Below are 119,514 nucleotides of genomic sequence, written 5' to 3' on the forward strand. Positions count from 1 at the left end.
ATCTAAGACGTCACATGCCGATCAGCTGCGTTCTCAAACTTCGTCGGTATCCGAGAAGCGATGGTATTCCAAAAAATTTTCTCGTCCACAAGTGCAACTCAGCTAAAAGCCATCGTAACCCCTGTAATCATTACTGCTTCCAACACTGTCACTTTCGTTCGCAGCTACGTCATAACGATTAGCTCCATTGTGACCTCAAACCTCCTGAGGCTGTTTCCAATATCTCCATCTGCAAATGGATATAGCGAGAGCAATCTCAACTCGACCTTGACAGCAGAAACCAAATGCAAAGAAGAAAGAGACAAGAGGAAGGCATATTCGTTAAGGGAAGTTAGGAAGTATCTAATTTTTAGGCATACATAGCTGTAGTGGCATTGGACAATAGCCACACAATCCACAAAGCTGTGAACACGAGACTACTCAGAAAATAGATATTCAATATTTAACTCGGGGAAATACCTAACAATGGAGAAGGCGCGAACAAGGAATTGAATGGACTGGGTTTGATCGGATGGCATGGCTCGTCCATGCAGGCGTGGTCCATCTCAGTGTTACTTTATATCTTCTATTCATATTAAATATATTGTTCTTTCTCTAGCCTAACCTTGTTCTACATCATGTATTGGTAATTGATACGATACAGTGAGTTGGTGTAGTCGATGGTGTGACTTCCACGTAAGATCTTATAGATTAGGCAGTTATATCATGACAAATCTACAAATTTAGGATTAGGTCTATTATAAGAGCAGTACTAATATCATAGTAGACCATAATTCTACAAATCTTTCCTTGCCCTGGTGACAAATATTCCTTCACTGCACCTTAAAATTTTTTTTCTTTTGCATTTATTACATCATTGATTTTATTCAACAATCTTTGAAATTAATAATCTTTCAACTGAACTCTACTCACTATATTCCTATGATTGTTATTCATTATGTAATCAATTGTTTCTAACCCACTTTTGAACTGTTGTCACAGTTAATGTTGTAGAATATTCTTTCACATTAGGTATATATTTACAATATTCAGTAAGCAATTTAAACCCATTATGCAATTATGATTTTTAAATATCACAGGTTGTAAGCAGCTGATGAGAACCTAAGAAATAAAATGAATTCATGCTATTCTGCTAGAATCTTTATTTGGAACGACAAATTTATTTTTGTTCTTTTGATAAAGTCATGACGATACAGATTTTCAATTAAGTAAATGATTTGTCTTACACGTCGTACATTCTAAATTAGGTAGTCTTAACGTGACGTATCTATAATTTGAGGATTAGATCTATTATTATAGCAATTCTAATAACGAGCATAGACTATGATTTTACGGGCTTTTGCGTCTTCGTTGAATATAATTCCAAATTATAGAACTACATTTTCAATATCTGATACCCTGTCTTTACTCATTGTTGCTGTTTATAACTCCGTTATCTCACTGTTATCGTGTTCGATAAGTTGTTCATGCCTAGTGGTCTCTCATTTATTTTTCGTGTCTACCACTTTCCCGATTTGTCTGAGAAAATCTCGCAATAATGTTTCATGTATCCTTTTGGTTGCGACGAGAGGATATTGTACTGTACATACATTAACTTCCACTAAGCAGTTCTTAAACCCTTAAGTTTTTGGTGACTGTCCACGCACGGTCTGTATTGACAACGTACACGGCCTAATGTTTTTACAGTGTCTTTCGTATTTTGGCGATATAGCCACGCCTGCGCCAGGTAAACGAATCTCTGTTCAACCGCAATTTTTTACATTCTTCTCCTATCGACTAACCCGACAATCTTAATAGTCTTTCTAAGGATAAAGTACATTTTGTAACGTCTAAATAACTAATGTTACCGAGTTCATGCGCAACTGCTTCAGCAGTGTCCAACATTCTCGCACTCAGAGCATCCATCATTCACACACGTGCCTCTTCTTATCTCCACCACTCGTCGTAGGTCCCCAAAATACTCTCCTACGGAGACTGATGGCTCATTGTTGTCTGGTAACAATGATACGGTTAAGCTCGTCAGCTCTCAAGCTGCTCTAGTCATTTCTATGATATTCATAATTTATACTGCATTCGCCAGTTGAGGCTGTTTTCCTACAATTTTAGTGACACTCCTGAGGAGTTGGAAAGGCAATATCTACTTTCATTTCCTGTACAATGCCAGTAACGAACGGCGTAGCAAGTCAGTCGACGAAGAGGCTAATATAAGCAGATTCCCGTTTGGTGCGAGACTAATGTCTCTGAACATCTAAGACGTCACATGCCGATCAGCTGCGTTCTCAAACTTCGTCGGTATCCGAGAAGCGATGGTATTCCAAAAATTTTCTCGTCCACAAGTGCAACTCAGCTAAAAGCCATCGTAACCCCTGTAATCATTACTGCTTCCAACACTGTCACTTTCGTTCGCAGCTACGTCATAACGATTAGCTCCATTGTGACCTCAAACCTCCTGAGGCTGTTTCCAATATCTCCATCTGCAAATGGATATAGCGAGAGCAATCTCAACTCGACCTTGACAGCAGAAACCAAATGCAAAGAAGAAAGAGACAAGAGGAAGGCATATTCGTTAAGGGAAGTTAGGAAGTATCTAATTTTTAGGCATACATAGCTGTAGTGGCATTGGACAATAGTCACACAATCCACAAAGCTGTGAACACGAGACTACTCAGAAAATAGATATTCAATATTTAACTCGGGGAAATACCTAACAATGGAGAAGGCGCGAACAAGGAATTGAATGGACTGGGTTTGATCGGATGGCATGGCTCGTCCATGCAGGCGTGGTCCATCTCAGTGTTACTTTATATCTTCTATTCATATTAAATATATTGTTCTTTCTCTAGCCTAACCTTGTTCTACATCATGTATTGGTAATTGATACGATACAGTGAGTTGGTGTAGTCGATGGTGTGACTTCCACGTAAGATCTTATAGATTAGGCAGTTATATCATGACAAATCTACAAATTTAGGATTAGGTCTATTATAAGAGCAGTACTAATATCATAGTAGACGATTATTCTACATGGCCTACAACCATCCGTTTTCATCTTTCAATATGTTTTGCCATTCAAACTGTCTTCTCTGGTACTCAAATGTTTTCCCGATGAAGTGAAACTCTTCACACAGTCTGACGACTTGTGCGAGTTCAACGCTACGTCCCACCGTATACGACTTTTAAAAATTCTTGTAAACACTGTTTACGACACCATAACACAGTTTAAATGTCACATTGATGACTTTCTGTCCAAAAGTAGTTCTCGCCACCTGTTAAGTATCAGTGTGATTACTAATAATATACATAAATAAGATCCGGCATATATTTATTTGACTATGAAACACAGCAGAGTGGCTCCCACTACAATATCAGTTCCACCAAACAGCACTTTCGAGATGAGACGGGTCCAATACTGAACAAAGTTTAAACAACATATCATCCTTAACATGGAAGGCTGATGGGAATGAGTAATAAACCAAGAATATATTAAGTAAGAGCCTCTTCATAAAGAATGGCTTTTACAATCTATATTTTCACAAAGTTTGCAAAAATGTTCATAGTATTTGTAGGAAATTGTTTGTCTTTTCAAATTCCAGCACAAATTCTTACCGGCCTGTTATGTAGTGTTCAATGTTACTATGCGCCTATATGTTTCATCCTAGCTTTTAAGCTGACTTTCAAAACTCAAACAGCATGTGACTATTAGTTTCCATTATGGCTCTATTCTTTCCATGGGAAATTGCGGTGTTGATGTCACAGGTATTCAGTGTTTGACAACGCTTCTACCAGTAACACCTTCTAATATATTTCGTTCCCACCAAGAGAAATCAAAAGACAGAGTCGAGGAGATCGGAAGAGTATATTTGGCGATGACCAATATATCGGAATTCTCTGATCTAATCTGGCTAGCGATTGCGGTTGATGTTGAGCACGGCGTTACCACACGTGATCTGGTGCAGATGCCTGACCGAGCGCCTTCAGCTAGATGAGTCCACTAAAACATATGGTCAGCATCCAATGTCGAAAACTTAGTGCTATTTATTTTGGGGATTTATTTACCGCTACAGATCACTCCCCCCCTAGTGGGGCAGTGACGACCCTAAGACGTGGCCAGCCAGAAGTTTAAACCCAACGAGTTTGTCGTTGGTAAACACTCTTCTGATAGCTTACTAAATTTAGCAGCGTCTGGTCGTCTTTCCTTACTATATGGGACGGAGGTACAACATAGTAAAAAAGAAAATGTACAATGAAAATTTCGGATCCTCATAAACGTCATCGTTCTTTTCCAGCCGTCCTGGAAAAGAAAAAAGAAAATGTAAGTGCATGTCGAAAATACACTCGTATGTGCGTAAAAGCACAATGTCGGCGGAAAAAAAAATGGAAAATAAACTCATGAACACGTAATAGCGTTAAAAAAAATTGTTTTTTTTGTTTTGTTTTTTTTAAATAGAAATAAAAATATATAAGCATATTAAAATTGTTTTTTTTAAAAATAATATAAAATGTCGAGAAGTGCCTTACGTGCAATAGTCGTTTAAATGTTCTGGAAATCTCACCCTTCTTCCAGAACGCGTCGTTTTAAGTTTATTTTCGGATACTGTCGAAGTATCATCGTGTGTGTTGGTTGTCGGATGAGGTATTATAAGTGTCGGAGTCGTGTCGTTCGATTGTACCGAAGGAAAATCCACGTAGATAGGATTTCTTTCTAAATACGCTGCTTTTAAGCGATCGATACTGATGCTATCGTTGGTTCCGTTCTTATCGACTATATAGTACTTAGATTCACGTTGAAGAACTTTGAAGGGTCCTTCGTATGCTGATTCGAATGGTCGTCGATGGGAGTCTCGACGAACGAAAACGTGTGTACTATATCGTAAGTCAGATTGAACGAAAACATCGGTTGATTGTGGTCGAGCGGAAGCAGGTTTAACTGACCGCATTGCGTTTGTAAGCCTGTTCGTGTAGGAGGTTAGATCCATGTTCATTGAAGAGGATGAAGGATCCACGAATTCTCCTGGAAGTCGAAGTGTCGTTCCATAAACGAGTTGAGCCGCAGTGTATCCAATGTCAGCTTTCACTGCATTGCGGATACCTAGTAAGACGAGTGGAAGAGCGTCGGTCCATTGTGAAACGTTTGCAGCTGATAGCGAAGCTTTCAGTTGTCGGTGAAAACGTTCTACCAACCCGTTTGCTTGTGGATGGTAGGCGGTCGTTCGGAAGCGAGTGATTCCTAAAAGTGTGGTCAGACGACGGAAAAGATCAGATTCAAACTGACGTCCGCGGTCTGTAGTGATGGTTGAAGGGCAACCAAAGTTTGCTACCCATCGTTCGACGAAGGTGCGGGCCACTGTTTCAGCAGTGATGTCCTTAATAGGTACTGCTTCTGGCCATCGAGTGAAACGGTCAACGCAGGTTAAGAGATAACAGTATCCATTTGAATCTGGTAAAGGTCCTACCAAATCCAGATGAACATGGTCGAAACGGGCATCGGGAGTTTTAAACGAGCCTAAGGGACATTTATTGTGTCTGATAACCTTAGATTTTTGGCAGCTTACACAGGAGCGTGCCCACTCCCTCACGTCTTTATTCATTCCAGGCCAGCAAAACCTTTCTGCTATAAGCTTGATGGTTGCACGAACACCTGGATGCGAAAGTTTGTGCAATGTGTTGAAGACATTGCGTCGATAATGTTTCGGCACGATTGGGCGATCCCTACCTGTAGATGTGTCACAAAGTAAGGTTTCTTTACCTGTTCCCATCTGTTTGATGCGTAGTTTAAGGGTTGTAGACGATAACTCGTGCTGAAGATCACTGTCTTCTTTTTGAAGCTCGGCGAGTTTAAGAAGGTCGATTCCTTGGAAACTGTTCAAGGAAGTTATACGAGATAAAGCGTCTGCAACTAGATTGTTTGCTCCAGAGATGTGTTGAATATCTGAAGTAAACTGCGAAATGTAGTCCAGTTGTCGAGACTCACGGGGAGAGTACTTGTCAGAAGGAGAGCTTAACGAGAAAGTGAGCGGTTTATGGTCCGTGAAAAGAGTGAATTCACGACCTTCGATGTAGTGTTGGAAATGCCGTACAGCACAATACATAGCTAGGAGTTCCCTACCGAATGTGCTGTACCTCGATTCGGTGTCTAGCAACCTTCTAGAGAAAATGCCAAGGGTTGCCAGGAGTTGTTAACCCATTGTTGTAAGACTCCTCCGATTGCTGAGTCGGATGCGTCTACTGCGATGCTAATGGGTGCTCGGGTGTCCTGATGTGCGAGCATTGTTGCTTTAGCAATCAGTTCCTTAACTGTGGAGAATGCTTTTCGTGCGGTGTCGTCCAAATTAATGGATTTCGCATTTCCACGAAGTTGGTCGGTCAGAGGTTTCATAAGTAATGCGCATTTCGGTATGAAACGTCTATAGAAACTTACCAGGCCGTTGAACGTGCGTAATTGCTTGACGGTGGTCGGTTCTGGGTAATCCAGAATGGCCGCCACTTTGGTCCTAAGAGGTCGAATGCCTTGAGCATCGATAGTGTGTCCCAGAAAGTCTAACGAGTCGGTTCCGAATTGGCATTTCTGGACGTTTACAGTAATGCCATGTTTTTGAAGTCGTTCGAAAACAAGATCCAGATGCTTGAGATGTGTTTCTCTGTCCGGACTTGCGATTAGACAGTCATCAACATACGCGTGTACGAAGTTGAGACCTCGAAAAACGTCGTCTATGAATCTTTGGAATGTTTGAGCAGCATTCCTTAGACCGAAAGGCATTCGCAAAAATTCATAGAGTCCGAAAGGAGTTATGATAGCTGTTTTCGGTATGTCGTCAGTAGCCATAGGGATTTGGTTATACGCTTTAACCAAGTCGATTTTCGTAAAGACAGTTGTACCTTTCAAGGTAGCTGTCAAATCGTGAATGTGAGGCAACGGGTAACGATCGGGAATGGTTTTCGCGTTCAATCGCCGATAGTCACCAGTTGAACGCCAATCGTTGCTGTCCTTTTTAGGGACCATGTGCAACGGAGATGCATATGGGCTACTTGACGGTCGTATGATTCCTAAGTCCATCATGTGATCGAATTCGTTTTTCGCTAACCTTAGCTTTTCAGGAGCTAGTCGTCGTGCTTTAGAGAATACAGGTGGTCCTGTAGTCGTGATGTGATGTGTAACGTTGCTGGTTACACACGGTAGTTTCGGTTGAGTTTGTTGTATCCCAGGGTACTTATCGAGTAGTGGTTGATAGGGTGGGTCTATCATATGTTTAACTGTGACTGGGGATACTCTACAACCAGTAAAAGAAGTTACGCAAACGGACAAATTAGTGTTCCCGTCTACTAGCCTCCGTTTGAGCGTATCGATGATCAGATTGTGGTGTTGTAGAAGGTCCATACCAATGATTGGCATAGAAACATCTGCAACAACGAAAATCCAGTGAATGGGTTTGCGTAAACCCACGTTAAGGTAAACGTACCTTTTGCCATACGTAGCGATCGGTTTTCCGTTTGCCGCCTGTAAGTTTAGGGTCGATTCGTGAAGCCGGTCGTTAGGATTTGCTGGGAGGACGCTAACTTCTGCGCCAGTGTCGACGAGGTAGCGAACTCTCGTTGTCACATCTGTGACGAATAACAGACGGCTTTGTTCGCCGGCTACGGTTGCCGTTAACGCGTGCCGGCTTGGAAGTTTCCCGAATCAGTCGGTTTCGTGTTGGGAAAATTGCAGGGTTTTCTGCAATTTCTGGAAAACTTTCCATACTGGTTATGATACCAGCACCAGTCGGGGTTATCTGTCTCTCGTGGTCTAGGGACAGATCGCTTACGAGAAATGCTTCTACGTGGTGTGCGCGATCTCTTACGGTCGGTACGAAGACTAAGATAACGCGTGAGTGTGTGACATAAGTCGGTTATATCATTCTGAGTCGTGTGAGGCTTTTCTTTGACTGAAAATACCTCGGTAGTAGGTTTCGTAATTTCTAGAATGCGGTCGGCAGATGCAGCTAGCTCGTCTAAGCCGTTGTTCTGGAACGAGACCAGAACTGCTTGCACCTGTTGGGGAAGTTTTGACAAGACGAGTTGTTTGAATAGACCTTCGTCGAAAGTTCTTAGGCCTATAACCTCTCTCATCCGTTGCAACATGTCCGTCGCAGAACCGTGTTGCAGGTCGATGTTATTGAAGAGTTGATCTAACCTTTGTCGATCGGTTAGGTCTCCTCGTTTAAGAATCGAGCGTTTTAAGATTTCGTAAGGATCGGAAACATCACTAGTAAACATACTAGGTGTTACGTACCTGTTGAATTCGCGCGGTAGTGCCTTGACTACTGCGAGGAATTGTGCACGTGTGTCGATCACGCCGTGCTCGGAGAAGTCGGCTTCTGCGTAGCAAAACCAGGCTTCGATGTTGTCGGGCCAGAAAGGCATCAGTTGAAACGAAGGTGGGGACAAAGTCTTAAGCTTGAGTACTTTAGGTGTCTGTTCAGTCATGATGAAGTATGAAGTACGATAATGAACGAGGGGAAAAAATATATATATCCAAGAAAAAACACGAAAAAAAATCACAATGTTCAAAAAAAAATAAAAAATAAGGCAATGATATATAAAAAATCCCAAAAAGGAACAGACTCACAGTTACAATTAGGTGTACCAGATCACGTCGGTCTCACCAATGATGATGTCACAGGTATTCAGTGTTTGACAACGCTTCTACCAGTAACACCTTCTAATATATTTCGTTCCCACCAAGAGAAATCAAAAGACAGAGTCGAGGAGATCGGAAGAGTATATTTGGCGATGACCAATATATCGGAATTCTCTGATCTAATCTGGCTAGCGATTGCGGTTGATGTTGAGCACGGCGTTACCACACGTGATCTGGTGCAGATGCCTGACCGAGCGCCTTCAGCTAGATGAGTCCACTAAAACATATGGTCAGCATCCAATGTCGAAAACTTAGTGCTATTTATTTTGGGGATTTATTTACCGCTACAGGGGCTTTCACACATATACATCTTAGATTCATGTCCTTGTTATTCTACGCTTATTTTGCGTTGCGTGTATATCTGTGACTCATACTTTTGTTCAATGACCGTCTATATGTCACCCTATGGATTATCCATATGGAGTTTTATTAGCGCTTATAATGAGTAGTATAGGTGTGTTGTTACTCTTGTCTTCCATGCTTCGTCCGCCCATTTCACTTTTACGTCCGGAATAATACTTTTCCAGCCAATCCGTATTTGACTCATTATTACCGCTTTCTCTCAAACGAGGTAAGCTTACGTACAAAATCCGTAATTAAACGGAATGTTTATATTCACGGGACATCTACTACAGGACATCCAAAATGGAGTCAGATCGATAGATAAATAAACGTACTCCTACTATAGTACTCAGGGCTATACATAGCACTTTGACAGGTTTGAGTAATTTTTTCTGGTTAGCGTTTCTTTAGGTAGTTAGTTTACCACGGGATGGGGTCGCTAACCGCATGCCTAACCCTCCTCCTTTTTCCGGGCTTGGGACCGGCAGTAGCCTTCGGAGGGATTCCAGGCGACGTTATACATAGCACTTATCATCTAGTAAAAGCAGAATACTTATAACTGCGCGCATCAAAATTTGACTGATATACCAACTCGTTCGTTATATTACTTCACAATGTTTGAAGTTCAAAGTATTGTGTTGAAATCTTCCAAACGTGTCCTTGAGGACGGTCAATGTTTGGATTGACATTCAAGATGACAGTACGGAAGCAATGTAAATACTGGTCCCGCACGTGAATTAAAAGAACATCGTGAGTTATTATGATCTCTTTTTAAGACTTAAAAACGTCAAGAAATATCTCTATTTGTCGAATTATAAATTACTCAGCCTACTTATCAGTACTTATGTTAGTAATAATGTCCCAGAGTACTAGTCATAGTTACGATGTTACTAGTGAGTGTTAAAATATTAACGGAATTTTTACTTTGCAATTCATATTTATAGCTGTTTTGCAGTCACTTTTGCTTTTAATTATAACTTAACTACATGCATGAATGTAATTCTTTAGTAGAATGTGAAAAATTCCGTCGTATAAATATAGCGAAAAAATTTTTGTTGCGATAGACAAAACAGTCACTCGATTTTAACCATTTATTCATGTTTTATGCATCCTGTGTGTCATATTCTCCCATAAGACTTTAGAAACCCGAAATCCGCTAATTGTCGGATTTTATAATAATACGAAGTGACTTAGATGAAATAGTTTAATCATATTACTTTGAATTTATTCTGTTTTCTGACATCTGTATAGCGACCTATGCGTTACAACTTGAATGACGAAGACTGCATTAAATCAGATTTTTGAAGTTTCATGTGAATTCTTTATGGGCTTATAAAAATGGGGGGACCTATAAAACACCATTCTAGAGAGTTTTCATCACATTCTATTTCAGGTTTACGTTTTGCTCGCCGTATTGTCAACTGCATTATCTATTTTGAGTAAGATATGAGACCAAATAGTATATGATAGTCCTGATAATGAGGGTGACTTTGTTATTTCAACTGTTATTAGTACATATCCGTTAAAAGAGTTATAGTCGCATGTTAAGGCAGAGTTACGATCATCAACACCTGGATGTGACAAGTAGTAAGTATTTGAACGGTCGACGGTTTTGTGGATTCCTCAAATCGTTTCCGTTCCTAGAGAAGAATGTGGGACATAAAGTATAAAAAAGTAAATAATTTGAAGATTGCAACGAGATTACTTTCTCTCTTTCTCTCAAAAGTATCATCAACTGGATTCACTATTCAGAACTAAAAGTATAAATGCGATTAAATACATATATTTATGGTAAGCAAGTGTTTTTATTTATTCGATAGGTCCAGGAATTAACACATTACCGAAAGTGTCCAGTGGTTTTCAGACCTTGACCAGCAGTAACTACTCGATCATTGTGTCTACCTAAGGTGATTTTAGATTATTAAACACGTAATTATTTCCGGCGGATACTCGTCATCATGCTCTTGGAGGGTTTAATTGACACGTACTCCACGCTATACTACGAAGATTTTTTCTAAGCACTGTTTATTACTAATGTAGCTTGAAGTTGGCTCGTGCTTTCTGTCAACTTTCGACTACTAAGTCATTTGTTTACGAGTGCGAGTTGTATGTGATTGCGATGTCGCTAATTTATACAACAATTCTATATATGAGACTTCATCGAAGGTCCTGAAGAATTGAGTGAAGATCAGATCTAAATATATCTCGTGGTGCCCCAGGACACACCGAATTTAATACACTACCAGTAAATTGGCGAAGCATTAATATTCCCATCTTTATAAATAAATAGTGCTTCCTCATAATCTCGTCCATTTTTCCGACATAAATTTCAAACGTTCCCATATTTAATATATTATTTTGTACAGTGCGAAACTGTTTTTTTCTTATGTCATTCAAAGCTTACTCTTGTTATTTTTACGTAGGTTTGAAGTAGCAGTAGTGTAGTGTAACATGGTACAATATGCCACAATAACTAGGACTTTTAAAAACTCTAAGGCGTAATGCTGACACAGAAGTGAATAAAAATCATCGGAGAAATATTGGGACAACAGCATTTCTGTTACTCATACAAAATTAGTTTTGTTTGACCCATGAAGCAGGAGAAAAACACCAATAACGCTATACTGAGGCCATAATGAAATTTTCTTTTGAATTTTGGTTTGATACGATGCTCATTCATTAGCAAAATTCCCTATACTAGAAAATGCAAACAGTTCAGCCTCAAATAATCATACTTTATCAGAAGCTTTTTAATAACTTGTGACTGCCGATTAGAGAGCAGTGGATTGTCGATCGGATCAGTGACGTATAAAACGCCTGCGAGCAGCCTAGAGTCTTGATTGGCCCTGCTTCCTGCCTAGCCCAGCCAGTTAAGTCCAGAACACAAGTCTCAGCCTCTGCGATATGAATCATGTATTTCAAACATACTCTGTTTACATACCAATCATGCAGACCACATCGTACCATAAAATAGAAAAAAAGTTGCACAATATCTGGCCAACAGGAAAATGATACGTGAAACAAATATTTAACGATAGAAAAATGATACCATTTCAAGTCCAAGGATAGCATTAGACTTAACAGGGTAATTTTTGGGATATGTTTCTGAATATCCCAACAGGCTCTTTAAGAATTACTAAATATAATAAGTAAAGAAAGTGTGCAAATATTTGGTATGCATGGGTTTTGTAACTAACTAGTACCATAAGCTGTGAATCCATTGAGCAAAAAAAATTTTCACGTTCATTCGTCCGGTCAATAAAGCTTTTTAGTTGTAAGCTAAAGTATCAGTGCCAAAAGACAAACTGTACGTAGTTCTCCTAAAACAGTTGTTAACACAGATGTTTGATAAGTCGAAAAATGAAAGGTATGCAAGATTTTTGATCTCCTACCAATTGTTTGCTTTGTTTCTTTAGCCGGATTGTTTTAAATATGACGTTTGGCTCGTTGATTCAGCATTTAAATAATCAAACCTTATCAGTCTCCATAGTTTATCGGCTAAAAGTGGTCTTGCTATTTGATAGCAGCTGAGAAGCAGACAGTTCTCATCAAGAGGCTCTGAGATTATTTTATCATGGCTATTATTCTAAAATTTTACAGTCAACCTAGCAAGATTTAGATAATGGTATTCGCTTGTGAGACCTGACTCAAAGTTAAGCAACCCTTTGCAGAGTATTATACAGTTACGTTACAACCTTTTAATAACGCTACTTCTACAGATTTGCTTGTTTGTAGTGATGCTAGCGATTTGTGGTCAGATTAAATGTTCTTAAGTTGACGCATTATTTTTGAATATTAAAAGAACGAAATTCAGCAAATGGATCTCTTTTTAAGAAGTTGATAATGAAGCTGTACAATCGTTTGTATGTATAAAGTCCCAAATAATAGTTTAAACACAAAAAAACAAGAATGATAACATAACAGAAACATTATAATATTAGATTATATAGTACGGACAATAGTAACAGAAGAGTATATGTGTAAAAATAAAAAAGCCGTGTAAATTTTTAACAAGCAAATGATGGATTGTTTTGTGAATGGACTAGGTCAACCTAACTGTCTTCTTTACAATAATTACTAAAACTTATGACTTTTAGGATATTATGAATATAACGACAATATCTTCAGATTCCTGTAGATGATGCTTAAGTATTTTGTCCCCCAAAACTTTAGTCGATGTTGTCACAGTAAAACTATACACAATAAAACGCAATCTTCACCATATTAACCACAGTAAACTAAAAACAACCTATGAAGTTTATTGCGAAAATCCGATTCGGTAAAAAACCTAAGAACATTTCCAACGGCTTAAAGATTTGTCTCTGTACTGTTTAGTTAAACCTAGGAAAAATATTTCTAGTAAATTATTCTTATACTCATTTTTTTGTCATCGTTTTGCGGATTCATCGTAATTGGATTTCCGATTTGGATTTTTCACTAATACTCCGGAACTTAGAATCCCGTAAAATAAAGGTGTATGTGGGAAATACTTTAAGTATTGCTCATGATATATGAGACAGGGTTTTAAATTTAATTGCTAGTTATTATGAATTTTTAGTTGTTTGTCTTCAATACAAGCTACCTGTGGTCAAAAAATAGTGATGGTTGTTTCGTAGGTTGATTACATTATCATGTCCATAAACTAAGAGTTCACTGGTGTTCACTTGAAAATTCGTCGATTTCTCTTGTAGAATAAAGTTATATGTCAAATAAAGTTGCTTAATAATCAGGGGGGGTGAGAGAATCCGGTGTCCGTCTTGTTGTGTTAATGAGGTATGCCAACTTGGACCGATGCATATATGTGCCTGGTTCTACGTTGTAACTGACTGACTGACTGAGGGGGTGAGAGAAGAATAGAAGAACGAAAATAATTGTCCTCCTGAAAGATATGGAGAAAAAAGAAAAACATAAAGGTCATAATATTACATGAATAATAATCATAACAACATCCTGAGAAAAGCAAAAACAATTCCGATAAACTTCTTGTGAATGTCAAATTTAAAGGAGATATGGCTGCCGAACCTTTGAATAAACGGATTTCAAAATCCATGAGTAAAATCTTCTATGGAGCTAATCTCAGTATTATCTTCTCAAGCCTACCTACCATTCACGGATTCGCTAAGCATAAACTCTCGCTTTGGGCCACATCCATGTGCATCTACGAATTTACTTGCTCCTATGGGGGAAATCACATTAGCCTCACAAAGCTGTCACTTTCTAAATGCATTTCAGAACACTAGCTGAATAAGTTTTACTCATGGATTTTGAAATCCGTTTATTCAAAGTTTCAGCAGCTGTATCTCCTTCAAATTTGATATTCATAAAAAGTTTTTTGGAACTATTTCTGCTTTTCTCAGGATGTTATAATGAATAATGTTCAGTTATTATCATGACCTTTATGTTTTTCTTTATATCTGGACAATTATCTTACGTCATTTTAACCTGTAAATTATTTTCACTTTTCTATTCTTCTCTAACGTTATTTGTCCCCTAAGTGCTTCAGATTTTGAAGTGGAGTTATCCAGCCAGCAAAATATAATCCTATTATACATTATTTTCAATAAGTTTAACTTCTACCTTCATGCTTGAACTATTCATTTAAACTTTGATTGTTCCTAATAGTTAAACTTTAGTGTAATTTTTCCTTTTCTTCCGGCCGCTTCAGATGTACCACAATTTTGAGATTCATAAACTATCCAACTGGTCAATCAACATCTATTTTCAGATTTGTCACTGAATGATGTGTCTTTTTGCTGGTGAATTTGAACAAGGAATACTTTAAAACCAGTATAACTTTGTGCGTTCTCATACATGTTGACGGCACTTACTTATACAACGCCATTCTCATAGATAGCATTTCTTTTTTTAAGATGGAATAAAAATTGGTATGGTCTGATTATTCATAATTGCTACTTGTGTTCAGTTTGATTTGGAGGTTGATGTTCAAATAATCTTTTTAAAAAGAACAGTTACATTGTTCAGTCTTTAGGTATCCTACTCATCTATAAGCTCTTAAGGCTAAAATATTGTTTATACATAGTTTTCGGGTAGATACTAAGACTTTCACACAAGAAACGTAATTCTTTTAGAACTAGTAGGTTTTCATCTCTTATTTTATTCTTTTACTATTAAAATTTTAGTTTCATAAAGTATAATCAAGTTGACGCCTGATCATAATGACGAGTCACTTAACGCGCATGCAGTATGAACAACAAAGGCTGAATAGTTTGGGTAGAACCGGTAGCTCTTCCTCATTACGTTCCAGTGATCCTATACGTGTTCCACCAACTACTTCAATCCGTCCTGTAAATCAGTCCATGAATCAAGAACCTACAGGATCTGTTGTTTCAGGATCTTATATATCATCTAAATCCAGATCACAAATTGGTTCAGTTGGAAACGTTTACCAAAATATAATGAAGAGTACAAGGCAAATGGATCCATGCGTTTATATGTCATCAAATATGCAAACTGTCGAAAATGGATCGACTGTTTTGACTAATAACAATAGTAGAACTGGTAGTATTTCAGGTTATCAGCCATCGTTATTATTAGCAAAGTCAACTCAAGGTACTCGTTCGCTCTATGCTCCTAGTCATTTTAGAATGTCAAGAAGCTTAAAAGCTTCCAAAGTAAGCTATCAAGCAGTTAAAAAATTATCATATTTTCTAAATGCTCCGCAAAATGAGATTAATTAAACTTAAACAAATGTAACTGTAATAATAATTTGTTAGAGACAGGAAAGGTTATACATAAGCACTGGTAATTAAGAATGTCATGACTTTTTCTAAGGGTAAAACAGGAAAGGTTTCCTTGTTTCAAAATATAAAAGGACTTCATCTGATACTTCACTTTTAATATATATATATCACAGAAATAATTATACAGTCCAACCATCTTAATCAGACGCTTGGTGAAACTACCATTCAGGGTTTCCGCAAGAGATGTTCTACATTAGAAACAGCGACTTAGTGGCTAAAGTAATCACTTTTTAATCAAATCTAAAAACTGCTTCAGATAATCTGGTTTGAGCATGCCTGTATTATCACTTGCATTCGTAAAAGAGGACTGATAACCATTATTGAGACTTTTGACATCAGAGTTCCTGCCATAAAACGTTCTGTGAATTTTAATATAAGCTTTTATCGAATCTTTATTTATGTTCTATTTTTTAATATTTATAATAAAGTTCCTATTATTTGGAATACACTTTAGCATTTGTTAATCTCTTAAAATTACCTAATTCTTTTATCATTATTCTTTTTCCTGAACTTTTGAATAGGACTTGTGTTGCTTAAGACTGTGAATTTCTTGATTAGCATTAAAGTCATAGCCTTTGATTTCACTATAAATATGTTTATAAATAGATAGTTTCATTCTAACAAGTAACTTATCAGTCCTTTTTAATCAAACACGGACCATTTGGTATCATGTTTCTTGTCATCCCTACGTCAGGCAGAACATATACCAAGGGGTTAGTAGTTTTGTGTGATGGCTAGTAGTGGAGTCTAGACTGTATGTTTCGTGCTGTTACCTGGAAGTATCTGGATTCTAACGGTCATACCCATATCAATTTCAGTTTCAGTTTGAGAAGGACAGGACGCTCGATGGCCCATGTTAGTCCTGGCAATGGTGGTCTCTCAGTTGATCCAACTTTCTTTTGAAAGAGTCGACGGATGGAGCCTCAACCACGTGCTGAGGTAGTGAATTCCACTCGTTGATGATTCGATGGGAAAGTCGATAGTCAGCTGACAAGTAATTTGTCCTCGGCTTATGAACTTTTTTGGAGTGTCCTCGCAAATTCTTTGTTTTGGAAGGCAAGAAAAATGAGGACATATTAGGTGCAAATTTATCACTAAGCAATTTGTAGACTGTAATCAATTCGCCTCTAGTTCTGCGATATGACAACGGGAAAAGGTTCAGCTTGGTCAGTCGAACTTCATACGGAAGCTTCGCTATTCCGGGAATCAGCTTAGTCGCCGTTCTCTGAACCTTTTCCAGAAGCTCACTGTCTTTTTTTAAGCAGGGGCTAGCCGCTTGTATGCAGTACTCAAGTTTAGGACGAACGAACACTGTATACAAAGTCAAAAACGTTTTAGCGTCGACATGACTAAAAGCTCTACGTATTGACCATAAGGTTCTAAAACCTTTGGCGGCTATTGCACGGCAGTGTGCAGTAGTCTTTAAGTCTTGACTAACGATAACTCTTAAGTCATTATATGTCTGGACGACAGGTAGCTCAGTGTTATTCATCGTGTATGTATCTGTGCCTTGATGACCGATATGCATCACAACACACTTGGAAGTATTTATCGGCAACTGCCATGTTTGAGACCATTCAGATAACTTCTCCAGGTCATTTTGAAGTTCTAAGCTATCACTCTTACATCGTATCGTTTTCCATATCTTGACATCGTCAGCATATAGCAAGACCGATGATGATAGGAGACAAGAAAGGTCATTTACACACAAGAGGAATAGCACTGGCCCCAAAACTGTACCCTGGGGCACTCCACCAAGCACAGTTTCCCAGCTAGATAACTTTGAGTTCACCCGAACTCTTTGTTGACGCCCAATTAAGAAGTCCTTTATCCACATCAATAAATTGCCTCCAATCCCGACTTTTCTTAACTTATATAACAGCCGGTTGTGCGGAACTTTGTCAAAAGCTTTACTGAAATCAATGAAGGCGACGTCTACAGGTAGCTTTTGGTCCTTAAGAGCGCACAAGCTTTCACGAGCCACTAATAAGTTAGTGAGACAAGAATAACCTATTCTGAAGCCGTTCTGCTTCTCCGAGAGGATCCGGTTTTTATCGAGATACTTAAACAGCTCCTTCCGAATAATCTTTTCTAAGATTTTAACAACCACACTAGTTAGGCTAACGGGGCGGTAGTTTTCAGGTTTGTGTTTCGTACCTGTTTTGAAGACAGGACTTACTATGGCGTTTTTCCAGTCTTTTGGTAAACGACCCTGCGTAACGGATAGGTTAAAGCATGTACTTAAAGGACTTGCAACGAAGTTAGATAATTCCTTCAGTAGCCTAGGATGTAATTCATCGGGCCCCGTGGATTTACCTATGTCAAGCTTATTTAGCAGACCAAAGACATCGAGTCCTTTAATGGTCACGCTATCCAGTGTATGTATGGGGGGATCTGTATACGCTGACGTGAAAGGCGCTTCTATGGTATATACGTTGCTAAAGTAGTTCGAGAACACTTGAGCCTTACCAAAGTCGTCCTCCACTAATGATGAAGCAGTGCTGTCTCCCCATAGAGCAGGAATATTTCCTTTTCTCCTTGTCCTTTGGTTTATATAGGAATACAGGCGTTTAGGACATTCTATGGATTCCTTAACAAGTTTTCCATCGTACAGTTTTCTAGACTTACGGAGGGTCGAGGCACAAGTATTCCGAGCCTTTCGATACTGAGATTTTGACTCATCAGTCCCCAGTAACCTAAATCTATCCCACATTTCCTTTTTCTTACGGACAAGGATACGGACCTCCCTACTGAACCATGGTGGTGAGTTTTTCGGCCCCTTTCGTATAGTCCAAGGGATGTGAGGTGTGGTGACTTTTAAGTATGAATTTCGAAATGCGTCCCAGGCCGTTTCAATGGAGGACTCTGGGTCTATTGTCCAATCTAATAACGATGCTGAGTGCATGATGTCTGGTATGTTTGCTTTCCAGACGTTGGATCTGGACTGGACTGACGCGTGCTCGTGACTGGCAGTTATATGGAAGTCGAAGGTTAAAACTGCGTGATCACTTTAACCTAGGGGTGGCATATGATGGAGGTTCGCAACATCATCCTCATAGTGAGTCAGTATAAGATCTAATAAGGATGATTCAGTGTCCGGATCGTACCTTGTCGCATCTTTCACATGTTGCACTAGAGCACATGTGATAACCCCATCAACTAGTTCCTGCTCGAAGGAATTTTCTGACGATTTAGTTCGCAGATTTTCCCAGTCTACCATAGGTGCATTGAAGTCCCCTAGGATTAGACATCGACCACTTTGTGACCAAGTATTGAGACTGCTTAACAGGATCTCATTTGCCTCACAGCTTGGACTGCGATAGACCAAACCAATCAGCAGCTCTTGTCCCTTGCGTTTTAGGCGAAGACTAACTAATTCACACGTCCCACTCTCATGGGATACACTATCGATAATGGCAAATGGGATAGCATTCCTAATGAATAGAGCTACTCCCCCTCCTTTGCGCTTTTGTGTTCTGTCGGCCCTTACTAACGTAAAACCCTCGAAATCAAGTTCCATACTATCTATAGCCTGTGTCAGCCAGGTTTCTGTGACTGCGATTATGTCTGGCTTTGTAGAGTCAATCTGTACACCTAGTTCAGGTCGCTTATTAAGTAAGCTTCGTGGATTGGTGTAACAGATCCGAAGCCTGTTTAAGTGCCTTCGTGCTTCACCCAGAGTGGCTTCGGCATCATTCTCTGTCGAAGTCTTACAACCCGAAAATTTACAATTTTCAGGTCCTTTTCGCCAGCGTCTAACCTAAGTTGTAGTTCTTTCTCGGCTTCCCGTCTTTTAACACGGTCTGCCAACGGTAGGTCCTTCCGGATAAAGACTCCTGAACCCTTTAATTTGTGTCCATTCTGTAAAATTAGGTCACGTTCGTTCGAAGAGCTGAATACTACTTTAAGCAGTCTGGAATGATTTGGTTTCGAGTCCGCTAGACTCCCTAGTCTGTATACCGTTAGCAAGGTGACCCCGGTCATATTTTGAGGCATGAGTTGATTAAGCAGCTGCCTAATCAGTACAATGTCATGCTCAAAACGAGCTTTAGGTTCAGAGCTCTCGCTCTCCTTGCTTCTATGAAAAATAACTGGTCTGTCGCTATGATCAGCTTTCGATTTTTCAACCACTTTTGCGGGGGCAGGGTTCCCTTTTATATCCCTACTTTTCTTCCTTACAACCTGTACCCATTCGTCAACTGAGCTGGTCGAAGCAATAACAGTTGCGTCAAACCTAGTGTTGGATTTTGGGGGGTTGTCGACGACCTGAGAGGTCGGGTTATGTTTACCGCTTGAAACCGATCGAGCCTTGCGATTGCGGCTTCTAGGTGTTTCCTGTTGGACCCCACCTGGGAGACGGGGGACAGAAGACCCTACTTTTCTTGAGCTTTTGTTTAAGGCAGGCCCCTTTGGAGACTGCTTTTCCTTCTTTGACGGGCGTGAGTCATCTATCATCGAACTAACCTTAGTTTCCTTCACGTTGATTTGCGTGTCGACAGATCGAGTGCTGTTTGACGCGTTCCGAATATGCTTGCTAAAACACTTCTTTGCAGCATCAACCAGTGAGATGGCCTCGGTTAACAAGTTGTTTGCATCCGAGCAGCACTGTTGACAAAGCCATACACAACCCTTCTTACTGAACCGTTTGAAAGCAGCAGGTGTTAAGTTCGTGCAAACTTCGTGGTACCAGCCTTTGCACTCGTCGCACTGCATGCCGCTTTCAACAGGATAACGACAACCCGGACGTTGGCAACTGCTTTTTTTACACTGTCCGGTCATTAAGAAGGGGTTCTTTTTCAAGATGCGATGATACTCAGAAACAAAAAAAATAATCAATGACCAAAAAAGTGAAGAGCTGTAGATGGCTAGGACCAAAAGTACTAACAGATACAGTTGAAAAAGAGGTACTCAAGAGTACCAACGACAAAACTAATTGAGAGAACAGTAAAAACGATACTCTAGTCGAATACTTTAACTGAAATAAATTCAATTAAAGTGAAAACAGTAGTCTTGATACGTAATAAACGATCAAAACAAACAAATTTACTGAGCGAGGAAAAATACCACTGTCCTTTTTAAATATCGAGACTCAAACACAGTATCTACCACTTAAGATCCTACAGCACTATTCATCAACCTACCGAGTCCAGATGGCCACTATCCGGCGTCAAAAATAGATAAAATACGAAGTCTCCACGATTTTCTATAGATCACCTCCAAACACCTGAAACCTTTGAGGCTTTAGTAACAAATGGTAACAAGTATATGCTCTCATTCAATGAACAGTCATATTCTGAAGACAGAATTTTTGAAAGACTGTAATAACCATCGAACATCAACTCTAACCTCTTGAAAGTGATGTTTTTTTTAAGCAGCAGGGAAATATCATTAATATTGTTACTCATAGTGCTCTCTGCTATTTTTTGTAGTAATTGACTGAGTTTCTGACGTTTTGAAAAACAAGAAAACTACTGAACCTTGGACAATACCGCTAGTGTATTAATTTCACAGCATTTCTTAGAAAGGCATAAATGCAAAGCATTTACATAATCAGTTTGAACCTAGAATTATAGTAAGGGCACTTTTGGTTTAATACAGCTCACAGTAATTTGATATAGATCAAGTTAAAAAATTTAACCAAGAAACTCCACTAGACGAGTTATTCTTCATTGAACCTCTAGATTTGAATTGAGATCACTGACTTCTATTGCACTTACAAATTTGCTGTTTTCTTTTATTCCTTCTGGTCGTTTTTCCATATCATCATAAATCTAACGGATTTGGACTATTATTTCTGAGCCAATCACATCTAAAGGCTTTGATTTTGCACATTCAGTATTCATACGCGTCCGATAAAAATAAATGTAGAGAATGAGACGATCTCATACTAATAAAGTAATCAGTTTTCCATATCTGAAAAAATCCAATTCCACAATATAAAAACGGAAAAGTCGTTTGAATAAAGTGTTGTGTCGATCTTTACTACGGATTAGTTTCACTTGAAAACTATGGACATCTATGGTATAACAAACCATTGATTTGCCTTGTGTAAAACTACACAAAAATGCATGTCAAACATCTGTAGAACTTGGATTTCATAATATTCCAAAATACAGCGTCTATTATAAACGATTACATTTAAATTATTAAACTAATCAAATCGGAGATGACTGGTAAAATTGAAGAGACACATTGAATTACATAACCGAGAAAAGGCAAAGATCGCTTATGTTCATTTTAAGGACTGTCATAATAGTACAAATGACTTTTGCACGTTGTCTGCTAACTAGGCTTTTTGAAACATTCTACTTTCTGACTTTAAAAAAATATAACCTCGTTCAGGGACTGTTGTATATGATAATAGTCCCTATTCCTTTTTTTGGATAATTCTAGGCTTCTCTGGCAACATATAAGAGTGGTAGAACAACAATACAAGCTGAACATCATGATCGTAAAGTCCAAAGAGAAATAAATTCAGTTAAGTTTGGTCGAGCAAAAAAACTATATTGGATTGCAGTTGGATTTTATATAATGTTCTTACTGGTACTATTCATCGGTCTACTTATCACATGTTTACGGCATGTTTACATGAATATAATCTTGTCATTAGATATTGGTGAATTAACTGGTCCTTTACTAATTGCGTGTTCATTTTTATTCTTTGGTGCTGGAATGAAATTTTACTACGATGCCTATCGACTTGGCTCTGAAGAACGTAAACTCATTAAGGTGAGTTTTACTAGAATGAAAATTGAAAACTTTTAAAGTAAATAATAATAGATTTATGTAAAATCGACTGAGATATGTATCAACGAAAAGATAAGATGATCATAATGCTCCATCCCAAATTGAAAATGTTATTCAGCAGTCTTTAAACAATGAGTCTCGTGTGGGATGGGATTTGAATACAAACAAGTCTTAGATTATAATGAAGTAGTTATTCAGTATACCTTTGCCATGAATTGTTTACCAGTCCGTGGCAAAAACTATCCTTAAAGTGTCATAAGTAAAAAATGTACTGGTGATGCGACAGAATTGAATGATTATTTTACCTGAAGTTGGAACTAATCGCATTTACATTTAAGAACCTTCGTCTACATTTGAATGAATAGTTTTATAGTAGTTAGGTACCGAATAAATGTAAGACATGAAAGAAAAATGTATTTCTAAAATACCAGTGATTGAATTTAACGTAAAACCAACGTGTCGCTCGGCAATATGGTCCAACCTTATTCAAGGCAATATAATCAAACATCAAAATTAACGAATATGAATAGGTACTATGGTTCTCTGGTTAACCTTATACTTGTGGTAACAATGTTGAAAGTAAGAATTTGGTGCAGTCCGTTTGATACATTTAGTGTGTAAAAAAAAGTATGTTAATATAACAAACTGCATGCATTTGTAAGCGGATCTGAAGTGTCAGACCTTTTTACAGTATTCTTGAGTCATCGGAATCAATTGTATGACGCAACTCCATTGAGTTTAATGCTATCGCTGACTTGTTTTCAACTTTTTTTATACCATCTGAGGACTGAGGAATGTGCTTCAAACAAGGTTTGTGTCCCTTCACCCTCACATTCAGTTGTCGTGATGTCTCATCTACATATATAGCATTACAATTATACATTTAATCTCATATGCACAATATTATTGTTCCTTCTTTTGTGTTGAATCTTTGATTCTTACCAGTTCCGATCTTAGAGTATTGTTGGTTCGGAAGACTACTCCTCAAAATTGAAGATTTAAGATTCTTCTAGAGTCCCTTTATGATATAGAACCGCTGCTGTGTTAACTATTTCTTTCAGTTTATCTGCCACCTTATCGTTTTGGTTTTCTGTCTTAATTATTCTATTTATAAAAATCCCTAAGATTGTTTTTGGTTTTACTTCCTGTCCGGTGATTGCTGACCATCTATGTACTACATAGCAGTGATTGATTATACCTTTCTTAGTTGGGAGACTTTTAGTACAGCCAGGGTATGGACATCTATTTACATTATTTATGGAATTATTTTTAGTCATTTTGATTTTAGTTTCTTTTACTGGTGATTTGTGATGTGGGTGACACGACTGAATGTGTTTATTAAGCCAGCCCAAAGTTTTGTACGTTTTATTACAGTCATTTAGGGGACATTTGTAAGGTAAAACTCTACTGGATTTATTTTGATGATCATTTCTATAATGTCTATTCATATCTTTGACTGTTGCGAACATTCTATCGCAGTCATTATTTTGGCATTTATAGTCTAGTTGACGTTTACCTATTATTTTGGGGAAGTATTCCTGATATGCGTTGATTTTAACCTTATTGGGCTGTAATATCCAGTCCTCAGGTAGTCGTTCACCCATTTCTTCAATCTCTTGGTGTAGTTGTCTTAGCCAGTTTTTAGTATGCCTTCCTATTATTGCATGGGTTATCGAATTCACTATTTAAAGACCTCACCATTAGGTTATTTGGTCTTTTATGTGCCGTATACCATAAGTTTAATCTATTTTGCATGATTTTATTAGCTAAATTGGGTAAGTTTACTTTTAGTTTAAGTTGTTGTACATTAAGTCGTTTTCTATCGTTTATGCCTAAGATCATTCGCCGTATTGTATTTAGAACCGTTTCTATTCTAGTCCAGTCTTGTTTCCTTAGTACTATGGATTCTAGTCCATATGTGAGAATGGGGATTATTGAAGAATCCACCAGTTTGATTTTAGTACCAAGGCTGAGTTCTTTACATTTAAGTATTGGTCTAATTTTGATTACTGCAGATTTAGCCTTTTCTATGTTATGAGCTATAGCGCTGTCGGGGGTTCCTTTGTTATTTATGGTGGAGCCAAGATAGTGGAAGGTTTCTACTTCCTCTATCTCCTTATTGTCTATTTTGACAGCTGCTATGTTGTCCTTTTTATTTATAATCATGACTTTGGTTTTGGAGATTGATATCTCCATACCAATGTTAGTTAAGTATTTTTGTAAATGGTTTAAGGCTTTGGTAGCCTCTTCCGTGGTATTGGTGATGAGACATAAGTCATCAGCATATTCTAAGTGTTTAATTGTCCAATTCCTATTATGCTGATCTTTTAGGGTGATTCTTTTTAAGGTTTTATCTATTGTATGTTTTAAAATACTTTGAAAGACTAGGTTGAAGATGGCTGGACCTTCTTTACTACCCTGTCTAACCCCCCTGTGCATTGTAAAGTTTAGTTTTGTGTTTCTTAGATAGCCCTTAGGTTTATCTATCAGTTTAGCTATGCAGTAGTTTATATTTTTTGAGGGGCATAATTTATTTAGTGTGTCTAGGATTAATTGTTTAGGTATAGTGTCAAAGGCCTTAGTTAAATCCACGAAAGTTAGAACTATAGTACGGTTTGTATCTAAAGTAGTTTGAATGATGTGTCTTAATGTCGTTATGGCATGGGTTGTTGCTAAGTCTTTCCTAAATCCAAATTGAGTAATGGGGAGGTATCTATCAGTTAGTTGTACCAGTCTATTGCAGACTATGCCTGCAAATAGTTTTCCTATTGTGTCTAGCAGGAACATACTTCTATAGTTATTAGGGTCTGATCTTGATCCTTTGTTTTTGTATATGCTTATCACGTCTGCATCTAGCCAGTGGTCTGGCATTGTGCACGGATTTTTCCACATTTTATTCATTATATTTAGTGAGTTTGCTTCCCCCATGCTTTATCATTTCAGTAGTGATGCCATTATTACCAGGAGTAGTTTGGTTTTTCATGTTTTTTAAGCCTTCTTTTATTTCTTCTAGAGTAAGTTCAGGATCATGGGTAATCCCTATGGATGGATGAGTAGTGTTTAGTTTCGACTTAGCACTAAATAGGTTCTGATAGTGATGTTGAAGATCACTATCTTTAACTTGGTTTGTTCTTTTAGTTCTATAGGATTGGTTTCGAATAGTAGCCAATATATCATCCAGCATTTTATATGCTAAGTGTAAGTCATGTTTCTTGAAGTAAGAGTTCATCTCATCTATTCTATCTTTAATATATTGGTCTTTTGCTAACTTAATCTTATTGTTTACAATCTTACTGGCTTGAGTATAGAGGTTTTTATTAAGGGCTGTGGGGTTGTTTAGCCAAGCTAATCTTAGCTGTTTTCTATGTTTTATCTCTTGCTTTAAGAGATCACTTATGCTGTGTTGCCATCTTTTAGTGGCCGACTTATGTGGGATTGCAGCTTTGTTAGCTGCTTGTATGATTGCTCTTCCTATCTGACTTAGACTATATTCATTTTAAAGTAAGTTATCTAATATACTTGGATAACCCGACGTCTAGGCGTGTATCGCCTTACGTTGTCTTCGTCTGGGTCTCTTATTAGTGTTTATTTAAGTACTTTAGCTTAAGTATGGCTGTGACCATGTAGTGATCAGAGTTAGCCTCCATAGATCGACTGTTGTGTATGTCACAGACCATTAACTTAGAATTATTTTCTATTAACACTAGGTCTATCATATGTTCCGTTTGGGTCTTGGGGTGCACCCAGGTGGAAGTCTTATGAGCTGGTTTAGTAATGAAGGTAATCATTACTCGCAGACTTAATGTTTCGCATAAGTTTATTAGTCTCATGCCATTTGTTGATGTTTCTGGTTCAAGCTTGATAGCTTTCCCTATGATACTAGGGTAGTAAGCGTGAAGGTCCAGGCCTAGCCTACAGTTGAAGTCACCTAGTATGATTATGGGAAGTTTATTTAGTTTAAGTTTCTTAATTGTGCTGTCCAGTTTAAGATAGAAGTTTTCTTTACTGATATCATCATTAGAAGACTCAGTTGGGGCATAACAACCAATGAGGTCGATAGTCTGGTTAGTGATTTTGCTATGTGTTTTAATGGTAGCTATTCTACCATCTATCTCCTTAAAGTTGGTGGCAGTAATCATTGACTGGTTATTAATGATGAAGCCGACACCAGTGTTCCGGTAGTCATTTATGTCAGGATTAGAGTTGAGGAAAGTGGTGTTTTTATCAATTTTGATGGTTTTGAAGACCATCCTAGTTTCCGTAATCACTGCTATGTGGTACTTACGTTCGATAATTTGTTCTGCAATCAGTTGGAGCTTACCCTCTTGAGAGCAACCCCGGACATTCCATAAACCAAGTTTTAGTTTTTGTGAATTTTTTTGGACCATTAATAATTGTGCAATGATTCTTTGTAGTTTTCGTAATCAGGTTGTGGGTATAGGTTGAGTGGGTGATTAGCCCGATCTCCACCACCCGGGTTACCGCTCACGTTGGTTCATGAGACATTCGTCTCACTATCCAGGAAGCACGACGCGGAAGTGTGAGTCGAATTTTGCCTCTATCACCAAAGTGGACACGACTAAATTCATTTCAGTTTCTTTGTCATCTGGTTTAGTGATGAGTTTTTGAACTCTGTTTATCAAATTCTTGGTCAGTGTCACTTTACTGGAATGAGAATGTGCTGACGGGTGATGTAGATGTCTCGCAGAATATGTTGGTTTTCGGAATATTATCATTTTTAAACGATCATTACGTTTTCTTCCAATCAAACAGTCCAGAAAAGGTCATTTGTAGTCAACAGATCTTATCTCCTGGTCTAGGTAGGTAGATGACACTTTTGTCATTATAAAACTTTTTAAAAACGTCAACAGTATATCTGATAACATCAAATTCACTAAGATGATGGAATCTAGTGTCCACGAATATTCACTAGGCTAAATAATTAAGACGAAAAGTTCATTAGCTTATAAATTTTAAATGTAATACAATTGTTCAATTTTTTTAAGTCCATTTTTGTGGGAACGTAACTTGTAAAATTAATCTGACGTTAGTTCATCAGAATTCCAAGAAGTAAGTATGACATAGTTAACAAAAAATTAGCATCCATAAAAAAACATATTTCAAGTAAGATCCCCCACTCGGTCATGAGACTTTGTGTTTTTAACCATAACTTATATTTCACATCCGTGAGGATCTTGTGTTCTGTGATTGATTCAGATGTTTCATCGCATTATTCCTCTGGTTAATGCTGATCATATCTCGAAAACTTATGACTGTATTTATTTAAAAATTGACTAAGAAAACGGTGATCTCTGAGTAAACTTTCTTAGTGACTGTTTCACGGAAAATGTTACTACTGCGAAATCTGAGTGTCAATCATATCCAAATTCTGATTTCAAATATTTTGCGAAACGTTACGTAGATTAAATGACGATCTCTAAATATATCTTGTTTTTATATTATAATCTGTCATGAAAACAATCACATTTTTTTTCTGTTTTGCAGTATAAAGCAGCTAGTCCATCTACAGTAGCTGTAACCACTGTTGACCAACGAGTGACAGATGGAGAGTAAGTTTATTGAATTATATTTTATAGTGTAACACAGCTGTCGAATATAGTCATAAACAATTTTATTGACATTCACCTTCAGTTTTTTTCAAAAAATTACTCCGACACCATGTGCAATAAAAGTATAAGTATTTATGCCACGATATTAGAATGGTCAGAATAGGTTCATGAACAAAACTAAAATTCAAATGAATGCACAAACTTTTTTTTGTTACTAGAAACAAAACTACCATGCATTACAATAGCCTACAAAACGAATACTCTGTCAATAAAAGAGTGTTATCACTCGTGAAATCCACTTACCTCTTCCTTGCATTAACTACACTTCGAATCTAAGATAGGTACCATGAACGTAACTATACTCAATTATAATAATTACCAAGAATAATAGCTCTCTATCGTAGTGAAGTTATCATGATCTATAATAAACAATAATTTTGTTACTTCTGCTCTTCCACACTGAAGTATATGGACGTAGTCAATAATTGTTTATTTTATTATATTCGGTAGATAGATTTTCACTACTTGATGGGCATTTTATGGGTATTTCTATGTTAGCTTCTATGTAAATTTATACTAACTGAATAATACATTTCACTGTATAATTCCAAATATTTCCATCAGTCAATTATAAGCCGCGTGGAACCTGACACATATGTGCATTAGTTTAAGTCAGTCAACCAGTTACAACGTAAGACCAGGCACATATATGCATCGGACCAAGATGCCACACCTCGTAAGCACAACAAAACGAACACCACATTCGTAGCAGTTACTTCAATGATAGTAAAAAATCATTTCATTTACAGACATGACACAAGGAGAAAGAACTAGTTCGTAGAAAGAAAGGTATACAGCGATTTTAATCTCAGGGTTTAAGGGAAAACAAAGATTGTTTACACCTATACCATTGTGATCGATTCTGAGCTATGACACCAAGAATCTCCAAACATTGGTTACAATAGTCGCGCGGACTTCAACCAAGTAGTCTGAGTCTACTAACATGGCTCACGCCACGAGTTAGTGATTTGAAAGACTGATGCCACATGTTGGTTTAACCACCCATAACTTTCTTCCAACCATTCCCAACACCGGTTAGCATTGCGCGTCGTGATAATCAGTGTTCAGGCATACGTAACACGTGACCGGACCATTTCAGTTGATGAATATTCACAACCTCACCAACTAATTTACAATCATTCCCTAATACCCTGCGTCTAACCTCACTATTACTTACCCAGTGATCCCAGTAATATTTCTAAGGCATCTGTGATCAAATGCTAGTAGCTTACGAGTATCTTCGACTCAATTTATTTATTTGAACATATAAATATTGGTACAAGAGGACACCAAATATATATGCGCCACACAAAACAATGAGAATGGGAAGAGAAAAAGGGTAAGGAGCTTAAAGGAAAAAAAGAACAATAACGGACAGATTAATGTACGGTAGTGCAATAATAATAATAATAATAATAATAATAATAATAATAATAATAATAATAATAATAATAGGGAAACGGAAAGGTACAATCAGAAGAAATCTTTCAGTTAATGAAGATACAACCATGAAGAAAGCAAAAGGAGGTTACAGCAGGATCGCCACTGACTTTATTTTAAGCCATATCTGACAACGTCTCTAGCCACTGTGTTGCATCATCTTTAGGACCCCAGCCAGGGAGTAGTGAAGGACCGACAGAAGCCAGTCCTTTGCAGCTTTCTTTCATGCCACGACACCATGTCATGCACTGACCACCTCTCCGCTTTTTCCAACCAGCCCCAGAGTCGACAAATAATGCACGACGTGGAATTCTCTGGGACGACATTCGTAGAGCATGTCCAAGCCACCGAAGTCGGTGTTTCAAGATGGTAACATCGATTGCATTATCATCTCTGTGCCCGAAAACACGATGCCGAACCTCTGCATTACTGACATGGTGTTGCCACTGGATGTCAACAATCCTTCGGAGACAGCAATGATCGAACACAGTGAGTCTTCTAACGTCCTCCACTCGGAGGCCAGGTTTCACAAGCATCGAGCAAAACTGCTCTCACTGACGCGTTGTAGATCCGACCTTTTACAGCCAGACTAACATCACGAAGGCGCCAAAGGTGACCCAGAATGGCATAAGCCGCTCTGGCTTTCACTATACGTGCATTGATCTCATCACTCACACCCCCTCCAGCACTTATGCAGCTACCCAGATACACGAACTTCTAGACTACTTCTATCTGTCCAGGAAGGACGTGTACCCTTTTTAAAGATAAGGACAACTAACGACTCATTCCATGACGTTTGTACACTATCTAGCTCACAAACCTTTGTAAACAACGTCGTCAGTTCCTTAGCCAGAAAGTCAAAACCAGTGATCTCAGCAATCGCTGCCGTAAATTAAAACAGAACGAACTTCTGCGCCGTATACTCGTTTTTTTAATGAGACGGATGTCAACTTCGCCATAGGTGACGGAAGTTGGCAAAAGCCAAACGAACTTTCTGAATCCGTGCAGAGGTTTCGTCAGACAGCCGCCCATCAGACTTCCAGGCTAAGCGAAGTTGTCGACACGTTCGATTACTTCACTCCCTATCCTTAGTTCAGGTATTGACGCAGGCCAGTCCTGGAGCAACAACTTGCATTTAGAAGGGGAGAAGCGCATCCCGAACATTCTGGCATTGTTGCTTAGTGCTACCAAAAGACTCTGCATTATATCAGCGTCTTCACCAAACAGGATTATATTATCTGTGTATTCTAAGCCGATAAGTGTATCTCCCGGTAGATCAATGCCTGGAAATTCAGTCGATGAGAGCGTTATTTCCATCAGTAGGTCTATGATGAAGTTGAACAAAAATAGAGATAGTGGACAGCCTAGACGGACACCACTTAACGTTGCAAAAGCAAACGACAGTTCGCCTTAAGCCCTGACCCGACTAGTAGTGTTCGGGTAAAGAGATTTCACAAGGTTTATTTACCTCTGACATCCACCTTTCAGCGATAAACACTGCCACAGCACCTCTCGGTCTACAGAGTCAAATACTCCTTTTAAGGCAAGAAAGACCACTACTGTCAGACGCCGATAAGCATGCCTGTGTTCGAAAATCTGACGAGTAGTGAATATGTGGTCGATGCAGCCACGACCAGGTCTGAGGCCAAACCGATGTTCTCGTATTTGCGGTTCACGAGACTTTGTTAGCCGCCCGATAGTTATCGAAGCTAGTATTTTAGATATTATATTAGTTAAACTAATCCCTCTGTGGTTGTCACAGGATGATTTTGACCCTTTCTTATATATTGGGACGATAAGTGATTGTGACCAGTTAGATGGGATAACGTCTAACTCCCAGATCTTAGCTAAAATATTAGTCAACCTAATCTATAAAATTGGATCACCTTCCTTAAAGACCTCTGAAGCCAATCCATTTGGACCAGATGCTCTTCCTCGTTTCAGATTAACTATAGCCTTTTAAACTTCAGCTAGAGTCGGAGGACCTACTTCAATGCTCCATTTTGGGTGTTTGGGAATGATAGGTAGTTGTAGAGTAGCTGAAGGCCACCTGAACTGCTCCTTAAAATTTTCCGCCCACCATTCCATACGTCTGGACTGAGGGCAGATAAGTGTCGTCTTTTCCCGAGATAGTCTTACTTACACTTGACTACATAATTACATTTTCTTTTATTAGTCTGAAAAACTGTCTTGTGTTACCAACAGACATTGCCTTTTTCATTTCATTTGCTTTCGTTGCGCACCACTGCTCACGGTTGCTCCTTAGACTTTTGGTTGACCTAGATCTGATTTGTTTTCGTTCTCCATCGTGTTCACAGTCTGATGGGATGACTTTACGAGAATCCATTAGTGCAATAAACTTAGAAGAAATCCATTGGTTTTTCGTAACCCCTCAATTCAAATGATCAATAAATGTCTCTGCTGTTTGTATATTTTTCCAAGCAACATCTGGGTTCTCAGAACTACCTAAGTGTGACGCCAGTTGTTCCTGGAATCTAGTTTCGGCTTTCTCACCACTTAGTTCAACTTCAATGGATCTTCTTAGTGTGGTTTTTCTGCATCCAGTCAGGTGCAGGCAAATGCGTGCTCGTATTAGAACATGATCAGAGTATAAGCATGCAGTCCATAACGATCGGCAGTCTCCTATCGAGCCCCTCCAACGATGACTGATGGCAATATGGTCTATTCGAGTCCATTTTACTCTGGTGCAGGGGGTCGTCATGTTAGGCGATGCCTCTCATGCTTAAAATTAGTGCTTGCTAAAGATAAACGATTGTTTGAGCACAGTTGCAGCAGACGTTCACCATTATCTGTTCGGTGAGCAGGAATACTAAAATATTCACGTAAATGTCTTCCTGCTTGGTTTAAGCTACCTACATGAGCATTAAAGTTACCTGCTACGAGCAGTATATCTGAGTCTAGCTTCTTGAAGTTCAGAAAGCTTACTGTAAAATTCATCTTTCACTTCACTGGGCTGCAGTCAGTATGAGCGTAGGCAGAAACGACGAACGGGCAACGACGTGCGTCCCTCTGCTTCCGAGTTTTTACGGAGCCGTTTAGCCGAACAGCACATAGTCAACTGTTAACAGGGATCCATTCCAATAGTACTTGTTCTGCCCTCGTACTTGGTACTATGCCTACACTTGCCAGTTCACGAGAACTGGCCATCGGGTCGCCAGATACACGAAGGGTGCATCTCATCAGCTCTCCGTTTTGCCGAGGTGAGCTCAGCTGTATGACCATGCTAGGATCTTGTATGTGTGTTTCGGAGACACAACATACATCAATGGTACGAGATTCTAGGGTTTTAGCCAAGGAGGCCAGCTGGCTGATTCAACATAGTGTGTACTTTGAAGGCTCCAAAGTGTAGTTCGGAGCGAGCGTTCAGTAGACCTGGGACAGTGTTTCGTGCACTATAATCGTTGGCCATGGTGACATATAAGGAGGGAGTTGAAAGTTGATGTAGGAGGAATAATAGGAATTGAAAAGGGAGATTGATTATGAATACAGTAATCTTGATTGCTGTTAGAGTTATGAGGATGTTGTTGTTCTAGAGGTACCTGAAAAGGAAATCGGGTTAGAGGAGTTCTTAGTGACCTGAGTTCCCAAGTGACACCTGCTTGAGGCCGGTCACATACGACCTATTTGTGGGTAATTTTCGTGTTAGCCCCGCACTTGTTGGGACCTTACTGCCGGAGACGGAACTCCGTGGGATAAGGCGAGGTGTGTATTTTTAGGGTCGACCTTTTCTAACACCACCCTTCCTTGTGGGGAAGCAGCATCGCTGTTATGCTGGTTGCCTGAAGGAAACATCTTACTGCCATTATACCTCTGTACAGTTAGCAGTACGACTTCGCCCCAAGACATTGGAACTGCTCCTTTTAGTCTTACCGCTTTTCAACCGACCTGTCTGGCATAGTAGGGCCTCAAGCAACGATTGTTCCATCCAGTATAGCTCGATCGGTTGATTACGATGGGAAAGCCCAACCACCACGTCAAGGTAGCAGCAACGGTCGATATTAGTTTAAGTTGCCAAGCCACACAAAATGGCAGAGTAGTAGTAATATTGTCAGTGATGATAAGAAGCATTCAACATAGAAGACATGATGCGAAAAAATGTGTTTCTGGAATAAACGGTGTAAAATAGTTTAGAAACTCTGGATCTTAAAGAAGACAAAGAATAAGTGCATATGCGCCATTACAAATCACCCGTGACTTTAAACTATTGATCGCGATATTCGCGCAGACCCCGATCAAGTATTATCCACGTACTTACATGGCCGCCCCTAGGTTTTCTCCAACCTACTCTTGCACTAGCAAGCATCATACAAGTTCCAACCACCTAAGTCAACGAAGATATTTAACTTCATCAACCGATTGGCCTCGTATCCTATGCATGAACTCAGTATTAATGCAAGCATACTTGAGTGATACCTCGAAGGCATTCATGATTATATACTAGCAACATGAGAATGTCCTCTAAGAATCCAATACCAAACAACTTGGATGCTAAGCGCCAATCAAATAAGTTTTTAATGACTGATTTTGAAGCAAAACTATAGAACCTACGCAATATACATTTTGAAGGGCAATAACATTGTAGCTCAGTTTTGAATTGTGACTTCAAAGTAATCAATTAATAAAACTTAATGATTCAGTAACACAAATCTATTTTCTTCATTTATTATAGCGAAAAACTTGTCAGTGGACAAACATCGAAAAATGCTTTAAGTCGTGCTCCAATCGGCTCAAGAACAACATTAATTATGCCTTAAGCTGGATAATAAGCTTGAAAATGGTGGACAATACGTTAGTTTCATTCACTTTTTTCTACTGTTCTAATTTCCTTTCCTTTCAATCTTTATGGTATGTAATGTAAAAAAATTTTTTGTAAATTTTTATGTAGATTGTTTGATTTCACATATCCTATTTCTGATATATTAACTAAGAGCAACGAAGATAAATGAATGTTCACGTTGGAAAGTTATTTTAATACTAACGTTCAATAAACATAGACCACCAAAGAGCATATATTACCATTATTAATTTTTTAAAAATGACTAGTGGCAAGAAATTCTATTCTTTTAATACTTAATTCACTAGTTACATACCAACTTAAATCAACAACTGTTTTTACTTAAAACGATATGTGCTAATATTTCATCTTGATAACTAAAATCCACAAGATGGTTATAATTTTTAGCTTATATTTAGAACTAGTGTCTTGATTGAAATTCGTCTATTATTTGACGTCTTTACGTGACTTAAAATTGTAGGCAGTTTATTTATCTAAAAAAAATATTTAATACATTAAACTATCATGAATTTAAAGATAAATATGATATCTCCAATAAATATGTTCATTATTTTTCGACTTATGTACATAATTATTTGCTTAGAATTCATATATTACAACAAGTACGAGGACACTGATATACAGGAGGATAGGAGGATATTTGATTAATTTATACAAGAACGAAAAAGATCTAAGTTCCAAAAAAAGTCCGTATACAAAATACATGCATCTGCTAAAAAATATTACATTAAAAGAAAGAATTAATTAGAAACATCATTTTAACATCCAGTCTTTAAACAAATTCATAACATCCAAACAGATATTCACAGGTGAACATAACTATTATTAACATTTTTTAGATTGACTAGCTAGACGAATAAGCGGATAACACTTGCTTTCTAAAAAATTGTAGTCCAATTTAACTGGACTAGACGAACATAAAAAAGACATTTTAGGATTTATTGTGGACGGATTGGCTGTATGTACAATTGGCCGTCGACCTTCACATACACCAAGTACACGGCAAGCAATGGAATTACGTCTCGCTAATTGTTGAAGATCGATGAGTTGGTCAGGAGGCCCTAACTTTTCAGTGAACAGGGGTAGAACAATAGGAGACTGTGTAAACTTAAGTAACTTTTCTTCACCTACTGACTTCAAATACAGAGTTTTCTGAATTAAATTCTGAGCTTCATCAAACGCTCTTGCTGCCATCAGATAAAGATCACTTGTTGAACGACCATCAATAATGCTACTACTTACTAATGATCTCCATGTTTCATAAGCCCCTGAAACACCTCCCATTTCAGCTAGAGGTGAATTATGAGGAATGAGAAAAATTCCAAGCCTTCTGGCATAAGGTTCCAGATAATTTCGACTAATAAATAAACGTAGTTGCCCGTTAGAATTAGGATCCGGACTTAGACAATTCACATTTATTTCTATCCCACTATCTCTCTGAAGCGCACGTATAACATACAGGGTTGCAGTATTCAAGTATTGATGTACATTGAGCAAGTGAACCTGGAAAAATATTTAGGATGAAAATAGAGAACATTAGATTTACATAAGTAAAGAAGCCTTTATTAAACAAAATACTACCATTTAAAGGATCACTCTACCTTACTAAGAACTAAGAAATAAAACACTTTCTAATGAGACAGGACATTCAAAGCCAAACGGAAGTTTTAGTTGTCATAACAGCAATTAAACCGTGAATCTATTTGCTTTTATACAAAAGTCGGCAAATGAAAGAATTGTGTTTGTATATGAAAATAATTTCAAATTCTGAATATTCAAATTCGTTTGCTGTAAGTATACAAAGGGACTGATTTACTAGAGCTTGATTAAAAGCTTACTTTTCAACCAGATTTCTCGCAGAAAACAAAATGGATATGTTGTAATCACTCATCAAGATCTTACGGTTTACACAACCATCCCATCAAATGTAACAGACTGATTCCGAAAATTTACAAAATAGCCACTGGAGTTGCAATAGGTATCATAACTACCAAAAAGTCTATTAGACAAACCGGAAAAAGAAAAAGGAAGCATACGTTAAAAAGTGCTTATTCACGTAATGCAAATTACGCAATGTTTACGCTATCTGGTCTAATATAATACTTATTATTATGCAATCATAATTATTCACTGTACACATTTCCCCACAGAATTAAGCCTTGTAATACGTATACAAAGGTACAAATTGATGGCGATTTTATCTAAAAACAACTTTGTCTAACGACTTTCGTGTATTTCAAATATGACAAAAGAAAAACAAAGATGGTTTCAGATGATGGATAAATGGCAAAAATATCAAAAGATTTTGAAGGGATCTTTTTGAACTAAAAAGTCATTATACACGCTTTCTTGAATGAAGATGAGTGATACAAATTGGCTGCCTTAATTAAAATAGATGGACTGGTGTTCTGATCTACAACCTAATGGTTCGAAATTCGGTGCTTTAGCTATCACTAATTTGCCTCAGAAAACAGCTCATCATGAACTGTTCACTGGTCCATTTGTGATCTATGAGACATTCTTGATGCAAGGTCAATTTCTGTTAGGTTTTCGGGATGGGTTCATAATTTTTGATATATTTTTCAAATGATAATTAGGGATCCACTTGTTGACTACTACACTCATAGTGGTCATCGAGGTCACTTATATTGATAGTATTCATTTTAACTTTTAGGGAAAAAACTAAGTGTATTAGCTAACAGATACTAAACTAGACAACCGACGTCACAAATATTACAAAAGTTACTTTTTTGAACATTAGTAACATACCGAATAAATTTAACTCAAAAACAAATCATTAAAAAAATATTAGTTTAAAAATCCACGTCAGATGAATGCGAAAGTATAACTATACTCAAAAATTAAATTAATTTAAGTATGTAAAGAAAATTTGGTCAACCATTAAGGAATATTTACCGAATTTATGACTAATTCAATGATTTAACTCCAAAGGTATTCAGCAAATATTAAGCACACATTACTTTGATACTTCACAATTAAGAATGACATGCAGATAATAACATTCCTTCAATTACTGTATGAACGCATGGATCGCTTTACTAAAGTTGTTATAGTCAGTTAGAATCGTATATCTCAAAAGTATTGTAATACTACTATTAATGAATCAAACAATTTACACGTGAAACGTTCAAATCAAAAGCAGTTTGAACACTAAAGTCTCCTGAGAACTAAACAGGTGACTAAAGTAGATTAACGATAAAATGTCTTACCTCAAAAGTCGAACCTATTTCATGTATCATAGGTGAAATTGGTTTAACAACGCTGTTAAAATTCGTGGTATTCGACATTTCAATGCCCTTATTATGTACACCAGATACATTGCATTTTTCTCGATGTTTCTTCTTCTTTTTACTTTGACGATTGACAAGCCTCTCAACATCATTCACAGAATCACACTTATCAACTTGTTTATTTAGACCTTTACTATCAGCGGATTCATTTTCTAAAGTAGGTTGTCCTTCAGATCCTGAAACGATGCAGTTTTCCGATAAACTCCTGAGCAAAGAAGCTAAATTCTGGAATAAGTGTATCATAAAAGTGTAAATAGACAACCATTCACTTGGAGAATACAAGTCTAGTTGAAACCCAGAGACAATATAATCCCATGCTAAGTAATAATACACATAAGTTACAAAACAAGACAGATTGATTTGAACAGGTACAACAGCCTTTTGCGTCGATAAAACTTCAAATTTTCCTACAGACTCAAAACACTCAGTTGTTTTATTTGCCAGTTTATTTCTAAGTTCAACACCAATGACAAACTCGGCGTTTGCACACTCGTCAAGCAAATTTGGAAGATCTTCCAACCATGAACCAAGAGCGGAACGCTGGCGTGAACGGTTACGACAGTAAATATAAGAGATCTATAAGATATGATTAAAACAATAGATATACATTCAAAGATTAAAAACTTTGACTAGAAAATGCTCAAAACAAAAACGTATTAAATAAAGCAAGAACAAATATTGGTGCAGAATAGTATGAATTCATATTATTTCGAGGTTCCTCGTCAGCTGCTTACAAACCAAAAATGTGATAGAATTTTTACATTGAGATGTGAATTGGTAAATGCAGTTGGAGCTCCAACTGCATTTACCAATTCATATGTACGTGCCAAAGCACATACATTGGGAGAACTGAGAGAAGAGTGCATGTCCACATTTCTGAACATGTTCATGAAAAACTTGAGGCTGCGAAGGACTAAGGCTTTCAACAGCGCAATAGCTCGGCATTTACTTGACACCGAGCACACCGTCGACACTCCGCACGCTTTCAAAATTATCAACAGACAAAGAAGTACGACCACCCTCCGTTTCGCTGAAGCCATTGCGATCAAAAAACTTAAACCGGACTTATGCATTCAAAAAGAGACTTTAATAAACTTATCACTACCCTGGTAATCCTTTTTTGTGTTTTGGTTATTTATGTTATTTTATTCATTTATTTATTTTAAAATATTTATACTCCTCCCCTCTTAACCCACATTATTGTTCACACATTCCCACCACCTGATCCTCTTAAATTATCTTAACTTTTCAAATTCTATTTAGTTATTATTACGTAACCTCTGACCTGTTCTAGCATATATATATATATATATATATATATATATATATATATATAGTTATTATTGTAATCCAGTTATTTACACTCATTTATGTCAATTGTTTCACACTATCTCAATGTAAAAATTCTATCACATTTTTGGTTTGTAAGCAGCTGACGAGGAACCTCGAAATAATATGAATTCATACTATTCTGCACCAATATTTGTTCTTGCTCTATTTAAATTCATAAAGGGAACCAACTGCATGAAAAACGTCTTAACCTGTGCGATGTTTGGGAATCGGAAATATTTATTTACTCAATGACAATGCTACCATTGCTACACACAATAATCTTATATTAATATGTATCAGTGCCGAAGTTCGACTTGATAATTTCAAATAAATTAAGCGTTGGGTAGAAAGTTAATAAATATATTTTTGCTGTTCCGATGAGTAGAAAAACTGTATTTCTGGCGTTTTGTAACTTGATGTAAGTCACTTCTACAGCGTAAATAAATAACCGAGATAAATTAACGCGAGTTTAAATAGTATAAAGGAAATAATCTAGAACATTTTAATTACAATTAAAATAATAACAGATTAGATTAAAGAGAATGATAAAATATAAACTTAAGATTGGGATTTATGGATATCTTCTCAAAACAATAAAGTACATCAAGATTTACCTGTAAGTTTCAACATATATTATCAACCACATTTCCTAAAAATTTGTAACCTTGCAAATGTTGGATACCTATAAACAGAACGTTGATTGACTTATAGTAACCCAATGTAAACTTCGGGTTACATGAAATAAAAGTAGTTAGCATGGTTAGAGCCATTTGGATATTTGTTTGTAGGAATTCTAATTCGCCAGTTAATCTAGTTTATGTTGTAGACAATACGTACCGCCCTTTACATCTGCTTGATAACAGATATTTATAAACCCTTAGAATAGACCTGATTGCTCGGTGTTTGGATAGTAGGTATTTACGAGAAACAAGCAAAATGGTTATCGTATACTAATCAAAATATTTTATTGATTCAGTATCTTGGCAAAAATATTTCACTAAGAATCACTAATTAATCACAACGAAAACCATAGAAAATTATAAGGTAAGTCAGTCTAGCTGATGTCAGTTACAAAATAAAAATAACGTCGTTTAAAACACAGATTAATTGGTAATTAAACTGACAATCTTGTGCGATATTAGGTAGTAGTGTAAAAAGTTACACAAGATAGTCAGGCGGCAATAGTGTAGATGCTGTAACATATTTGAGGCTACTCTCAAATTTTCTGAAGTAGCACCATAAACGTGATAACAGAATGAAACAAACTAGTGTCAAATTCTTATCCAACAATGTTAGAACAGTGAATAAAATCCTCCAGGATTAGTTAACTTGGATTAATTATCCAATTGCTTGTCGTTCAGTCAACGTTTAATAGAGAATAATCGTTATTTACTCAACTATGATTGAAACTGGGGAAAACTGTGACAAATCGAGACAAACAGATCAGAAATAGTAGTTAAATAATCCAGGACCAGTACTTCGTAATCTGCACAGTTGACTTTGAGTCGCAAGGTTAGTTTCTGTCCAATCAATGTTGATTAAGATTTCTAGTTGTAATATAAAAAGTATGGCTCTTCAAACTGAGCCAATATTCGCAAATTAATCAACTAGACACTGGTTATATCAGCATTACTGACCATGTTTAAGGTACATTTCAAAAGTGCTGGCTGGGAATAATCACTGGTACAGTTTGAACATCTCAAGAATGAAAGTAATCACTGGAAGGGCTAGATGGTCGCAGTGTTGTCTCACGAATTATCTAAAATCAGAAGTGTAGACCGATGGATTCTTATTTATAGATTAAAATGTATTGTAACTGTCGCATAACACAAAATTCCATTCTCCGTACATGTGTAGGGTCATCGGTCTATAATACTACATTTCAACCTAAAATTAAACGGTTACCCAGTGATTTCTGCATTTTAGTGGTTGTCCAGTGGATGAAAAATATCTTTAACTTCAGTTATGGATCCAGCTGCTATCCAACTATGTTCATGCAATTTTATTGAAAGACAACCAAGTTTTGAAAAAAAGCTAAATTCGTGTGGAACATGTACAGAATATTACGAAAATCAATAAGTGGAACAGGTTAAGAATCAGTCTTATATATAGAATGTTGAGAAATATATATAAACTAAAATGTGCACTTACATGGGCGAAATGATTTGAAAGTGTAGTGAAAAAACTCATCAGTTCAGGAATATTATAAATGATATTTTTAATCAGTGGGCGATACGCAGTAGGCTCTAACTCCTGCCATGAATTTAGGAAATGCACCGGAGAGAGAAACGGAGGTTGAAGCTCAACAGCATCTCCTTGCCCCATAAGAGTGGAGTGAAACATGTATATAATTGTCTTTGATAAAACACAAGTAGTTAACATGGGTTCATTTACTTCGCTAGAGTCGTCAGGAAACAAAAGAGCTTTGACATAAGGACAAGATATCTGACCAGATTTCTGAATAAATGTCCATAAACTATGAAGGCGTAGGGGTTCAGGATGTAAAACATTCCATAAGGCAAAATTTTCGTATGTACATAAAATATGATTGAGTCTTGTAAAGAGACTTGAAAAATAAACAAATGATTTGTGACGATCGTGAATATTTACCACTTTGGGCATATATGTAGGTACATTGGTTTGATTCAAGAAAACTTCAAAACCTGGAAGACCATATGCAGCGTCCTTTGGTCTAAACTTTCCTTCACCAGCCATTTTTCCAATGTTTGAAGTTTCTACTAATATATCACTCAGTGATTTCAGACTACTTAAATGCTGGGACACTTTCCTACAAATATCTATGAAGGAGTCCCATAGAAATTCGGTGTTATTTTTAGCTTCATACAGTTTAGGTGATGGATTTTTTTCAGAAAAATCGAGATCTGCATGCGTATATCCTTCAAATAGATCTTGCTCAAAATAGACTCGAGTTGGATTTATACACTCAAAGATTGAATTTGTGAACAGTAACAACACTTGAACAAACTGTAGACGACTGTGTAATCCCATAAGTAGTTTTTCCTCACGATCCGCAAACATGGTAGATTCATTTTCAAGATTTCTATTCAAATCATTTACATGAGCTATTAATTCTGACACTGACAATTTATGCAGACAGTCATTACGAAAGCCACCGTAACCATCAAAAATATTTGAGGGTTCATGAACTGGCATACCATGTGTGAACTTGTAATGATCCTCTTCGTCAAAGACATTCGCACAGATTATTATATGACGCAACTGATAGATTGATCGTCGTAATAACTCACAAAATGCAGCAAGATATTTATCTCTAATTAACTGAGTGCAGTGCATATACATGCAAATAAATATACTTTGCGCAAGAGAATCGCCCGTCAGCCAATTGACGCAAGCAGCTAAAAGTTCATCTATGATACCCAAAAGCTCGTAAAGTGACGAAAAAGGCCCCAAAGGTAACTGCTCACTAGATAACGCCTCACATACAGTCAGAACTTTTCGGTTTCCTTGAACTAGAGCATCCATTTTAGGGTCCATAATCTCGATAGCTGACATGGAATACTTCAAGTCAAACCAACGAGGGTGTAATAGTTCCCCAGGTTTTAGTCCGATTCGACAAGCAGAAAAGAAAGCATTTGTTATATCCATCGTCATATGTTCAGGAATTGAAACTGGTTGAATAAAATTGGTAATATTTTGTTCTGAAGATTCAGTAGTCATTTTGTATACAATGGGATTAATGTATGGGTAACATTCATTACAATAAAGAGCCCTTTGAATACACCTTTGGACGATTACCTAAAACAGAGATTTGATATTGTTCACCTACTTCATGTGATCACATCGGCGCCTCTTAAAACAGTAGCAAGATTATTGGTGATAGCAAAGGATAAAATGAATTAAACCATAAGAAGTAGAGGCACTAGTCTTGAATATTAGTCACATAAATAACCGAAGGTCAACTCACCTATATTATACTTACGAAAATCTAGTGTATTGATCCAACAACACTGGCAGCAACTCTCCAAAAGATTTAGTTATATGTAGTTTTTAAACTTATCCAAATAAACATAAGCATACTTAAACGATCAACTCAGCAACTGGTGCTGGAGGCGACAGTATTACAACAATAATGGTTTTTCCAGTATATTTTTACTTGTACAAGTTAGTGACGAAACAACTTTATGAAATATATGTATAAACACAGTACTTTTTAACAGAAAGTTTGTCAATTTGAAATGACACTCCTTGAAACATTATATAAACACTAGTCTTCTTTGATAAATGCCTCATTGATCACTGACCCTTAAATAAGTCATGATTTTCCACACTAAACATTCCTATTCGTTTGCTATTAGTGTTCGCAGTCGTTGTACAAACTTAAGTCAATCTCACATGCATAGTTCCCTTTATTATCTTAAAGAGAGCAAGAACAAAGATTGGTGCAGAATAAAATGAATTCATATTATTCTGCACCAATCTTTGTTCTTGCTCTCTTTAAGTCAATCTGTTTAAACAGCTTTTCCTTATCACCATACTCTCAGATAGCCGGAAGTTATATTCTACACCAATTAGTTAATATGAAGCTATTTAGATACACTAGCTTTAAGTGACAGAAGGCCCCGGACTGCTCTTTTTGCTACTGTTTCTAAGTACTCAACTACCGTAGACGTGGATGGAAGTCCTTTAGTGCTTCAACTCTCTGAACAGAGGATTTATAGTTCATCACAGAATAAAATGAGGTGAAGTGAATCGCATAGTAAAGTGACTCCATGGAAACCATCGAATAAGAAAAAAACGAGAAAGACTGAAAGACCTTCAATCAAAAAGAAAAATATTTGCACCACTAAAAGTCTGGATGGTGATATCTTGGGAACGTAAAAAAACAATTAAGGTCAAAAGGAAAAAAAGATCACACGTGATACCAGTTGAACAATTTATTTATGTTTTTATTTTACTACTGACAACGATAACTTTAGTGCAAAATAAAGCGCTTATCAATGCCCATTTTCCGTCAAGAATCGTTACTCCGACTTTCTGCCCTGTCAATCCAAATTAACGTTTTGTATAAGCACAAGGACAGAGAAGACCAACGAAACGAAATGCACCTGAGTAGACATAGTAACATCTAATGTTTGATAAAACTACGTATATATTTCCAAAATAATAAATAATAAAGGGGGATGAGCAGTGTGGAGTGAAACTAAGCTTCAAATTTAATGAGTGTTCAACTGAGGAATTGAGAAGGATTCTGATCTTTCTTTTCGAAACGATGTTATATTATAACCGCGTATTTATACCTTATACTAAGAAAGTTCTTATTTTCCTTACTGCGGTGAGGTGTTCCCAAGTGAAGGCATAAGAGATACGAAGGACATATCTAGAGTGGAAAAAACACTGTCTCTAAAATAACAATATATAAGATTCAGCAGCTTAACAAACTGAGCTTTTTTCAGCCTACGACAATTCCAGACCACTATAATATTGCTTCTCCTGGTACTACCTTGTAAATTGAATTTTTATTTTAAAAGCTGAGCAGTGGTTTCTTCACAAAGGCTTCCTATTTAAACTTGGGTTTCTGGATAGTATCAAATCCTCCATAAAAGTTATGGCAATCCAAATATCCCATTTCCCATGAATAAATGCTCATAAACTCAAACCGTTTTGCCGTATAAGAACATACTCCATCACTTTATGTCTATGTGCCACTTCATTTAAACATGGTCCATCATTTCTTACTTCAGTGCTACAATTCATTCCAGTCAGTAACCTCGCCATAATGGCGTTTTCGTTCCGTCCAAATGGTTTTACGTAATTCATTGATTATTTTCGGAAATCAATCATCGAAACTAGATAGGTTATTCGAACTTAATGCCCTTAAAAATTTACACTTTGATGAGGACCAGAAAACCAACATACTTGGACTAAAAAAATGTAAATCTCTCGCCAAACTTTAGAAGCTTCCATTCAATATACTACTGAATATCTGTCAATTAGCTCACTACCTATATTTGAACCTGACGTTTATAAATCGGTTGTTGATGTCCTAAAATCATTAGATAGCGCTCAACAGGATTCTTAAACTTAATTATGTTTATTTATTTTCCCGATTATTTGTATGGTGAGTCATGATACATACCCGACAAAACAAAAGTATAAACACAAGGTTTGATGAAAGAACGAGAGAAAAATGTAAACAGGTAGAAATGTCATTTATTCTTACATAAGTTTATAAAGTTTTTGTAGCCTTTTTATTCCTGCAGAGAACATATCCAAAGGGTCTAGCTATTGAATTCCACACAGAACATAAAAATGTACACGTACTTGTTCAATAGGTGAAAGTAATCCAAAGACTTTGAAACAATTGTTTTTACACTTTTATATCCTTTCACTTTTCTTTTACCGCTGTTATATGAAGTAGGACAACTTTAACAAATACGCATTTGTACCAGGTTCCACACTACCAGCGTTCGTCAATAAGAAGACACTGAATCAACAAGATAACAAATACATTATAAATAAAAATATCCAGATATCAAAGAAAGGTTAAAATTGGGTTATATATACACACACGAGATTTGCAGTCATCTTAATAAGTGATCTATCACTGATTTTAAACCCCTAGCAGACTTAAAAATGAAGTGTACTCTTGTCGTTTAGCACATTATAATCAAGCGTGTTTTGTTCAGTTCGCTTCACCATCAAAATTACTCCTTTCGTTTCGTAACTTTTTGGAAAATGTTTTCTATGAATGATATGGACAAACCAGTACTGTGAAAGACCACAATCTGTTGCTTTTATTTTGAGGATGGGATAATGTGACAAGTTTATAACGCACCACAAAATACCCAATGGTCCAGCCCCTTCAATCAAAAGACGGTGTTACAAGATATGATCACTTTGATTTTGATTGGTACGGCAGAGTGGGGAGAGTCAGATCTCCCTCTCGAAATGCTCTCACATGGCCACGCGCATACAACCACTGCCGAGAAAATTTAGCTTACGATCTTCCCGTGACACGGTTGTTTACGAAATTGAGAGGACGAAAAGCGAATGTTCATGGCTTTACCGGGGTTGGTGGATATGGAGGACCTACCTAGTGGAGTTGGATGACCTTCATTTCAAACCAGTGGCGCACATGGGCTCCAGGATCCTGAAGGAACAAATAGTGCATGAACCTATCGTTGGTCACCGGCTACCATAGGACTGCATCTCCCAACGCTACTCCACTGCTCCCTGGATTAGACCTCTAGGTCAAAGGCTCAGGGAGTTGCCCCTAAGAGAACTACCTGCTTTGGTTTCGGTGTCCGGGCATAATTCCAGCCCTCATACAAATTGAATTGTGGGGTGCATATCTACTTGGTGCCTCCTTCTGCCAATGTTTGTTTAAATAAATAAACTGCAAAGTTACCCCTAAAAATTCCGCTTTGATATAAGTGACATAGCTAATGGTAATCGCCTAGAAAACTACCGAAGAAAAATGGATTGGAAAATTTTAGCCATGCTATCTGTACTATCGATTTCGCCTAGAACCCTTCTTGGATTACTGTCGGGTGCAAGCTCATGTGAAGGAGGACCTTGCGTAGCATTAGTAACATTACTTCATAAAAAGAACCTCACTAAAAAATCGTTAACGAGAAATTTTCATATACACTGTTTATGATGCCTCATGGTAAAATCCAAAAATTTTTTGAAAACATTGAGGCCAATTCTATCTTGACAACCAGTGAAACGACAAATATGTGTAGGTGGAATGTCTGCACAATGTGAGAGACAAGGAGAGCTATTTAAGTAGCCACGGAAACAGAAATAGACAGTTTGACCGTGCTTTTAATAAGTCAAACTTATTGGACAAAAAACTACCTTCAGTAGAGAAGTCTTTTGCTGATCAAGAAGGCATAAAATGAGCCGCACACATGGAGTTGCACTGATGATATCCAAAGAAGCACAAAAAGCGAAAATAGGATGAGAAATTATGACTCAAGGATTATTAAGGCAAGGAAAGGATTATAGTTAATGTTATCTAGTGTTACATACCCACTAAATATATCACAAAATATTTTAAAAACCGGTTTTATGTGACTGAAGTCCATCCTGAGAAAAAGCCCAGGAAAAGACTTAATCATCTTAAACGGGGACCTAAACACTAATGTTGTGATAGACGAAATTGAGTATGAAGCCGTCATGGGGTGACAAAGACTGGGAGAAGAGAAAAGGCAGTGGTAAGAGGCTGTTAGATCTGTGTACTTCAAACAATATGGTCATAGGAGCCAGTATTTTCCTCCAAAAATGTATACAGAAAGCCACATTTGTTTAACCGGAGGAAAAAAACAAACCAGATAGATCACACATTCAAAATTAAAAACCTCAGGAGGTCCATGGAAAATGTAAGAACAAAGAAATGAACTGATATACACTCACATCAACACCTGGTGATGGATAGGTCAAAACTCAAGCTAAAGCATTAGACAGTTAAGGATGCAACAATACGAATTTTTAACATGGGCTTCCTTAGAGATAGTAACAAACTCGGCATGTTCAAGATAGCTATCAACAACAAGTTCAATGTCTTACAAGATCCACTAAGAGAAGAAACCTTTATGGAGAACAAATGGAAAGGAATTACGGAAGTAACAACTTTAACATGTCGGAAAACTCTAGGCTTCAAGAAATACAAACATTAAGAAAGGAATTCTGTAGAAAATCTGGACAAGATTCGAAAGGAAAAACAAAGAACAGTAAGCAACAGTTAAACTAAAATAAAGACAAGGCACGCGTAGAATACATAGAAGTGAACAAACTAGTGAAGAAGTTTTAGAGGTCATAAAAAGAAATACGTAGATCTGACAACCACAACAGAACAAAATATGAGAGAACCATATGATACAACCAAAAAGCTTTATTTATTAGAACACATAAAAATTGGTACAATGAAGCACCAAATACATATGCGCTACACAATAACAATGAAGTTGTGAAGACACAGAGAAAGAAAAGTGGATATAATAGAAAAGAACAAGAATTAATTATCATCGCTGTGCACGAACACATGGTGCCGAACCTCTGCATTACTAAGTGTTGCCACTGGATGTCAACAATCCTTAGGAGACAACAGTGATTAAACACAGAGTCGTCTAACATCGTCAACTCGGAAAGGCCAGGTTTCTCAAGCATATAGCAAAACAGCTTGCAGGAAAATACTGTAGACCAAAGCGAGTAGTTAGGGAAAAAGCTAAACAAATCACTGGAGTCCCAAAGCGATGGAACAAGTGGATAGAGCAGTTTGAAGGGCTACAGGCCTACAAAGAGATAACGGCACTGTTAATTCTAGGCAAAGTTTCCAAAAGTGTCGCTAAATTGAGTGAAGGATACAGTAAATGCCCAACTTTTAGATTAACAAGCTGGCTTTCATAAAGTAAGATCGTGTACCGACCAAACTGCGAATCATTTTTGAACAGCCAATTGGATGAACCCATCACAATACGCCAACTTCCCTAATTATATGAAAGCAGTCGACAGGATACATAGAAAAACTTCAACATTGTTAAATGTCTTAAAAGATTGTCATTATCATATGGCATTCCTACGATAGACTGAATTTCAAAGTTGTGCATGGAGAGTAGCTCATAGATATACTTCAAATGAAGACTTGTATTAAGTAAGACTATCTACCGTCACTTTTTATCTTTCTGGTTGTTGTCTGGATTGTAAACACATCCACATCTCAGGAGAAACAAGGAATACAGTGAAAACACATGTTTAGATGGGTGATTTGGACTTTGAAAATGACTTAGCCCTTCTATCGTATATACAGTAATAAGTGCAGACGAAGACTACTAGTGAAGCAGTGGTTTCTGCGGAACTAGCCTTAGCCATTACATGGTGAAAATGAGATCCTAAGGAAAACCACAACAAGTACCATTCAAATTATGTGATGGTGAAGCTCTGAAAAGATGTGTTTACGTACTTAATGTGTATCATCCTGAAACAAGATGGATCCGATTCATGAGTCAAGGTATAAACTGGCAAGGAAGTGGCAGCGTTCCCACATTTGAAGAATATCTGGGACTAAGATAAATCGTGGGTCGGAGTTATAACGTAGGACAAGGAACATATACGGCGGCCTGCTTGAATATTTGAACTACCTGTTCCTCCGATCTAGATATTTCATCAAGTTATCTGTTTTGTTGTTTGTTTTAGCACATCATTATGTCTATTGTGCTCACAATTTATTCAGGCGCGTTTATGAAAAGTTTACAACCTTTCGCTATACGTGATACAAAAAGGTACAATCAGCGACATCATGGTGGCTGGCAATATGCATTGAAACGAATGAACATTAATCAAATGTGGATTACCGAACTCCTAGCATCTAACCGGTCATCATTCAAAATTTATCGTCACAATAGATCAAGGTATAAGAAAAGGAAACTTGTTGAAATACTTTATGCTGAGAATTCTATGTTGTACCAAAAATATAATGTTGAATAAAGCTTCTAATAATAATAATAATAATAATAATAATAATAATAATAATAATAATAATAATAATAATAATAATAATAATATATGCATCGATGTAAGTTGCCACACCTCATTAGTACAACAAGATGAACACCAAATTCATAGCAGTTACTTCAATGATAGTAAAAATAACATTCATTTACGGACATGATACAGGGAGAAAGAACTAGTTCGTAGAAAGAAAGGTATAAAGTGACTTTAATCTCAGGGTTTAAGGGAAAACAATGATTGTATACACCTACGCCATTGTGATCAGTTCTGAGCCATGTCACTAAGAATCTCCAAACATTAACTACGATAGTCACATGGACACCAACCAAGTAGTCTTAATCTACCAACACGGCTCGGATCAGAAGTTAGTGACCTTAAGGACTGGTAATATCCACTAACCCTATCCGTCCTAGATGAGGTGAATTAATCATGATGCACACGATACTGAGAAATGGCCTTCGAAATGTCATAGTCTTACTGATTCGTCCAGATTTACTCAAAGGACACATAAGACAAACTCGTTGATTAATGCCAAACTACATTCCCATAAAGTATGTGTTCTCCCGAGTTTCAACGGGCTTTAATGTATACTTGTGACATGAATAGTTCTTCTAACTCCCATCAATGTAAAATGTTCCTCTAGCTATTGATAACAAACATTTCGGGCAACCTAAACCGTGCCATATGAATCCAATGTTTCTTTACACACCTCAAAATCAATAAAGAATTAACTTGGTTTACCGAAAGCGTTCTGACTAGTTAATGTTTAACGTTTATTTAAAAATACTTTCGGATCTAGTCCGAACTTTATAGGGAATCTTAGTGAAGCGTCTAATTTCCGAATTACATAGTTTTTTGGCAAAAAGCCCCAGACCCGTATAGATTTTCGGTAAACATTCGAGCAAAAGTACAGCATACTGAAGGCTACAGGTTAGTCAATCAGGGTTAAGATAACCCTTTACGTAGTTTGCACGAAATTAAAAGTGAAGTGATAGATGACCAAGTGAAAATTGGTAATAACTGATTTTTACAATGCCCGGAATTCATAAAAGCATCAACCAGGCAACCGAAAAATGAATCGAAAATAGTGTTCAACCTAGGTTGCAAAACGCACCTACTCCCAAGGAAGATGTTATGTTAAAGCACCTGATGTGACCTAGTCAGTTGTCTGGATAATACCCTTTCTTGCTAATTTATACCTAAAATCACAACCCTTAGTCTCTTAAGTGTGTAGACAAGAAGACGATAAGGTATTGCATGGAATGTTATGCAACTTCATAATGAAGAAACCCCGACCTTAATTTTTCCAAACGAAACTCAAAGCTCAAGACTGAATTTTAAAATAGTGAAAATTTCCATTTCGACATTTGGTAAATTCGCTCCTTCTAAATTTTTAAAATCTAATCCTGAAAATATTACATTGTAACTGCCAGTTAGTGACGAAGGCTCCACGGGCTTATGGTTTAAATCACATCACTCTGAATTCCAATGTGTATTCTTGACAATTGGCCGTTACTGAAAAAAATACATCGACATATGAGGGTCAATCATTTAGATTAAAGCTACAATTCTCCTGTTATTTTGTCATCTTTTTATCGTCTGTTATTTCATGATAAGCCTTCGTTTCCTGACTGACTAAGACATCGTCAAAAACACAGACTTTTTCCCATAAAACTCAGGAGTTTCGAAGTTTTATCAGAGAACACAAACTTTGGGGAACAATGGGCAAAACCCAAAATTCCCCAAAATAGACTTTTAGGGATTTCTCCAAAATAATTTGAAATTTGAAGGGAAAGCTCCAAGTCAGAGAAAATTGCGGGTTACGTTGCATTTTTCCAAGGGTTTTTGATGGTTTCCCCACAAATGATAAAATTCTTACCAGCATCGAGAGATCGATCTCCCGATCAGGATTCGATAAGCGTGTGACGAAAACCTAAGGGGATGAAAACCAACAAGTGATGGCGACTCAAGAAGCACGCACACTACGATGACACATATAAATGAAAGTTTTCAGCATCAATTTAAAGTATGAAATGTGGATACACTACAGCATCATACGAATAATCTAAACAACGAGCTACAACGCACATCCTCACAAACCCCGCCACAAATGTAATCCCAAAACATGAGCTATTTAAAAAAGTTTTATTTTTCCTCACTGAGTTAATTTTATTGTTTCGGTCGTTTGAAAAAGTCTGGTTACACTTTAATTGAGTTTATTCTGGCTGAAGATTCCCCAAGAGTATAGCTTTTGCCGAGACAAGTTTATCATCTGTACTTTTCTAGTACATATACAATATAGAACAAAGGGTACTGACATTTTCTCCTCGTTCAGTGTGCCTTTCAGTATTTTTTATATCCTAAATTGTTAAGGTCTTTTTGTAACTAATGAAGTTGGATTTTTCTACTATTGCTGTTAGATAGTTATATACGAACGTATGTTTTTGTTTGTGTTTAGTATCTGTCACTCATCAAACCTTAAAAGCCACTTTTCTGGAGATCAGATTTCGCTGTGAAATCACAAAAATTAATTATGTTGCAAGTAGAATATCGTTGTGCAGTCCTGCATGTTATTTCCCTGTCGATGACAGAATGCAATGTGACAGCGGCAGTATGTTGTATCAAAATGTGTTTGCCGGACTCACACCGGCTGCGTAAAAAAGGTGTTGCAAGCCATTATTACGTTGGCTGTGCAAAGCATGTTCTACAAAATCTCTCCTTATTCTTGAGCTGATTGAGCTTCAGAACATAGCTAGAACATTGCCCTCAGATAATCAGGCAGCAGTAAATGATCGGAATTCTGCTTTCGAGGAAATAGAGAGCGTTATCATGAGCCCAGCCTTGGATTTGGATGAGACCATAAAGGTGGACCCGGTCGGGGAAGCGGATAAAAAGCACACCGATATGGGCGTTGTTACAAGGAAAAATTAAAACCACTCCAAAAAGAAACGAATTATAGACAACACAAAGGTATGTGAATCTACATATCAACGCTAAACAAACTATCAGGGAGCCAATTCTGAGCGGTGTAGAGCATGTGATCAAGAGACAAAATAAGGTAAATGATCGGTTCACAGTCACACAGGAAAAGAAAAGTAAGAAAACAGAGACCAGCTGCAGAAGTATAAATAAATGAGCGACCCCGAATCAGTTAAAAACCTCGTACATGTGGGTTTCCAAATTGTAAAAGTTTGGAGGAAAACGATCCCCAAACTACTCTGGGTGTTAAGGGAAAGTTCTCCACAGAATTAAAGGTGTGCCTACACAGCAAAATGACGGAGCTCAAGAAAATGGTGGATGTAGAAAAACTAGATGTTATTACTGTCTCAGAAACATGGTTAACGTTAGAAGTGTTCGATAATGAAATCCACTTGTCTGTTTTTTATCCAGGACTGATAGATTAAACCGTAGGAGAGGTGGGGTTATCCTGTACACGAAAAGTACCTTAACCATACGAACTGTTGATACAGTAGCTCATGATTCAGGGACATGTGAACTGGTGCGTTGCAGGCTGAAGTATAGATGGCAAGATCTTGGATTAGTTGTAGTGTAGCGCAGCCCAGAATGTGTAATAGACGACCTCCTCTCAAGTAGACTTAAGTCCTGGTGTAATATGGGCAAAAGCCTTATAGTAGGTGACTTTAATGCACCGTATGTAAACTGAGTAAACTTAGAAGTAGAGCCATGGACGTCATTTGATTGCAAACTGTTAGAAACCTTAGTTACACTAGCTTTATTCCAGCACATTAGAGATCCGACCGGATATGAATTACGAAGCTCCTCGTCTCTCCTGGACTTAGTCTTCACGCACTGTGATGAAGTCGATCAGATGACTTTCCTCTCATCTCTAGGAAGAAGCGATCATGCAACTATGTTATTTGAATTCATGGCTGAGATGACCTGCCAAACTGTTGAACCAGCGCTTTCTAGCATATGGAAGACAGATATGGAGGCAGTCAACTCTGCTGCATCGGCTAAAAATGAGGAAATTGACTGAAGGGCATCGGTACAAGAAGCATGGACTCATTTCGGGCAGTTATACAATCGGGTAACTCAACCATGTACACCCCGGAGAGTCCCAAAGATTAAGAAGCACGGTCATCCTTAGGTAGGCCGGAATTTCGACGTTTACTAAGACAAGAGAAGAAATTTTGGAACGTTGCCATAAGTACGATGGAACGCTACAGGTCAGTAAGAAATATGTGTATAAATAAAATCCAGGACGCTCAGAAAAAATATGAGATGCAGTTAGCACAACGTACAATTAAGCAGCCTAAGAAACTACTCTAATACATAAACTACAGGACAAAGGTGCAGCATTGGATTCTCAAACTAATTAATGTAGGGACCGGGTCTGAAATGATAGAGAATGATAAGGAAAAAGTGGAGGCTATGGCAAATTATTTCGCGGCAGTTTTCACAAAGTCAACAAACCGCCTTCTCATCGTGGATTGTGGTCGAGACGATGTACTCAATGCTCTAGGCACCTTGGGCATGGAAAATTCAACAGGAACAGATGAACTACACAACAAAATATTGAAATGATTTACAAAATATATTGCGGCCCCGTTAACTGCAATATTCAATATGTCACTTGACTAGGATGCAATCGTCACTCCCATACATAAAACGGGACCAAGACAACTTTTATCGAACTACAGACCTGTCAGCCTCACCAGTGTTGAATTTAAAATACTGGAAAGAATAGTCAAAAAGACCATAATGACATTTGGTCTCCTGATTGATGGCTGGACAGTGAGAAAAAGCCATTTCCAACGTCCAAGCTGTCGATACCTCGTTGAAAGTGCTGCTTGGATGCAAAGCTTGTTATCCGAGGCTATTGCAATGGTAAATGCTGCTAGCGAGTTCGAGACACATTAGACAGTACTCACTCAACCGATGCAACAATTGACGTGAAAGTCACCTCAAGCTTAATATTAATTGACTTACATGGGTCGAAGGATGAAAGACCGATTTCAAGGAGGTCTGATAGAAATAAAGGCTGAAGAAAATAAGTTACTTCTGTCCCCCATCTTCCAAATGGCAGCCAGCAGGAAACTCCTAAAAAACTTAATCGCAGGGCTAGATCAGTTCCTAACAAGAAAAATGGAAACTTGATCAACCAAATGATCATTTGTAGTCTTACAGTGACGATGTCAAGATATGGAGCTGGCACGTCTTCGAAATGACCCGGAGAAATTATCAGACTGGTTTAAAACTTTTCAGTTGCCGATAAAGGCCTTCAAGTGCATTGTGATGTATATTGGTCATCAAAGTACTAATGCATACACAATGAATAACATTGCGCTGCCTGTTGTCTAGACACACAACGACTTGAAAGTCACTCTCAGGCATGACTGAGAAATACTGTGCGGTGGCCGCCAAAAAATTTTGAACCCTGTGGTCAATACATGGGACCTGCATTCAGGCAGCTAGTCGTTGTCCAAAATAAGACAGTGAGCTTTTGGAAAGATTCAGAGAACCGCAACTAAGCTGATTCCCGGAATAGAAAAGCTCCCGTTAAATGTTCGACTGACTAAACTGAACCTTTCTCCATTTTCATGTCGAAGAACGAGAGAGGACTTGATTACCGATTCCAAATTACTTAGTGATAAATTTGCATCTGATATATCCTCCTTTTTCTTGTATTCGAAAACAGAGAATTTACGAGGATATTCCAAAAGTGTTCATAGGTCCAGGACAAATTACTTGTCAGTTTTATGTCGACTTTCCCATCGAATCATCAACAAACGGAATTCATTACCCCAACACGTAACTGAAACTACATATGTCGACTCTTTCAAAGGAAAGTTGGGTTAACTGGAAAGTCATCACTGCCAGGACTGAAACAGGCCACCTATCCTTCTATCCTTTCGAAACGGAAACTGAAACAACAAACGTCTGTCGTCACTCAGTACCCAGTGAGTTAAGTCTCTTCCGTCTTCTTCTCCTCTTACCAAAAAGAATACGAACACCTATAGATTCCTTAACTAGGTGTTCTTGGTAAAAACCTTCCAGACTTACAGAGCTTCGGGGCACAAATATATTGAGCTTCTCGATATTGGGATTTTGTCTCATCGGCACCCAGCAGCATAAATCCACATTCTTCCCCTCTTACAAAAATCAGTGCGAACCTCTATGTAGCGACCGAACAGCCAATATTCGGTTGGAACAACGGACTGACGAACCCGAAATTTATTTGATTAGATCAGACCACGTTTTTCTATATAAATCGCAACACGTTTTTGAGATACTCGTATTATATTATATCAAAACACAAACTCTGTGCTCAATATAAGCGGTTCTTATTTAGAAAACAGAACAAATTACATCATAAATACAAAATACCCCAAACAGTACAGCCTGCGCTATAGAGTCAGAAGTTTCTCTAACACAAAGTTGCGCGCTAAATGATGAAAGAGACACTTAATTCTAAGTGGTTTGATACCTGAGAATCAATAAAAATATTCCCAACAAGATGAGATCAAATATCTGTCCGGAGGGATTCCAGCAATCCTCCCAAGCAGACGATCAAGAGGTTAACAATCACACTTAACCACGCCGTGATCTTGAGCTTAGTCAACCACGACCTTACTGTCAATGGTCCGGCCGCATGCAATGATAACTTAGGTAACAAAAGATAAGTTTTTAATCAAAATCACATGATAAGGGCTCAAACGAGGAAGACTGAAGAACAAAAGATTTGGTTAAACGAGATCGGAACAAAGGTTGAATACACAACAGGGAGAAGGAACAAATAAATGAAAATACTGTTCAACAAAGAAGCTACAGAGGAATTTTCATTGTTCTCTTTCCGTTACATTTTATGTTGAATCATGTTTTGAAATTTGCCGAACCCCTTAGTGTAGTCTAAACGAATGTGGGGTGTAGTTGGTTTTATGTACAAATATCGAAATATATCCAAAGCTGTTTCAATTGTAGACTCCTACTCTACTGACAAATCTGCTGTGGATTCTGAGTGCATATTATCTTCAATACTTACTTTACAGATGTTAGATTTGGGTTGGGCTGTTGCGTGCGCAATTTTGACAACCAAATGAAAGTTAAAGATCGCAACTTCATGAACACTTTTACCTAAGCGTGGCATGTGGTCGGAGTTTGTGTCATCACCTGATAATAAGTCAATGTAAGATCTAGTGAGGATAATTCAGAGTCCGGGTCGTACGTAGTCTCTTCTCCCAAATGTCGCACTAGGGCACATGTGATAACTGCATCAGCTAGATCCTGTTCGAGGGAATTGTCTGACAATTTAGTTCTCAGATTTTTCCAGTCTACCGTAGGTGCATCAAAGTCTCTTAGGATTTGACATCGATCACGTTGTGACCAATTATTGAAACCGTCTAGCAAGACCCTATTCACTCCACAGCTTGAACGGCGGTAGTCCAAACCGACCAGCAGATCTTGTCCTTTGTATTTCAAGCGACAACGTATTATTTCACACGTCCCACTCTCATGGGATAATTTATCAATAACGATAAATGGGATAGCACTTCTGATGAATCGAGCTACACCTCCTTTACGTTTCTGATTTCTGTCGTCTTTTACTGACATGTATCCTTGAAAATCAAACCGACGTTTCCGTACACAATTTAGTGTCATTTTCAAAGACAGACATGTTTCTAATCTAGTGCACGAATTCCATAGGTGTTTTTTACTGCATAATACTTATGGGCAAGAGGACGTTCAAGGAACAGACTGCGTCGGCAATTTGTATCTGACATCAAAATGATGAATAGCAATTAAATATAACTGAAAGAAATTTGTCATTTTAGAGTTTGACGGAGAATGCTCCCACACGTGGGAAAACAGCCGTAATTAGTCAATTAAGTACTGTCACGCCCAGGTAGGTTATTCTAGCCACCATATAGACCAATCAATTTGTTTTTTTTAGAGTGAGACCCTAACCTTGTCAACTATTCACTCACAACCCTGCCCATTTTTAATTGAAAGTATTTATATGTCACTTCATTCAACATATTTCCCTAGCTAATTTGTGTCTGGCTGTATATAATGGATCATACCTTGTTAAGTTCAGTTGGCAGGCTTTCCCTCTCCGCTACATTCCATTCACCCGCTTCTCATCTTCAACGAAAGATTGAAATAAGCTCGTCCAGTTTAAGTTTCATTTTGGCTTCTTATTACCTCCGTTGCCCAAATATGGCTGTCCTAGGTGTAGTATACGACTTTAAACAGATTTATATTCATAGTACATTCAGTCGTTTATCCGAAACAGATTAGATCAACGGACCATTAAACATTCTTTATCATATGACATTCACACAGTGAGCCTTTAGCTGAGCCGTGCGGCCATGTTTAAGTGTCCTTGCGTTTATCTTCATTAACGTTTAATTCTTTTTCAGAGGACAGTGTGGATCTCCTAAATCGTATTAGCTACTACTTTCACACTGTTGAAACGATGAAAGAACGCTCTCACCAGTTCTTAGTTAGTTACACCACCACTCCGAAAAGTAAGCTAGCATTACCAAGATAGGCTTGGGATGGGAACAGACTGTTTTTGAGCAAATACAGGGGGTCAAACTTGTGTATGTCAAAGGCTTCAATAAGCCATAATACACGCTGTTTAACATTCTATGAAACGCCTCAAGAGCTACGTTAAGTTCATACTTGTGACATGTTTCGACTATATGTTTGTCAATAGGGGACGATAGATGTTTGTCATCCAATGTAATTTAATCATTTGATCTTATTTGTTTTTGCAACCATTTAGGTACACGTTTAGACAATCTGACTCGGAGATCACCGTCGCTCCTAACTACGTATGTGTGGAAACGTAGACACTTTCATCGGCAAACAGTCTGATGTGATACGATCATTTTCGTGCGTTTTAGATTTTTGTTAAAGCATCGATCTTTGCTGCGTAGCACGTTTGTTAATATTAGGTTTGAAGCTGTCACGAGTTCACTTAATCTGCGAACGCGAAACAAGACTCGGTGACCACAGACCAGTAAGCTAGCTATTGATGCGTCCCAGGCCCGCTAACTAGAGGGAGAAGTCCAAGCTTGGGATGGGAAGTATATCCCGCAAACAGCCAGAGACGAGTGATCCAACAAACACAATTTAAAACGTATATATACAGATATATGTAATCGATATTGTCATAGAAGGTTTTAAATATTTAATCGATAAGTTCGTCCATCGACTATGTACTTGGGTGGTAAAAGATGACCAAGCATGCATTTGCATACAAGCTCCACAAAGATAAAATTACAAACTATAAGTTTTAGGGATCTATCGTCCCCAACATTTAATAACTTATTTGAGCCTGCGTTTCAATATAAAACTATTTGACTAAAGTCTGTGAGGTAAAATCATATTGATAGACATTTTTGTGCCAAGAATATAGTGAGTCTCATTACACTATGACGTTTCCATATATTTACGTATTTTGGAGGATGACCATTTCCCATTAATATTTTGTTCAAGAACCTTACTTCGTTATGAGTGGCGTCGTTTGTGCAAGTAAAATCAATCCCGTTAAATAGGTCCTTCAGCAAATACTGTTTGTCGTGGCCTGGGTAATGACTGTTATAATTAAATTACTTGTCTGTCAAAGTTGGCTTTCTAAGAATGGATCGCTTGTTTGAAGCATTTTCTGTTCTACTTATTAGTATGTTCAGGAGAGAAAACTAGCCATACTTCTCTCAATATAAAAGACGGATGTGAATTTGAAGAGTGTTAACCTTATCTAATAAATAATGCGTGTCTTACTTTCTTTCACAAATAAATGAGATTTCATTCACATATCCACTGATATTGATATCACCTAAATAAATGACCAATTAAAAAGTATCCCTCGGAAAAAACTCACGTAAACACCTCGGATAGAATCTCTAAAACTTCGTTGGCAATTTAGGTAGAATTTGTGTAGTCGGTCAACACATTTGTGAAATATATCGTACAGAAATATTTTACTTGTGAATTTCGAGCAATCGATGTAAATAAGGATGTTCGAAATCCACTATTTTTAGAAAATTTAATACCTTTTTATCGATGGTATTTTTGTATAAAACTTTCACTAGATGCGTGTTTACACTTCCTTCCAGTATGCTAACACCTTCGAATTCGACATCAGGGAAATGTTTACTTTCATTCATGATGGTAGATAACATCCTACTTTTATACTCAAACTTGTTCATGAAGACCACTTCTGATACTTTACCGAGCGTCAACAAGATGATATCAGGGTTTGTTTGAAGTTCGTTTACTGATCGAGAATGCTGAGAGGTTAATATGCTGGGTATGATAGGCATTGCGCACAATTTCCATAATCCTGAACCTAAATTATTAGCCCTTGATTGGTTCAAGACCACACAATCTCAGTCGCCAATACCATGTTCCCGCACGGAAATTCATGTTGACCAGATATGGCCCTGATGAATTTATGCAATCTTTTCTGTGTTCAGTAATCATTATTCAAAGATATGTGTAGTGACTCACATTTATCACGAGAACACGACTGGTTTAATAAAAACGCTTATTATTATAACCAAGTGTACCAGTGACTGTTTTAATGTGCTTTTGTTTAACTGTGCTAATGACAGCTATTTTGTGCTTCCATTCTTATACTTACACTTCGATTGTAACTTCGCGCGAATTCGGTTGCCTTCTGTAACCAGGCTTGTATCCTGGCACGATCTCGGTATCCTCTCGATGCCACGAGATCGCCAGCAAATATAACTCGACTTGGTCCATTACTTGCCTTCCGGTAATTGGCTTCTCGGGGATTTTATGGGTTTCTTTGGTTACGTTCAACCTACGCCTTCTGATTTATTTGGCACGTGTTTCTTGGTAGCGGTGTTCATAGTTAATCCCAACTCGACACCACGCTACATATGCTTCTATTTAATCGACCTGACAACTCGTTGACGGCTCAGTATTTTTGGTGTGAACGAGAACTCGGGTGATTAAAACCAAAATTAAAGGATGCCTTCAAAAAAATATGAAAGCCACCAATTAAATACTTTGTTTTCGAACGTTAATTCAGTTGCCCTTGGCATGCTTCACGATCCTTTCAATTCTGTTGTTAATAAAATTTCCCTGTTTCCCCTCCTGTTCTCTTCAATCCGGTATTATCAGTCTTTTGCTGACAGACGTGGAATATCCGACTGCTGCTACGTACTATTTATTCCTGTCAGCCTAAGCATTGTGCGCTACAATGTGTCGATAGGCTCATTGGTAGTGTATGGTGCAATAATATATAATGGATAAAGTTAAAAGGATCTTTATATATGTGGTCAGTGAAATTCCAACTTTGAATAAGATGGGATACTGATAAGTAAATTTGCAATCAATGCAATGTTCTTTTTACAAAGTTCCCAATAAATCTCAAGCAGCACATGAAAGACAGTTGAGGAGCAAGGAATAGACTCCACACTAGAGGAGAACATGTTTTCATCTTTTCAATTAACAATGGGACTTATTTATGAAAGAATATTAAACAAACGAACACTCATATCAGTTTCAGCCTCAAAAATACTGGAGGCTGGGTAGCCTGAGATTGTCGTTGAGATTGTGGTCTTCTTGATCCGGTTTTTTGAATGCATTGGCAGATGGAACGTCAGTCACATGTTGATATAATAAGCTTCATTCAACAGTCAGCTCACAAGTTACCTGTTCTGGACTTGTGGTTTATTTCAGTATCCTCGTAAATTCCGTTCTGGAAGAGGATAAACATCAAGCCATGTCAGATGTGAGCGTATTATCGAGTAACTCTGCCTGTAGCTCTTCTAGAGTTGTTGCCAGTTAAAAACTAGAACTGAGAAGTGTTGGAGATGAAGTCATCAATGTCGTCCCACTGGAAGCAAACTTGCTTTTTAAAAGTGCTTGCAGGTAACTGTAAACAATTATCTGTTCAAGATATCCAAAATCTGGTGATCATGTACCATCAACCATAACCTACTATGAGAAAGGACCAACCACCTTCCAGCAGGAAAGAAAATCAGGAAAAATTAGTGAAAGTGGATAAGGCATACAATGAGGAAATAATCAAATTGCTTCTTGAGTCAAGCGCTTGCTTAGGATCCTAATGGAAAAGGGAAAGATCAACGAAAACACAGCATCGAAAATTGGAAGCAGATATCAAAAGAGTGAATGGCAGCTGGAAAAAACCGTAATATAAATCTCAGCACAGAGTTGACTACAAATTTCTGGTCGGCGGCCTATGTCTTCACAAGGAGTAACACGCGTAGGTAATTAAAAATTGCGATCAAATTGCTTCTGATCTGACAGAGGGAATAGGTTAAGTTTATCCAATCTGTTGTCGTACAACATTTTAAAATTCCGGGAATCAATTTATGTGCGGTTATTTAAACCTTTTTGACATTTCATTGTCTTCTTTTTAGACAAAGGGTAACAACTCGAGTTTAGAACAAACAAATGATACAAATAAAGCCAAGAGGGACTTAACTCAGATAAGGCTAGATGCCATACGTGTTGATCAGAGTGCTCTAAGGCCTTTAGCAGTTGTCTGGTGGCATAGTATGTTGTATTCTACGGCCTGTCAAATATAACGTGACAAAATCGTCAATTACAATATCAATTTCTATGACTTCGTCCATGTGCTGAACCAATGATACGTCAAACAACACTAGCAGCCTTGAGTCGACTCTGAGTCCATATTCGCCATCTGTATAACAACTCTCTTAGCCCCTCCGTTCAGTCCAGAACATAATATTAGTCTCTGTTGTGCGGATCGTATATTTCAGATATGCTTGGTTTATATACAGGCAGACCCGAACGCATCTTACCGTAAAATGGAAAGAAACAATTATACAAGACCAACTCAAATGTGGCCATGATTGTGGAAAACTGTAACTTATAAGCTGGGAATACCTTAACAATGCTTAACTGTGTTGCATTAAACAATAAACGGAATGAAAGCTCATGATAAAAAGAATATATATACGGACACATTTTCGTTAATGTCTATAATCTAGTTGCTTAATAATTATCCCATAAAAATATACGTAATGGTAGTCCATAATTACTTCTAGTAGTTACCACTCATTTGTACTTTTTTTCACATTTGACAGAGTGCAGTAGTTTTTAGGCCTCAGTTAAAAACAATCTGTATTTGAATAACAGACAGCCCAATATTATTCACTGCAAATTTGTCCATGCTTTGTAGACCAATGTTCGTCATAATGCACATGGAAGCATTTATTACTAACTACCAAAATCTAAATCATTTGGGTACCTTCCGATGGTTGCCTATGAGACCTAGACCATCACATTTACTTATAATCAATCTCCATATCTTGATATTACAGGCATATAACAACAACAAAGCTAAGAATAAAACCATTAATAATAATATACACAACGATAATGGAAGACTAAGAAGTCCATTAAATTTCAGGAGGAATAATACTGATTCAAGAACTACTTCTTGGCGCATTCCGTTTAGCACAACCTTTTAGCCAAACAAGTTAGATATCGCCCCAACTCTTTGTTGAATCCCAACTGTGAAATCGTTCAAACACATAAGCACATGACTTCCACTACTGATATCTCTTAGCTTAAAAACACCCTATTGTGTAAACGTTTGTCAGAAAAATTCTGGTAATCTGCGGGCTATCGTTTTCAAACATACCGCTCAGATACTGTGATGTATGTATGCTTAGGGTACTATGATTGTTTATTGAAATTTACCGAATTTGTTTTGATTTGCTTGCTGCTGTGCACACAACTTGGCGGTATCATTAGATCGTCTGCAGCATGGGTGGGTTTGATACCTTGTCGGATGTTCTGACTTTTGAATGAGCTTTCCATCTATGTTTGGGTTACATAAATTACTTATGAACGGAAGTATTTAAACCGTCTGTCTCTTACCTTAAGTTCCATTCCTCATCCCGACATGAGGATGCATAAAAAGAACCATGATGTGTAGTGAGTTCTCGCTCTGTGATATTCAGAACCCTCCGTTTGCTTAAAGTAAAAGCCAAAGGCGTGCTTCAGCTCGATATCACAATTAAGACCCGGCACATCCTCAATTAAAAGTTGCTTATTATTTTGGCTGGTGTTCATCTAGCAAGTGTATTGTTTTCCGGAAGCGCCAGTAGTTGCACTCACCAGGCTACTTACATTCGGCTGTGCTATAGTTTCTGACGCACCACTGCTTTGCTTAGTGACGGGCATCTACGTAAATTTTTGGAATTAAATTTTGGTAAGTTCGCAGGATAAAACTCAGATTTATATGTAAACTCCAAGCTGTAGCTAGAATAAGTATTTTCTGTTCAATCAAATATTTCTGCACCAGAGTATTCTAGTGCCATGTGGTTCTAACAACTACAATTGTCCGATTCCTCTCAACCTACCCGTCATGTTATCTATGTAACGTTCGACTAACAGTTTAGTCAATGAAGCCATATTCGTAATTGTACTACTAGATCGGGATATGGTTGCTTCCCTCGACTACTATAGCAGTCAAGATAAACCACCGGTGTCTCACTACTGTCCACCAAAACTACAGTGATATCAGGCACAAAAAATACTCAGAACGTCTTAGAATGTATGTATTAACAAACTAAAGATTTTATTTGCAAAATGTGTCACGTTGCGGTCTCAGGGTAATCATGTCATCTGACGGCTAGTGACCTGTTTTCTCATTTATTAAAACCTTATTGGATGTACTAATTTCTCTTGAAGGTATTGCTCGAGATCGCATTCATAAAAGGGCTAAAACTGGAGCTCGTAGAGAGCGAAATCGCAAAAAGAGAAAGTTCGAGTTAGGACGTCCAGCAGCAATGACAAAGCTTGGAGCCAAACGTGTCCATACAGTTCGTGTCCGAGGTGGAAATATAAAGCTCCGTGCAATGCGTTTGGATCAAGGGAATTTCAGCTGGCCTTCTCAAGCTATCTCACGGAAAACTAAAATAATTGATGTTGTCTATAATGCTTCTAGTAATGAACTTGTCCGAACAAAAACTCTTGTCAAGAGAGCAATAGTTCAGATCGACGGAGCCCCATTCAGACAATGGTTTGAAGCTCACTATTTGAAAGAACTTGGTCGCCGTAAAGTCGTTAGTAAAAAAGGACACACAGTTACACAGGAAAATCCGGAGGAAGATATTTTGTTGAAGAAACGAAGCAAGTCAGCCTTGAAAAAGTATGAAACTCGTCAGGCTTTGCCTCAAGCAAACGTAGAAGAACCTTTAAAAGAAGCATTTGTTACGGGTCGTCTGTTAGGTAAGTCATCGAGATAACCTTATCACTGCTTAGCTTGTATATCCTCTAGACCTGGTCAAATCGGTCGAGCAGATGGTTATATTCTCGAAGGCAAAGAGTTGGAGTTTTATTCAAAAAAACTGAAAGTTAAAAAAGCAAAATAAATTTCTTTGGAAATAAACTTTTGTAGGATGTGAGCGTTTTTAAACGAAACCCAGGGTTTTTCAGTATCCATATGGTGATTTCAATATATATTGAAATAAGCTAAATGGTTTATATTTGCTCGTGGATACTACTTATCAAGTTTCATGAACTGTATTTCTAAGTTCGGCATCCTTATTTCACCGAAATACCGGTATTTCTGCTGAATCCGCGCTGAGTGGAACTCCGATTGCCGCTGTGCACTATGAGCAGATCAACTCATACAAAATTTTAAGCTATTCTTCGATATATTGTTGGTCACCAGGTACCATAGAACTGTATATTATGACGGCGCTTCACTCCCGTGTGGATTAGATTTTTTGGTCAAAGGCCCTAGAAAGATCAACGCGTGAAGAGCGGGTTGGCTTTCGTCATGGTCAAATATGTATTGATTTTATTGTCATTCTTAGTCAATGTTAAAAACATACTATTTACGGGGTAACAATCGTACGGTTTCATGACACACAAGATATCCAGCCTTCCCCCTTAGCTCGTATCTGTAAGTATGGGATAGGCTCGGAACAGTCCAAGTAAAAAGTACTTTAACAAGACTAAAATGATCTTTAAATCTGCGCCAACTCTTGATAACAACATATGTAGTTGCGCCGTTAGCGTATTTGGGTAGCTGCGTAAGTACTAGTTGTTGCTTGTGATGAGAAAAAATTATGTACTGTGAAAGCTACGGTGGCTTACGCCAAACTGGGCCATATCTTTGGCACGGTTACGTTAGTTTGGGTGTATAAGGTTGAGTCTGCAACGCGTCGTCGAGGGCAGCTTTGCTCTATACATGTGATCCTTGCCTCTACAAATTAAAAATATTAGACGATTCTGTTTAATAACTATTGTCTCTTGAGGATAGAAACCTTAAGTGGTATCCGTCTAGGCTGTCCACTATCTCCAATTTTGTTCAACTTCATAGACCTGACGGGAATAGCGCTCTCCTCGACAGAATTTCCAGGCATTGATCTATCGGGAGATCCACATATCGACCTAGAACACGCAGAAGACAAATAGAGATTTGCTTCATTTTGACTAAAAACGTTGACTTCCATTCAATCGAAATATCTTATAATTCATTAAATAAGCCAGAATTTTTCGTTACATATCACTTAAACAAGTATGTGAAAACTAGAACATTCACAAGAAAAAATCACTTTAACCATTGTTGAAGAACTCAGAATAAAGACAATCACAAGTTATGTACAGCTATATTTTATTGAAGAAAAATTTATTATTGAAATGAGCGGAGAATCTTCGCTAGCTCCTACTATACATCGCACCGTTTTGGATCTTAAAACATCTGATATATTTCCCACCAAAATTATGAAATATTAGTTAAGGATACATGAAGTATCTACCAAAGGCTTTATATCTGTTTGGTTATGTAATATTCCTTAAAGAATCCATTTATTTCAACCTTTAGTCACTTCTCGCATTTATTTACCTATTCTCTTTATTACTAAATATGTATTAGTATTAGTAAATAACATAAGTTGCTCTATACCATTATATACACTTCTTGATATAACTTTATCTTACTCCATGCATTTATGCTTGGTCATTCGGCGTACACTCCATCACACGCTGCTGAAAACTACATAATGGTGATTTCCTGTGTTAATGAGCAAACGTTTATCTATTGCTATAACCTCATATATACGCCAAAATATACTGGGATTTCATAGTTATGGGTAATTATGATAGGTTTTGTGACTGACTCCCTACAAAATTAGAGAATATTGTTCGGGATCCCCAGACGAAAGCATATGATGTAACAAAAACTTTCACATTATTTAGGATCATTCAAATTTTACATACTTTATTCCGAAATAACCTGCTTCTCTTCATCCTGATATGTTAAGCTTCCTATTCACTTTACTGTCTCAGTAATTTGAATCAATTACTATGTCCATGAATGGATATTACTGAATTTTTAAAGAACTATACCACGTTGTACACCGTTATATCTGTCTTACATGTGTAATCCACATTTCTTCAGTGGCCTATTTTTTCTCCGAACGGAATCTTGTGAGCAGTGCTAACCTTTTTGTCATTAATGACTTAAAACTGGGATATTTTATTTGTTTAATTAGGGTTTACCTAAGCAATAATATAAGGTGTGATAAAATGTAATGTGTTACGTTACAAAAATTGGCTTTGTTCCACTGTTTAAACCATGAAATCGTTCAAGCTTATCATCACTTTAAAATAGCCTGTACACATACCGTAGTGAACAGAACACGAGTGGGGGCAATCGAATGTATCTAACGCAAAATTACAGGACTTGTTAGTAAAATCTAACAATCATAAAGTAAATGCTTAATTTGTGAAATGTCCATCGATTGTCTCAAAATGACTCAGACTTCATTGTTCTTGCATTTTTATACAAATTGCATTTTGTTTCCATTCTTTACTGTTCGATCCTCTTGTCTCTGCTGCCAGACCTTCTGTTCACGACTAACATCATTTACTACTTATGTCAATATAAGTAGCACACCACAATGCAATAATTTCTCTATGTAATATTTTTTCAAAGCAATAAATTCTCAGATTATACTTCATCACTCATTATTTTAAGGAACGAAATTAATTTATGTTTTCTATGATGGTAGAATTACTTTTGTAAGGCTTTAAAAGTCAGCGCTATATATATATATATATATATATATATATATATATATATATTATATATATATATATATATATATATAGTTCTCTGTCAATTATGCAGTTGCAAAAGAAATAGATATCGGGTTCATGAGAAGCTCGATAAAGATATGGCCTTCTAATAAAGATTACTGGATATAGAATATCAGTGCAGTGATATAATTTATGCAGTCCATATTAATCCCATTGATTATCAACATAATTTTATAGTGTGTCGACACTTTGATGTGAGCGAATAAACTCTTGTCTGGTTATTCTTGCAAGCCAATATTTTTTTCAACTAAACGATTTATTATATTGCAAAACAAACTGACTACTGGAATTTTTTCTACATCTTTATCTTATTGATTAATTACAGTGTACTCTATTATTTCCTATTTTTGACATTCACAATAATATGTTCATTGTCCTTTACTAAATGACTGGAATAAACACGTTGAACAACTTCCTAAATTTTTCATACTATTCATGAAATGATAGTTTTAACTCACTTCACTGTTTTTCTAAAAGTATATCCTGTTAATTGATTAAAACACGTTTTTAACCAATTCACTTTGCATTTTAATTCAAGAGTCAGTGAAATCAGAGATACTTTTTCACTAAATCCTATATGAAATTCTTCGTTGTCTAGGTCTTGATCATTGAAGTTTTCTGTTTAAAAAACGCGTAAGAAACGCTTAATTCACTAGTTTGAAAATGCTACAGTTAGATGTATCTAGTGAGAATTTACTACCTCATAATGATAATAATTTTATTTAGATTTTTATCTCAGTATCACCAGTGATACGCTTTTGTAGCATATATCAATCTTATGAAAGCCAGAAAAATCATTGTAAACTAGTAGAAACTTAAGAATGAATGCATTGAGACTAAAGTCTTTATATTCAGACACAAACCGTGAATAGATCAAATTATAGTTTAAGTAGTCACACTTAGCAGTCACATGTATATGGCATTCTAAAAAGAGTAATTGCTACTTATCGAATGGTTATTTTGAATCAGAAAACGTAAGTTGATCAAGATTGAGGTATTTAGTTTCCTAAAAGTGGAATCTGCGGACCAGCTTTAAAAATAAATGTCTGTGTGAGTAGTCTATTTTCTTTAGGTGGAACTCCTTATATCACCACGTACAGTTTTAGTTTGCAAACTCATAATAATTTGTACCATTATTTAAAAACAAATATTAGGGTAAATTACGCACATCTGAAGTATTTACTGTTAGAAATATAGTGTCATATTGACATTTTAAATGAATTCAAAATATGGTAAAACGGCATAATTTACTTGAAAAGATGGAAACGAGATAGCTGTCTTGAAATCTATAAATTGTTTTATTCAATACGTTTGTTAATCAGCTGTTGTACTATGGAATTTTTTTAGCACTATACAGTTCTCATTATGGTATCCATATACACTCTTCCGTAAAACATGGATCTTTTCTTCTATAGATGTTTCGAAAAATAGTCTTCAGAGACTTTTAAAACGTTCAGTAGTCATGTTTAGTTAAGAAGAGTGGATTGTGTTCAACATATTCCGCTCGATTATACTACTATCTCCTAGCGTAGCCAACCTATTTAGTATTATTCGAATGGATTATTTACAAATGAAATATTCCGTAGTTGTATACGTTTTAAAGTGTATCTACATGAAAACTATACTTCGTACGTTGGCAACTGGAAGTTACCTTGATTAATAATAACTGAAGCTCATTGTACTGACATATGCATAAAGTAAGGAAAAAAACCAACCTTTTCCGTGATATTTAAGCAATTTCTCCAACTTTCCTGTCAAGTTTTCTAAATCATTTGAAATCCATGTGATAGCGCATGATATCACTGTGTCATCTTTAGCATCGTTATCCGGCTGTGAAGCGTCAGTCTGTACAATCTGGTCTATAGTCACATAAGGCTGAAGATGAAACAAATAGTGTATGGCTTTCACAAATTTCACGAATTTTATGCCGTAAACTAACAATATTAGAATAGACCTATATTATAAACTAGTGATTTGTTAATAAAATGATACGTAATAAAAGTAGGTAATACAAGGAATACACTAGTACTAATTCAATAAATTACATGTCTACATATAATTCAATTGGTTGTAAATAAATAGCTACTCAGTTACAATTAATTGATCGTTCAATATCAAGGTTAGAATTCCATGTATTCATTAAGGTAGGTAGCATAATGCATGTACAACATGATATGTGCTTTAACTCTGATATTTCCAGTTAATTATCAGCTTTTGCAATTGACTAGAGCTTCTTTACAAATCATGTTATAGTTACCACTTGTTGAGTTATAATCAGTTTTCATCGGGTACGTTTTAAATCATCCCGATGTTTAATTGGTGTACATGATGGAACTACTTTCTTAACAACAGTGTTTACAAAAAGTAATTTCTTGTTTTAAGTAATCGCCATTCATAATAATTCAGTAATTGAGTCACTTGGTTTCCAATATCTAAAATCTCAGACTCAAACTTTGTTTTACCGAATTCGGTAAACGTAATAGGGCAGAGTCACCGTCGACAGAATTCTCGGGCATTGATCTCCTACCAGGAGATCCACTTATCGACTTAGAATACAAAGATGACACAGTCCTGTTTGGCGAGGACGCCGGTAAAATGCAGTGTCCTGTTGTAGCACTGAGCAACAATATCAGGATGCTTAGGATGGCCTTCTCCCCCTTTAAATGCAAGCTGTTGCTTCAGGATTGGCCTGCGTCATTACGTGAACTAAGGATAGGGAGTGATGTAGTCGAACGCGTTGAAAACTTCACTTATTTTGAAAGTTTTATCAGCCATGATGGGCGGGTGTCTGACGGAATTCTGCACGGATTCATAAAGCTCGTTTGGCTTTTGCCAACTTCCGTCACCTATGGCGAAGTTGACATCCGTCTCATTAAAAAAACGAGTATACTGCGCAGAAGTTCGTTCTGTTTTAATTTACGGCAGCGATTGCTGAGATCACTGGTTTTGACTTTCTGGCTAAGGAACTGACGACGTTGTTTACAAAGGTTTGTGAGCTAGATAGTGTACAAACGTCATGGAATGAGTCGTTAGTTGTCCTTATCTTTAAAAAGGGTACACGTCCTTCCTGGACAGATAGAAGTAGTCTAGAAGTTCGTGTATCTGGGTAGCTGCATAAGTGCTGGAGGGGGTGTGAGTGATGAGATCAATGCACGTATAGTGAAAGCCAGAGCGGCTTATGCCATTCTGGGTCACCTTTGGCGCCTTCGTGATGTTAGTCTGGCTGTAAAGGTCGGATCTACAACGCGTCAGTGAGAGCAGTTTTGCTCGATGCTTGTGAAACCTGGCCTCCGAGTGGAGGACGTTAGAAGACTCACTGTGTTCGATCATTGCTGTCTCCGAAGGATTGTTGACATCCAGTGGCAACACCATGTCAGTAATGCAGAGGTTCGGCATCGTGTTTTCGGGCACAGAGATGATAATGCAATCGATGTTACCATCTTGAAACACCGACTTCGGTGGCTTGGACATGCTCTACGAATGTCGTCCCAGAGAATTCCACGTCGTGCATTATTTGTCGACTCTGGGGCTGGTTGGAAAAAGCGGAGAGGTGGTCAGTGCATGACATGGTGTCGTGGCATGAAAGAAAGCTGCAAAGGACTGGCTTCTGTCGGTCCTTCACTACTCCCTGGCTGGGGTCCTAAAGATGATGCAACACAGTGGCTAGAGACGTTGTCAGATATGGCTTAAAATAAAGTCAGTGGCGATCCTGCTGTAACCTCCTTTTGCTTTCTTCATGGTTGTATCTTCATTAACTGAAAGATTTCTTCTGATTGTACCTTTCCGTTTCCCCTATTATTATTATTATTATTATTATTATTATTATTATTATTATTGCACTACCGTACATTAATCTGTCCGTTATTGTTCTTTTTTCCTTTAAGCTCCTTACCCTTTTTCTCTTCCCATTCTCATTGTTTTGTGTGGCGCATATATATTTGGTGTCCTCTTGTACCAATATTTATATGTTCAAATAAATAAATTGAGTCGAAGATACTCGTAAGCTACTAGCATTTGATCACAGATGCCTTAGAAATATTACTGGGATCACTGGGTAAGTAATAGTGAGGTTAGACGCAGGGTATTAGGGAATGATTGTAAATTAGTTGGTGAGGTTGTGAATATTCATCAACTGAAATGGTCCGGTCACGTGTTACGTATGCCTGAACACTGATTATCACGACGCGCAATGCTAACCGGTGTTGGGAATGGTTGGAAGAAAGTTATGGGTGGTTAAACCAACATGTGGCATCAGTCTTTCAAATCACTAACTCGTGGCGTGAGCCATGTTAGTAGACTCAGACTACTTGGTTGAAGTCCGCGCGACTATTGTAACCAATGTTTGGAGATTCTTGGTGTCATAGCTCAGAATCGATCACAATGGTATAGGTGTAAACAATCTTTGTTTTCCCTTAAACCCTGAGATTAAAATCGCTGTATACCTTTCTTTCTACGAACTAGTTCTTTCTCCTTGTGTCATGTCCGTAAATGAATGTTATTTTTACTATCATTGAAGTAACTGCTATGAATTTGGTGTTCATCTTGTTATGCTAATGAGGTTTGACAACTTACACCGATGCATATATGTTCCTGGTCCACGTTGTAGCTGACTGACTGACTTATGTGTTCAAATACATAAAAAAATTTGCACATCAACTCCCCTTAAGTAGTGTCAGGTATTTGAATTTCCTAGTACTTTTTTTCTGTTAATGCTTTTAAAGCAATAGTGAAATCGGTAGGTTTCTCCAGGAGTAAGTCATTTGTGGATATGAACAATAGAATGTAAATAACCGGCAATAATCCATAATGAAGCAACTACTATTAGTTGAGGAAACGTGAGAGACAAAATGACAGTTTAAAGTCCTATGAAAGAGGTATTCTCATTCGTTGATTTTGTTAGAGGATTATTACTCGTGTCCACCTTGACCATAGTTCGCGATTAGTTTTGTTTTTAGTTGTCTATATTTCGTGTAGGCTTTAATTATGCCATCCATTGTAAACTCACTACTTACTGTGCATACAGTAGATATCTCGAATTCAATTAATTATAGCTTTCACACCTTTCAAAATTTCTTAATGTTCTACAAAACCCTAATTTTCTGTGATTTCACCACCCACTTTTTCGTCATTAAAACGTCAACGTACAGTAAAGGTACACCGTTCATAGTCGTTAATGTTTATACACTATTCATAAACTTAAATATCACAAAATAAGTGATTCGGTAGCGTTCACTATATAACATCTTAGTGAGATGTTGATTCTTTTAACCGGTATACTCGTAGCATTAAAAAGATTGTCTAATACTTATACACTGTTCGCCGAAGATTACTATTATATTCAACGGTACACATCTTCAAAAGGGGCAAGTTACCTAGATTCTAACCATGCTGTTTACACGGTCATTGTTGGAAATTTTTTTGTACATCATATAGGTATGATATAAACTTGATTAAACACGATCTTATTGATCTATGTCAATTAAGCAAACGAAGATATTTCTCAGTCCGTGTCCTTAATGCGGTCTACATAAGCATGAGTGAGGAGGCGTAACCCACTAGAATTCGCTTGCCTGTAGTGCCGGTTACTTTGTCAAGCCTATATAATTTATTCTAGTTTCTGGACACACAATTTATCCATTTTCTTGAGTCACGTTTTGACCTTTTTAATTATTCACTTATTAACCCTGACTTTTTATATGAGCGTATGTGTGTACATCTTATACTACTCATCACATGTTTGTAACCTATTTTTGTGTGGCTATAAATGTTAATTACGAGGAGTTGGCTCACATGCCTCCACTGCGCGTCGTTTCGTTTCACTCTCGTCTTTGCTCCTTTTGTTACGTCTCTGATTATCTGTTACGGTTAAACAATTGTACAAATTATGTGTATTCGAAAATCCATTCTCGTATTTGACTTATTTTAATACTTTTATTCACTAACGCGAGTTATGACGATAGCAATCATTCAATAGCGATCAACATATGATCTAATTGTAGTCAGTTAAAGGGCCACAAAATGCTCTTAGAACTATCCAAGTAGTTTAAGTGGATTATGAGATACCCAATCGAGTTCTTCATAGACAGGTTCGTTACTATAGGTATTGGGAATCGTCGAATTAGTCTTTTCTGTTCAATTTTTAATCCCAGGTATATAGTAGTAGCGATGAAGCAGCAATTTAACATATAGATAGTGGTTTTAAAATGACATCTGTTTTTAATTATAAACTAATACGATTGATTTTGAAGCCTTCTGGACACATGTTGAAAGCAGCTATCGAGGAAAGCTATTATACTGCTAAACTAGTTGTGACTGAAAAGACAGCCCATGGTTTCAAACAGACCTAGATAATGCACAAGTGATTGCGTCATATTCCATTGTATTACCAATTTACATGTTTGTGCTGACATACATGGAGTAGCAGTCGAACAATGAAGTCAAGGGTCATTGAACATGTGCCTAGATGACTTCAAAACCAATTAGTATCAAACGACCCGATCAACATGAGAGGTAGAAAACTATGTACATCGACAGCAAAACACATAATTGAAACGGGGCACCGAATTGACATCACTACAGCTTTTAAGATGTTGTATAGAAATTGTCAAGGACGAATCCTCAAGTTCATTGAAACATTGGCTATCCGTAAATTTAAACCCATCTTATGTGCACAAAAACAATTTGCCGTAACCTGACGTTTATTAATTTTCATATAAAATGCCCTGACAAGTATGTGTGACCGGATTGTTTGAAATGTATAGCGCAATTATATCATATTTTTCAGATGAACTTCGTCTTCTCATTGTTCTATCGAAACAAAAGATTGATAAAGGCTTGATGATTATCCAGTGTGTTGAGTGGTTACGTTGTCTATTTTAGTCTAAATCAAAATCCGTTATGTTGTTTGCTGCCCAATAACAACTGAAGAATATGTTGCATAGGGATCATTGATGTGACTAGCATTGTCGTTGTCCTTCCTGTCTTATATTTCTGGCATTCATCCATTAATGTTTTGAAGCAACTTTTTTAAAATTTTTGATGTTTTTTTAATTTGATGTTATTGATTCAGTAAAGTTGTTCATGTCACACAGTTTTTGTAAAAAGCAATATTCAGAAATATGGCGTTTGCTGATTTTAACTCGCAGAATCTGAGTATCACTTCCCTAAAAGTTTGTATCATAAAGTCCCAATAAACTTGTAACCTATCGTCTCCACTTAAAACCGGTGTGCAGAAACAGATCTTATGCAGTATCTATACTAACGAATTTCGACTTTAAGAACGTACACCTTGATGATAGACTGCAGTGTAACAGAAGCCAAGGATGTATTTGTCTGTCAATTTCTGTCTTAACTATGTGTGAGTATCATCGTATTACGTGTCTGAATATTTGTTATAGATCGTTATATTCAAACCAAATGATATTTTATCCGTTTAGTTTAATAGATATATAATTTATAAAAGGTCACAAATTAGATTGGATTTCTTGCTGTTTTATCTATCCTCAGTCCAGCGAACGACTTCATTTTATTGATAGTTAGTGACATTCAGCCTTTAGACGAATAAGATCAGTCCTTATTGAATCGAGATTTTCTTCAAGTCTAAAAGTTAAAAATTAAATCAACTTAGTTCATAGTTGTATTAATAAGCTATTTAAAAGGCTTACAGTCATTTTTCACTTAATTATTGTAGTAGTATATATCAAAAATAGTAAATAAAATTCCCATATAATTTTCAGGAAAATATGCGTAACTTATAAATAGCCAACAAATTCACTTCAGACAGTTTAATCTCCTATTTGTCAGGCTTTGCTATTGATGAAATATTTAACTTTAGAATCCTCCGTCTTTATCACTTAAAAACTTATCTCCTTGATTTAATTAACAAATAACTGAACAGTAATAGATGATCTGACAAATAATTCTGTAAGTTGGTTTCGTAAAGAGGTAATATTACAGCTTAAGATAGATGCTGTATATCAGTAAGCCGAGAAAACAACATCATGACCAAAGTAATACAAGCTTGTGTCTTAATTACTTGACCAAAGTAGTGTTCGTGTATTAGGAAGCGATTAATGTGATGTCACTTAGTTCAACAAAGATTCTTTTTAGCAAATTTATTTTTCTAAGTTGTATTGTCATATATAGATAATAAGGAACCAGTGTGGGAACAAGTAATTTACAATTAAAAATGTTAATACATAGACTCAATATGTATGGATTCTCGGAGATCTTTTGATATGGAGAGCCAATCAAAAGTAAAATAGGTCGATCAATGGCGACCAGAAGTGACCTAAGTTTTAAGTGAATTTCATTGGGGTCATTGGGTCAATTTCCTAAGGATAGCACTGTATATATATGAATGAGTATTTGTGCATTCTATTCGGTAGTCCAATACACTTTCTCGCTTAAGTAGTCGTTTGGTGGTTAGCGCATAACATACCGTGTATCAGTATCAGATTCTGAACACCGTACGTCATAATATTTATAAGCCAAGTTCTCTGGAAAATCAAAATGTGGATATGCAGTGATTTTGAAACTTGGAGTTGTGGTCTTCAGGATATTTTCCCTTCATCAGAATTAATTAAGATGTATGTTTTTTGGGTCGTTTGTTCGCCAGCTGTGTGAAGATTATTTTTCTCTCTAACTTCAACGTCAGATATGGACTTCTTTATCGATTCAACTTAGTCCTCGAACCGATATTTGTTATGTCCTGATAAGCATAATGAATGGTAACTTTTGGGATCCATTTATCGGCCAATACTATGCGTATATTTTTATGGTATAATTGTTAAACAACTAAACTATTCATATTCATGCCCCTTGTATTATGAGCCTTATTTTGACCTATGAACTATTATTATACTATTTACCATTCTTGAGTTATAACCAGTATATTAATTACTACCTCCCTCATTCACAGCCACACTTAACTAATTCTTGTACAAATGTTGTTTCATATTTTATGGTAAGGTGTGGTCTGTCTGGTTGGTATCTAAACCCAGTATACTTGAGATAAATGATTCATATTGCAGAGGCTGAGATTGGTGTTCTGGACTTAACTAACTGGGCTAAGCAGAAAGCAGAACCGACAATTACTCTAGACTGCTCGTACGGGTTTTACGCGTCATTGATCCGATCGGTAATTCACTGCTCTCTAATTGGCGGTATTGTTACGTTATACATTAGCAGGGCACACAGGCCACATGTTATAAAAATATTGACGTCGGTTTATTAAATGCATGAAGATTGTGAAATATTTTCTCCTTATTTATCTTTTAAAGACTGAACTTCATGAATACGGTTTGTAGTGTAGTGCTCAACTGTTTTTAATCCCTATTCGACTGTCTATCATAAACCCGACGTCCAAATACTTTGAAAGCATAGACGATGATAAATACATTCTTTTAGCAAGTGAATGTTTAACTGTTACATTAGATGTTAGATAAAACAACATACAAACTTTGTAAATTATTCTATTTTGGAAGAATCACTGCTTCTTTTAATTTACTAGGATACATCCATCAATTAGTGGGACAAGTGATGAAACAAAAGAATCGTTTTCTTGGCAGGGAGTGGAATATTCTCATGATTAAACTCTAGCTCTTTTTCCCAAGTTAGTAAAGCGAACTGTGATTATGAAAATAAATCCTGTCTACGTTTCAGTTTATAAAAAGCGTATTGAATGGAATTTTATAGCACGCTACAATATTTCTTATTTCTGATAAAAAAGTAATTCTTTGGTAAGATTCGTTTGAGTATGTTACAACTACACATCGCAAATAACTTTAGCAGTAATTATTTAAAGCCCAAACTACTTTTACTGTGTAATAATTATTCTACTTAAGGTAATTGGATTTAAAGTATCATAACAGCGTTATGTTTACTGAATTAGGATGAAAAGTAAAAACAAATACAACACAAGTTCTCGGCACTTATTCATAACTTACCTTGAGTGACTAAGTTTCAGTTGATTTGCTGTTGTTTGGGCTAGTTTACCGACACATGATAATTCGTCTTCTAGTGCATCAGTTTCCATTTGACTTAATAACAACTTCAAGTTGCTCGTCGAACTCTCGAAATTCCTTTTAATATCTTCCAATTTAGTTAAGTTATTTTTGCTTGATAACTAAGGAAAACGTAGGTAAGGTTACTATTAACATACATTTTTATGATTCTGTTATGAGGTACCCTGTGAACATGAAAATGTAAGTATTACAGCATGTGAACCTGACTTTAACCCGATATCTTTTAAAAACCTTATTATCTTAAACAAATAGGGCTTTTGCTTCATTTTGACTAAAAACGTTGACTTCCATTCAATCGAAATATCTTATAATTCATTAAATAAGCCAGAATTTTTCGTTACATATCACTTAAACAAGTATGTGAAAACTAGAACATTCACAAGAAAAAATCACTTTAACCATTGTTGAAGAACTCAGAATAAAGACAATCACAAGTTATGTACAGCTATATTTTATTGAAGAAAAATTTATTATTGAAATGAGCGGAGAATCTTTGCTAGCTCCTACTATACATCGCACCGTTTTGGATCTTAAAACATCTGATATATTTCCCACCAAAATTATGAAATATTAGTTAAGGATACATGAAGTATCTACCAAAGGCTTTATATCTGTTTGGTTATGTAATATTCCTTAAAGAATCCATTTATTTCAACCTTTAGTCACTTCTCGCATTTATTTACCTATTCTCTTTATTACTAAATATGTATTAGTATTAGTAAATAACATAAGTTGCTCTATACCATTATATACACTTCTTGATATAACTTTATCTTACTCCATGCATTTATGCTTGGTCATTCGGCGTACACTCCATCACACGCTGCTGAAAACTACATAATGGTGATTTCCTGTGTTAATGAGCAAACGTTTATCTATTGCTATAACCTCATATATACGCCAAAATATACTGGGATTTCATAGTTATGGGTAATTATGATAGGTTTTGTGACTGACTCCCTACAAAATTAGAGAATATTGTTCGGGATCCCCAGACGAAAGCATATGATGTAACAAAAACTTTCACATTATTTAGGATCATTCAAATTTTACATACTTTATTCCGAAATAACCTGCTTCTCTTCATCCTGATATGTTAAGCTTCCTATTCACTTTACTGTCTCAGTAATTTGAATCAATTACTATGTCCATGAATGGATATTACTGAATTTTTAAAGAACTATACCACGTTGTACACCGTTATATCTGTCTTACATGTGTAATCCACATTTCTTCAGTGGCCTATTTTTCTCCGAACGGAATCTTGTGAGCAGTGCTAACCTTTTTGTCATTAATGACTTAAAACTGGGATATTTTATTTGTTTAATTAGGGTTTACCTAAGCAATAATATAAGGTGTGATAAAATGTAATGTGTTACGTTACAAAAATTGGCTTTGTTCCACTGTTTAAACCATGAAATCGTTCAAGCTTATCATCACTTTAAAATAGCCTGTACACATACCGTAGTGAACAGAACACGAGTGGGGGCAATCGAATGTATCTAACGCAAAATTACAGGACTTGTTAGTAAAATCTAACAATCATAAAGTAAATGCTTAATTTGTGAAATGTCCATCGATTGTCTCAAAATGACTCAGACTTCATTGTTCTTGCATTTTTATACAAATTGCATTTTGTTTCCATTCTTTACTGTTCGATCCTCTTGTCTCTGCTGCCAGACCTTCTGTTCACGACTAACATCATTTACTACTTATGTCAATATAAGTAGCACACCACAATGCAATAATTTCTCTATGTAATATTTTTTTCAAAGCAATAAATTCTCAGATTATACTTCATCACTCATTATTTTAAGGAACGAAATTAATTTATGTTTTCTATGATGGTAGAATTACTTTTGTAAGGCTTTAAAAGTCAGCGCTATATATATATATATATATATATATTTATATTTATATATATATATATATATAGTTCTCTGTCAATTATGCAGTTGCAAAAGAAATAGATATCGGGTTCATGAGAAGCTCGATAAAGATATGGCCTTCTAATAAAGATTACTGGATATAGAATATCAGTGCAGTGATATAATTTATGCAGTCCATATTAATCCCATTGATTATCAACATAATTTTATAGTGTGTCGACACTTTGATGTGAGCGAATAAACTCTTGTCTGGTTATTCTTGCAAGCCAATATTTTTTCAACTAAACGATTTATTATATTGCAAAACAAACTGACTACTGGAATTTTTTCTACATCTTTATCTTATTGATTAATTACAGTGTACTCTATTATTTCCTATTTTTGACATTCACAATAATATGTTCATTGTCCTTTACTAAATGACTGGAATAAACACGTTGAACAACTTCCTAAATTTTTCATACTATTCATGAAATGATAGTTTTAACTCACTTCACTGTTTTTCTAAAAGTATATCCTGTTAATTGATTAAAACACGTTTTTAACCAATTCACTTTGCATTTTAATTCAAGAGTCAGTGAAATCAGAGATACTTTTTCACTAAATCCTATATGAAATTCTTCGTTGTCTAGGTCTTGATCATTGAAGTTTTCTGTTTAAAAAACGCGTAAGAAACGCTTAATTCACTAGTTTGAAAATGCTACAGTTAGATGTATCTAGTGAGAATTTACTACCTCATAATGATAATAATTTTATTTAGATTTTTATCTCAGTATCACCAGTGATACGCTTTTTGTAGCATATATCAATCTTATGAAAGCCAGAAAAATCATTGTAAACTAGTAGAAACTTAAGAATGAATGCATTGAGACTAAAGTCTTTATATTCAGACACAAACCGTGAATAGATCAAATTATAGTTTAAGTAGTCACACTTAGCAGTCACATGTATATGGCATTCTAAAAAGAGTAATTGCTACTTATCGAATGGTTATTTTGAATCAGAAAACGTAAGTTGATCAAGATTGAGGTATTTAGTTTCCTAAAAGTGGAATCTGCGGACCAGCTTTAAAAATAAATGTCTGTGTGAGTAGTCTATTTTCTTTAGGTGGAACTCCTTATATCACCACGTACAGTTTTAGTTTGCAAACTCATAATAATTTGTACCATTATTTAAAAACAAATATTAGGGTAAATTACGCACATCTGAAGTATTTACTGTTAGAAATATAGTGTCATATTGACATTTTAAATGAATTCAAAATATGGTAAAACGGCATAATTTACTTGAAAAGATGGAAACGAGATAGCTGTCTTGAAATCTATAAATTGTTTTATTCAATACGTTTGTTAATCAGCTGTTGTACTATGGAATTTTTTTAGCACTATACAGTTCTCATTATGGTATCCATATACACTCTTCCGTAAAACATGGATCTTTTCTTCTATAGATGTTTCGAAAAATAGTCTTCAGAGACTTTTAAAACGTTCAGTAGTCATGTTTAGTTAAGAAGAGTGGATTGTGTTCAACATATTCCGCTCGATTATACTACTATCTCCTAGCGTAGCCAACCTATTTAGTATTATTCGAATGGATTATTTACAAATGAAATATTCCGTAGTTGTATACGTTTTAAAGTGTATCTACATGAAAACTATACTTCGTACGTTGGCAACTGGAAGTTACCTTGATTAATAATAACTGAAGCTCATTGTACTGACATATGCATAAAGTAAGGAAAAAAAACCAACCTTTTCCGTGATATTTAAGCAATTTCTCCAACTTTCCTGTCAAGTTTTCTAAATCATTTGAAATCCATGTGATAGCGCATGATATCACTGTGTCATCTTTAGCATCGTTATCCGGCTGTGAAGCGTCAGTCTGTACAATCTGGTCTATAGTCACATAAGGCTGAAGATGAAACAAATAGTGTATGGCTTTCACAAATTTCACGAATTTTATGCCGTAAACTAACAATATTAGAATAGACCTATATTATAAACTAGTGATTTGTTAATAAAATGATACGTAATAAAAGTAGGTAATACAAGGAATACACTAGTACTAATTCAATAAATTACATGTCTACATATAATTCAATTGGTTGTAAATAAATAGCTACTCAGTTACAATTAATTGATCGTTCAATATCAAGGTTAGAATTCCATGTATTCATTAAGGTAGGTAGCATAATGCATGTACAACATGATATGTGCTTTAACTCTGATATTTCCAGTTAATTATCAGCTTTTGCAATTGACTAGAGCTTCTTTACAAATCATGTTATAGTTACCACTTGTTGAGTTATAATCAGTTTTCATCGGGTACGTTTTAAATCATCCCGATGTTTAATTGGTGTACATGATGGAACTACTTTCTTAACAACAGTGTTTACAAAAAGTAATTTCTTGTTTTAAGTAATCGCCATTCATAATAATTCAGTAATTGAGTCACTTGGTTTCCAATATCTAAAATCTCAGACTCAAACTTTGTTTTACCGAATTCGGTAAACGTAATAGGGCAGAGTCACCGTCGACAGAATTCTCGGGCATTGATCTCCTACCAGGAGATCCACTTATCGACTTAGAATACAAAGATGACACAGTCCTGTTTGGCGAGGACGCCGGTAAAATGCAGTGTCCTGTTGTAGCACTGAGCAACAACATCAGGATTTTTAGAATGCGCTTCTCATTTAAGGGACGAGTATACTGCGCAGCAGTTCGCTTTGTTCTTTACGGCTGCGAAACGTGGCCAACAAGAGTCGAAGATACTCGTAAGCTACTAGTATTTGATCACAGATGCCTTAGAAATATTATTGGGATCACTGGGTATGTAATAATGATGTTAGACGCAAGGCATTAGGGAACGAAGGCAAGTCAGTTGATGAGGTTGTGAATATTCATCAACTGAAATGTTCGGGTCACGTGTTGCATATGCCTGAACATCGATTATCACGACACGCACTGCTGACTAGTGTTGGGAATTGTTGGAAGGAAGTTTTGAGTGGCCAAACCAATACTTGGCACCAATCTTTCAAGTCACTAGCTTGTGGCGTGAGTCATGTTGTTAGATTCAGACTACTTGGTTGAGGTTCGCGCGACTATCGTAACTAATGATTGGAGACTCTCGGTGACATGTCTCTGAATTGATCACAATGGCGTAGGTGTATACAATCCCTGTTTTCCCTTAAACCATGAGATTAAAATCGCTTCATGTCTTTCTTTCTACGTACTAATTCTCTCTTCCTCTACTATATCCTTATACAAGATGTTTCTCTTTCTATATTACCACCATTGACTTAACCACTCCTATGAATCCGGCGTTCATCTTGCTGTGGTAGTGCGGTACGGCAACATGGATCGATACACATATGTTCCTGGTCCTACGTTGTAGTTGACTGACTGAATCTATATATAAGATATGGCATAAAATCTAAATACACGAACTTGTATTCACTGAATTAATTACATTATCAACAGTGGTTGTTTTGTGAGATATATATTCAACCTGGAGGTAATTCATCTTATATTGTCCAAGAAACCAGTGAATATTGAGATCAACCTTCCTTAAAAGCCAGACATAATTAATAGGCCAGCTTTTATGTGAAAACAAATCATCTATATGTGAGAAAACTTTCATTCAAAAATATTGCTACCGTGCAGATCTTTACAAGTACATCGATTGTTATATAAAACGATTAAATTATAAAGAGAAACGGATGGGTGAACAATAATGTTTACAACTTATATTTCATACTCAAACCTTTTATGAAAGTAGTAATTAAAACTTTTATGGAGTACACCTGTTATGATTGAATAATCTCAAAGTGATATATTAAATACACACTAAGTGCAGTCATAAAATATTTCCATCCATGAAGGAATATCTGCATCAGAGTATTGCATCAAAATGTTATATGTACACCGTATGTAACTGAATAAGACACTATATTAGGTAGAGTTTCATAGGAAAGTGATAATTCTACTTTACTTATTTTTAAACATTTTTTGGAGGTTGAACGTTGTTTTGACAAAATAATGATTTATTTCATTTTACTACATTACAGGTTGTATGTCATTAAAATTATCTATAGAAAAATTCTATTTGACTTTTAACTTTAGAATTTCTGGATGATTCAAGTCCTTTTGGAAAATAAACCGCTAAAAATACCAAGTATTTATTAAAAAAGTTTCTGCAGCATATACTTTAGTAAACACTAAAAACAAAAATAATTTATTCAGCGTATTCTTATTCACCATTGAAGAATATTCACTACAACCTTATATCTGAATATGTGCAAATTATTAAGAATATATATTCAAAAAAGGGACATATTAGTGAATAAAGTTTGGCATTCTTACATTTCAAATAACATATCCATCAAACTGAAGATAACCACTACAAGTAAACTTAGTAGATATACTTTCAGTTACAGTAATAAAAAATGACACTATAATACTATTTCTGCAGGAAACCATCTCCGCATTTCGTCATAGTTACTTATGTAAAATGGATGGATTTAATCATTACTCCATTTGTGTAGGTTATAAAATCACTGATTCTTAACAATCGTATTCGGAGACATGTATTTAACAAGTTTAACATATCTTACTTGTTTTATCTTGTTATTAATTAAAATTGTTTGCATTTCTTTATCTACATATTCCTTTTCTTGTCTATTGATATTTTGTAGAGAGTTTTGTGATTGAACATATGCCCATCCAGTTTCCCAAAATAAATTATTCAAACGATTCATTTGTTCGTATTGTTTCTTTAAATGTTTTGATAATAAATCTCTGTTATAACGTAGATGGACAAGTCTTCTACTTAAACGTGTACGAGTAGTTTGACATTGTTCCCATGCACGTTTGGCTTTGTTCTAAATTAGAAAAAGATAGTATGAAAACTAATATCTATATTGTATTGATAGAATTGTCTTATAATGTAGGTGAGTGAACAGTTTGATTATATACAAGTTTTATAAATTGATGAAGTAAGCTTATGCACAGTATGATATAAATAGGGAGCGTGAATCGAAGCTCATATGCCATATCATCTTACTTGATATCTTTGTTTTATAAATCGTTCTTTTTCGATGAAATGATTTTTTTCCAATTCAGTTTGTTTCAATTTATCAGCATAGAGACGACATTCAAATTGCATCATTGAAATATCTTGATCTTTTATTGTTAATAAATTTTCAATCAACTTAATTTGTTCACGAAGATCTGATTGTTCCTCTGTTGATTTTTGATTGATTTTTATGAGCTTTAGAGAAAAAAAAGAGGAAGTATTATGTCATTGAAATTGTTGATTAAAAATTAATAAAACAAAAAAACGAAACATACAACACCACATCAACGATTAAAAACATTAGATTTACAAATGTGATATTCAATTAAGGGTATTGAAAATAAACAATTTACTCGTTGATTGGGAAACTATAATGTAAGTGTTAATACTTTCAAATCTTTATGAAATAAAAACGAATTCTCACTACTCATTAAATAATATCTAATTATAGATCGTAAAATTCTTATTTCATGCATTTGCTTCCTTTGACAACAATTTGTGAAGTAAAAACAGCAAGATATCATGAAATGAAATAGATCCATTTCATTTCATGTCTTCTAAATATACCTCACTAACTTTTGTATAAATAAGTAAAACGCTTTACAAATTTATATTTAGCCTATGAGTTAAACTTTTATGAAAATAGATAGTAATTATTATTATTTTACTCTAATAAACCTGTGGTGCGTGCTACTTATATTGATATAAGTAGTATATGACGCCAGTCAGGAATGTAATGTCTGGCGGTAGAAGATGGGGAAGATAAGGAAAGAAAGAGCGGGAATAAAGGGCAATTAGTATGGAAATGCGAGAACAATGAAGTTCGAGATAATTATTGAACATTTTTCAAATTAAGTATGATAGTATGGCTTTTCTATTTTACCAAGTAACTCTGTAATTTTGTACTAAATAAAGTTTGATTGTCCTCATCTGTGTTCTCCTTCACTACAACCCAAATAAATTTATGCATATTACACATGAATTTGAATTTGTAAGTATTTCGAAAATTTACAACACACAAAATAATTTAATTTAATATCATCACAGAATATTTTGTTGTTGATGTTTTTTGGATGCTTTTATTTCTGAACAAAAATTTTTGAGCTAAATTCCTAGGTAGAATGAAATTGATAGACATCATAATTTATCACCATAAGGCTCAGATATATCAAATTAACGGCTAGAAATTTTATATCTAGGTTTCATATTCAACTTAATATTTCTCAAAAATTCGAATTTTTGGTTCAAAGCTCGATTATTTTGAATACTCTCAAGCATTAGCTATTCTTCAAAATGCAATTGAAATAGTATTCCATAGAATAATAAATTATATAAAAATTCATTTGAAGGTTTAGTATGCTAAAAGCAACAGGATGGATCTTGATAAAAGTGGTCATGAGCCATAGTAAACTTTTGATAACCATTTCATTAAGTAATACTTTTAACTTAAGTAAGGGAAATGAACCATAAGCACCACAATAAAACTGTACTCGATATCTCATTTAACAGAAAGGATTAGCTTGCATGAAATTTTTTTAAAACTGAAAACCTTTACCAAAGTTAAGATATAGGTAAGGTTCAATAACCCCTATTAATAAATTATCGAATTATAACCAATAAATGCATGGTTGATAAGTGTTGTTTGACAAACTTTCCACATTTTATTAGTGTGTAATGAATTCAGGTTTCAAATTTATCTTTGTAAGTTAAATCTTTATACCCTATCATTATTAATTTAGTTTGAGTAGGAGTTTATCTGTGATAGTATTAAACTTGGGTGTTTGTTTAGCTTGTAGTGTAATAAATGAAGAGTAATTCATTATTACCTTAATCGATCTATCTAGCTTTGTTTCATTCCATTTACATACTGAAAAATCATTCGCAAATTTATTGCAAAGCCAAAGAGTTCTTTATTTGCGGTTCGATTGAAACGACAATAAAATACTAAAGAAGATTATTTTTTATCACATATCGACATCAACTTGAGAATCAATTAAACCTATGCGTACTGAACAGCTGGTTCACTTTAGCTTGAAATTAATAAGTAACGGACAAACAAGGGTTTAGACCAAGTACCTCTCGATTTCCTATATACCAGTGAACTGAAATCGCGATTACATTCTCAAGTCTAATATACCAATAAACTATCTCAATACTCAACAAATATAATCTATGGGTTACTGTTAAACTCCGAACTTTAATTAGTTTTATTTTGTTATAGACTCCTGTATTCAATGATAGTTGTACTTGTTTGTAACCACCCAAAATATTCGATGTTATTAAGCACCTTATTGGAAACTGGATGGATTTACCCATGTTTTTATAGTTGTGTTTACTTAATAAATTCACATTGTTTAGAAAATATCTGACTAGATTGTCAGCGATGCGTATATCAATTTATACACTAACCTCATTTTTATCTGAATCCATTGTAGAAATTTTTAATTCTTGATTAAATATTATTATTTGTTGCTCCTTAATTTGTTCATTCGCTTCAGCTAGCTGTTTTCTTAACTCCTTTTGGCCATCTTCCAACAATGCATCTAGTTTCTTCTGTTGAGTTTGTTCGATCTACAGTATCGGCGTTAATGGTACAGATTAATAAATAGAGGATCTTCATATGCGTAAAATATATTTTATCTTTTTATGATGTTATTTTCTATTACCACAGTTGTTTGATTATGAGGGTCTTATCATCTTACTGCAAACGATTGTCAATTTATGCTTCAGATGTTTTAAAATCTTTTCACATATGCTGAATCCTTTCATTCTAAAGACCAGGCTAACAGTCGTTTGTACTCAAAGCCTTGTTCTCTTCATCCTTATTTATATTCGCAGTAACTGTTTGTATCAGCAGTGTCATTATAATGTACTGATAAAATCAGCTTAACGCCGCAAATTCAGCCTTAAAATCCATGGAATATATCGTTTAAGTTTAGATGAAAAGCGTTTCAGAAATCAAGTATAGGAAATTTTTGATCTGAATTTACTGCTAGATTTTCGTTGAATGATATTACTGTTGCATCATGAACTGTAATAGTATCCCACCTGAAGCAAATACACGATGAATACTACCCTTATAATATAATAATTACTCATTAATATTAAAGAATTTGACTTAATATAACGGATTACCGTCAGATTTTTTTAATCATCTAGACTATCATAAGAACTAAGGTGTTTACAATGAAACATTAAGTACCGTTCATAAACTAATTTGCACAAATTATTAGCTACACAAGCATTTTTTACTAGGCATGGTAATACAGAATAATTACTTTCTAAACAATCATCCCATTATTTAAAAAAATTACGATTTAATTATCATACCAATTATAAAGACAATTAAACATGAATAAATTCGAAACTGTTAAGAAAATTTAAAGGTAAAGATTAGCTAAAAATAAAGGAAAATGTCTAACATTTCCACAAGAATTTAAATATCCCTTATTAGTTTTATAAATAAATTTATAAAATCAGACTAATAACTAATACAATTTTTTAGGAAAGTAATTGTGCTTCCATCAGAGTAAAGATTCCGTGTCGAAAAAGTTGCTTTGAACATGTTTTTTTAAAATCCAAATACAATTTAGTATACAACCTGAACAACACTGGAAATATAAATTATGATGGACTTTGAAAATCTTGTCCTGATATTATTAAAGAGACTAATTTATTATGAAGTATACATATATTATAAAATAATCATACAGTTTTAAGTTGTTCTTCATTTTGGCGGCGATTATGTTCAATTTTTTGCAAGAGTTCATCAGCCCTTGAACGTTCCATATCCAATTGATTCATTAGTCCTTTTATATCGTCATAATAACGTTGTTTACTTTGTTCATAACTAAAAAAAATCATTTATGTTATTGATCTTAGATTGAGATAGTAGGAAAAAAGATCATAATTTGCAAAACTTTGTACCTAAAATAATTTCTTTGTTGTATTTTGATATTTTCATGCACAATCTGTAATGATATTTTGGACAGTAGAATAACTCATAATAATTAAAATAGTTTTTATAATATAAATCATCAAATGCATGAACAAATAAAGCCAGGCAAGAAACAACAACTTGTAGATTCGAAGGATATCTTTAAAAAAATTTTCATTCGGGGGTTAAAATATATAGACTTCTAAATACAGCTAAACTGAAAGATATTTCAGTCTTTTATTGAATTTTTAAATACGACTGACTGTAAAAATCATCGCTATTTCTATCGTATTATTTCTAATTCTTTCTGTTACGAAATCAATTTTATTTTAGCCATAACACTACGATTATTTGAAGTTGCTGCAGGATGACACATAAATATTATTAATCATTCATTTTTCTGAAGATAATTGTCACCACAAACCGATGACAGAACAAATATTTTGTTTTTCCTTCCTCAAAAAATACCACAAAAATTTGGGTATAAATATACCACTAATATTGAAAATTTACTATATTTTAGTGGATAACTTCGTGTATTCATCTTAATGTATGGCAGAAATATGAATTTTCACACTTATACAGAACGTTTGTGTCAAAATAGAAACCTAACATCTTAATTTTTGATTAGTGGGATAAATTAGTATGGTCACAGTCATCGGGTTCTCTGATCTAGATATATTAACAATATAAGGATTTCATCACTGTAGAGCGATTAACATTTATTTGAAAATAATCACAAGTAAGTATATGTTACTTTGCTGCCAAAAAAACAGATAGTTTCCAAGTGCCTAATCAGTAAGTATAAGAAAGGATGTTTCATGAGTATATTTATGGTGGCTTTTGTGCCTCGAAGTAACAATCTTCCTTCCAAAAAAGCTGATAGGCTTCTCCGAGCTCAAATGGCTGGTACACCGCACTGAGATTTTAATTGTTGATGAAAATGGATATATTTTAGTGGCAGTAGAAATAGGGTAATTTAAGGGAGTATATGAAATCAAAATGTCCGAAATTTCCACGAACCATCTGATGAAAGAATGTTGAAAACTCAGATATTGAACAATGTATTGTATATGAGCATATCATATCTAAACAAATAGGAAAGCCCCTAAAAATCAAAATTTATAAGATTAAAAAATTCAGGATAACATTTAACTTGTCGTCCAACTCTTTCATTCGTCTCTCATATAGTAACCGATTGTTTTCACAATTTTTTGCATTCAATTCTGCTTGCTCTTTACACTGTTTCATAATCACGAATTCACGCGATAAGGTTTGGTAATTCTCTTCATTCTGACTAGTTTGTAATTTGTAAGCATTAAATTGTGTTTCGATTACATTTGATCTTTGATTAGATTGTTCTAATTCAATCAATAAATTGTGTATCTGTTCTTGTTTTGAACTGAGCTTATTTTTTAATTCGGTTATCTGAATAAACAAGGAAGAAAACAGTGATATGCAGGGTTAACCAGACTACCCGTATAAATAATGTCAAATAATTAATAATAACAATAGTAACCACCACTCAAAGTAATCAACACATAATGAAGGATGTTTAAATGAACCACTCTCTGTCTCGAGGTTTGCAGTTTATGGAATATTTTATTTGCTAAATTGTGCGTAACAGCAAGCACTATATTTTTGTTTTTTAACTGCTAACAGTCTGAGTTTCTTCAGAAAAATTAGCTATAAACTAAAAGAAGTGGTTAAGAGGAACACTACATCAAATAATGAAAAATTATTTAGGTAGATTTAGTCTACAATGATCTGAACCAATTGTAATAGTCATTTAATTATCTGTGTATTATTATCGGTAGTAACAAGTTGATAAACGACAAATGTTTCGGAAAATAAGGTTGTTAACTTATTAATACAATATTCTTTTGGGACTTATAGTGAGATATATGGTTTCCGATAGATCGACATAGAGTCAGATTATAATTGAAATATTGTTCTCAAATGATGTAATAGAAATAAGTACTACTATAATAAATTTAGTCTCACCAAGTAACTTTATTATTGAGCTACTATCTTTAATCTCACATTAAAATAATCTACACATCTATGCAACCGTTAATCATACATATGTTTATTAACGAAAACGTAATTTATGTCTATTGAGAAAAGAATAACAATATTACTTTGATAATAAGCCAAGATAGTGAGATGGGTCCGGATCAGCAATTCAGTCATAAAAACGTAGGGCCTGGCGAAAACCTGTGTTTGTCCTAGATATCAAGCCACACGACCATAAAAAAAATTAACTGAAAAAATAGCAAACAATCAAAGTAATATGATAGTAATTATAAAATGAGGGACTAAAAATTCGAAATCTGGTAAGAAAAGACAGCAAGAAGGCCTACATAGAGAAATACTGGAGCTCAGGATCTAGATGATAAAGAGTAGATGTGTCTTTTCCGTTGGGACCTATTCTTGGCCATTTTATTAAAAGTATTCTGTCACCGATAGTTATTGTTGCGTAGACCATTACTGGGCAGTCTACATCCATCAACGTATGTCAGATCCTTTCTTCCAATCTATTTTCTCACCAATATACGTTACGGCATTCCCTAACCACATCAACCGATAAACATTCACAAGCCTGATCGACTGATTCATTGACTTAGTTTAGTACTCTGTTCCTAAATTTGTTATTGCCTGCTTGGTCATCCCAGCAATATTTCGAATGAATCTATAATCAGATGACAAGTAATCCATGAAGATTTTTTGGTTTAAAAAACCACGCTTCACACTTAAGGAGTTAAACATGAAGGACCTACTCCACAAGTGATGCGGACTGGTAAAAGCCAACGAGGCGTTTTTAGTCTGTACTAGGATTTTTCCGAAAAATACCCGTTAAATCTGACAAGATTTCCAAGGAAATTGAAGTGGCTGACACTCTCAGATACTTCAATATCTATAATTAGTGTCGTAATTGGCACAGAAAAGTCAATAGGTAACATTTTTCAAGAAGAGGAGGAAAGAAACGCACCAAATATACATCGGCTGTTCCTTAAGAAAATCATTAGACCATTCATCGGGTCGGTTTTGACTAACAGAATTATGACATTTAAGTGTTCTAAGTAGATAAATGAATTTCCTGATAGTAGATCAACTACTGGAAGTTTGGTGAAGAAATGGTAGCTTCAAGAAGTAAATTTATGACGAAATTCAATAAAAACTAACACGGCGGGCGACAACGGCGACCACTTGATATTGGTAGTTCTGATACAATTGTGGTTAGACATAGACAAGTATACCTACGTTCTAAAAAGCAATGAAGAGTGGTCATTTGGTTATTGCATACATATCTGGGTCTGAAATCAGACCACAAGCCTTAATTAGCGATCTAACGAATACAGAGGCTGGTATTTTAGGTAATATACTAGTCGGTCTGATTCCTTCGTGGTTATCAAGGAAAGATCTTTGTCCTTATAAACCAGGAAGATTTGTAATTGGGGCCAGCTGGATGAGCTCAAATCTACGACATAATAAGCAACAGATAATTCAAAATCTTTTCGATTCTAAATTTTATGGTAATCACATTTTATAACTAACCAGGCTACGTAAAAATAACTTTTAAGTTTCAAAAATTCAGTAGTTCCTTGATAATCATCCAAGTTTATTCATTTTTTCAGGAAAGCTCGAAAAATAAAACTGACTGTTATGACGCAAGACTGAAAAAATTAGTACACTTTTTAAATTAACCGATTTTGAGATCAGCAAAGCAATAAACAATTAAATGAAAGATGTCTAAATAAATTTTAAAAGTGTCATGGAAATGTTGTTACCAATGGACACAAAAGATTACAAAATATTTGGAGAAGTAAAACTGATTCAGGGGTTTTCCCTACTGTGGTGGACGCTCCTTACATGAATAATTCTTAGTATATGTGACAGAACGTGGCATTAAGGCTGTAAGAGTTGTCAGATCAAGAAGAGGATTTCTGTAGATCAAAAACAAAGTATAGGGAAAACAGTTGAATGACAGAAGAGAAGACAGTTTGCATCACAAGATGCAAATAGATGACCAAAGGCTATGTATACAAGTTATAAAAATGTTTTCTATATTCTATGGATTTGTCAGCGCAGTATAAACAGTCTTGAGTCGGTACTATGAGATGGCTTTTTTTAACACGATATCCCCGTCTTTAAAGTTATGAATACATAAGGCTGACAACTACAAAGGTAAGGAATTTTTCAAAAGGAGCTTTCTGATGATACATTCTAAAACATGTTTGACTAAATATATTGAAATAATAAAACGTTTATTAATGCCATCATTGATCTACTTCCCTTATAAGTTACCTGTTCTTCATACTTGATATTTTTCTGAGTGGCCTTTTCTTTGGCTCTTCTTAACTCTTTGATTTCACTTTCATATTCGTTGCGCTTTTCAACCCACTTAATTTTGTAACTTTCACGTTCAGTTAACTCATTGATTTGTTTATTTAATAGATCGCTTTTACTGTTTTGGTCCTGCTGACGAGGATGATTAGCACTTTGGTTTGCATGATTACAAGTCCATTCATTATTTTGATTATGAAATGAACTCCGTTTTTCTTCTGAATCACACAAATTACATCCAAGTACGCATATTTGTTGCTTTGAATCATTTAAAAATGCCAAGCCGTCAATTTTACGTGGTTGAATAGCGTGTTCAGCATAAAAGTAAAAGAAGTTAGTTGATCAACATAGGTTTATTGATGAAATAACGGCTGATATCGTAATATAATGATAACTATAGTAATTTTTAAAATATTATCTGTAGTCAATGGATGTGTGTCCGAAGACTCTACCGTAGTGTGTATAAATTTTTATTCCAGTGATCTGGTGTAAATCAAGCAAGTGTAATGATCGGAAATGGCGTAATTTGAAATGACTAGGGGTTCTGTATATACCGGTATTGATATCATAGATAACAAAGTGAGCACATCTGAAAGTATTGTATCTGGTAATTGAATCAAATGCATATTCATGTACGAACAATTTGATTGGTTGTTATAAATAATACAGTGTAGCTCAATTGTGTCAATTTATCGAGCAATGTAACTTGCTTTTCACCTACACGGTGTATTTATTATACATTCTGTTAATAGTTTAATAAGTAACTCAAGCGAAGTAAAAAAAATTTACTCCTTAAGTACACAACTTTTGAGTGACACAAAGAAATCAGCCATACATATCTCTTCTTGTTTGCTTAAAGTGCTCTAAACACGTCATTCGAGATTTTTATTCAAAATCATATTTCAAGATCAATTTTAACTTTGTAAAACGTGATAACTAAGATACGAAAGATCATTGTTTATAGAGCAGATATATTAAACAAAACATGAGAAAACTTCGTAAAGTACCGCCAATGTCATCAATGAGCTTCCCACTTTTAAGCACTTACCTGATTATAAAAATCATCTAATCCGTTTATACACATAAGCGTTGGTTCTATGCTTTTAGACCATTTACTTGGAAAACAAACGCGTGCTTCAGAGGCATACTTGGTTTTTACCGGTACTCTGGCACCGTTTCTTAAACCATCAACTTTGAAATGATTTTCTACGCATTGCTCATCTTCTGAATCACCTTGATTTTCGTAAACGTTGGTATCATGTAAAATAGTGTTATTGGTCGACAAGTAATTCTGTGAATGTTTTAAATCTGAGGAACAATTCTCTCCATTGGGTGGCTTCGAAGTTTCGGATAATGTAGGCATGTTAAATAATATCCTAGTTTATCCTTAGTCCAAATTTTATAACAAAATGAAGCAAATATAACGACCAAATTTGATTGTTTTAGTTAAAAAATGCTTGATAATTGTCATAAACAATGAAGCTAACCACCAAATCAATGAACGTTTTGCAGAAAAATTGTGGTGTATTCATAGCTGTCTATTGGTAATTACAGAATAAGCGCGAAAAACTCATCAATATTTGTAAAATGTATCTTTCAAGGTCGCATAAGTGTAGATAATTAGCGCACTAAAACAAGACTTGTGACATTGCTTACTTTTTGGAAGAATGTAGAAATTACTTTGAACTGTGTTCATTCTTTGTTTTTAGGTTGTTCAAAGGTTTATTCCTGTAAATGTAATTTTTTCATCCAAAATAAAAGAAGTTTGAACAAAACTTATTCCTGTTACATTTTTTATCACATTACTGTTTCTCATTTTGAAAATTCTTCTTATCTATCCGTTTTACGGTGTTTGGAAGTGACATTTAAGGCTAAATACAGAAATGATCGTTTCATGTACTGCATAGTTGGATTCTGATGTTCAGTTTTCCTTGTAAACAGTTCCACTCTCGATTTAACATTATTATACAGTCCCATGGATTATCTTTATACACATATGAAAAGAACATAATTCGAAGATATTGAAAAGCTGACTTTCAATGACAAATTTCGTAATAATATGCAATACTGACACGTCAAGTTGGAATGCGTAATGGTATAAAAATCTTCAAAATAAATATTTCGGTTATTCTTGAACAGTTTTGCTAATGTCACTGGTTTCACAACATGGCTAGATGCTTTCTGTGAAGCATCTTCACGAGACCATGGTTGTGGACGCCTTGTTACTCATCACTTACAACAACTAGTCAGCTTAGATCATATCCTCGTCGACGAATTATCCGTCTTCAAATCATACCTTCCAACTGCTTCATACGAAACCCCTGGTTCGTCTGGCTTTAGAATCCTTGGTCGAAAGGTTGAAGATGCCACAGGTGATACAGAAGATAGCGTTGTCATGCAAGTAATATCCGTGAAGTCCTTCAATCAACCCAATTTGCATGCTATATGTTGAGCAGATATATTTGGACTCACCCGTGCATTAGTTCAGAATACGTTCCTATGTGCGCAACTAGGAGCTTATTGTAAATTTGAAGGAAGTAAAACTCAGATGATATTATCGAAAGGGTTGCTATTCTAATCTTGAACGTAGATTCCCTGTCCATTTTGCAAAGTGCGATGAAATATCCATTATTCTATATAGTCGTGTGTATTTAAATGATCATGTTGTTATTTTTCAGTATTCACGTATATCTGTAGAATTATGGTCTACTATTATATTAGTACTGCTCTAATAATAGACCTAATCCCAAAATTGTAGATTCGTCATGATATAACTGCCTAGTCTATAAGATCTTACGTGGAAGTCACACCATCGACTACACCAACTCACTGTATCGTATCAATTACCAATACATGATGTAGAACAAGGTTAGGCTAGAGAAAGAACAATATATTTAATATGAATAGAAGATATAAGGTAACATTCAGCAGAGACCACGCCTGCATGGCCGAGCCATGCCACTCGATCAACTCCAGTCCATTCAATTCATTCTTCGCGCCTTCTCCATCGTTAGGTATTTATCCGCGTTAAATATTGAATATCTATTTTCTGAGTAGTCTCGTGTTCAGCTTTGTGGATTGTGCGGTTATTGTTCAATGCCACTACATATCCATCTTGAAGGGTCTTCACTTTCGACGTTGAAATGCTGAGAAAACGAAATCCTTGGCAAGGCTCACATGTTGACGGGGAGAGATAAGTGCAGATGTACATCGTGCAGCAAGCAATTTTGAAAAAATCCTTATTATAAGCAGCACCGTCAAGATTATTGGAAGAAAAGATTCCCCGTTAGAATATAACATGTTTTAAGTCTTGAAGAGTTGCATAGTATTATAAAAATGTTCTTGGACTATTCACAGGGATTGTAGTGACGATTTCTAAATACCGACAGTTTAATTATATACAACTGAAGTTCCGACAGGATATCATTCTGGTTTCCGTAGTCTGTTATAATGGTAACCAACCTATTTTAGATCATGCATATTGCAAACTCCAAACACCGTCGAACAAATATAATGATTTGCATAACAGATTACAAATCTCTAGATTGCTATTTAATCTTGGTACTTGTGCTACCTGACTGTTTCTTTGTACACTATTCTGAGGCCAGTTTTAACTCCAAGTACATTACTTTGGCTGCACTCACAGAGTTATTTCGTACTTGCACGTCACTACTTGTGTACAAATTGTGTAGTAAACGAGAATATGTAACACTTTAGGTTGGTTGGTTAAGAGGTGACCTCAAACAATCAAGCAAATGCCAAAACAGTATTGTCAAGTATTCATTCACTTCCTTATTTTGCATAGGCGTTATATTTCCTATTATATTATATTGAATATTGAAAGGCTTTGTTTGTCTGAACAAATAATCCCACGCTCCACTGTGGCTGCGCGAAGATCGAAATAAAGACCTATTCACTACTTGTCTGGCTTCTTCTATCAATAGCACGAGGGTTACCTTAAGGCACGAAAAATACACGTGGGAACAATCGAATGTATTTGAAAACAAATTTATAGAATGTCTTAGTAAAATCTGAGGATCACACAATAAATTCTTTATTTGCAAAGTGTTCAACAATCGTCTCTGAACTCATTGTTCCTGCATTTCCATACCGATTTCTTTCCCTTCCCGTTATTTCCTCCTCGGTCTTCTCAACATTCTTCTGCCAGACATTATATTACTGACCAGCGCTACATACTACATATGTCGACATAACTAAAACACACCACAAGTGAACAGTTATATTTATTGCTAGTAAACTGATCGATTTTTACAACTTCTAATCATCACATATTTTAGTTGCAGTAGTTACACAGTAGCGCTTACAATTTCAGATGAAACCCATCATACAAATCCAGGATGCTGCCCATTTAATGAAAGGCCAAGATAAGCAGAATCGGAACTTATAACGTCTAGCCGATTACGATAATTATGTTGCATTATTTAGAAAAAGTCATTCTGTCTGATCTCGGTGTACTTCATCCAATAATCCAAATTACAGCTGAACCGCTTAAGGACTTTAATCACTAATAGTGTATCATCATGTTTAAGATATAGGCTTTACAAAATTAGCGGACGAAATATATTTTCAAAAATTCCTAAAATGCATTTAGGATAAATGGGATTTATCTACACCGTTTTGTGAATAAATTAATAATCAAATGTGGCACATTATATCTTCGTAAGAATCTAGTGTGGCTTACTTATGGAGACGGGTGATCAAGCTTAAACATAAAATGAAACCTTCGTTGAAACTGTCTTTTTGTCATACGATACACTACTTTTACATAGAAATATGGTCCATTTGTGCGTATAGCTCTGGTGCATCGTATGGTGCTAGACGTCTTGACTGAACTGAATAACATTATTTGTAACTATTTAAATAACAGGAAACAGGTTTCCACCTAGGATATTGGGAATGTACAGTTAATCTATCTTCATTGAAAGATTTGTCTTGATCCAACTCCGTAGGTGTTTTAAAATTACCTTCTGGGTTCAACAGACATACATTATTATCAGACCATCACATCAGTGTGAACCTCATCCTGAAACAATCAATAAACGTTTCCAATAAACTTTACAGCGAACTCAAGCCACCAATACTTTGAAGTTTGTGTTCAAACGATATCAAAATTGAAGGTGGTGACTAAAAACAGAAAAATGCCACTTCACACTAATCATAAATTTTAAAAGAAATCCTTGATGGTTAAGTAGTACATCTGTCTCCCCTTAATCAGACTATGGTAATATATAACATACTGAGAACCTTGATCGCGTTACTAGCCTAACAGTAATCAGTGTTTAGTCATTCAACTTTCAACTTTTGGATGTCCAATTTTGATAAACACTTAGATATGCTATTGATTATATATCTTCAATTTGACTCCACATTTCACTTAGGCTAACCTCCTCCGTGTGACTGCAATACTAAGAAATCAAATGTCGTTTGCGTTGGACGAATTTATTTCAAGCACTCGCTTACCCAGACCGACATTCGGAGTGAAAGCAGGAAAGGGAAGCGGGGAAGACCAGCGGGCCAACGCATCCAGATAAAGTGTGACTCAATATTTATGTTCATACAAATACAATCTTCGGACTGTACTGAATAGGTCAAGCAATATATACATACGCTCATAAGAAGTCCGAGTTAGAAAGCAAACAGTTGACATAGTCAACATGTGATTCAAGAAGAATGAACGAGTTGGATCGTTCGGAAGCTAGGGCAACAGGCACAAGTTTCGCGAGCGGAAAGTTTAGTCCCCATGTGATTTGCATTGCGTAAACTTTTGCTGTGTCCATACACAACAAAGTATCATATTTACAGTTTTCCACGTCAAGACTAGTTTTAGTAAATTCCAACATTTGCACCACTCGCTTTTTATCCATTTTAAGCATATAGTTTTTTTATATTTTACTGACAAACATTATCATATACTTGACAGTCCTGCGGAAAACGTTGCCAGCGAACCTGAAAAAACTAAAGTCTCGAAGCAGATTAACAAATATGAGTAATGAAGCGAAACAGAGGGTCTTCGACAATAATAGTACTGATGAAACACACACCTACACTAGTATGGATATGTAGAACTATGGTCTATTATAATATCAGTTTTGCTCTAATAATAGACCTAATCCCAAAATTGTAGATTCGTCATGATATAACTGCCTAGTCTATAAGATCTTACGTGGAAGTCACACCATCGACTACACCAACTCACTGTATCGTATCAATTACCAATACATGATGTAGAACAAGGTTAGGCTAGAGAAAGAACAATATATTTAATATGAATAGAAGATATAAGGTAACATTCAGCAGAGACCACGCCTGCATGGCCGAGCCATGCCACTCGATCAACTCCAGTCCATTCAATTCATTCTTCGCGCCTTCTCCATCGTTAGGTATTTATCCGCGTTAAATATTGAATATCTATTTTCTGAGTAGTCTCGTGTTCAGCTTTGTGGATTGTGCGGTTATTGTTCAATGCCACTACATATCCATCTTGAAGGGTCTTCACTTTCGACGTTGAAATGCTGAGAAAACGAAATCCTTGGCAAGGCTCACATGTTGACGGGGAGAGATAAGTGCAGATGTACATCGTGCAGCAAGCAATTTTGAAAAAATCCTTATTATAAGCAGCACCGTCAAGATTATTGGAAGAAAAGATTCCCCGTTAGAATATAACATGTTTTAAGTCTTGAAGAGTTGCATAGTATTATAAAAATGTTCTTGGACTATTCACAGGGATTGTAGTGACGATTTCTAAATACCGACAGTTTAATTATATACAACTGAAGTTCCGACAGGATATCATTCTGGTTTCCGTAGTCTGTTATAATGGTAACCAACCTATTTTAGATCATGCATATTGCAAACTCCAAACACCGTCGAACAAATATAATGATTTGCATAACAGATTACAAATCTCTAGATTGCTATTTAATCTTGGTACTTGTGCTACCTGACTGTTTCTTTGTACACTATTCTGAGGCCAGTTTTAACTCCAAGTACATTACTTTGGCTGCACTCACAGAGTTATTTCGTACTTGCACGTCACTACTTGTGTACAAATTGTGTAGTAAACGAGAATATGTAACACTTTAGGTTGGTTGGTTAAGAGGTGACCTCAAACAATCAAGCAAATGCCAAAACAGTATTGTCAAGTATTCATTCACTTCCTTATTTTGCATAGGCGTTATATTTCCTATTATATTATATTGAATATTGAAAGGCTTTGTTTGTCTGAACAAATAATCCCACGCTCCACTGTGGCTGCGCGAAGATCGAAATAAAGACCTATTCACTACTTGTCTGGCTTCTTCTATCAATAGCACGAGGGTTACCTTAAGGCACGAAAAATACACGTGGGAACAATCGAATGTATTTGAAAACAAATTTATAGAATGTCTTAGTAAAATCTGAGGATCACACAATAAATTCTTTATTTGCAAAGTGTTCAACAATCGTCTCTGAACTCATTGTTCCTGCATTTCCATACCGATTTCTTTCCCTTCCCGTTATTTCCTCCTCGGTCTTCTCAACATTCTTCTGCCAGACATTATATTACTGACCAGCGCTACATACTACATATGTCGACATAACTAAAACACACCACAAGTGAACAGTTATATTTATTGCTAGTAAACTGATCGATTTTTACAACTTCTAATCATCACATATTTTAGTTGCAGTAGTTACACAGTAGCGCTTACAATTTCAGATGAAACCCATCATACAAATCCAGGATGCTGCCCATTTAATGAAAGGCCAAGATAAGCAGAATCGGAACTTATAACGTCTAGCCGATTACGATAATTATGTTGCATTATTTAGAAAAAAGTCATTCTGTCTGATCTCGGTGTACTTCATCCAATAATCCAAATTACAGCTGAACCGCTTAAGGACTTTAATCACTAATAGTGTATCATCATGTTTAAGATATAGGCTTTACAAAATTAGCGGACGAAATATATTTTCAAAAATTCCTAAAATGCATTTAGGATAAATGGGATTTATCTACACCGTTTTGTGAATAAATTAATAATCAAATGTGGCACATTATATCTTCGTAAGAATCTAGTGTGGCTTACTTATGGAGACGGGTGATCAAGCTTAAACATAAAATGAAACCTTCGTTGAAACTGTCTTTTTGTCATACGATACACTACTTTTACATAGAAATATGGTCCATTTGTGCGTATAGCTCTGGTGCATCGTATGGTGCTAGACGTCTTGACTGAACTGAATAACATTATTTGTAACTATTTAAATAACAGGAAACAGGTTTCCACCTAGGATATTGGGAATGTACAGTTAATCTATCTTCATTGAAAGATTTGTCTTGATCCAACTCCGTAGGTGTTTTAAAATTACCTTCTGGGTTCAACAGACATACATTATTATCAGACCATCACATCAGTGTGAACCTCATCCTGAAACAATCAATAAACGTTTCCAATAAACTTTACAGCGAACTCAAGCCACCAATACTTTGAAGTTTGTGTTCAAACGATATCAAAATTGAAGGTGGTGACTAAAAACAGAAAAATGCCACTTCACACTAATCATAAATTTTAAAAGAAATCCTTGATGGTTAAGTAGTACATCTGTCTCCCCTTAATCAGACTATGGTAATATATAACATACTGAGAACCTTGATCGCGTTACTAGCCTAACAGTAATCAGTGTTTAGTCATTCAACTTTCAACTTTTGGATGTCCAATTTTGATAAACACTTAGATATGCTATTGATTATATATCTTCAATTTGACTCCACATTTCACTTAGGCTAACCTCCTCCGTGTGACTGCAATACTAAGAAATCAAATGTCGTTTGCGTTGGACGAATTTATTTCAAGCACTCGCTTACCCAGACCGACATTCGGAGTGAAAGCAGGAAAGGGAAGCGGGGAAGACCAGCGGGCCAACGCATCCAGATAAAGTGTGACTCAATATTTATGTTCATACAAATACAATCTTCGGACTGTACTGAATAGGTCAAGCAATATATACATACGCTCATAAGAAGTCCGAGTTAGAAAGCAAACAGTTGACATAGTCAACATGTGATTCAAGAAGAATGAACGAGTTGGATCGTTCGGAAGCTAGGGCAACAGGCACAAGTTTCGCGAGCGGAAAGTTTAGTCCCCATGTGATTTGCATTGCGTAAACTTTTGCTGTGTCCATACACAACAAAGTATCATATTTACAGTTTTCCACGTCAAGACTAGTTTTAGTAAATTCCAACATTTGCACCACTCGCTTTTTATCCATTTTAAGCATATAGTTTTTATATTTTACTGACAAACATTATCATATACTTGACAGTCCTGCGGAAAACGTTGCCAGCGAACCTGAAAAAACTAAAGTCTCGAAGCAGATTAACAAATATGAGTAATGAAGCGAAACAGAGGGTCTTCGACAATAATAGTACTGATGAAACACACACCTACACTAGTATGGATATGTAGAACTATGGTCTATTATAATATCAGTTTTGCTCTAATAATAGACCTAATCCCAAAATTGTAGATTCGTCATGATATAACTGCCTAGTCTATAAGATCTTACGTGGAAGTCACACCATCGACTACACCAACTCACTGTATCGTATCAATTACCAATACATGATGTAGAACAAGGTTAGGCTAGAGAAAGAACAATATATTTAATATGAATAGAAGATATAAGGTAACATTCAGCAGAGACCACGCCTGCATGGCCGAGCCATGCCACTCGATCAACTCCAGTCCATTCAATTCATTCTTCGCGCCTTCTCCATCGTTAGGTATTTATCCGCGTTAAATATTGAATATGTTTTCTGAGTAGTCTTGTGTTCAGCTTTGAAGATTGTGTGGTTATGGTCCAATGCCACTACAGATATACTGAAGCTCGGCACCATCATAACATCAAATGTATTGAGATCTTTCAGCAAGCCTGAGTCTCTCTTAAATGCAACTGTGGTCCACAAAAATTCTGTAGACAACTGCAGATACGTCAGTATAGTTAATAATGATCGTGTGACCATCAAAAAAGCCGAACACTATAGATCCTGTAGTTACGCCATCTAGAGGTTTAGCTGTGCAATATACCTTAAAGATTGTCTGGTCAGCAAAGTGCACAGTGATTCTCAATGCGTTACAACCGCCAAAAAAATGCTCTGACATATGGATGTCAGTTCATAATGAATCGTGCAATTAGTTTTGCAGAAAACTTCATACACCGTCGTTGTGTGTGTGTGTGCAGCAGAATGGATTTTCTAAAAACTGTGGTTTAATAGCTTTCGAACTGCACCCATTTTGCGAAGTTCACTGGATGAAAAACTAGAAATATATTCGCGGCAAATTGTCAGTGCAAAGTATTAAGCTGGTATGTTCTTTTGGAAAATGGTTAATCCGAAGTGGTTTTTCTGAAGAACGTCAATAGGTTTCCTAGAATTTTATGAATAGGTTGAGGAGAACTAAAAATGGTACAGACCGTAGATAAATTTACACAAACTTGTCAGAAATGCAGGGGAAATTTCGGGCATACGTTGTGAAAAACTCAAAATTTTAGGGTTAACAATTATGGGGTTTTATCAGTGAATATAGCTGGGTTTCCTCAAGTGTTTGAAAATTCTGGGAAAAATTCCCAGAAAATTTCGACAATGGCATCTTCAAAATTCCCTCAAAACTGACAAAATTTTCCCCAATATAGGGAGATTGGGCTGTTATGATATAATGCTTTGCCGTCCATTTGTTTACAAACATAGGAAGCTTTAGTTTGAGATTTAGTGTAAACGTATGAAATGGAAAAATTTCTTGGCTTCACTAAACGTCTGCTTAGGCAGTTAACCACATCAAGACAGATGAATCTGCGCTTGGAGCATGCTTGTTTTTTAATTTAACTTAATCTCCATCCTAAATCAACTTTTCGGTTGCATAATAAATATTTTATCTGACTCTAGGAGTTCTAATAACAAAAGATTTCCGATTTTCACCTATCAGTATAGAGTTGTGGACATTGTTGAGTTTAGATCGATGTCATGAATGGACAAATGTCAGGCCACTGTTGAATACCTGAAAGCACTGGACGGCCGTTTCATCCTGGTACGTGACTTCTTAGCAGTGCTCATCGACGTTCCCGTACGAGGCACTCGAACTCTACAACTTTAGTCTCGCGCTTGAACGCCTAGCCTCTAGACTACTTAACCGGCCTCAAACGTTGTTAATTTCTAACTTCAACCAATCTGTGGTGGACCGAAAATAATATTAACTCAGAAATGACAATAAAGTTATTACATCTAAAATTTAACGTTTTAATATATCACTTATTATATATAAAGACAAATAAAATTTATAGAATGTTACTTAAATCAGAAATCTTTGGCGTGTTCGAGCTGCCCTTGATAACATAATCCACAATTATAGGTACTTAATAATGCTAATAAGGCTCGTTGTCATTCGAGCGGTATATCCACGTGAAGTACATAATGGAAATATGGCTGTAGTCTATAAGTGTAGATAATAGATATTTTAGAGTTCATTTATCATAACAGGCAACTGAGTAGGAGAGACCGGTGTGTAGCAGTGTATTTATGATCCGTTAGCAACATATGTCGTGCTATCAGAAATTCGAAACGGAAGAGGAAGATCTCAATGTCATACAGTTTCAAAAACTTTTACAATCATTTGTGGTAACTTACAAACTATGAAAATTTTAAAAATGCAAACAGTATGATGATGTCACAGGTATTCAGTGTTTGACAACGCTTCTACCAGTAACACCTTCTAATGTATTTCGTTCCCACCCAGAGAAATCAAAAGACAGAGTCGAGGAGATCGGAAGAGTATATTTGGCGATGACCAATATATCAGAATTCTCTGATCTAATCTGGCTAGCGATTGCGGTTGATGTTGAGCACGGCGTTACCACACGTGATCTGGTGCGGATGCCTGACCGAGCGCCTTTAGCTAGATGTGTCCACTAAAACATATGATCAGCATCCAATGTCGAAAACTTAGAGCTATTTATTTTGGGGATTTATTTACCGCTACAAGTATCAAAAACTACTTAGAAAAGAAGTTTGTCGTGCCTATCTTTACAGATCCACGATACTGCTATCCAGTCATGATATTTATCTAAGCTGAACAATCCTCACAATCCTATGCTGATAATTATCATTTGCTCACTAGTGACTAGCTTCAAGATGCATTTCCTAGAATTTTAGTGAGAAACCGTGACCAGTGAAGTTCAAGCATGTTTTCGGTATGACAGTTACTCGCTGAAGATAATGGTGGACTGTCGTGCATAATCGTGGATTGGTTAAAGTCAGACATTAACACCGTTGGATGCCGGCTCAGTGGTCTAGAAATTTACACCTAGTCAATAGTAACATACACGGTATCAACCACTGCCCTTCAGACTTCGCACAGAACATATGAAGCGTCATTTTAATTCTGATTGTTTAACTTAAGTTCATCAGTATGGTATACTTTTACCCCAACTATATATATAACATCAACAGATGTAAATCGTGATGAAGCATTTAAATTTTACAACAGTTAAAATATTTATTTACTATAGATATAATGTTTACTTTATTATCATGACATCGTTAATAAATTTGAATTATCTCGCTCACCCTTACCATGGACAAAGTTGTGATATTTCTATGTATTTGAATTATTATACGAACTAGGGATCCCAGAGATAGCCCAATTTAAACCAAACAGAATTAGGTGAGCACACACGAACCTATTATATTTACAATTTCAAATCAAACACACATCGAGTACTAAAGAATCATTAGTTCATACAAACACCACAAAAGTGTAATCAATAGTTTGATAGGATCTATTAGCTCCTCTAGTGTTAGAATGTTCGGAGAAAGACCTATTACTACAAAGCAATGGTTCTATCTGACTACTGAACAAAAGCTAATTCTGTCGGAAACTATCCTACCAAAAGCAGAATCAATTAAATCAAGTTGTAGAGATGTTAATTTAGAATTACTTTGTAATTAATCTTCGTCACTTTCCACCTTCTTCATAACTCTACTTAATTCGTACAATTATTATAATCATTATCCTGGCAATTATCCATTTGAATGATCGAGGGGATCAATCGAGCTATATTTATAAATCTTATGCCATAATTTCGAAAGTAATTTTACAATATTGTGAACGTGCAAACACTTATTTACAAACCAGTAACAGTTTGTGTAATCTGTCTGTACTCCTTTTTACATTATATTGTATATTAATATTAATATTACTATTGTTCTTATTTGTGTGCTTGCAATTTTCGGTCCCTCACAAAGTACACATTAAATTGAGAGTGTGGTGGACCAGACGATATATAAACACAAAAAGTATCAACAAAGTTAATAACAATCAATAGTAATATTAATATATACAAGTTAAATGTTACAAATACAATAATAATTAAGGACGCTACTTAAATTGCCCAAACGTTGCGTGTTCTGATTAAGTCCAGTAATGTAAATCCACAATTATAAATGCTTGATGACTCTGAGCAGGTTGGTGAACTCTCTAGCGATATAGTCCAACGTAGGATGTGATATATTCCGATTATAGTCTATAAATGTAGATAGTATTTGATTTAAACTTCCATTAACTCAATCACAAATGAAGATAGAACTAGGAATGCGTGAGTAGTAATGTATTTGTTAACCAGCACGAATATGTCACGCTATGTAGTAGCTCAACGGAAAGTGTCTTCAAGGTCAATGACTAAAACAACACGTACAGTCATTTAATGATGAATGTACATACAGTGGAAAATTGACAAAATAAATACAAATAATATTAAAAACTATTTACAAAATAAGCTTGTTAGAGTTATCTCCACATAGCTCCCCCCAGAGTGTCCGGAGGTAACACTGGTTATAATAACAACAAAAATGTGAGAATATGATATGTATATATAAAAAAAAAAATAATATTTACAGTTATAACAAACAAAGATGCGGAGATGCGTATGATATGTATATTAGTGAGACATACCGTGTGTTATCGAGTGAAAAAAATAACAGTGATGTCACAGAATAACAAACACAAAAAAAAATGAATATACTGTCATTTAATGTCTTGTTTAGCTAACAATGATAATGTGTAAAACTGTTAATGACCCACACACACACAAACAAAATTGAACCGTTTATTTTTGTGACAAAATTTTTTTTTTTTTGAAAAAGTGACAAAACGAATAATTGTGGGAAAATGTGATTAATCATATACACTGTTAAAAAAAAATTTTTTTTTAGATGGGATTGATAGTGTAGGTCCTCGATAATTGTTTGCTTTGATTGTTTTAGTTTTTTTTTATATGGCAAAATGTACGTAACGCTTTGGTTTTTTTATAAGTCTCCCAGAACGTGTTAAACAAGAGGGTGTAGTGCTAAGTTTTTCCTCTTCCTCTTGTTTCTTAGCAATAGATGGGAGTGATTGTTTGTTCGCAGTATTGTCTTCTGTGTCATGAGGGACTTCGTAGGAAGCTGGTTTTATTCGGTCTATAGAAATTGTCTCATGGTTCCTATTTTTGTTGATAATGAAATATTTGTCAGTGCGTTTTATTACTTTATAAGGGCCTTCATATGGTGGTGTCAGTGGCTTTTTCACCACGTCTACTCGGACAAAAACAAATTTGCACGTTTCTAAATGTTTATCGAGATGGACTCGGTTGTCGTATTCTCGAGGTGGTATTGCTCTGATGCTCTGCATCATTTGTAGTAATCTGCTTACAAAACGAGAAGGGTCTCCTGGTGTTGTGGTTTCATTCTTGACCAGTTGTCCTGGTAACGTTAATGTCGTGCCATAGACTAATTCAGCGGCCGTGCATCCGATGTCTTCCTTTACAGACGAGCGAATCCCAAGGAGAACGAGCGGTAAAGCATCGCTCCATTTTGGAGGGTCCGGTTGTGCCATCAGAGAGTTTTTTAGTTGGCGATGGAATCTTTCAACCATGCCATTAGCTGCCGGATGATAAGCTGTCGTTTTAACATGATTTACTCCAAGAAGTTTAGTGAACTCGTTAAATAGAACGGATTGGAATTGGGGACCGCGATCTGTTGTGATTGTTGATGGTACGCCAAAGTTGGATATCCAGCGGTCGAGGAAAACTGAAGCCACTGTCTCTGCCGATGTGTCTTTAATGGGGCATGCTATGGCCCATCTTGTGAACCTATCTATTGCGGTGAGGATATGTGTGAAAGAGTTTGATGGTGGCAGAGGCCCAACTAAATCTAAATGCACGTGCTGGAAGCGTTTGTCAGGGATAGGGAACTTCCCAATTGGACTGTAGGTGTGTTTTTGCGTCTTACTGCGTTGGCACTGGAGACAGTTACGTGTCCAACGTTTAACATCCGAGTTGATTTTAGGCCACACAAAACGTTCGGTAATGAGCTTTGTTGTTGCTCTGATGCCTGGATGTGAAAGACCATGCAAATGCTGGAATATTTTTCGTCGGCAAGCATGTGGGACAAACGGACGATTGTTGCCTGTTGAAGTGTCGCACATGATGAATTCGTCTGAAAGGGGAATAGGTACAGGTTTGAGGTCTAAGCTAGACTTTTCTTTGCAGACTTTTAATTCTGCATCGTCTGCTTGTAATTTAGCCAAGGTTTCAAGGCTGATGTCATGATTGAGTACCATCGTATTGATATCCCTCCTAGATAGTGCGTCTGCAACAATGTTCGAGTGACCTTTGATAAACCTGATGTCTGTGGTAAATTGTGAGATATAATCAAGTTGTCTTGCTTCTCGTGGGGAGTGTTAGTCATACGATGTGCTAAAAGAATGGCAAAGGGGTTTATGATCTGTCATAATGATGAAATCACGACCCTGTAGCAAAAAGTTGAAATGTTTTACTGCTAAATACATAGCTAAGAGTTCGCGTCCAAAAGTACTATAACGTTCTTGTGCTGGCGATAATCTCTTGGAGAAAAAGGCAATGGGGGTAATCGTGTTGTTTACTCGCTGTTGTAATACTGCCCCTACGGCTTTTTGTGAAGCATCCGTGCATAGGATCAACAGTGTTGTGGGGTCAGTATTTAGGTGTTGGAGCATGGTAGCATTAGCAATCATGGATTTAGCTTTTCAAATGCTACTTTGGCATCGGAAGGTAACTTGAATATTTGGTTCTTTTCTTTCTTGGTACCTGATTTATCGTTTTTCAGTAAATCTGTCAATGGCTGTAGTACATCGGCACAATTTGGTAGAAATCGTCGATAAAAATTACATGTTCCAAGAAAACGGCGTAGTGATTTTACTGAGGTTGGTTCTGGATAGCTGGAGATGGCTTTGACTTTCTCTTCAAGTGGTTTAATTCCTTGGGAATCAATGTGGTGTCCCAGGAATTCCAGAGATGAGGCGCCAAATATACACTTCGAAGGGTTGATTACAACACCATAACTTTTGAAACGTTCAAAAAGCGTGTGTAGGTGTTGAACATGTTCGTCAATGGAAGAACTAGAGATTAAAACATCGTCGATATAGACAAATACGAAATCCAGACCTCTAGTTACTTCGTCCATAAATCTCTGGAAGGTTTGAGCGGCGTTTTTTAGTCCGAAAGGCATCCTCAAGAATTCAAACAAGCCAAAAGGTGTGATTACAGCTGTTTTCTCGATATCCTCAGGTGCCATCGGTATTTGATGGTATGCTCGGACTAGATCTAACTTTGAAAAAATCTGTTTTCCATGTAGATTTAAAGAAAAATCATGCAGGTGAGGGATCGGATACCGGTCTGGGATAGTCTGGTTATTCAATCGGCGATAATCTCCACATGGGCGCCAGTCTTGATCTTTCTTGGGAACCATATGCAGCGGCGAGGCCCAAGGACTGTTAGATTGTCTGATTATCCCAAGTTGCATCATATGTTCGAATTCTCTCTTAGCGAACTGCAACTTGTTTGGAGGGAGTCTTCTCGCCCTGGCGCGAATAGGTGGTCCTGTAGTAGTGATACTGTGTTGGACACGATGTGTGGAGCATTCGTTTTGGTAATCAGCTCTGGTTATACTTTCATAATTCGATAGGATATCGGTGAAAATTTTGTTTTCAGGTCTTAACATACGGACTCCATGAATTTCGTAACTGGAGATAGTTGTGCCACTGACCTGTAAGCTTGTGTTTTTGTCGATTAGTTTCTTTTTTGCCATATCTACACGTAGGTTGTAAGCACCGAGAAAATCGGCCCCGATAATGGGTTGTTTGATTTCAGCTACGATGAGAACCCATGTGAAACGTCTCCGGAGACCGAGATCTAAAATAAGTGATTGCTCGCCATAAGTTTTAATGACTGTGTTATTGGCTGCGACTAGAGACAATTTAGTACTCTGAGGGTGCCGTCGTTGAGAGAGCTGTAATGGGATAATGCTGATTTCGGCTCCTGTATCGACCAAAAAATCTGAGCTCGAAATTCGATCCCTGACATGAAATAGACGGCTCGGGTAGTGGCCAGAAACAGGCGCCGCCATCACTGTCTGGCCGGGTCGTTTCCCTGATTTTCTGTGTCAGACGCAGAAAATGTGCACGGTCGTGTACAACGCCGTGCTTTGGTGCCGTATTTTTGGTGGTACCAACAAACATCAAATGTTCGCTTCGGTGACCGAGACCGTTGTCTAGAAAAAGATCTTCGTCTGGAGGGGGATCTCGATTGTCTAGCTTGGATGGTTGCTATGGTCGATTGCAGTGACGCCAGCTGGCTCGTTAATTGTGTTAACTGCTTTTGAAAGGAGGCTAAACAGCTAATATCTGTTGGTCCAGGTGGTTGCAATGAGTTTACACAGTGATTATCGTGGTATACTTCCATCATTTTATCTGCCATGTCGGCTAAGTCATCAAGTGCGACGGATTTCCCTGAAACACTGAGAATTTGTCGAACGCTGTGTGGTAATCTTTGAAACCACATTTGCTTTAGGAGGGCTTCGTCTAGCTTGTATGGACCGGCGAGTTGTTTCATGTGGCGGAGAAGTTGCGAGGGTCTTTTATCACCCAAGTCACAAGATGTTAACAACTGTTGTAGCCTTTTCTCATCTGAGACCGTGGTGCGTTGAATAACTGCTGCTTTTATCTTATCATATGGTTCAGATTCTGGCACGTGATCGATTAAATCACCAACTTCAGCGGCAATCTCGATAGGAAGTGCGCCGACTACGTATGCATACTTTGATGCCTGAGATCTTATGCCTCTAGCCATGAATAAAGCTTCAATTTGAGCAAACCAGACTCTGGGATTATTAGCTCCATAAGTTGGGAGTCTGAATTCTGAGATAGAATTAACTGGACTAAAATTATTTTCGGGAGAGTTCGACAATGAGACAAAAGTTGTTACTGGAGGCGAATCCATATCAATAAGTTTAGTGGGAGAGGACATTACGAGAAAAAAATAAGCCAGTAAATTGTGTGAAATGAAAAACAAAATAACCGTTAGGATAAACACGAGGCTCACCAAATAATTGTGGTGGACCAGACGATATATAAACACAAAAAGTATCAACAAAGTTAATAACAATCAATAGTAATATTAATATATACAAGTTAAATGTTACAAATACAATAATAATTAAGGACGCTACTTAAATTGCCCAAACGTTGCGTGTTCTGATTAAGTCCAGTAATGTAAATCCACAATTATAAATGCTTGATGACTCTGAGCAGGTTGGTGAACTCTCTAGCGATATAGTCCAACGTAGGATGTGATATATTCCGATTATAGTCTATAAATGTAGATAGTATTTGATTTAAACTTCCATTAACTCAATCACAAATGAAGATAGAACTAGGAATGCGTGAGTAGTAATGTATTTGTTAACCAGCACGAATATGTCACGCTATGTAGTAGCTCAACGGAAAGTGTCTTCAAGGTCAATGACTAAAACAACACGTACAGTCATTTAATGATGAATGTACATACAGTGGAAAATTGACAAAATAAATACAAATAATATTAAAAACTATTTACAAAATAAGCTTGTTAGAGTTATCTCCACAAGAGTGTCAACGCAATATTCTAATTACTGTAACGCTGTGCTTTTATCCAAAATGGAGAATAAAAACTGATCGGTAAATGTAGATATAATGTTTATGTCAGAAATTACTACTGAAGATACTACAAAATTTCGGAAAAATTGTGTTCATATTAATAAAACAATCGTTCGCAGAAAGCCTTTAATAGACAATCATATCACTCTGTAAGTGAAAAGTATATATAACTCATACTGTAAAATAGTTTACCTAGATTTCTGTTGATTTTGGGATGTTGAAGGTTTGTAGTTTAGGTGTGTGATTTCGGTGGAGTGTTTCTCTCTTCAAATGCAGGCTTAGCATCGACGAGTGATTTTATACCAAGATACATTATTTAAGACAAATTAAGATGAACATTTTTTTATCATACTAAAGGTAGATATGTATATATACATAGAAATGGGCTTTTCACAAATAGTCAATACAATAATTTCTAACATTTAGAAGTTTCAGAATCTAAATTAAGAGGTATTCTGCTTACATTTTATTTTCCTTGGTGATTATGATAATTTTAAAATGGTATAATTTCATCTAATCTTAGATGCTAATCAGTAGGGACTGAGTCAAAATGAATTGGAAACTTCGTAACTTATTAGTTAATACGTCTGGAGATGATAAATAATTTTAAATATGGTGAAAATGATTGACTGATAGCCTCTTATTCTGGTTTATAAGACAATATCACAGTAAAAAAAAATGAACTTAATGTTTAAAACTGTGTATAGCTCCTAATAGTTCAACTTACTTCAAAATTAAAATTGAGATCAAGAAGGAAAAAATTCCTATTCAGAAATTTAGTAAACAGATGAACCTAGTTAGGAAATATTTTTTTGAACAAGTCACCTAATTCATCTCGATGTTTGGGACCTGATGGTATCCCAAACATCCTTCTTAAAAAGTGTGCTGACGTCCTATGTTATCCGTTCACAACTATCTTTAACAGATCCTTCTCATCTAATCTCATTCCGAAAATGTGGAGAAAGATGAGGATAATTCCTGTACCCAAAAAAGTATCTGGTGATGAGAATGTGAAATTTAGACCTATTGCAATAACTTCACCCTTCCTCAAATCAATGGAAAAATTATTGATACTTCCACTTCAGCCTGCGATAAAAGAACATATTGATCCATATCAGTTTGCTTACAGACGCAAAAGAAGCACTTTAGATGCTGTTGCTGTTCTGCATCACAACATAGTGTTCAACTTAGAAAAGGGTAAGAAGTATGTTCGATGAGCTTTTCTGAACCATACTTCAGCTTTTGATTCTATACCAAGACAACGTTTACTTAACAAGTTAATCAGCGTCAACACTGACAGCTGGATAACCAACTGGATATGTTCCTACCTCTCTGGAAGGGAACAGTACACTGTGTTTGGAGGAAAGAGTTCAGAGTCTCTACTGTCTCATGAAGGTGTACCACAAGAAGCTGTTCTTTCACCTCTTCTTTTTTCTTTTTTTCTGCATGATCTGCCATCTTCCACAGGAAACACTTTTGTGAAATATGCGGATGATCTCACTGTATGTATGCCTATCTCTTCCTCTTTACATCTCATAGAAATGAATGGGTTTTTGTCTCGTATTGATTGTTGATCTGTTGGTAATGGTCTCCTACTTAATCCGTCTAAATGTCAAGCTGTTAACTTTAGCATGAGACATGAACGGAATCTAAACACCATTTTGAGATCCCATAATGCTTATACCATCGGAAACTCTTTGATAAACACAGTGTCGAAGGTCAATTATCTTGGTGTCACCTTTTCCTCTGATCTGTCTTGGTCTTCCCACGTTTTATTGTTATCAAAGAAGGTTTTCTGTCTGACCTACTACATAAAGAGATTGCATGCTCTTGGGATTACTCGTCATTTGCTCTTACAATTTGCCAATTCTTGCATATTACCTATTATTTTTCACTGTTCTCCATTATTCTTTCCCGGACTTTTGAGAAAAGACTTTGCTGTATTGCGGAGAGTGCTGAGGGCAATTAGCAAACTGTGTGGTGAATCTTTTGAGGTCATAATTAATATGGTTGTGGATAGACATCTAAAGTCATGCAAACTCCTGGCAGGTGTTATTTTATCATATACTAGCCATCCCCTTCACTCTTATCTTTCTCCTTGTATATCTTCCGGTAGAACGAGATGTAATTACATTAAAATCCAAGCGCGCAAGCAAAAGTATAAGAGTTCTATAATACCTTACCTAGCAAATATACTCTGTGACGAACAGGTTGTTAGAGTTAACCTAGTCAATAACCTGCATTCTTAAAATGTCTTTAATTTTAAAAGTTGTACAGTTTTTCGGGTTTTTTTAAATTTTTTTTGTATTTGTTACTGTGTTTTTTGTTGTTGTTGCGTAAGTAACTTGTTGAAATACCCTGTGCTGAGAATTCTATATTGTACCAAAATATAATACTGAATAAAGCCATTATTAATAATAATAATAATAATAATAATAATAATAATCACAACTCTATGGTAATATACGAATGAATTATAACAATCAAATAGTATTAATCGAGTAGTAGTGTTACACAATTTCATAATTCCACAAATGATTATGAAACTAATGTCGAATGATTAAGTCAGTGATTTGAAGGAAAATGTGTTTGTGTGAACTAATGATTTCTTTGTACTTGATGACTGCCTGGTTTCGAATTCTAAATACAATACTTCCGTTTGTGCTCACCTAGTTCTCTTTGATCTAAACTGCGTTATTTATGAGATTCCTAGTTCGCATAATAATTCAAATACTTCTACTTAACACAATAATGTTTAATACAATGATTAACAAAATATTCTGACAAATGTCCATTTCATAATAGTTGCCTTGGAATCGAGGGATGAATATTCAAACCAAATCAAAAAGAGGAAGAAATTAGAAAAGCATGTCGAACAGTATGTTGAATCAAGGTTCATTTATGACTTAGGTAGTGAAAGGAGTTAGACAAACTTCTTTTTAGTTCAATGGTTAGGTTTAAGAACATGGATTTCATTATCTTCATCAGTATCCAAAAAATGAGCCGGTAAAATACGAGGTGGATTAATGGAATCCAGTGGATAACTTCGAAAGTTTCATTTAAGTTAACTTGATGTCCGATGTTCACCAAATGAGTGAAAATAGAACTCCAAATCATTTTTCACTGTCCTTTTATCAACCATGATAGTCGGTGTTCAACGATACGATGACGAGTATTTCGAGTTGTACTCTTTATATAACTGATTCCACAAGAGCAACTGAGTTGATAAACAAGCATGGATGTGGTGAACTCAGGCAGACTGTCTTTATCAGTGGTTTCCAATATGGAATCGCACTTAGTTTAGCTGCAGTTAATGCTTTTTGTACGGCTTTTCTTAATCTTCGTGTTAGTATTTCACTGGTAACATGGATTTTTTGGACTGTAATTTGAGAAAAATAAATCCTTCTGAACGGGTTTTATCAGTGGACTGACTTCGGTGTTATTCATGTGTTTATTGATGAATTTAGTAGGATAATCATTCCTAATAAGAAGGTTACGAATATTACTTAATCTATCATCAATAGTGTCACACTCACTTGAGAAATTATAAATTCATGTAGCACTGCTGACCTATGAATGTTATTTTATTGTTGTGAATCCTATATCAGTATATTGTCACAATAAAAACTCTCCATTTTACAACAGTCCATGAAGCATATAATATTAGATTTTTTTGATTAGGCTAAATATAAGGTAGTTATCTATGACACATACTCATATTCGTATTAAAAACATGAATGTGTCAAGTGAGACGCACCACTCTTTAGATATGTTCTCTTTATTCACGAATATTCCCCCAAATGAAACAGTATGCTTCCCATGTAAGTCCATGCACAGTACTTGTAGGTATATACACAACCTACCTAAAAAAGATAATTCTCATACATATTCTAAATGTCCACTTCAGCTTCAACAACGAGATTTACCCATAGAGAGATGGTGTCATAATGGGACCACCCTTCGACTCCGAATTAACGGACTTCCCTTTAGTAAAACAAAGAAAACAATAGAATAGTCGAATATGCATTAAATAATATTCATAATACTTTCACCGTTTGAAATAAAGGTTGTAGCATTTATAATTGATTGACGACTTTCATTGAATTTCGCCTATTCATTCAACTAACTCTAGAAGAAAAAGTAAAGTCCAAGATCATGTTTCTAGGTCTTCTCAAACAGAGACATCATAGAACTCTAAGAACAACTATTCCTAAGAAGTTTACATGGAACAGACAAATCACAAATTTTCATAATTTGTCTCAATGGTCAGAAAAAGTAGTCTAATCAAATTCTTCACAACACATGCCATAAAAATATGTATAGAATATGCCATCGGAAAATGTTTAGTTCAAGTCACTTTTATTATTAATGGTTGTTCTCAAGTTTACTGAACGAAATATAAGGCATACTAGAGGTCATCCTAAAGTCATAGATGTGCAAGTGAACATACGCAATAATCTGCAATTTAGGAGTGATATTGTCTATGACGATTTAAGTAATCATTTGGCCAATACATTGAGAAAAATCTTTTGTGCAGATTCATTGCTAGTAACCTACACTACCCGGTCACTAGTGTGTACCTTTGTAGAGCACAAGTTATTTCGTTTGACCAATTCATTGTTTATTTATTTGCTCACTCGATCCTGTGGGACAAGATAGAAAGTTTGTTCACCGAGGGATATCTTTCGACGCATAAGAGAGCACTTCCCAGTATGACTCAGCAGAGGATAACGTAAAAGTATGATTTTGCCTACTCTGCATCATATAGTTGACAATGACCGTGCAATAAGTGAGTCAAAGTTTGAGGTCGTCTATAAAATCAAACCGGATTTGCCAGAAGCGCAAGTGATACGCAATATAAAGTCAGACTTATACGTATGAATACATTTAGAAGGATCACTTTCTCCGATATATCCCTAGTCTCCTCTATATTTTTTTTTCATTTTCACTTACAATTATATGATTTTGTTTGATATTTACTACCCCATTTATTTTTGAATTACATGTTGTAGTCCACCAGCATCCAGTCACTTCATTTATTATTACTGTTGTACGATTATATTTAATCATTTGTCGTTCTTATTTATAACAACTTTTATTTACCTACTTGTAAAATTACATCAAAATCTATCATTTTCTAGTTGATTCTCTGACCTTCAGTCTGCCATATGTTGTATAATTTCAAGTCAATTCGATGATTCGTTCTGACATTAAAAAACTAGCACTTCATAAACTTCATCTTAATTTAAATGCTTACATAAAATTGAAAAAATTATGAACATAATATCGGCCGTAAGTCTACTTAACTATCTAAAAGAATGTACATTGAATTACTAGCAATTTTCAAAAAAGGTCTCGTAATACTAATTATTATTATTTACTATAAAATTAAAAGTTTGACCAATTCAGTGCATTTTAGACGGAAAATAAAGCTATCTCGTATTATGTTTTTTATTTATTCCACTTAAGGAACGAAAAAGCAGGTAGTGAATAAACAGAAATAAAGTGGGACAAGCAAACTTCTTAAACAAGAATTCAAAAGAAATTTCCATTTAATCAGAACAGTTACAGTATTTTCTTTCTTAAAAGATGAGTGAAAACTATCCTCTTTTCTTTCATATATATTAATAATATGCTTTTATAGATGACTTAGTTTGTGTACATCTGATTGTTCCTTGCTAATCTTCTTTTAGCAGGGTCCTTTCTTTGCGATATGGGATAGCTAATTCCATGCATAACACGTCTTCATCTGGGTTTTGGAACGGTAGAGACCTTAGATTAGCTCCAGTTGGAGTTACATCAGGTTGTGCATTATTATTTTGTTCTGCAATTTACAACTAATTGACGGCCTTCTGACATCAACTGCTTGTTTACGCCGTTAGAATTCTTACATCATTGCTTTTAAATTGTACTTCCCATAGATGAACGATGGACCAGTAGTTTTGGAAACGTCGAATGTTTAAAGAACTTGCCGGGACCATCCACTTGAAGAGTCACACACATCAGGAGAAGCCACACTAGAGAACCCTACAATTATTATGCTTCGTCTAGTATTCTTTTCCCAACTTATTCAATTCTGCTTGAAGATAAACAAACTTTCAACAATGATTCATTTTTAATTTAATTATACAACGTCCAGCTAAATGTGGTCCACAACTTCCACATATTATTTTAAACTAAGGAAATCTATAAGAACACTGTGAATATTTTATCCACATATATGTGGCTGATGAGAGTTTCGCCACTAATTATTCGCAAACTATAGCTTTTTCGGTTGAAAGCTAGTTGAATCTTACCCTAACATCCGATTTGATCGAAAATGCTAACTTAATTCAATTTACTTAGATGTATCGAACAGATATTTTATTAAAGTTATAAGTCCCTTCATAATTACGATGCCCCCAAATGCCCTGGTACGACCGAGAGTGGGGAGAGTCCGCTCTCCCTCTCGAAATACTCTCACACGGCCACGCGTATACAGCCTCTGCCAGGGAAGTCCTACTCATTGCCTTCTCGTGGCGGGGGTGTTGTTTACGAAAATGAGAGGACGAAAAGCGAATGTCCGGCGCTTTAACCGGATCACAAACCAATGGTGCACATGGGCTCCAGTATCCTGCGGGAACAAATGACGTATGAACCAATCGTTGGTCACTCGCTACAATGTGACTGCACCTCCTCACGTTGTTCCACTGTCTTGTGGATCAGACGTTTAGGTCAAAGGCTATGGGTGTGGTGCCCAAGGAAAACCACCTGCTTCGGTCTGGGCACCCGGGCAGTATCACAGCCCACACACAAAAATCATGAACTGCCTATAATTATGGAAACTACTTTACTTGCTTCAACTAACAATCAAATTATTATTATTATTATTATTATTATTATTATTATTATTTTCCACATTATTCACCCTCTTTTATACTTATACAGCGGCTCGTCTTTGGTGGAAATTCGACTGTATCTAAACGTTCTCGTGTCAATGTCCGGTTGAAAATTGTATGTTACCACCGAATATGAGTACTGAAGCAGTTTTTCTGAAACCACGTGCACCATTCAAACTGGCTGCCTTCAACGTTCGCACACTTATGCAGGTCGGACAACAGATAGGGCTGGTTATGTCTTTGGAAAGTTTTCATATCGATGTCTGCTGTCTATCCGAGACCCGTATTCAAGACTCTGGTGAAGTACTACAAATTCGATCTCCATCTGTCGCTTCAAAAAGCTTGTTTTACGTGCGCTTATCCGGGGACCCTGTGCCATCTTCGTCTGGTCTCGCTGGCGTTGGTGTCGCACTAAGCGCTAGAGCTGAGGCAGCACTAATCGATTGGATCCCCATTAACAGTCGGTTATGCGCTGTTAGATTAGAAAGTTCCATCAAAGTGAGAAGAAATCGGCGTGAGAAACGATGTCTCTTCGTCATCTCCGCCTATGCCCCGACAGATTGCAGCCCGGATGCAATCAAGGATGAATTCTACCACCAGTTAACTGTTCTTCTCCAGAAAGTGCGTTCGACAGATATTGTAGTACTAGCCGGAGACTTGAATG

At 36.1% G+C, this 119,514-nt stretch overlaps 6 protein-coding genes across 10 annotated transcripts; 2 read left to right on the forward strand and 4 right to left on the reverse strand.

Annotated features, from left to right (window-relative positions):
* Positions 1 to 9,642: 9,642 nt before the first annotated feature.
* Positions 9,643 to 34,963, forward strand: MS3_00001837 (uncharacterized protein). The gene is made up of 5 exons (XM_012939713.3): positions 9,643 to 9,769; positions 15,160 to 15,651; positions 22,174 to 22,509; positions 28,033 to 28,097; positions 34,288 to 34,963. The coding sequence occupies exons 2-5, from the start codon at positions 15,196 to 15,198 to the stop codon at positions 34,370 to 34,372; spliced, it is 942 nt and encodes a 313-aa protein (XP_012795167.2). The 5' UTR covers positions 9,643 to 9,769; positions 15,160 to 15,195; the 3' UTR covers positions 34,373 to 34,963.
* Positions 23,526 to 24,131, reverse strand: MS3_00001838 (uncharacterized protein; the record flags this gene model as incomplete). Its single annotated transcript, XM_035733636.1, has 1 exon — positions 23,526 to 24,131. One exon carries the CDS (start codon positions 24,129 to 24,131, stop codon positions 23,526 to 23,528), a length of 606 nt encoding a protein of 201 aa, XP_035587758.1.
* MS3_00001839 (uncharacterized protein) lies at positions 24,169 to 24,966 on the reverse strand (the record flags this gene model as incomplete). Its single annotated transcript, XM_035733637.1, has 1 exon — positions 24,169 to 24,966. The coding sequence occupies one exon, from the start codon at positions 24,964 to 24,966 to the stop codon at positions 24,169 to 24,171; it is 798 nt and encodes a 265-aa protein (XP_035587759.1).
* NAA35 (N-alpha-acetyltransferase 35 NatC auxiliary subunit) lies at positions 34,852 to 45,522 on the reverse strand. The gene is made up of 5 exons (XM_051209340.1): positions 45,360 to 45,522; positions 45,259 to 45,320; positions 41,208 to 42,833; positions 37,644 to 38,300; positions 34,852 to 35,916 (listed from the first exon to the last, which is right to left on the reverse strand). Exons 3-5 carry the CDS (start codon positions 42,753 to 42,755, stop codon positions 35,239 to 35,241), a joined length of 2,883 nt encoding a protein of 960 aa, XP_051074792.1. The 5' UTR covers positions 42,756 to 42,833; positions 45,259 to 45,320; positions 45,360 to 45,522; the 3' UTR covers positions 34,852 to 35,238.
* Positions 45,523 to 63,158: 17,636 nt separating this feature from the next.
* RPS8_1 (40S ribosomal protein) lies at positions 63,159 to 69,132 on the forward strand (the record flags this gene model as incomplete). 4 transcript variants are annotated; one of them, XM_051209341.1, is made up of 3 exons in its annotated part: positions 63,159 to 63,312; positions 64,239 to 64,778; positions 64,812 to 64,976. In XM_051209341.1, the coding sequence occupies 3 exons, from the start codon at positions 63,309 to 63,311 to the stop codon at positions 64,919 to 64,921; spliced, it is 654 nt and encodes a 217-aa protein (XP_051074793.1). The 4 variants fall into 4 exon arrangements, with proteins under 4 accessions (XP_051074793.1, XP_051074795.1, XP_051074794.1 ...); XM_051209342.1 differs by lacking the exon at positions 64,812 to 64,976 and adding an exon at positions 67,671 to 68,177 and having other exon boundaries at positions 63,266 to 63,312; XM_012939708.1 differs by lacking the exons at positions 63,159 to 63,312; positions 64,812 to 64,976 and adding exons at positions 63,470 to 63,479; positions 68,981 to 69,132.
* A 2,418-nt stretch (positions 69,133 to 71,550) lies between these two features.
* MS3_00001843 (uncharacterized protein) lies at positions 71,551 to 94,529 on the reverse strand. Of its 2 annotated transcripts, XM_051209344.1 has the most exons (10): positions 93,978 to 94,529; positions 92,891 to 93,187; positions 89,739 to 90,010; positions 88,357 to 88,495; positions 87,055 to 87,216; positions 84,634 to 84,840; positions 84,185 to 84,451; positions 81,324 to 81,483; positions 77,606 to 80,224; positions 71,551 to 75,257 (listed from the first exon to the last, which is right to left on the reverse strand). In XM_051209344.1, the coding sequence occupies exons 1-9, from the start codon at positions 94,290 to 94,292 to the stop codon at positions 80,061 to 80,063; spliced, it is 1,983 nt and encodes a 660-aa protein (XP_051074796.1). In that variant the 5' UTR covers positions 94,293 to 94,529; the 3' UTR covers positions 71,551 to 75,257; positions 77,606 to 80,060. The 2 variants fall into 2 exon arrangements, with proteins under 2 accessions (XP_051074796.1, XP_051074797.1); XM_051209345.1 differs by lacking the exons at positions 71,551 to 75,257; positions 77,606 to 80,224; positions 81,324 to 81,483; ... (1 more) ...; positions 84,634 to 84,840; positions 87,055 to 87,216 and having other exon boundaries at positions 87,808 to 90,010; positions 90,724 to 93,187.
* Positions 94,530 to 119,514: the final 24,985 nt, after the last annotated feature.

Source organism: Schistosoma haematobium, chromosome 1, assembly GCF_000699445.3.
Source record: "Schistosoma haematobium chromosome 1, whole genome shotgun sequence".
NCBI lineage: Eukaryota > Metazoa > Platyhelminthes > Trematoda > Strigeidida > Schistosomatidae > Schistosoma > Schistosoma haematobium.

What these genes read in the sequence shown, in the direction of transcription:
- MS3_00001837 (XM_012939713.3), top strand. Translation starts at nt 15,196, where the DNA reads ATGACGAGTCACTTAACGCGCATGCAGTATGAACAACAAAGGCTGAAT. An exon ending in GAAGCTTAAAAGCTTCCAAA is followed by an intron (nt 15,652 to 22,173) that starts GTAAGCTATCAA and finishes GGATAATTCTAG; the next exon opens with GCTTCTCTGGCAACATATAA. An exon ending in CAACGAGTGACAGATGGAGA is followed by an intron (nt 28,098 to 34,287) that starts GTAAGTTTATTG and finishes CATTTATTATAG; the next exon opens with CGAAAAACTTGTCAGTGGAC.
- NAA35 (XM_051209340.1), bottom strand. Translation starts at nt 42,755, where the DNA reads ATGACTACTGAATCTTCAGAACAAAATATTACCAATTTTATTCAACCA. An exon ending in TTTCAAATCATTTCGCCCAT is followed by an intron (nt 38,301 to 41,207) that starts GTAAGTGCACAT and finishes CATATCTTATAG; the next exon opens with ATCTCTTATATTTACTGTCG. An exon ending in AAATAGGTTCGACTTTTGAG is followed by an intron (nt 35,917 to 37,643) that starts GTAAGACATTTT and finishes ATATTTTTCCAG; the next exon opens with GTTCACTTGCTCAATGTACA.
- MS3_00001843 (XM_051209344.1), bottom strand. Translation starts at nt 94,292, where the DNA reads ATGCCTACATTATCCGAAACTTCGAAGCCACCCAATGGAGAGAATTGT. An exon ending in ATGAAAGAGTTGGACGACAA is followed by an intron (nt 88,496 to 89,738) that starts GTTAAATGTTAT and finishes GATTTTTTTTAG; the next exon opens with TTATGAACAAAGTAAACAAC. An exon ending in TGGATTCAGATAAAAATGAG is followed by an intron (nt 84,841 to 87,054) that starts GTTAGTGTATAA and finishes TTTTCTCTAAAG; the next exon opens with CTCATAAAAATCAATCAAAA.